Below are 121,896 nucleotides of genomic sequence, written 5' to 3' on the forward strand. Positions count from 1 at the left end.
TGGCTCGTGGTCAACTTGTCCACCAGGACTCCCAGGCCCTTCTCTGCAGAGCTGCTTTCCAGCAGGTCAGCCCCCAGCTTGTACTGGTGCATGGGGTTCTTCCTCCCCAGGTGCAGGACTCTGCACTTCCCTTTGTTGAACTTCATGAGGTTCCTCTCTGCCCATCTCTTGAGCCTGTCAAGGTCCCTCTGAATGGCAGCACAGCCCTCTGGTGTCTCAGCCACTCCTCCCAGTTTTGTACCATCAGCAAACTTGCTGAGGGTGCACTCTGTCCCTTCACCCAGGTCACTGATGAATAAGTTGAACAGGATTGGACCCAGTATTGACCCCTGGGGGACACTGCTAGGCCTCCAACCAGACTTTGTGCCACTGAGCACAACCCTCTGAGCTCTGCCATTCAGCCAGTTACAGACAACTAACAAGGGATTGGTAAAACAGTCAACAAATGAGTAAATAGGTAAACAATCATAGAAGGGTTATCAATCACCAAGGTTATGAACAATTGAATACCATCATGAGGCTATTGTACATATAAAAAAAAAAATTCTATTTAGAATATTGCCCTTATGGCCGCACGGCTGCTACACATGAAAACACATTCAATTGTAATGTTGTTTATACTAATTGTTTTCAGTATCATCTAACTTTGTGTGGTTGCATGTAGTGTACCTCCTGCCAATTCCAACACCCTATTGGGGGACTGACCCACCTGCTCCAGAACACCTGTGAGGCAAGAGCAGCTGTTGCCACAGCATGGCCTCATCAGAGAGGAGTCAGTCACTGCAACTGAGCTGGGAGATGGGTGTCTGCAGGGCCAGCTACTGCACTTGCAGGAGGTTTGAGATATTGCTGGATAGTCATCATATTAACCACATTGACCTCATTACAGTGGGTCAACACTATCCAAGGGGTGGAAAATCATAGCCTGAAGCCTACCCAAAAGCACCATCCAGATGAAAAGGCCTCACAAAAAAGTTAAGATTAAAAAGTGAAACCCTTAACTCTAGATCTGAAGTACTGTGCAATAAGTTACAGCAGGTAAATGAATTAATAAATCAGACTACAGGTTCCATATGCAAAATATCACCTGTAGAACAGATGCCAAAAATACCTCTGCCACCTTGTATACAGCTGACTGATTGTTACAAGTCACATTAAATAATGTCAACATGTGGAAGGGGAATTGGCAATATTGGAAAACCTTTAATTGAACCGCATGGGACTTAAATGACATCACATGAAACTTAACAGAACATACTAGCTTATTCTGTTTAAGTATGCAATTGCTTAATATCCAAGACTTACACCATCTCCTGGATGTGTTATATGTGAACCAGGCGATAACGTTGCAGGAACTTCTCCTAGAGCTATTTAGAAATAGAATGATGGGATGGGGCATGATCCTACTGTATCACATAAAAAAATAACAGTTTGTATGGCATTATACGTACTGTGCAACAACAATATTTGAATACAGCAACTCTTTTTTGACTCAGTATGGCACAGCTCCACAACTTATGGGGCCTAACTTATGGATCCTCCATTTTGTAGGAGACTGCCAATTGTTCTAAAAATCAAACGTAGCATTAGAGAACATTGTTCTAAATGGACACAGGGGTGGGTATGTATTTCACCCCTTACTACATTAGAAACTTGTAGTCTACAACCTAGCGAGGGAACGTGCATTTTGGAACATGTACCATTTAACTAAACTATCATACTGGATAATGGACTAAGTTCTGTTTGTATCATAGTACCTGTAAATACCACTATACAGTGGGAAGACCAAAGTGCTACAGCAGGACCTCATTCTCTCTGTAAGTATAATGTAAGCTACGTTGTTGATTCATCTCGACAACATACCTACTGGACCATGCGTATGATACCAGAACAGTTTAAAGAATACTTTCTTATTTATAATATCACCACCTGGCCATTAGGAGTAACCTTTGAACGGTTGCAACATATTATGGCTATGTATCCTCAAATTGCTAAATATCTACAACAACAAGGTATTTTAGCTTTAAAACAACATGTAGCCATGGCATATGATCATGATGTAGTAGTTTGCCTTGCAAAGCTACAAATGAATTTAACAGAACACCATTGGTATGATATTTTTTCTTGGTTCGTCCCCAAAAGCTAACACACTCCTCAATGTAGCATTGCATCCTATCATAATTTTGTCTGTCTCTTGTATGGTATTATTTGCTATTCTTTATATTCTTATCTGTTATACTAGACATTTGTTACTGCAAGTTGAGTTTGTGCAAGCACAACTAAATGCGTTGCCATAACCATGTCCAAGGCCAAGGGGTGGAGTATAGCTGAAAAGTGGAAGATATTTGTTATCAGGAGGAGCTAGTGGCCTTGGACAAAGGTCTGGCAACATGTTTAGCACTAGTTAGCTCTGTATAAACAGCTTGCAGCTGTGTGTTATATAAGCTGTTTGTATAACAAACAAAGGTAACTGTGAGGGAATAAAAGCAGGGGAGCCCCAGTCAGCTTGAGCCTTGGTACAGATGGGACTGTACAACATGCTGTACACCAGAAGAGAGGTCCCTCCGATGCCATCACCTTGGGGCTCCTGGTGTCAGAAGGGATGTAAGATACCATCCAAATCAATTACTATCAGCTCCACATTGCTCCTGTTTTTGTTTCAGTGAACAACCTCTTTTGCTTGCAGCCTTGACATAGTGTGTTGGTTCCTCAAATCCTCTTTGTCTGTCTGATAGCCAGACAGAACATATTCCCATTTCCCCAGGGTTACAGGCTTCAAGTATGGCAAGACACAAATGGCTCAGTTTTCTTTACATTTGGCTGTGCGTTTGTGAGCAGTACTGAAGACAAACTGGAACAGGCCTTGCAGGGTGCTACCAGGATCCTTGATCTGGCTGGCTGGGTGTTCTCCTGCTAGCCAGGGAAAGCACTTCACCCCCTGGACCGTGGAAGCAGGTTTGACTTGTGTGGCATAGTCAGAACAAAAGGGTTGGTTTATTGTCCTGATTTAAGCTGCAGTGATCAAGTGTAGGACTGCCCAGCAGGTATACCCACACAGCCCCGATCCCATCATTTGCATACATTATTATCCCCTTTCCTATTTCTTGACCCTCCTTTTTGCCTCCCTTGTACCTCCCTTCCTCTGCCCCAGTCCCCTCCCCAAGAAACAACCTGCCCCTAATTACTCCTTCCCCACTGGTCCCAATTTTGCTACATCCATACCCAAATTTGATATTTCTAATACTGGTCCCTAGGCACTCTTGGCCTTATATGCTATTACTGATATGGTTACTGCTGGCCTTGCAAGGTTCCACTCCCCAGAAGGCCCCCAATGCTCCGTGTCAGGTGTCTGTGAAGTTCGGCCGTGTCTCACATAGCTCCCCCTTAACCATCTGTGAAATCCAGCCATCCCTCACGGTGCTGCCTGTAACTTTTGCCAGCTTTTCACTCGGTTATCTGTCATGTCCAGCAGTTTTCCATGGCTTGTTCAGTTAGCTGAACCTCAGGCCAGGGCCTAGTCAGTGGCCTGCAGCCCTAGCAATGTGCAGTGGGAAACATTCACGCTGGAACAGCTGAATTGTGCTATATCCAATAGCCTTGTCCAATGGACAAAGCAGGGTCTTCAAAGTCCCGGCCATACCCATTCTGACCTGATGGACAGCCCTGGTTCTGCAACTCTAGCTAACTACAAAAGAACACCCACAGGTGGGTTTTCCCACTAGAAGGAAGTTAGTTGTCTGCGAGATAGGATAAGTTTGTCACCTCCTTAGAAGGAAAAGCTGAGCAAGGGAAGTTTCAGAGACAGAAGAACAGCAGAGGGGTCCTGGAGCTCCTTTCACACCAGCAAGGGGAAGCAGGAGGAGCAGTACAGGAACAGGGAGGAATTCCAGGGAAGAGTTCCCCTAGTATCTCTTTACCAAAATTTGTCCTGTACATGCCAGACATGACAACTAATACAGTCAGTTTTTCTCTGAACCCAAAAAGGTCATTGTGGGTTAAAAAGAAGGGGGGGGGGGGTTAGTTTCAGCCCAAATTCAGGTCAGAATTACTGCTATTTTGGGGGATTCCAGAACCTCCCACTAAAGTGTTGTCACTTATAATCTACATGAGTGATCATCTCAGTTGCCACAGTTAGTTACACAAGTTATTATAAGTTCAAAATGGATACAGAAGGCAGAGCTGGAGATGCAAGTGGAATCATGCAAGTCATTTTGGTCTTTCTTTATACTCTCAGAAAACTAAAGAATCACACTTTGGTATTGTTTTAGCAAAGCACCTTGGTATGTGCTTGGCAGTGAGCTGTAAGTGATTCCCTTGAAGGCAGTGGACCTATACTTATTGCTTTTGTGATGAGACCCCCCACTTCCCCATTTTTGACTGAGAGCTCAGAGATCAAACCCAAGACCATCTGAATGCCTCACCTCGACCTAAAGAGCCAGACTTTCAGGGTAGGAGCTAGTAAGGGTGAGGCAGGGGCACCGCCTGGACTCCCAGCAGGGACGGATACACAAACACAAGGCACACGATGGTCGATATGGAGCATTTATTACCTCTGCATCTAAGCAGGGGTTCCCCGGCGTTTTCCCGATTGAGGCAATAATGGAGCAGGGGATCCCTGGCACCGCTGAGCGTCGGTCCAGGGTGAGGAACACCGGGGGGGGCACTAGATGAAGTTTTTATCTACTCTACACATGCGCAGTAAGCATGTTGAGCTCATTGTTATTCCCGATTCAAAGCCCAGGTGCAGCGCCACCCTGGCACAGGCTCAACTACGTGACTATGGGTCAACATGCCCTGTTGATGCTCCTTTTCCCACGTAACGGTCTGGCTAGCTTCCATCGCCTATCTCCTCGACATTCTTCCGCACTCTCCCATACACTCCACCCCCGCGATGGAAAGCTAGTTACAGGCCGTCCCAATCCTCAGAAGGGCATGGGGTATGAGGGCAAGGGAGTTTACAAAGTAATGAAATCAAAACATGACATAATACAAAGCAAGAGATAAACAAGAGTCCTCCTTGTATGAGGTGGCCCAGCCATCCCGTTAGGGAGCCAAACCAATTAGCCAGCCAGGCATCTCCGTTGTTCTGCTGGATATGTTGGATAATGTCTTGTAGGTGGCTGATACCATTCTCAATAGATGCCGATTCATCAGTGATGTTGAAACAGCACATCCCAGTGCAGTCAGGATATCCATGGATATATCGCAGTGGGAGATAGTCGATCCCTAAATGGTTTTGCAGTGTTCCTTGCTACACTGCTCCCAACTCTCTATTTAAAGAGGCAATGGCTCTAGATGGCCAGTTTAAGCTTTGAGCTAAAGCACAGGTAACATGCTCTAACTGTTTACAATTATGTGCCACCACCCCCGGGATCCCACCTAGGCTCAACAATAGGCCTAAGGCTTCTGCATGAGAAAATAAACTTTTATGGCAGTTACAAGCGGCATCTAGGATATGCCGCGGGGTCCTCCGCTGCTCCATCATATAGGGAGGGATGCTTAAAGTAACACGACCTACAGTGCATGGGCCACCTGTGGCATTGGCCGGCACGTATGTATATGCTGTAGCGCCACACAGAAGGAATCATCCTAATGGTAGTATAAGGTGAGCAGATGCATGGGTAATATCCATAGTGTCATTACAAATTAACTGCATATCAGTTACATTCTGCAGAACAGAGGCAGCATTTACAAAGCGAAAGCAAGTATCTGCTTTAGATATGTTAGCTATATGGAAAGACTAAGCCCAAGGTGTCAGCTTTTGGGAAACAATACCCAAATCGTAGAAATTCATGGGAGTAACAGAAATGTCAACATTTTTTAGAAAAGTGTCACTCTGCAATACCGCGAGTGGAGCTGGTACACCTATGTAACACATAGTTAAGACATCATCCACTGATCGTCCTCCTGCAATACAGAAAGCAGAGAGGTTAGCTGATCTTTGTGCCAGCCAAATCCATGTATTTACATGGGAAGCTGGATGGTCTTGTAGATCAAGGGCATCTCCCGTGGTCGACAAGAGGCAACATTCCATAACCTGTTGATGGGAAGATGGAAAGGCATGGTATCGCCATCAGGAAGAACTAGAGCAGTGGCTCCTGGACCACCTGCTAAAACAGTGCCAGGCTGTTTTTTCTTTTGAGGAGTTAGTACCCACACACTGGCTAAAGAGTGTATTGAGGGTGTTTGCTGAACTTGGGGCACTCCGGCACTGTGGGTCAGGATTCCTCGCAGTATTGGTGCTCCCTGTGAGACATTCACTGGCGTGGACACGGATACCTGGAAAGATAAATCTTGAGAAGAGGTCAATAAGAGTGGGGCTATTTTAGCAGGTATCAAAGGTGTAATCAGCCATACACACTGTGAAGGGCAGTCAAGTCTTAAATGTAAGCTTATAACTCTTCATTCAGTAATCACAAGTTGCTCAGATGTATAGAATTCTACCTGCCCAGAGGCGAGGAGGCGGGGGGCAATCCCCCCCTTCCATTACAGATATCCAAGCAGGGATTGCTAGGGTCGGTTTGGCTTGTACTCGCTCAGGAGATAACGTCCCAAAAGGAGGGGCCTCTTGGACAGGCAATGGGTCTATTGGGGGAGCAAGGCGGGGGCGGCCCCTCTGGCTCAGACAATAGAGGCAGGTGCTCAAAACATACTTCCCTTAACAAGGTTGCATGTGGGGTACTCATGTTCTTTCTTCTCCCTTAAACTGGGCTCGTAGATAGTGTTTCCATTTCCACTGAGTTGCAGCTTGGGCCACCCCTACATGGGCCCTGACTGTATCATCCATCACCCATGCCTGAATGGTGATGGGGGTGTGCACAGTCACCGGGTCACATCCTGTAACTCATTCGGTATCCTGCAGAGCCCACACCACAGCCAAAAGCTGTTTCTCCAGAGGTGTGCAGTTTGCTGTGGCCCCTTGCAGGGAACGGGACCAGAAACCTATAGGTTCCCGCCTTGCATGGGCACATTGCTGCCACAACCCCCAAGACATTGTATCCCCCATAACCATTACCTCCATCTCGAAAGGTTGTCCCTCATGTGGAGTGACTAGTTTGGAATGTTGGACCACTGCCTCCTTGCACAGGTCAAAGGCTTGCTGCTGCTCTTTAGTCCATTGCCACTGGCTACTTTTTTTAGTCAAACGCTGTAGTGGCTGCATTAAATATGCTAAGTGGGGTATAAAGGTCCTCCAGAACCCCAAAAGGCCCCAAAAACCTTGTAGTTGTTTTACAGCAGTGGCAACAGGGTACTGTTGAATAGTATTGCACACTTTCTCAGGGATAGCTTTCGTCTGCCGCTTCCAGACTATCCCTAAGAATTGCACACTGATGTCCGGCCCCTGTACCTTCTCAGGGTTTACAGCCCATCCCCTTAATAATTGGGTTTTCATCTGCCACGTTATTTCCACACCATCTGGTCCATCTCCATCCACTAATCCAGTTGCTACCCCTAGCTGCTGCAACACATTGATCCCTTCCTCAAAAGTACGCCACGCTCCCACTGTAGCGGCTAACTCACCTGTGGATGGGTAAGCACCTGCCACAGCCACGCACAACCATTGATACAATGTTGGAGCTACAATAACATTTCCTGCCCCATCCCATGCAGAAGTTGATTGGGTAAGATAATACTGTAGTTGGGCATCAGTTGATAAGGGGCTCATTAAATTCAGCTCCTCTCTTAAGACAGTAAACCATCCAGCACCTGCATCCCATGCTCTCACTAACCAGGCTAACAAAGACTCCCTGGGCTGCTGCTGGAAAGTAGTTAAAAACTCACATAACTCTTTTGGCATATAAATCCTTGACTGCTCTACAGAATCCCTATCTATTTGTCGCTCCCCCCGCATCTGAACAAGCAGTCAGACCTGGGGAGTAGTCAGTTCTCCTTCTAATCCAAATTCAACCTCCAAGTCAAAGGAAGTACTCCCAATATTGCCATCCCACTCCTCTGGGTCCCAGGAGGGTCAAGTTATAATCGCCCACACCTCAGAAACAGTAGCAGGCCCCTTCCCATAATGCCAGCGGTGCTTATTAGCCATCCGCAAAGCTAATCGCTCTCCCCTATGGGTTAATTCCTGACTCTGTTCAGTTGGGGTTGTAATCAACTCCTGTGCTACTGCCTTCACATCATGCAAGTCTCCAGTCTCCTTCTTCAGATCTTTTAGTCGTTGCTGCAAAGACGATACCTCATGATCTAAGGCTCGAATGCCTGTCAGCAGTGCCCACCCTAATCGTCTGGCCAGCTTCCGAGCCGCTTCTGAAGCGGCACGGAAGGGCATAACCTGTAAAGCGGGTTCGACCACCTTTGGGGTAACATTCCCCCCCCCCCCCCCGTGCCAACTCTGGCCAGTCCTCAGGGACTGCCAGCGTGGCAAGCAATGCAGCCGCCAGCCCCCATGGCTCAGTCTGGGGCCATCCTGGCAGCCGCAGGCGATGAAGTTTTTATGTACCATACACATGCACAGTAAGCATGTTGAGCTCATTGTTATTCTCGATTCAAAGCCCAGGTGCAGCACCACCCTGGCACAGGCTGAACCACATGACTATGGTCAACATGCCCTGTTGATGCTCCTTTTCCCACAGAATGGTCTGGCTAGCTTCCATCGCCTATCTCCTCGACATTCTTCTGCACTTCCCCAAACAGAGCTGCAGCAGCAACCCATACTTTAGCAATTTGACGCACTTTGCCTAGCAGGATACTCAATTACATTTTTAGATTTACATTTATATTTACATTTTTTTTTGAATCTGAACCAAGCATCGTCCATCTGATTGCAACTACAGCTGTGACACAACCACAGGACCAACAGAACCTGTGAGTGCAGGGCTCCACTACTCCATTCACACAGCTGCACACTACACAGGACATCTAAGGCCTTCCATTTTTTGAATGAAATGAACACAGTAGACCTACTGCTTCTCTTTAATAACTGCAGAGTCCTTTTGTTACTCCAGGCATGCTTAATATGTGCTAGATGCAGAGGGAAAGAGGCATGTACAGTTTCTTTAGGGCTGATCTGTGAAGCTTCTCCAGGCTTGAGGACAATGTCATGTTCTAGGCTGCAATCTTGTGGAGGCAGCTGTGCTCCAGGCTTTGCTTCACAGCTGGAGCTCATTTGGTACACGCTCCCTTTTCAGACCAGCCAGCAGATTGTTAGCTGCCAGCACTGACATGGTGCTCATCATGGCATAGGTGGCACTCCCAATGTGCAGCAGAATCACTATAGGGGACAGAAAGGGTTACTTGACTCCATTTCTTATGTTCACTAGCCTTTTATGGTATCCCCCCTGCTTCATCCCCTGGAATGAGCAAATAAGTTCCTGAACCAGCTGTATCTGTTACAAGAGGTGATATCAAACAGCAGAACAGGAAAACATCAACCATCTAAGGCTGGAAGAGACATTTGGTAAATGCTTAAGCTGTTCTTAAAGTCCTCCAGCCTCCTAGATGATCAGTTGAGCCTGGCTCTTCCTTTCTGCAATTCAGTCCTGTTAGTTCCCTTCATTTATACACACAGATAAAGCATTGATGGTCTTAGAAGAAAAAAAATATCCCTATTAGAAGTAACACTTCAGTAGAGCTTTAGCCTGATCTCCATGCAACAGGTATCAGGGGCTTCTACTGAGCTACACCCAGAAACCAATGCATGTCAGGGCAAAAGGCTGGAGACAGTTCAGAAACATTATGGCAGATGGATTGGTATCTTAAATGCATTGGAAAGGTGTATTTGAAGGTGAATGGTTCTGGTAGAAGGGAGATGGGAAACTCTAACAGTCAGGGTAGGGTTTGTCTTTCCAACTATGTTTAAGAGCAACCTTTTTACAATGTAAAGAAACAAGCCAATGCTGCTTTAATGATAAATTATTTTAACATTATTAATGGAAGGTACTTGCCCAGGATGTGGACAGAAGCCTGCATTCCAGTCCCTGTTCATTATATAAAGTGGAACAGGAGATACAGAACCCAGAATACCCTATGTCCTGCTGGTTTGGGGCCGGGGTCGGGGGGGGAGGTCTCCTGAGAACAGAAGTGTGGGGTCAAGTCCTCTCTTCCACAAACAGGAACCTGGTTTCTCCACATGCTGGGAGAGTAATGTCCACACCTCTTCTTCCTCTATTTATCCCTAGTATTTTTCCAGCTGTCAAGACTATGTGTCAAGTTTAGGTTAATTCTATGTATACTTTCAGGATCACCAAAGCCTCATTTCTGTGAAAATAAACCTGTTCCAACTGTTTGTTTTTGGTTTTATTTTTGTTTTCTTGCTTGGCACTATTTAAGAGCTTTAAGTTTTCTAAGGCCCCACAGGTATTGCTGAAAAGTCTCAACCTTCATCATCTTTCATGTCATTTACAGATAAAACACAGCAAAAATAGTTTTAAACAAAAATATAACCAAATCAACAGTTGTGGACTTATATTTCCTATTTCAGGCACCCAGTAATGGACAGTCCCAAATTTTCACTTGGCAGCTCACAGAAATTTCTTTATGGAAGAAATTTTTCCTACTCCTAAAACCTACTTCCTTGAAAGGGGACAGTTTGTTGCCATGTGCACAGCTAGTTTGGTACTTTGCCCATGCAAATCAAGACACACATACTAGACCTTACACTCAGGCAGCTTGACCAACTGAAGTACTCAAGCATGGAAGAGAAAGCTGCTATGGTCCAGTTCATAGCCCTCTTTTCAGGAGCTAGGCAGACCCTCCAGATGAAGCATAAACATTGTGGTGCAGGAAGGTACCACAGAATTTTATTGATTAACAAGTGGCGAAATTGCAATCACAGCAAGTTACTTTTAACTAGAAGCCAGTGTTTTCCCTGCATTGCATTTCTGCCCATTTTCTACCTTGAAGCATATAAGCAAGTCTCACAACCTTATGTTTAAGTACATCCTCCTCAGCAACTGATTTGATGCTCACATGGCCCTGTTGGGGGATGGGCGGTACTACTGTTCCCAGTTTAAAGGGGAGGAGCTGAGTGACTCCCTGAATGTCACACAAAGAAGCTTGTGACTAAGCCAAGAACAGTGCCTAACTCACCCAGGCTGCAGGCCAGCACCCTATTGTGTGTGCAAGGATGGAGATCCCACTGCTGAGCTGCAAAGCCATGGAAAGCAGCTCCCAGCAGAACCCATTGATACTTTGACAGCAAGGATGTACAGTAATCCAAGAAAAACACTGTGGGCTGCTAATGTACCACAAGTTAAGGGATTACTGCACTAAACTATCATCCTGCCCCATGTGGGGTCGAATGCTGGGGAAAGCATTGCAGAAATTAATAATGAATCAACTACTGTTTCCAGTTTCAGATGGTCCCCCTCCTACTCCACCCACCTGGGAATGCTGGAGCACACAAAAGACAGAGTTCCTCGCTTCCTAATCTCACTAGCCTCCTTTAAGATGCATGCATTTGTCCTAGCCCTGGCATGCTCCCACATGCTTGATACCCATTATTGGGTTACTGATGCTTCTTGCACGCCTCCTGAATAATCCTGCTGGTTCCTATGGATGCACTCCCACATGTACATGTCCACAGCAGCCTAGGCAGAGGAGGCTGTTCAGCAAAACTAAGAAACAGGCCCCAGGCTCATTTAGCTGTTTTTGCTGTGCACTACACCCCCATGCTGTGCCACTCAGTCTCCAGGAGCAGGCAGTTTGTTGAGTGGCTGAGCAGAATTCAGATCCAGTCAGGATGCAGCCAAGTTTTAAGTATGGGTAAGCCCAGCTGTTTTATCTAATGGGGCAGGGGGAGAGAATAAAGGAGGCATCTTTCTTGTAACTGAGGGACATGGAGCCAACTTTCAAAGGTGTGATTAAACCCCCTGCACTAGCCCAACTTCTTCAAGGAGAATGAATTGTTCATGCTTGTAAACTGATAGATCAGGTCTCTGTGAAGCAGCAGGACTGAACCCTTTCAGCTGCAGAGCACTGTTCAATGATGAGAAGGACCATGCACTGTGACCACAGGATGACTTGCTGAGCACAAACAGCATAGCTGATCTGGGCACATATGGTTGGTCTAACACTTCCCAGAAGGGCCAGACTTATGGTGCATATATGCCAAGCAGCATGGACTCTGCCCTGGCATAATCCTCAGGAAAGAAGGCAGTAACTTCTTGTTCTCACTGCCAGGATCCATCTTAGCAGCCCCTTCTCAGCCATCTCCTTCCCAAGAGCCCCTCGGGCACATCAGGGAGCAATCTGTGGGCCAAGAAATTGCTCTGGTGATAACAGCCCTTTCCTGAAGAGTCCCTCAGCCTCACCCCCCTGTGACTGAACATCTATCCATCCATCTCATCAGGGAGGAAGGGCTGGACATGGAGTCCTGGGAAGGAGACAGAGGCTGCAGCCACCAGAACAATTCACTCAGCCTGTGGCTTGATCCCAAGAGGCCTTGAAATGGAGGGAGCAGGCCATAGGCTGGATAAATTGTCTTTGCAGCTGCAGCCATGCTGTTTTCACATGCTCCCTGGACACTCAGAACAAGCACACCTTACAGCTCACTAGATACCACCTGTTCACAAATTTAGGCTGTGGGGCAGGGTGCTGGGGCATAGCTGCCCTTGAAGGAGACTGGGTCGCTTTTACCTTCTTGTTTTGATGAACACATGTTTTCTTCATTCTGATGAAGAAATCCTTGTTGCACATTCCTTGGGTGTCAGGAATCAAGGCACACAGCACAACAACAAAGTCTAACTCTTCCACCAGCCTCATGACTGTGACTGAATGGAGAAACAGGAGTCACAGCTCTGCTTGGAGACTTCACTGAGATATCTCAGGAACCCTTGTATTCATATAATTCACCAGCAAGCAACTGAGTGCTGCTTCAGAAAGACCTTGCTGACCTTCTCCCAGGGATGGGGAGAAATCAGGACTGGCAAGCACAAAATAGAAACTACACAAGGACATGGAGCCATGTCCCTACAGACATTATTGTTGTGTTTTGTTTTGCTTTTAAATTAAAATCAAGACAAAAGGAAATCTAGCAATGCCTGGTGATGCAGTCATCGAGGCTGAATTCTGTGTTTAAGGTTTAGATAGCAAAGTATTGCAGTGACAGTTTAAATCAGACCCACAGAGCCATTCAGGTTGGAAGGGATCTCAGGAGATCTCAAGTCCAGTCTCCTGCTCAAAGCAGGGTTAGCTATGAGCTCAGACCAGGTTGCTCAGGACTTTGTGCAGTTGGGGCTTAAAAACCTCCAAGAACAGAGCTCCCACGACCTCTCTGGGCCCCTGTTCCATTGCTTGACTGTCCTCATGGTGAAGAAGTTTTTCCCTATATCCAATCTGAACCTCTCTTGTTTCAACTTATGCCTGCTGTCTCTCATCCTCCCACCATGCACCACTGTGAAGAGCCTGGCTCCATCTTCTTGATGACCTACTTGTAGGTATTGGAAGGCTGCGATTAGGTTCCCCCCCCCCCCCGCCTTCTCTTCTCCAGGCTAAAATATTAATAGTATCATTGACAACAGTGATTATCTAGACATCTGGAATGCCGTGTCCAGTTTTGGATCCCTTAGTGCAAGAGAGATGTCAACAACCTAGAGGGGGTTCAGCAGAGGGCCCACCAAGACGGTCAGGAGCTGGAGCACTTGCCCTATAAGGAGAGGCTGAGGGAGCTGGGCTTGTTCAGCTTGGAGAAGAGAAGGCCAAGAGGGGGGGAATGTCTAATTGCAGTCTTCCACTGCCTACATGGGGGGGGGGGGGGGGGATGTTCTAGAGAAGATGGAGCCAGACTCTTTTCAAAAATGTACAATGAGAAGACAAGAGGAAATGGTCACAAGTTGCAAGGAGGGACATAAGAAAAAAAAAATCTTACCAGAAAGTGGTCAAACATTGGAACAGGGGCCCAGAAAGGCTGAGGGATCTTCATCCTTGGAGATTTTCAAATCTGTACTGGACAAGGCCCTGAGCAACCTGATCTAGCTTTGAAGTTAGCCCTAGCGAGCAGGGGGTTGGACTAGATGACCTCTGGAGGTTGCTTCTGACATAAAGTTTTCTGTGATTCTATGACTCTAAGTTCTTTCATCCCTTTCAGGCTGGACCCTGCAAAATACCAAGGCAACACTGTCAAAATCACACCAGCTTAAAAACAAGTTACAGCCACAAAACCAGCCAACCAAGAGAGCAGAACTGTCTGGCTGTGGCCAGTCTGTGGGTTCAAGTCCACATAGTTTTTCATCTACTTGAGTTCCCAGCAATGGCTGGAGCTGAAATCAGAACTAGCAAGGAAGAAATGTGGTTTTGTTGCAGGAAGTTTATTTTGTACATTTGCAGCAGTTTCCCCCCTCTCACTTGCCCCATTTAGGCAGCCAGTGCCCTCTTGCCAGCACCTTGCTGCCTGAAGGGACAGAGAAACCAGCCCTGGGGTAGCTCTGGGACATGCTCACATACCAGAAGAGACATTCCCACAGCATTCAGGGCCACAAGGACCTTCAGGCCTGTCTTGCCCAACATCCTGCACAAGGGCTATAATTTGGGGGAAAACAAGATAGATTTGTTAGAGCAATGCAACTCCACCTGGGAACCTCTGTAACAGCCAGCTGGGAAATCCCCCCCCCCCCCCCCCAACTATATCAAGATATTGAAGAGGTGATCTGAACACACTGCTTTGAGATTTTCACCCAAACCCAGCATTTCTTTCACCATTTCCCCACCTACAGCTCTTAACAGCTAGGAATAGAAGCACACAAGATGTCATGGTTTTTGAGGGCTCACCTAAACACGTGGCAGCAAAGGGGGAACTCTGCCAAAAATCAGGGCCTGTCTGAGGCTCTAGAAGTCCAGGTACGAGCAGCACAGACAGGTGCCTGCATTCCTTGCAACCATTTCTAAGAGCCTCTCCCTTTGGAGGTCTTCTGTACCCACCTGATGCATCAAGGACCTCTTTGCCTATGTGGCTGGACAAGAGACAAAGCAGCCCCTGCTTTCCAGCCACCCCCGCCAGCAACACCAACCATTGGGCAAGTTCATCCAGATCCCATTGCTTGACACTGAAGCTGCAAAGGCGACAGGGACACCATCATGTTAAGGGGCTGGGAAAGGCTCTTTTACACACTGTTGGTTATTCTCACCATTAACTGGGAAGAAGCCACTTTTGGATCCCGAGTTCAATCCAGCTGCAGACTGATCAATGCAGTCCACAGCACTTTCTTTTAGAGACCAGTGTAATCGGGTCTGGCAACTGAGAGACACTGGGCTATCACTTTCCTCCCTGTTGGGTGGGGTGTAGCATCAGGGCTGGGACAGCTGTATCCCCATGCTCTGCACACTAGCTTTCTAAGAAGGAACTGGAGCTGGCAAAGGGGGGTTAATCACCAGGCCAGAAAAACAGAAATGCAGAATTACACTTGTCCTGAAATTTGGTACTGGTACAAACGGGACCATGACTACTTTCAGATCAAAATGAAATGAAGCCTCAGGGCTCCAAACCCAGCTTGGTTGTTGTTAGAGAAAGTACAAAAGAATGTCGAGGAGATAGACGATGGAAGCTAGCCAGACCATTCCGTGGGAAAAGGAGCATCAGCAGGGCATGTTGACCCATAGTCACGTGGTTCAGCCTGTGCCAGGGTGGCGCTGCACCTGGGCTTTGAATCGGGAATAACAGTGAGCTCAACATGCTTACTGTGCATGTGTATGGTACATAAAAACTTCATCTAGTGCCCCCCCCATAGTGTTCCTCACCCTGGACCGACGCTCAGCGGCGCCAGGGATCCCCCGCTCCATTATTGCCTCGATCAGGAAAACACTGGGGAACCCCCGCTCAGGCGCAGAGGTAATAAATGCTCCATATCGACCATCGTATGCCTTGTGTTTGTGTATCTATCCCTGCTGGGAGTCCAGGCGGTGCCCCCGCCTCACCCTTACACTTGGCGTAGTCGGCAGGATACACAAATGACAATGCCGTGGCCGAGGAGAGCGAAGGGGGAGGGCGAGAGTCAAGAAGGGACTGGAAGAAAGGAGTCAAGAAGGGACTGCTCGCCTTCGGCTGCCAGGATGACCCCAGACTGAGCCATGGGGGCTGGCGGCTGCATTGCTTGCCACACTGGCAGTCCCTGAGGACTAGCCAGAGTTGGCACAGGGGGAAAATGTTATCCCGAAAGTGGTCAAATCCGCTTTACAGGTCATGCCCTTCTGCACCGCTTCAGAAGCAGCTCGGAAGCTGGCCGGACAATTAGGGTGGGCACTGCTGACAGGCATTCGAGCCTTAGATAACGAGGTATCATCTTTGCAGCAAACAAGTAAAGGATCTGGAGAAGGAGAGTGGAGATTTGCATGATGTGAAGGCGGTAGCACAGGAGTTGATTATGACCCAAACTGAAAAGAGTCAGGAATTAACCCATAGGGGAGAGCGATTAGCTTTGCGGATGACTAATAAATGCTGCAGGCATTATGGGAAGGTGCCTGCTACTGTTTCTCAGGTGCAGGCAATTATAACTTGACCCTCCTGGGACCCAGAGGAGTGGGATGGCAATATTTGGAGTACTTCCTCTGACTTGGAGGTTGAATTTGGATTAGAAGGAGAACTGACTACTCCCCAGGTCTGACTGCTTGTTCAGATGCGGGGGGAGCGACAAATAGATAGGGATTCTGTAGAGCAGTCAAGGATTTATATGCCAAAAGAATTACATGAGTTTTTAACTACTTTCCAGTAGCAGCCCAGGGAGTCTTTGTTAGCCTGGTTAGTGAGAGCATGGGATGCAGGTGCTGGATGGTTTACTCTCTTAAGAGAGGAGCTGAATTTAATGAGCCCCTTATCAACTGATGCCCAACTACAGTATTATCTTACCCAATCAACTTCTGCATGGGATGGGGCAGGAAATGTTATTGTAGCTCCAACATTATATCAGTGGTTGTGCACCGCTGTGGTAGGTGCTTACCCGTCCACAGGTGAGTTAGCTGCTACAGTGGGGGCTTTGGTAAACAATATAAGGAATTTGGCACTTGTTGGTGAATCAGATACTAAGCAAGTGAGAGCAGTTTGGAATTCCAAGGTGAGAAAATTGACTGGGACTACTAAATTGAGTGGAAAGCTAATGAGGTGACAGATGTGGACTGATTTGCTGCAGGCAGGGGTATTACACGATGAGATAAACGGTCTTTCTACGGCTGACTTATTTAAGCAGTGACAGCGGTTACCTGCTAATCAGAAATATTGGACACAGCCTACCACCCCACCTGCTCAAGCCACAGTGTGGAAATTGCCAGCCAAAAGACAATGAGGGGGAGGCGGGTCCCCTGCAATATGAGCATCCGTTGCGGCTTACCGTCTGGGGGGACCCAACGCCCGTATGTACCCCCGCGAATTCGCTGGTGCTCTGGAGGAGAAATTGCTGTGCTTGCTTTAGCAGATACTTGGGCAGAAGTTACCGTACTACATAGTGCGGTAGCTCCGGGGAGGCCACTGTCCGTATATGTGGGTTGGAAGGATCGGCCACCCCAGTGGTACAGGCAGTAGTTACGTTAACAATCAGCCAAAAAAAAAAAAATTAATTACCCTGGTTTTATTAGCACCGATGATTCGTGAGTACCTCTTGGGGATTGACGTGTTACTGGGGAGAGATATTCAGACCCTACAGGAGCAGGGGTGGGCTGTAAACCCTGAGAAGGTACAGGGGCCGGACATCAGTGTGCAATTCTTAGGGATAGTCTGGAGGGGGCAGACGAAAGCTATCCCTGAGAAAGTTCACAATACTATTCCACAGTACCCTGTTGCCACTGCTGTAAAACAACCACAAGGTTTTTTGGGCCTTTTGGGGTTCTGGCGGACCTTTATACCCCACTTAGCATATTTAATGTAGCCGCTACAGCATTTGACTAAAAAAAGTAGCCAGTGGCAATGGACTAAAGAGCAGCAGCAAGCCTTTGACCTGTGCAAGGAGGCGGTGGTCCAACATTCTGGACTAGTCCCTCCGCATGAGGGACAACCTTTCGAGATGGAGGTAATGGTTATGGGGGATACGATGTCTTGGGGGTTGTGGCAGCAATGTGCCCATGCAAGGCGGGAACCTATAGGTTTCTGGTCCTGTTCCCTGCAAGGGGCCACAGCAAATTATACACCTCTGGAGAAACAGCTTTTGGCTGTGGTGTGGGCTTGGCAGGATACCGAAGGAGTTACAGGACGTGACCTGGTGACTGTGCACACCCCCCTCCCCATTCAGGCATGGGTGATGGATGATACAGTCAGGGCCCATGTAGGGGTGGCCCAAGCTGCAACTCAGTGGAAATGGAAACACTATCTACGAGCCCGGTTTAAGGGAGGAGAAAGAACATGAGTACCCCACATGCAACCTTGTTAGGGGAACTCTTCTCATATAGCTAACATATCTAAAGCAGATACTTGCTTTCGCTTTGTAAATGCTGCCTCTGTTCTGCAGAATGTAACTGATATGCAGTTAATTTGTAATGACACTATGGATATTACCTATGCATCTGCTCACCTTATACTACCATTACGATGGTTCCTTCTGTGTGGCACTACAGCATATACATATGTGCCGGCCAATGCCACAGGTGGCCCATGCACTGTAGGTCGTGTTACTTTAAGCATCCCTCCCTTTATGATGGAGCGGCGAAGGATCCCGTGGCATATCCTAGATACCACTTGTAACCCCCATATAAGTTTATTTTCTCATGCAGAAGCCTTAGGCCTATTGTTGAGCCTAGCTGGGATCCCGGGGGTGGTGGCACATAATTGTAAACAGCTAGAGCATGTTACCTGTGCTTTGGCTCAAAGCTTAAACTGGCCATCTAGAGCCATTGCCTCTTTAAATAGGGAGTTGGGAGCAGTGTAGCAAGGAACACTGCAAAACCATCTAGTGATTGACTACTCTCCTACTGCGAGATAACCGCAGACACCATGACTTCGCCGGGATGTGCTGTCTCAACATCACTGATGAATCGGCATCTATTGAGAATATCAGCCACCTCATACAAGGAGGACTCTTGTCTATCTCTTGCTTTGTATTATGCTATGTTTTGATTTCATTACTTTGTAAACTCCCTTGCCCTCATACCCCATGCCCTTCTGAGGATTGGGACGGCCTGTAACTAGCTTTCCATCGCGGGGGTGGAGTGTATGGGAAAGTGCGGAAGAATGTCGAGGAGATAGGCGATGGAAGCTAGCCAGACCGTTCCGTGGGAAAAGGAGCATCAACAGGGCATGTTGACCCATAGTCACGTGGTTCAGCCTGTGCCAGGGTGGCGCTGCACCTGGGCTTTGAATCGAGAATAACGATGAGCTCAACATGCTTACTGTGCATGTGTATGGTACATAAAAACTTCATCTAGTGCCCCCTCCATGGTGTTCCTCACCCTGGACCGACACTCAGCAGTGCCAGGGATCCCCCGCTCCATTATTGCCTCGATCGGGAAAACGCTGGGGACCCCCCGTTCAGACGCAGAGGTAATAAATGCTCCATATCGACCATCGTATGCCTTGTGTTTGTGTATCCGTCCCTGCCGGGAGTCCAGGCGGTGCCCCCGCCTCACCCTTACAGTTGTCGACTCATAGCTGCATGGGGCAGGATTAGTGCATATCCTGCAAGGGTCAAGCCGAACAGGACCTGGGCATACAGTCTCCGGTTTCCCAGTCCCATGTCCTCCCTGGGATCTGTCACCTTCCAGATCTCCTGAGATTGAGGGGGGCCCAATCTTTTGAAGTGTGGCCACTCCAGCGAGCTCTGCTCCTGGGTTGGGTGGGGACGGGGGGTGCAGTCAGGAGAAAAGTAAGGCAAAGCAAGTAAGCTGCACCCAGGGCAATGCGCAAGGACACGTATCCCTCCCTGCTGCACACACAGAGACGGGCTGGTCTGCGCTGCTGAGCAGGCCCTGCTTGCCTGCAGGAGGACTCAGAACTCTTCAGCCGGGATTTGCTGGATTACAAATACCTCCATGACCCTCTGTGCTGCCATTATGTGCCATAGGGGACAGGAGAAACCTCTCCTTAACCCTTGGCTGGCATGGGGCAGTGCCCTCCTGTGTCCCCTCTCAACACGGCCCAGGGAAAAGGCTCTAGCAGGCCAGAGATGCCCTGGGCATTGGGAAAGACCCTGCCTATCTCACCTCTCACTTCCCCCCCTTCTGATTTGTTTTAAAAAGCCCCCAGAATTGCCCAAGACTGATCCCAAATGACAGCCACTTGCTCTCAAGTGTATCCCAGATGGTATGGGGTTTTGTCTCCCTCCACCATGCAAGCTGTTTCTGGTCCATTATGCAAAAGAGAAGATGCACTAGGTGTGGACCTAAGTGGTGCTGATGGAGTCAGGAAGCCATGCAGGCCTGTTTCCGTGCAGTCACAGCTCAACACTGGCAGCAGGGTGTTTCCACAGACCCCATGAGCAGCTGTTTGCTCTTTCCCATGTTTGGCTGCTCTGGCATGTCTGTCATAGGTGTCCTTGACCTACAAATAGCAGCATCTCAGGCTGATTTTTCTTGGGTTGCACAACCTTACCAGGAGGAGCTATGTCAGGACAGTTGTCATGTGCAGGGTCAAAGTCCCATGAGTCTTCCCCCCCCCCCCCCCCCCCCCCAGTTTCCTTCCACCACTTTTCCACCTCTCTTCAACATCAGAAATACAGATCCTGATAAGGACTAAACATGCTACCCTCTGTATGTGTTGGGGAGCATTGCAGCTGGAGTGATTCATCAGGCACAAATACACTGTGGTCCCAACAGCTCCAACACAGATGCAGAATGTTCCACAGAGTGAACCTGAGTAGTATAAGAACAACTTTTATCCAAGATAAGAAGTGACAGGTGCCACACCCCACAACTTCTAATGGAAACTCCACCCCTACTGGCAGTCACATGTCCCACTTGCCCCAGAAGTTCCTTCCCGGTTCCAGTCAAGTGATCAGTTTACTCTACCTCTTTTTACCCCTGGGGGCTGCCATTTTGTAAAATGTCATACCCCACATGTTCTCAGAATACCCTGTGATTGACTGGCAGGACAAGCTGCCCCCTTCCAGTTTACCCAGAAATACATCAATCAGAACAGGAAGTCCCCTCCCACTAAATACACAGGGGCTGCCATTTTGTTTCAGCCACAATTTTATGGCAGGGAGCTGCCATGTTTGACAACATAATGCCCCATGTGTGCTCTGTGATTGGCTGGCTGCCATTTTTTGAAACCGACATACCCCTACATGTTCTCAGACTGCCCTGTGATTGGCTGGAGGGAATAGCTGGCCCTTTCTGTTTACCCTGGAAGGATGTCAGAACAAGAAGCCCCCTCCCACTACATACATGGGGGCCGCCTTTTTGACAATGTCATAATCCACAAGTTTTCACACTGCACTGTGATTGGCTGGCTGCCATTTTTGACACCATCATACCCACGTAATCTTGGAATACCCTCTGACTGGCTGCCCATTTCCTTTGGACCAGGAAGTTTTCATAAATAAATGAATAAATAAATAAATAAAAAGGGGTATACAAATATGTATAAATAAATATTTATACAAAGATACACTTTATATACATACATTTTTATAAGTGTATATATGTACAGTGTGTGTGTGTGTGTGTGTGTGTATATATATATACACACATGCATATATAAAGATGACTAAATTCACAGAATCACACAGAATCACAGAACGGGTGAGGTTGGAAGGGACCATCTGTTGCACTATACACCACTTCGTCCACTGCTCGTTCCCCTAACCTCTGAATCCCTCCTTCAGCTATATTCCACCCCTTCTGGACATGCTTGTCCAGAAGGTCCTCTTTCTGTGAATAATGTCTTCTCACCCCGCAAGCAGTCTATGCCACAGATTAGTTTCACCACAAGATCTGATTGCACTATCCATGGCTCCATCATTGGTGCCACCGCACCTCCCGGTTGGGATTCTAGCTCCAAGCTGCTGGCACTCACATCCCAGCATTGCAATAGCCACTTTAGCAGGTTCGTGGGGGCCTCAGTTAGCTAGCCCCTGAGTGTAAATTGCAGTTTGCCTTACCTGGAGAGGAGTACAATACACCTGGAACTATCTGCCACAAGAATGGAAGAATAGCCCCACCATCTGTCACAGACTTATACAAAAGGTTTTGGAGGAGGGCAATGCCCCAGACATCATAGTATGGGGAAACACTGCCCAAGAGGTGGATAACAGGCAAACAGGTCATTGGAATGTTACTAGATGCAGGATTTGTGATCAAGAGGAATAAGGTGAAGGGACCTGCACAAGAAGTACAGCTTCTGGGTGTCAATTTGCAAGATGGGCACCGTCACATTCCTACTGACATGATTGACAAGATCATGGCAATGATGCCACCGACCAATAAAAAGGAAACACAAGTTTTTCTTGGAATGGTGGGATTTGGGGATTTTGACAAATGCACACCCCCAGATACAGTTAGCCCACTGTACCAAGTCACCAGGTGTATTGGGCATAAATTGCAGGGTTTCAGTAGTGGGGAGGCTGCAGGGGTGACCTGTGTGGGAAGAGGTCATGAACTACCCTGTACCAGTCACAGCTGTTTCCAGCCAGCTCTGAAATGGATGAAAACAACCCCTTGCATGCCAAAACTTCAACCAGTCAGAGGAGCATATGGAGCCTTGCCCAAACATATTAAAAAAAAGAGTGGTAGCTGCTAGGGGCAGGACACACAAAAGGAGATATGAGAGGGGACACACAAAAAGGAGATGTGAAGAGATATGTGAAGACACGTAAGAGGAGGAAGCGGCAGAGACACGTGGAAGAAGACATTGTTGGGGACATGGCTGGAGACGCACTCTTGGAAGGAGGCACTCCACATCCCAGAGGAGGTACACCCCTGAGCAGACTGTGGCCCATGGAGGACCCATGCTGGAGCAGGTCTCCCCCTTCCCGAAGGGACTGCGGCCCATGGAGGGCCCACGCTGGAGCAGAGGAGCAGTAAGAAGCAAGGAGTAGTGGAGGAAATCGAGTAAGAAGCAAGGAGCAGCAGAAAGAAACCATTAGGCACTGACCCCCCAACCTCCTGCACCGCCTGTCGCCTCACTGAAGGAATTGGGAGGGACTGAGCGTAACGTGCGGTGAAAACAAGGGAAGTTGATGCTAGGAAGGGAGGGAGGAAAGGTGTTTGACTGAAGCTGAGTCTGGGGAAGGGGGGAGGAAAGGTGTTTCCCTAAGTGTATGTTTAATTGTTTGTCTTTTTTTTCCCAATACCCAAATCAGTAACTAAAAGTTTATGTTAATTGGCAATAAATTAAATTAAGTGAATTTCCCTGAGTCAAGACTGTTTTGCCTGTGACACCAGGAAAAAGAACTCATTTCAGTGGGGACCCGGGCAACAACAAGCTTTTGACCAGGTAAAACAAGAAGTAGCACATGCGGTTGCCCTGGGCCCCATCAGAACCAGTCCAAATGTCTGAAATGTACTATATACATCAGCAGGGAACCGATCAATCCAATGGGGTTTATGGCAGAAAGCACTAGAAGAGACCAGAGGAAGACCCCCTTGGATTCTGGAGCTGAGGCTACCAAGGATCCAAGGAAAACTATATCCTGACAGAAAAAGAAATATTAGCTACCTATGAGGGAATCTGGGCAGCATCTGAAGTGGTGGGGATGGAATCACAACTGCTGCTGGCCCCTTGGCTGCTGGTACTTCACTGGATGCTGAAAGGAGAAATGCCCTTGACTCATCCCATGACAAGTGCCACTTGGAGAAAATGGACAGCCCTGATTACCCAGTGGGCTCAGATGGGGAAACAGGGACATCCTGGCCTGGTAGAAGAGATGATGGAATGGACCGAAAAATCATGATTTTGGGGCCTCGCCTGAGATATTATCACGTGCTCAAGACGTCTTGGAATTTGACAAACTATCTGAAGAAGAGCGACAATATGTCCCTGTATGGGAAAGTGCGGAAGAATGTCGAGGAGATAGACGATGGAAGCTAGCCAGACCGTTCCGTGGGAAAAGGAGCATCAGCAGGGCATGTTGACCCATAGTCACGTAGTTGAGCCTGTGCCAGGGTGGCACTGCACATGGGCTTTGAATCGAGAACGAGCTCAACATGCTTACTGTGCATGTGTATGGTACATAAAAACTTCATCTAGTGCCCCCCCCACAGTGTTCCTCACCCTGGACCGATGCTCAGCGGTGCCAGGGATCCCCCGCTCCATTATTGCCTCGATCGGGAAAACGCCGGGGAACCCCCGCTCAGACGCAGAGGTAATAAATGCTCCATATCGACCATCGTATGCCTTGTGTTTGTGTATCTGCCCCTGCCGGGAGTCCAGGTGGTGCCCCCGCCTCACCCTTACACTTGGCGTAGTCGGCAGGATACACAAACGACAATGCCGTGGCTGAGGAGAGCGAAGGGGGAAGGCGAGAGTCAAGAAGGGACTGCTCGCCTGCGGCTGCCAGGATGGCCCCAGACTGAGCCATGGGGGCCGGTGGCTGCATTGCTTGCCACACTGGCAGTCCCTGAGGACTGGCCAGAGATGGCACAGGGGGAAAATGTTACCCCAAAGGCGGTTAAATCCGCTTTACAGGTTATGCCCTTCCACGGTGCTTCGGGAGCAGCTTGGAAGCTGGCTGGACGATTAGGGTGGGCACTGCTGACAGGCATTCGAGCCTTAGATAACGAGGTATTGTCTTTGCAGCAACGAGTAAAGGATCTGGAGAAGGAGACTGGAGATTTACGTGATGCGAGGGCAGTAGCACAGGAGTTGATTATGACCCAAACTGAAAAGGGTCAGGAATTAACCCATAGGGTAGAGCAATTAGCTTTGCGGATGGCTAATAGGCGGCGTGGGCGTTATGGGAAGGTGCCCGCTACTGTTTCTCGGGTGAACTCGACCCTCCTGGGACCCAGAGGAGCAGGATGGCAATATTTTGAGTACCTCATCTGACTCAGAAATTGAGTTTGATATAGAGCAAGAACCGCTAATGCTCAGGTGCGGCCGCTTGTTCAGATGCGGGGGGAGCGACAGATAGATAGGGATAGTGTAGAGCAGACAAGGACTTATACACCAAAGGAGTTACGTGAGTTTTTGACCACATTCCAGCAGCAACCGGGGGAGTTATTACTAGTGTGGATGGTGAGAGCCTGGGATAATGGGGCTGGATCATTAATGTTGTTAAGAGAGGAGCTGAATTTAATGAGCCCGTTGTCCACAGACACTCAAGTGCAGTATTATCTCTCCCAGCTTATGTCTGCGCAAGATAGCTCCGGTAACCCTGTAGTTGCTCCTTCGCTGTATCAATGGTTGGGCGCTGCTGTGGCGGGTGCTTACCCGTCCACTGGCGAGTTAGCCGCTACAGTGGGGGCTTTGGTAAACAATATAAGGGATTTTGCACTTGTTGGTCAATCGGATACTAGGCAAGTGAGAACAGTTCAGAATTCCAAGGTGAGAAGATTGGCAAGGACTACTAAATTGAGTGGAAAGCTAACGAGGTGACAGATGTGGACTGATTTGCTGCAGGCAGGGGTATTACACGATGAGATAAACGGTCTTTCTACTGCTGACTTATTTAAGCAACGGTTACCTGCTAATCAGCAATATCAGACACAGCCTACCGCCCCACCTGCACCCAGTGCTCCCTGGAAGCTGCCTGCTAAGAAACAACGAAGGGGAGGTGGGTCCCCCAAAATCCGAGCGTCGGTTGCAGCGTATCATCCGGGGGACCGACGCCCATATGTACCCCTGCGAATTAGGTGGTGCTCGGGAGGGGAAGTAGCTGTGCTTGCTTTGGTAGATACAGGAGCAGAGGTTACAGTGTTGCATAGCGCTGTAAACCCTGAGAAGGTACAGGGGCCCGACATCAGTGTGCAATTCTTAGGGATAGTCTGGAAGCGGCAGACGAAAGCTATCCCTGAGAAAGTGTGCAATACTATTCAACAGTATCCTGTTGCCACTGCTGTAAAACAACTACAAGCTTTTTGGGGCCTTTTGGGGTTCTGGCGGACCTTTATACCCCACATGCAACCTTGTTAGGGGGAGTACGTTTTGAGCAACTGCCTCTATTGTCTGAGCCAGAGGGGCTCCCCACCCCCTCGCTCCCCCAATAGACCCATTGCCTGTCCAAGAGGCCCCTCCTTTTGGGACGTTATCTCCTGAGCGAGTACAAGCCAAACCGACCCTAGCAATCCCTGCTTGGATATCTGTAATGGAAGGGGGGGATTGCCCCCCGCCTCCTCGCCTCTGGGCAGGTAGAATTCTATACATCTGAGCAACTTGTGATTACTGAATGAAGAGTTATAAGCTTACATTTAAGGCTTGACTGCCCTTCACGGTCTGTATGGCTGTTTACACCTTTGATACCCGTTAAAATAGCCCCACTCTTATTGACCTCTTCTCAAGATTTATCTTTCCAGGTATCCGTATCCACGCCAGTGAATGTCTCACAGGGAGCACCAATACTGCGAGGAATCCTGACCCACAGTGCCGGAGTGCCTCAAGTTCAGCAAACACCCTCAATACACTCTTTAGCCAGTGTGTGGGTACTAACTCCTCAAAAGAAAAAACAGCCTGGCACTGTTTTAGCAGGTGGTCCAGGAGCCACTGCTCTAGTTCTTCCTGATGGCGATACCATGCCTTTCTATCTTCCCATCAACAGGTTACCACGCCGGCATCTGGAAGTTGCCGTTGGAATGTTGCCTCTTGTGACCACAACAGATGCCCTTCATCTACAAGACCATCCAGCTTCCCATGTAAATACATGGATTTGGCTGGCACAAAGATCAGCTAACCTCTCTGCTTCCTGTATTGCAAGAGGACGATCAGTGGATGATGTCTTAACTACATGTTACATAGGTGTACCAGCTCCACTCGTGGTATTGCAGAGTTATACAAAAAATTGATATTTCTGTTACTCCCATGAATTTATATGATTTGAGTAGTTTCCCAAAAGCTGACACCTTGGGCTTACTCTTTCCATATAGCTAACATATCTAAAGCAGATACTTGCTTTCGCTTTGTAAATGCTGCCTCTGTTCTGCGGAATGTAACTGATATGCAGTTAATTTGTAATGACACTATGAATATTACCTATGCATCTGCTCACCTTATACTACCATTAGGGTGGTTCCTTCTGTGTGGCACTACAGCATATACATATGTGCCAGCCAATGCCACAGGTGGCCTACGCATTGTCGGTTGTGCTACTTTAAGCATCCCTCCCTTTATGATGGAGCGGCGGAGGACCCGGTGGCATATCCTAAGACGCTGCTTGTAACCCCCATATAAGTTTATTTTCTCATGCAGAAGCTCTAGGCCTATTGTTGAGCCTAGCTGGGATCCCGGGGGTGGTGGCACATAATTGTAAACAGCTAGAGCATGTTACCTGTGCTTTGGCTCAAAGCTTAAACTGGCCATCTAGAGCCATTGCCTCTTTAAATAGGGAGTTGGGAGCAGTACGGCAAGGAACACTGCAAAACCACCTAGGGATCGACTGCCTCCTACTGCGAGATAACCACAGACACCATGACTTCGCCGAGATGTGCTGTCTCAACATCACTGATGAATCGGCATCTATTGAGAATATCAGCCACCTCATACAAGGAGGACTCTTGTCTATCTCTTGCTTTCTATTATTTTATGTTTTGATTTCATTACTTCGTAAACTCCCTTGCCCTCATACCCCATGCCCTTCTGAGGATTGGGACGGCCTGTAACTAGCTTTCCATCGCGGGGGTGGAGTGTATGGGAAAGTGCGGAAGAACGTAGAGGAGATAGACGATGGAAGCTAGCCAGACCGTTCCGTGGGAAAAGGAGCATCAGCAGGGCATGTTGACCCATAGTCACGTGGTTCAGCCTGTGCCAGGGTGGCGCTGCACCTGGGCTTTGAATCGAGAATAACAATGAGCTCAACATGCTTACTGCGCATGTGTATGGTACATAAAAACTTCATCTAGTGCCCCCTCCATGGTGTTCCTCACCCTGGACCGACACTCAGCAGTGCCAGGGATCCCCCGCTCCATTATTGCCTTGACCAGGAAAATGCCGGGGACCCCCCGTTCAGATGCAGAGATAATAAATGCTCCATATCGACCATCGTATGCCTTGTGTTTCTGTATCCGTCCCTGCCGGGAGTCCAGGCGGTGCCCCCGCCTCACCCTTACAGTCCCGTTCACTGACGGTTCTTGTCAAACTACTGGCAATCAGAGAAGATGGAAAGCTGCTGTTTGGAATCCTGTCCAACAGGTGATAAAAACGGATGAAGGTAAAGGACAATCAAGTCAGTTTGTGCAAGTCCAAGCCATAAGACTGGCCATCAAGGTAGCATTACAGAGGAAATGGCCCAGGTTATACCTGTACACTGTCTTGGATGGTGGTCAATGCCCTCTGGGGCTGACTCGTTCAGTGGAAACAGGAATTGGCAGAGACTATTTAGATGGCTAACTTGTGGAAAAACATTGCACAGGATTTAGAAAAAACTCGATGTGCGGGTATGACACGTTGATGTCCATGTCCTGAAGGGAAGGGCCACTGAAGAAAAGATCAACAACCATCAAGCAGACCAAGCTGCTCAGATTGCCACAGTCAACAAAGACCTGGACTGGGAACATAAAGGGTAACTATTTGTAGCTCGATGGGCTCATGAAGCATCAGGACATCTAGGATGAGATGCCACCTATCGCTGGGCAAGAGACTGAGGGGTGGACTTGTCTAAAGATGCCATTATACAAATAACAAAGGACTGTGACATTTCTGCATTAGTGAAAAAAGCTAAAGAAAAAAAAATATTGATGAATGAAAGACAACATTTGAACTACCAATTTGGAGATGCGTGGCAAGTAGACTACATTGGACCTTTGTGCAGGACTAGTAAGGGGCATTGATATGTCCTAACAATGGTAGAAATGACTATGGGCTGGCTGGAGACTTACCTAGTAGCCCATGCCACTGCTAAAAGCATGATAGTAGGTCTTGAAAAACAAATTTTGTGGAGACATGGTACATCTGAAAGAATTGAGTCTGGCAATGGCTCTCATTTCAAAAATGAAATGATAAAGTTATGGACAAATGATCATGGAATTGACTGGATATACCATATCCCCTATTATCCCCAGGCCTCAGGAAAGGTAGAATGGCATAATGGACTCCTGAAAAACATGCTATGATCCCTGGGAAAAGGGAATATGAGAAATTGGGATGTTAATTTGGCAGAAGACACTTGGCTTGTGAACACTTGAGGGGCATCATCCTGACCAGGCCTGGCCCAGGCTAGACCTGTCAGAACAGTAGATGGAGAAAAGGTTCCCGTCGTGACAGGCCATGACTGGATGGGAACAAAGGTTTGGGTGATCACCCCTTTAGGGAAAGGGAAACCACAGAGGCGGGGTAGTGTTTGCACATGGACCAATACATACAGCATAGGTAATGTTACAAAACAGAGAAATTAAATGTTTGCCCACACACATTGACTGTAATTAACCCCTTGTGAACCTCATTATATACAGGAAGATGAACCCTATTTTGGTATGGACAGCAGTCTGGACTTTGACCATAACAGTGGCACAAACAACAACCCCCCAGTGCTGGCCGCAAGCTACCATGCCACTGTGGAATGAGAGTGAATTGTATGAAACAAACTGTAGCAAACAAATTATTGGAGGATTCGCAGTATGGTGGGAAATTGAAGGGGAATGTGTTACTGTATATGGGACAGGGATGTGCTGGATAATAGTCCCTAAAGAAAATACAACTCAGCTAACTTTAGCTCAGAATAGCACCCAGAGCGGAGCAGGTAAAAATGGAGCCTGGTATGTAGGATATATTAGTGAACATAAAGGACTTCTCACCACTATGATGACTAGACTTAATTGGACCACCAACTTCACAACGGACCCAAAGCAATATAAGGTAAGAATTTAAACATAGTGAGAGCCTATCTAAAGGAAGAAACGCAAACCAAACTAGTGAATTAATCACAATATTATCTTGGCAAAGAACATGGCAAACCCTGCAATCTGTAACACCACCCTCTGTTCTGTTTGACCATAGGAAAGTGGCAAACTTTACCTGGGGTAACCTGATAATAGAAAGAGCACAGAGAGTCCCCACAGCAGGTGGGACTGGAATGCAAGTTGACACAATACCACCCGTACCCCTTTTATTATAGGGATTCAACATGCCATGTTCCCTGAACATGACATTCACAAATGAAGTAAAAGAAACATATCAGGAATGCTAGGACTTGGAGGAGCTGTCCTAAACACCATGGATTTTAGTGGCTTCAAGAAGGGGATTTACACCCCCAAAGTTTCCCACCTCCCCAGGAGCATAGTAAATGTTTTTTAACAGAAGCCGTGGTGTAGTCATATCTACCAACACACCGCATCTACACACGTATAAGAAATGAAACACCAGGCAATAAATTTAACTCACTCATGAAGAAACTTTAACAGGGTATGAGGAGAGTTGGTTGCCAGTCAGGCTTCTCCAGCCTTTTTCCTTTTTCCTTGAATGCCGCTGTCCCTTCTATGCCCGTTCTCCTTTCTTTGACCGCTGCAATCCCGCTGGGAACACAAACAGATCACAGCACGCTTCTGTCTTCTCTCTTCTCAGTCAGTCAGCTGGAGCTTTTTAAAACATTCTATAAGGTCATCATTGACCTAAGGATAAAGAAACACATATAGCACAAGCCTGCACCTTGTAATGGTCTTAACAGGTAGCTGTAAGCTCCTCCACAGCCGTGGGCAAAGGGAGCTCCCTTCACCACCCACCCCCTCTGTGTGACACCTTGAAATATAGTTTCCGATTCACAGGCCCATCGGCTGGCTCTTCTGAATCACATGCTCTTTTTTGGGAATCCCTTTGGGACTTTTCCTTATTGTCCCCATGCACATTTTCTTCTGAAGTTGGTGTTTTGTTCTGGTTTTCCAGTTTTGCACAGTGTTGCCTGTGTCTTGCAGCATTTTACAAAGCCCAAAGTCTGGCCCAGTAATACTGCATGGTCATCCTGGCAGTTTGGGGCCAGATGTGACTGCCAGTGGGCGTGGCTTCCACCAGAAGTTGGGGGTGTGTGGCACATGTCACTTCTTGTCTTCGATAAATGTTATACTTATAGTACTACTCTGTATTTACACCATTGCTGTTGAGCACAGGATTGGGCCCTGAGCACTTTCACCAACCAACCTTTGAATGAACAGGCAAACACACATTTTGCAGGAGATTGTTTTGTCTGTCAGGTCCAGTGCTGATGCTAGTTATCTGTCAGGGCCCTGGAACCGCTCATGAATGGTGCAGCATGGAGCAGAGCCAGAGCTTGAGAATAGATTTCTTGTGCCCTCTGCTCAATTGCCTGGAGTATTCCCCAGCCCACAGGCTTTTCTGTGGCCTCTGGCAAATGGAGAGCTTTGCAAGCTGCTGTCAAGAAGCAGCAAGAGTTGCTGCCCCACAAGGGCAGGCAAGCCAGGAGGTGAGGGTGACAGCAAGGCAGGCAGGGGCAGTGGCCTCACCAATAAGGGGCGCGGTCCCACAGCACCCAAACAAGGAGAGCAGAGCAGGTCTGGTGACAGTGACCAGGGTCAGCCACAGTCCAGTGATGGCCAGGTAAGGCCATAGTGATGAGGCACATCTGAGATCAAGCCAGGAAGTCAAGTCAGTGGGTCAGGATCAGCAAGGTACAAGGCCAGGCACAGCTTAACTGCAGCATAGATCAGGTAAGGCCCAAGGGCTTGAGCTTAAATGCAGCTCCTGAGTGAAGGAGGGAGGTCCCCACTGAGGCTTCTCCCAGCTCTTTCTCACACAGCTCTTTCCCAGCAGTCTGCTTCCAGGTTACACAGCTGTGCCATATTAGGGCTGAAGGCCACAGACTAGGCCCTGGCCTGAGGTTCAGCTAACTGAACAAGCCATGGAAAACTGCTGGACATGACATGAGAAATTGCTGGACATGACAGATAACCGAGTGAAAAGCTGGCAAAAGTTACAGGCAGCACCGTGAGGGATGGCTGGATTTCACAGATGGTTAAGGGGGAGCTATGTGAGACACGGCCGAACTTCACAGACACCTGACACGGAGCATTGGGGGCCTTCTGGGGAGTGGAACCTTGCAAGGCCAGCAGTAACCATATCAGTAATAGCATATAAGGCCAAGAGTGCCTAGGGACCAGTATTAGAAATATCAAATTTGGGTATGGATGTAGCAAAATTGGGACCAGTGGGGAAGGAGTAATTAGGGGCAGGTTGTTTCTTGGGGAGGGGACTGGGGCAGAGGAAGGGAGGTACAAGGGAGGCAAAAAGGAGGGTCAAGAAATAGGAAAGGGGATAATAATGTATGCAAATGATGGGATCGGGGCTGTGTGGGTATACCTGCTGGGCAGTCCTACACTTGATCACTGCAGCTTAAATCAGGACAATAAACCAACCCTTTTGTTCTGACTATGCCACACAAGTCAAACCTGCTTCCACGGTCAGGAGGACCTGGGGGGGGGAGATACTTTCCTTGGCTAGCAGGAGAATACCCAGCCAGCCAGATCAAGGATCCTGGTAGCACCCTGTCAGTGCCGGTTCCAGGCCTGATGGCATTGACAGCTACCCACCAATCACTGCCTAACACACCATGTCAGAGCTGGCCTTGAGCATAGGCAGCTAAACTCCAGTGGGGATGAGGATACTACTCACAGCTCTAGGAGATAAAAATGAATGAATCCAGGAAGATCAGACTCTACATCTGGCCCAGGGTACCCACAGATAAGTCTTGCCCTCTGTCCCAGTCAGCTTGCCAGTCACATGTGATAACAAATCTGGCTTGCATGGAAGGACTTATACTAGCCTGTGTCTTCTGGGTATGAAGGGAATACATGATTAGAGAGAGACTGAGAACACACAATATCCTGATCAAAAGAATTCTGAGTGAGCCTGCATCATGCTGAGGAAAGCAGGGGAGCAGATGGAGATTGCATGCAGGTCTCAGTATTGACATGAATGTGTGCACAAAGAATTTTTGCTACTTCCTTCCGGCATTCTGGCAGGAGGAAGTTCAGAGAGGAACATGCTTGATGCAGCATGGAGCTAGTCTGCACAAGCCTGCTAGTGAGCTGGGCTGGGGTGGGTAGAGACCTTTGTGATTATTAGAGGGAGCTGGTGTGGTCAGAATGAAGCTGTATGGGGTCTCATACACTCACCAGCCATACTCTCACAAGCATGCCAACTTCACTGGCAGATCATGACCTCAGCAAGCCATGGGGGAATTCATCATACAGTTTGTGAGGTATTTGTTGGAACTCACACAGGCTTGCAGCCAGGCTAAAGGCATGGGGGGGAAGGCACATGGGATAAGCCAGTGAAATTATATTACATGAAAGCAGAAGTTGGGAAGATCCAAAATGGAATCAGCACCTTCTGGAGGCCCCAGGAGGGGAACCATCAGCAGCTCAGTGTGGTTCATGCATCCCCATCCTTTCCCTGTTTGCTCACCATGGCAGTTTGGCTGGGGCTCAAAGCAGACATGGACAAGTCAAAAAAAAAAAAAAATGTTGCTTTGCCAGCAGGCACTAAAACAGACACTGCCTCAACTCACCCAGCCTTCGTCCAGGAAAACACTCCCCCAGAACCACTCTTGAGCAAAGCACCCCCCCAAAATAACCCCAGCAGGGTTTCACCTGGTAACCCCACAGAGGATAGTAGCATGCCAGAGGGAGTCTGTGAGCACTCACACGCAGAGCAATTCCAGCTTGTGCCAGGAACTGGGATGTTGTAAGGGTGAGGCGGGGGCACCACCTGGAATCCCAGCAGGGACGGATACAGAAACACAAGGCATACGATGGTCGATATGGAGCATTTATTACCTCTGCGTCTGAGCGGGGGTTCCCCGGCGTTTTCCCGATTGAGGCAATAATGGAGCAGGGGATCCCTGGCACCGCTGAGCATCGGTCCAGGGTGAGGAACACCATGGAGGGGGCACTAGATGAAGTTTTTATGTACCATACACATGCACAGTAAGCATGTTGAGCTCATCGTTATTCTCGATTCAAAGCCCAGGTGCAGCGCCACCCTGGCACAGGCTGAACCACGTGACTATGGGTCAACATGCCCTGTTGATGCTCCTTTTCCCACGGAACGGTCTGGCTAGCTTCCATCGCCTATCTCCTCGACATTCTTCCACACTTTCCCTAACAGATGTTAAGAGGAAACTGCATCCTCCTTCTTTGGAAATGTCCCTCAGCAGCCAAGTGCAGAGTGATACAGGAAGAGGTGTTAGTGTGGGGAGTTCTGTGTCAACGGCCCTACATTTGGGGCACGTTAGAGGTTGGCATCATTTGAGGCATTTGGCCAAGCCACATATTTCAGTAGCTCAGTGCCTCTGAAGTGCAGCCCTCAGTCTCCCTTGGTCTGCAGTCTGTGGAGAGAGAGGAGCAGCTCTTATGGGAGACAGAGGAGGCAGTTGGCATGAGGCTCTTAGGTACTGTGGGCTGGAGACAGTCCACCCCTAACTTGCATCAGTCACCCACAAGTCCTTCTGGGGCACCTGCTGAGTCACACTTCTCCAAGAGTTCTCTTAGCCTTAAAGTTTGCCCGGTTCCTCGTCAAGGCAGTTTGAGGGAAGGGACGGGACGGGACGGGACAGGACGGGAAGGGAAGGGATCTTTGTTCTGAAGTCCTGTATGCTCCTCAGTAAAGCTTGGCCATGCTTTTCAGAGAGAGAATGCCCTGATGAGACAGGAGATATGTGCCAGGCACACTCTGTATTACACAGAGCACAGGGGCTCTCTCAGGCTGGTTCTGCACACACATGTGGTGAGAGCTCATCCCAAACTGATGTGCCGTTATTCTTAGAGTCACAGAGCCTGAGGAGTGAACCCACAGGTTTGAAACCACAGGCTTTGTGCTTACTGTCTTTCCACAGTGCAGGCAGAGAGAAAAGTCATTTCCAGGCATGCACCCCCAACACAACTTGCACACCATCAGTGAATGAGACAGATTTTCATAATTTTGTGTCAGCAGCGGAGGGTCCAGCTGCTGTGCAGGTATCTGGTGAACTTCTCCCAGAATGACCAGCATGGTCCACTTGTGGCAAGAAGACAGGCAGACCTGGACCCCAACGGAGAGGCAGGAACGAGACAATCAGCTGGGTCTATGGGACAGGACTTGCTGTCCAAAGGACAGTATTTTATCAAAGCTCTGCTAAGGTTTTAACATAGCAATTGTATGATGCTGCGATTTCAGAGGACACCACAAGATCAGCTGGCTTGGCACCAAGGGGAGGGGTGGCTGTCCACAGCTCAGAGCAATGCGCATCTGGCCCCAAAATGCACACTAATCTCAAAGAGAATATGAAATCCTTGTTTGTGAATTCACCAGGGGGACCTGAGGAAAGCACGAGGCATGGCAGGCAGACACTGACCTGCTGGCCCCCAGGTTCAGCTGGGGATGGCAAAACCATCTGGTAAAATTGCACTAAGGGTCCATCATTGCAGCTCATAAACAACTCAGCTCTTGGAGACCTTGGGCAGTGGCAGGGCCTGGGGTACTAATCTGGGCAGGCAAGAGGAGAGACGAAAGGAATATTTTAGGCCCTTTAAGTCACTTTCCAGCAGTTTTAGCTGTAGCAGGTGGGCCAAGTTCATAGATGACGTAAGCAGGGAATGGTTTTCCAATTACAGAGGACAGTGAGGAGGGAGGAAATGCCTCATTTACATGGCACCAACTTTTTCCTCTTAGGCTGCACCTGACCAAGTTCAAAGTAAACTCCTATAGCCAGGTTGCCAAAGCACCACAAAAGCTGTCCTCCTGTCAGCAAAGAAAGGGGAAGTAAAGATAATCACTTTTCTGTAACTTTGTAGTGTTTGCATTATTAATCACTCTTTCACAGAGGCAATAAATATCCAAACTCTCTCACATAGATCCAATTATTGTGTAACAATTAATGTGTGCGTTTAGTCTTTCCTGACCTAAACCGTGACAACATGTAAGAAATTAAACACTGGACAGTCATTTTAACTAATACACAGAGAAACTTTATTAACAGGGTATAAAGGGTGTTGGTTCTTGAATGCCACTGTCCCTTCTATGCCTGTTCTCCTTTCTTTGACTGCTGCAGGCCTGGAGAGGAATGAGAACAGTTCACAGCACACTTCTGTCTTCTGCCTCCGCAATCAGCTGAAGCTTTTTAAAACGTTCTATAAGGTCACCATCGACCTAAGGATAAGGAAATGCATAAATCACAAGCCCGCACCCCATAATGGTCTTACAAGTAGCTGTAAGATCCCCCATAGCATTGGGCAAAGGGAGCGCCCCACCAACACCCGCCCTCTCTGTGTGAAACTTACCTCAGACTTCTGTTTCTGAATGCCTGACCTATCTAGCATTTCTTCTGCTGCATGTGGTCTTTTTTGGGAATCCCTTAGGGACCTTCTCTCATTGTCCCCATGCACATGTTCTTCTGAAGTTGACATTTTGTTCTGGTTTTCCATTTTTGTGGACAGCATTGCCTGTGTCTTGCAGCACCGTGCAAAGCCCAAAGGCTGCCCCAGTAACACTGCATGGTCATCCTGGCGGTTTGGGGCCAGATGCAGGGGCCTCTCAGTCCGGCCCACAATATTGGTCTCCTCTTTGCATGGGGTGGAGGTTGCACAGGGGCCTCTTGATTAGCCTCCTAGGATGGGTCCATAGCCCTCAGGCATGTTCTAGCTTGTTCATGTACCCCTACCCTTTTGGCACAACCCACCTTCTAAAAATCCCCCTGCCCCAAACATGTTAGGGCTAGTTCAGCAGATTTGTAAAGTGGGGGGCCCAAAACCTTTTTTTTTATTTGATTGCTTTTTTCACATTTAAACTTTAATTATTTTCATTAGCTCTTATTAAAGAATGTTTTATACATTTTATATATTCATTTTTTATAAGTGCTCCTGTTCCTGTATTTTCTTTTTATTTATTTTTCTTTCTATATATATTTAAACTTTAATTATTAATTTCATTATCTCATTACAGAATGTTTTATACATTTTTTACATATACCTTTATGTATATATATATTTAATTTGTCATGGCGATCAGGAGAGGTGCCTGAGGACTGCAAGAAAGCCAGTGTCACTCCCGTCTTCCAAAAGGGCAAGAAGGAAGCCCAAGGAACTACAGGCTAGTCAGCCTCACCTCCATCCCTGGGAAGGCGATGGAACAATTAATCCTGGGTACCATTTCCAAGCATGTGAAGGATAAGAAGGTGATCAGGAGCAGTCAGCATGGATTCACCAAGGGGAAATCATGCTTAACCAACCTGATAGCCTTCTATGATGGAATGACTGGCTGGGTAGATGAGGGGAGAGCAGTGGATGTTGTCTACCTTGACTTCAGGAAGGCTTTTGACACTGTCTCCCATAACATTGTCATAGGCAAGCTCAGGAAGTGCAGGCTAGATGAGTGGAGAGTGAGGTGGATTGAGAACTGGCTGAATGGCAGAGCTCAGAGGGTTGTGATCAGTGGTGCAAAGTCTAGGTGGAAGCCTGTAGCTAGCGGTGTCCCCCAGGGGTCAGTACTGGGTCCAATCCTGTTCAATTTATTCATGTGACCTGGGTGAAGGGACAGAGTGCACCCTCAGCAAGTTTGCTGATGGTACAAAACTGGGAGGAGTGGCTGAGACACCAGAGGGCTGTGCTGCCATTCAGAGGGACCTCGACAGGCTCAAGAGATGGGCAGAGAGGAACCTCATGGAGTCCAACAAAGGGAAGTGCAGTCCTGCACCTGGGGAGGAATAACCCCATGCACCAGTACAAGCTGGGGGCTGGCCTGCTGGAGAGCAGCCCTGCAGAGAAGGACCTGGGAGTCCTGGTGGACAACAGGTTGACTGTGAGCCAGCAATGTGCCCTCGTGGCAAAGGTGGCCAATGGTATCCTGGGCTGCATTAGGAAGAGTGATGTCAGCAGGTCGAGGGAGGTAATCCTCCCCCTTCTCTACTCAGCCCTGGTGAGGCCACACCTGGAGTCCTGTGTCCAATTCTGGGCTCCCCAGGATAAGAGAGAGATGGAGTTACTGGAGCGAGTCCAGCAGAGGGCTACTAAGATGATGAAGGGACTGGAGCGTCTCTCCTATGAGGAAAGGCTGAGAGAGCTGGGACTGTTTAGCCTGGAGAAGAGAAGACTGAGGAAGGGGAATCTTATCAATGTGTATAAATATCTGAAGGGAGGGTGTAAAGAGGATGGGGCCAGACTCTCCATTCTGTGATTCACTGATAATTTCATTAATTTCCAGTAGTCCTTCCTGCACATGCACAGAAACATTTAAATATCTAAACTGCAGTTCTTCAATAGCAAATGGAAGGAATCCCATGTCTCCCATCATTTACTACAGATCTGCAGCACTCATAAAAGCAGAGAACTAGAATTAGATGAACTATAGGTAAATACAGTGCAAATAAACTGAGTGAGAGGACTTGGAAGAAACTACGGCTCCAGGGAGAAGTATTCTTGCTGCAGCAGCCAGATTGTCCTCCTACCTCCTTTAGCTGCTGCTTCTTACTGCCCCCTCCAGTCTTTCAGCACAACTATTTGATCACTAGCCTTGTTCTGTCAAAAGACAAATACTTCTAACAGTAGGGTTTGGGGTGGGGTGTGGGGTTTTTTTTGTGTGTGCATGTTTGGTTTTTTTAACCTGGCTGATTTAGTGGGTGGCTATGTGCAGATATGTGGCAGACTGAAAGGACAAGGGGGAAAAGGGAAGGGAAGAGGAGAGAAAGTGATGAGTAGTTAAGGGCAGCAACCTTTTCACACAGTTTGTCTACAGCCAGAACTGTATGCCTGACCACATACAACTTTCTCATAGAAACAAGATAGATACAAGACCAAAACCAAATCTGCAGGAGATTCTGCCATGCAACTATATCAGATCTGTGGGGAAGAAGAAGAGACCCACAAACCATTGACTGTGGGCAGAGAAACAGACTGGTTCTAGAATGTTTACATAATGTCAGGTATATGTGGGCTTATTTCTCAAATACTCAATTTGGCAATGTGAATTTATTCACCACTGTACAAATTAAGTTTTATCAATGTCCTGTGAGCCAGACTAAATTCGTGGTACTTTCTATGACTGATTATATTTATTCAGGGTACCACGTGATATTAACTGATGCTTTGTTTTGCTTGGAAATTGCTTGTTAGCTGTTGTGCTTGGCAATACGATTTTTCTACTCCTTGGACAGTATCCAAATCTAATGAACTCTCTATCTTGCAGTTCAAGAAACTGTCAGGTGCTTTCATTCACCCTGATGTCTCCACCAGATGCTGAGCAGCTTTCTTTCCTGAATTTGCTACTTCTACCATCCAGTATGGCTAGCATTCCTCCTGTCCATGTCTTCTCCTATCTCCTCCCCTCTCTTTTTAGAGCCACAATACATGAAAAATGTGTTAATCTAGCCTTTGCTTGGCTGAGATTAAGCGTAGAATCATCTCAATATCTCAGATGACCTCCAAAACACCATTATATCCCAAACTAGTTGAGCAGGGGAACTTGATAACTAAATGCATCTTTTCCATTTCCTGAAGGAGTTTTAATCATACACAAGAACATGAAGTGAAGGTTCAGTGAATGTATCTGTAACTTAAGAGTATAAATCTTTACAAATATGTTAGAGCTAGTAAAAAAAATCAGAAGAGTTAAAAGATTAAAATTACATACAAAAAAGTGTCAGTCATGAAAATATACATGCCCACACACACAAACCATTTTTATCATGCTAACTCAGAACTCCCATTCTATTTTCTTTCTTTCATTTTATGCTCATTTTCTAGAATATTATTGTCTCCTAGATTTATTCCATGATAAAAAGAACTAACATATGCTTATTTGAGATATTTGCAGGTACTTCAGCTGCACCTGTCATGACAGGAGGCTAGCAGTCAAGGTACTTATCCACAACCTGTCCCAGAGGAATGCAATGTGCCTTCAATTTTTACTGAAGCCACTTAATGCTTACAGTGCTCATCATCACACAAGGTTTGCACCCTAAAGAAGAATGAGGGTAAACAATTCAGATGTTGAATTGGAAATAAGAAAATAGATATAATGATTCCCAAAACCAGACAGAAATGGGGAATTCCTAATCAGATTGAGTCAGTCACAGTCAGAACAACCAGGAATTTCAAACTTTTAAGGTGTTGAACATGGCAGCAATGCATTAATATTTCACCCCATGAGTCACAGGAAAAAAAAGGAGGGAGGACATGCTATTCAGCAACTGTTGATTTCCCCATGAATATTCTCTCTCAGTGTCATTTTAACTTAGATTTTAAAAACAAATCAATAAATCAATAAACCTGCCAAAGAGAGAGAATGCTGCTTTTTCTTTTTTTTTCCTTTTTTTTTTTAGATATATTTCTAAATCAGCCTAAGGAGTTTTTTCTTTATTCTGGATGAGATCACTTTACATTGGCCTCCACCAATGATTTTAACACCACCACAAGCTCACAAACATCTAATCAGAGTGGCTCTGTACGCAGCATTAGCTTGAGTCTTTCAGTTTTTTTCTCCAGCCACACACCATAGCAAAGATAAGCATTTCTACACCATGGATACATTCAACACTGAGCCAGAAATTGCTGAGACTTACATATCCATAATGTACTTTCCAGGAGCAATTGTAGCTCAAAGTAAGAACTGGCCTTCTTGATAGCTCCTGGTTTTGTGTGAAAGATAGAAATTGGTGAGAATTAGGTCTGGTAGGATTCCAAATATTGAATTAAAAATAAATGAAAATAATATAAACAAAGTGCTGCTTAAATCAATAACATTCCAACAGCAAGTTGGAGTATAAAAGTTTGAAAAAGCAGCAAGTTGCACATATTACAGTAATGCTACAAAGCAAATTAAATCTTCATTATCAAAAATAATTTGGAAAGAAGTAAATTCAGTGTCTATTCCACATGGTCATTTTATATCAGCTCTGAACACAAGAAACTAGCCTGATGATTTCTCTTTCACCTCCTCCTCTTCCCTTTTTTCCTCCCCCTCCCCTATTTTCGTAGATGCCCCTCTATCCTGCAACAAAGCTCGCAGCTCCCGCCCAGGCAAGCCACTGACTCACAGCCATGCTGGCTGAAGCAGAGGGTCAGATCCAAAGCTGCAAGGGTTAAACAGTGAGGTTTGCCTAGCCGTGCCTAAGGGTGAGTCGGGCAGGAGCTTTTAGCAATAAAGAAGAGTAAATGGGCTTGATTAGGCAGTCAATCTCAAATGCCTCTGAATCAGTTGGACGCGCTCCCGTGCCAGCTCAGGGATCGCAAAACCTATGGTCTACATGGGATGGGAATGCATGATAGTGCATATACAGTCTCCTTCTGCGGACAACTCCCAGTACCTGGAAAGAGCTGGAAGAGCTTCTGTTAGCCCTTGCTGATCCTGCTCTGGGTGCGATTTCCAAGGTAACGGCTCTCTGCAACCTCCCTTTTGTTCCCAGGCCATCTACCACTCCCCTGACTCAGCCCAGGATTAGCAGCAATCTTTTATTCTCTGCTGGTACTGCCCCAAACAGAGCTTTTAAACTAAAAGAGCCCCCTTTTTGTTGACATATGTAAATCTAAAAGGACTCCATAAAAACCAAAGTAAGTTTTCCATATAAATATGGGATCTGCACATAGCAAGAGAGGGAGAGAGAGAAGTAGAAGAAGAAAGGAAGGAAAGTAAGCAGGTCCAAACCTGACACCAGGGACCTTGACTCCACTCGCTACAAAACTTAAGGACAGGTATCTCCTCACTTTACTCATGAGAAAGTGAAGCGCCCTCTCTCCCTCCCTCCCTCCCTCCCTCTCTTTCTCACACATACTCTCTCACACTTTTTCTTTCTCTTTCCCCAATGCTCTCAGAGACGTCTATCTTTAGTGAGTTATCCTTGCTGTAAGTTTCTTTAAATTGCAATTGGATAATCTTCCAGCTTCTGGGAGATCCCTTTGTCAGAAGAATTCCTGGGGATATAGCCCCTATTTGATAAAATTCAGAGTGGCTAAATTAACAAAGGACTGTCTAAAGATATGATTCTTTGTTCGTAGTAGAAATCCTGTATTACCAGCAACTATTTTAAGGGACCCTATAACAAAATATGTATGCTTGTACTTTCATGTTCCTCTATTTTATTTCTGTCAAGACTCTGAATTTATGAATATCGTGATCTCTGTGTGTGTCTCTCATTGGGAATTTGGACCTTAGCCTGCACACTTGCTACCCTCGACCTTAGAGATCCCAAATGTGTAGGCACCATTTCAACTAATTTCCCCAAATCAGTTTCATGCTTGCACTCTCTCTGAGTGTGCATGGGGCTCCTAGTCACATGCAAAAGCCCTACATGTAACAATCCCCAGGGGACAGCCAGGGCCATCAAATATTATACACATGTTCCAATACAGCTGGTGGATGTATCACCAAAATAGTCCCTCCCAGCAGGGTAAAGATCTGAGAGAGATGCACAGCCTTCACCTACCACATTTCCAAACCTTCTTTCACTTCCAAAAATAGTATCAAGAAAAATTTTCACTAAAGAGTAACTTGCCAATCTTTTTCAAGACAATTTGAGAGTCCGATTCTGCTCTAAACACAAAATTATACTCTGGTGTTCAGCAAAGAAAGATCTGGCACACTCCACTTAATTCAATGGAATGGGCAGGACCCCCCCCCCCCCCTTCAGAGCTAATAAATAGACTATGTGAGCACATGTACATGCCTTTATTTCACACACACACATGCTCACTGGTGAAGAATAACTAGAATAGAGGCTGCATGTGGGCTAGTATGTGTACAAACAAGGGATGGGTGGATTTTATCTAAAAAGCACCTGGGAAAAAGAGCAACCTATTAAAGCTCCATGTATTTCCTTCTTATTCTTTTTGGAAGAACACAGAGGAATGTCCTAGATTTCAAAGAACTCAGTAATACTTTGTAAAACTCATCACAGGAATTGCTTTATTCTTTAAACCTGTCTCATTGTATTCATCTACCATTACAGCCACTATCTTCTCCTGCATAGCCTCCAAAGAGTGACAGCAGTACTTGTAAAATATGCAGAAATGACAGAATTCTTCCATGATGAATCTGATCATGCTTTGCCAGGGTCACCTTATTTTGAACCCCCTTCAGCCATGTCTTTAAACGTGTTTTAGACTCATGTTACTCAATCCACATTCACCCGCCAGAAAGAGTGGGGAGGAGGAAGGATGAGAGAAGTGACTCATCTAGCAATACAGAGCATGAGAAATAGGATGATTTTATGACAAAAGGGGTAAAAACAGGGAAAGAAACAAATGTCCTATACAATAACTTGCATATTTCTCAACTGTACCTTACAGAGAGAGCACAGAGAGCAGCTAACAGTATTGTGCACATATCACTTGCTTGTGCCAGCTTAGTTTTTTAAGGTGTTCTTTTTATCATAATGCATAGAGCAGGCAAGAAATAAAAACCGCAAACATTTGTATAATTCCCTTGGGAAAAAACATACAGGTTTAATTTATGGGAAGTACCATCTTTAAATTAGAATTAGTTTTGAATATGAGGAATGCAGTCTTTGGCCACAGAAGCCGCCTCCATTTTGAACAGGACTCCTAAAAAGCAGAAATAAATCTTATAAGCAATACCCTCCTCTGCCTCCTACCATGTAGAATTTTATTCATATTAAAACTGTTTTCAAAGCTTATGTCAATTGAAGCCCACATTGTGATGTTGCCATAAAACCCCAACAGGTCACTATCTCTGGTTCTTTCAGTCAGCCCTTATCTGCTAGAGAACACTGCATCTAGAATACTATTATAATATAGCTCTCAAAAGAAAATCAACCACATATTACTATTTTGTTATTCTGCCAGTTAGGTCTTAGAATTAACTATAATTTCAATCTGAAAATGATTTGATTATATGGTTTGGTCTTTGTAAGGCACAGTTTAGCAAGAACAGCAAGTTGCAAAAATACACATCATGCCAGAGAGACAATCATTTTAATTTCAAAATATTATCTGCTAAAATGCTTATTGAGGAGTTTTATACCTTCAGCTGTTGAATGGTGCTCCTCCAACTTAAGCAATTACAATTTAGGCTATTATTACTGTTCCTATTTTATAGCTCTATTAAAATTTACCTTGAGTTCAAAACAATATTATTTTCTTATAAAAAAGATAAATAAGATCTTCTCCTCTCCTGAATCAGATTTTTGAAAATAAATGCCAGCTGTATGGATCAGATTGGTGCTGCTGACATGAAATTGAGCATGCTTGCCAGAGATACTTCTGGATACTCAGAAATTATGCTTGACATTTTGTAGCTGGTATACGTTCCACTATTGAAGTCTTGAAGTTTTTAGCAGCTAAAGAGATTCATGTATCAAGCTGAAAAATGAAAGGATCTTAACCTGAGTCATGTGTCCATCTGAAAATATAATGGCTGTAGAAAGTGTTATCTGCATGCTATTTTTTTTAACTATAGTACTTCATGTCACTAATGAAAGAGGTGTGCAAACTAAATAGCTTTACCTTATTAGGAAACAACATCACGTAAGAACTCAGTTGGTAGAAACACAAGGACAGCAAGCTTTTCCTGTTGTACTGTACAAGATCTAACAAAAATAGATCTATAAGATATAAGAACTACCTAAATTCATAGCTGACCCTGCTTTGAGGAGGAGTTTGCAATAGATGACTTCCAGATGTCCCTTCCAACCTGAATTATCCTATGAAAAAATAAAAGAGTATTCACTGTATAATCTATACTCATGTGACAAAAAAATTCCCCCAAAACCCCACACATTTCCTTTTTGTTCAGCTAATGAAAAAGGTCACATTTAAGGAGACAAATTAAACTGAGTATTTAGAGTTAAGATTACAACTGTAAGTAACTTTACAGCTTTCCAAAACCAATCAAAAAGGAAATCTGTATGATTTTAAACCCTGTTTTCTTATTATCTAAGGCTTTAAAAAGCATCTAAAGACTACAGTCATATGGGTACAAAATAAACTATTCATAAAAGCTTCTCTATGTTATAGGGTTTTTGTTACAAACTTTAAATAATCTATATTTGTAGGGTGATGTCTAAGAGATTACTTCACTGTCAATATATACAAGTAATAACCTAGTAGATAGATAGCATTACACCTATGAAAGGTCCATCCCACCTGCTATCCTTGCTGAAAGATTTTCATGCACCAGTAAACAAATATCAGAAGATAGAGCATAAACCTACCACATCATGGATTTACTCCTAACATCTCCTCAAAGTGCAGCCTGATGCAGCACATGTCATTTCACATAACCCCTTTTTCTGCATGAATATTTAGTATGGAATGATTGAATGAATGCCATTAAAACACTTAATCTTCTCACCTTCATTCCTCTCTCTCTCTCTCTCTCTCTCTGCTCCTCTATATCATATCTTGATGATGCAAACAGAGACTCTTCAATTTGCACAGGACAGCACGTTTCATGTATATTTCACAGCTAAGCATATGAATTGACTTTTAAAGTAACACACAATGATTGATTGTATACTTTGTGATTCAAGCTTATACAAAGACACATATCCAACTTCAGTAACAATGAAATGTGGCTTGAACTTGACCTGTGAAGTACCTCCCAAGGTGTCAAATTTAATAACTCACAAAGAGGCATCTGATCTGGACTGGACTGACAGAGGAAGTACCCTCTAAAACCAAAGCCTTCCACAGTACACAAAGAGTCAGTGAAACCTTTTTGACAACCGAGTAAAATACAAAAAAGTTTCAAGTGCTTACCAGGGTCTCATAATCAGATGAAACCAAGGTCATGTTCTTCATACATCAATCAGCTTGTACCAGCCACTGTTCTGCATCTGATTTAGGTTCACACTGATTTTTATGGCTAAACCAAACACTGTTTTGGATAGCTCCACTTTAGCATGCAACATGATAACTTTGTAAACTCTCCACACAGCATATCCTAAGGTTGCCTGATGTAAGGCTACTGTGCTCTCATGCTGAGAAGAGACAGTTATTTCTTCTGATCCACTATACCAATTGCCATGTTCATGCCTAATCTGTCAATTCATTTTTGCCATTATTCCTTGTAACACTCTAACAATTAAACTGTGCATTAATGAAAGGAGGGGAACATACATAAACCAAACAGATGATCCTGCACTCCTCGTTCTAATACAGCTCCCATCAAAATCAACACATGAGTTTTGCATGCAGGGTAGTCTTTGCAGATCAGTGCAACTCAAAGACAAATAAACAAATATGAAACAGACTAAAACTCATTACCAGCGATGTTAACAGTTTCTTGAGCCACTGAAAGATAATCAAGTAAATCATTATATGCTGTAGATGTCACTATGGCTGGACAGGGGAAGTGTCAAAACAACTACCACTGTAAAAAATACATTTAATTCCTCTTTACAAACTTTCACAGTCTATTTGTATTTTAGCTGAAACAGTGGTTAAGTATGCATCATTTCCCTATATTAAAAGTTACCAATATAAGATATTGTGTAATATTGTTATTATACTGAGGGTTTTTTGTTTTTAAGCCATGTCACACACCCAATAGACTTGCACTCCATTGGGTAAGTCCTTAATTAGACAGATTTTTGAAACAAGTATTATACACACAGACTGGAACATCTCATTTGGAGTCTTCCTATTCTGTTGGGTAATGGCATTGTTAAACCACATATGCTACACTGTAAAAATCCATATGAAAATTCTGGGGGGGGGGCAATACAGAGCTTGATTAGCATACAGGAGAAACATAGAACTTTAATATTTTGGCTTTTAAAACCCCAGTCTCCAAGCAATTAGAAGATGGGAATCATTCATTCACTGCTAGCCATTTCAAAATTCTATATTTCCAAAATAAGTTGTTCAGGTCCCCCAAACACTTAAATGTTCACTTATCACAAATTACACCTTGCAGATGAATTTACTAAATGTGTTTGTAACATCTCCCCACCCAGTATCTAGCAAACACACTGAAATAACCAGAAAAAATGTGCTCTAGCTAAGCAGTTAGATTTAAAAAAAAAAGCGATACACATTAACTCACAAATCAAAGGAGAGATTATTAGTTTTCAATTGCATAGTCTGGAAAAGAAGTAGTAGTTTCCAGAAGAAGAAATGTAAGTTGTTCAATGTATGATGGTATGATGTGGTAGTCTTCTACAGAAATAAGACATCTATAAAATGCATTTTCAATAGATGCAAATAGCATCTACAATTAACTGTGTGAAAAGGTTAGAACAAGAGACAAGAAGTACAATTATATATTTAAAAGAAATGAATGTAATCTTTCCATACCCTTACAGGCAGAGAAAAAAATAAAATATTAATTTAGAAAGCCTTTTTTGTAAAGTGGACAAAAAATCTCCAGTTAGTGTAGAACAGTGAATATATGCAAGACCAACTAGTTCTGATGTAGCTCTCAAACTATAGACTTTCTTCTATTTTAATTTTCAAGTAAGTCTCAATCCCCAAAGACCATCTATGTAGTGACAAAAATGCACAAATTTATGACAGTAACATAAATGTTCCTCTAAAGTAATGTGCAACATTAAGTGAAATTATTTCCTGGAAAGATCTTATAGGTATCTATATTTTATTTGCCATCTTAAAAACATATTTGTGTCTTTATTATCTTATTTTTAAAATGTATTTCCTTTTTATATTTTCTTGTGCAAATGGACTGCATAAATAAGCAATGTGCTATGAGGCTTCAGACTAGCCGATAAACCCTTTCATTTTTCATGCCAGCTTCTTCTTTTGTAATTCAAATCTGGCTCTGGCTGAAAACTGGCAGCTCTGAAAAGTGAAACAAGCACTGCCACAAATATCCTGTAATGTTACCGACATTGTCTGTCCATGCGGTGAGAAAGGGGGATGCATATGGGTCTGCAGTCATCCAGATAACACAACTCATGTGGGGGGGGGGGGGGGGGGGGAATGGAGATTACAGAAGCCAGCCCTGGACCGTGCACCAAAAGCAGTCATTACTAGGCAAGCTGGAAACAGCATCACATACATATAAACCACATACAGGGCTCAGCCACTGCTTTCATTACCAATTTTAATTTAGCTCCTTCAGTTTGCTAACCAGACTTTAGTGCTGTTTTTTAATCTATTATTTGCCACATTTTATGTTTAAGATTATAGTAATAAGGGACAGGAGAAAGAATCACTTTTAGAGGAAATAAAGAAATAGATCCACTTATCAGCGCCCATCAGAAAGTTCATTAATCAGCCAGGCTTTGTGTCCCCTAAACTGAAAGGTTAAACAATCCTTTCAAGAATGTTTCTCAGCATCTCCGGACAGTTGTCTGGAGAGGACCTGCCATTCACAGCATTCTGGATTGGTGACAGGGCATTTTACCACTGTTTGGACCCCAAACAATGATGGACAAATGGCCTGGCTTACAAAGAAAATGTTTAGTACAAGGATGGAAAAGGACCACAAAGCTTTGAAGTATGGTGGGTGAGATGGGAGGAATGGAGAAGGCAGCAGAGGAATGAGGAGACTTTTATGAGGATCTATATATATTTTATTTGAATATTTATTAAGAGACTAATCAAATGCATTTATATACACATACAGCACATGAAGAATGTATACAGGCATATGTTATATACACACATGCTCATGCCACTAAGTATATACATATTTACACATATATTTATACATTATTCTGAACACAAACAGTAGTAAAGCTTGTAAAATCAGAAATTGAACAGAACTAAAACATGGTTATATTTATTAGCTAATACACTGGGGAGCCCAACACCCCCCAAGGTTTTAATTCTTATTGTCATTCTAAATGGTTTCCAGCTTCCTTTTTTTTTTTTCTCTCTCTCTCTAATCTCTATGTGGTCTACTTTCACTATCAGATGCAAACATAGGAAGTGCCATAGTTGAAATAAAAATTCTTCCTAAAAAAAATTAAATACATTTTTGAAGTGCATTTGTATTCATAGCTAAAATTAAACAAAAACACAAGCAAAAAAATGCTGCTGAAGCATAAGAGATGCTGAAAGGGTGTTGTATCAGTTTGTTAGAAATGCACTTTTGCAGGTGTACCTTGACACTCTAAAATAAATTTTTGTTTTCTCTTTTAGCCTTTCAGCATCTAGGCCTCAACCTGCAGTGTCTTACACTAATAGGCAATCTTAAAAGTCATTTTTCCTTACATTACCAACATGCTAACTATACAAGTTAATTTTTTTTTTTTGCAATTTCATCATCACTTTTTCATGCATTCTTCATTTAAAAGCATTATGTATATTTAGGCAGAAATATTATTTACTTACATAACGTGACAGGTATATAGAATGTCTTTAAAGAAATGTTTGATAACCTATATATAACCATTTTAATACACAAAAGCTCTTTTCCACATTTCTCACACACTTATTTTTATTAAAGAAATCTCAATACCAAAAACAGTCTTTATTCAAAATGTTCCAAGTTATATTAAAGGAGTCTAAAGCTTCTTAAAATGGAAGAGAAAAATATTTCAATTTTCCCTTCCCTCATGGTACAGAAATACCTCACTGAACAAAACTGTTTTCTCCAAACCTACTTCAGAGTATCACATTGCTATTGTTTGTCCTCTCCTTCCCCTCTCACATCATCATCAGAAAAGCATTATCAGAAATAAATAATTTAAGGAGGTTCTCATCTGCCATCAAAAGAAGCCAGACAAACTGTATATAATGTGTAAACCTAACATAATTAAAGAAAGAAAATACTTCAGGACTATCACATAGCTCTGAGAAATCCCTTCATGCATGTCTGTATGTGTGCATGCTCACGCACAGGCAATCGACAGGTTTATACATGGTGGGTGGGTGGGTGTGTGTAAAGTGCCAAGATATTACAAATAGAATTAACTGCAAGGGCAAAACCCAAAACCAAATGGACTACGTGCATGGAGTATCTTCTGTTAACTACAAGATGAGAAGTTATTATAGGCACAGAAACTAATAGTTTGAAAAAAAACAGGGACAAATAGCTTTTGGACTAAAAGTTGACTCTGAGGAACTCTGAACCAGAAAACTGACTTGGTCTACTAAAGAAAAAACAAAAGGTTTATGGAGTCCTGGTGGAGATGAAAAGAACAGCCAATGACAGTGACATCATGAGTTGTTTAATCTTGAAGTGCTGTCAAGAGAAAGTCAAATATACAGGGTATCTATCTATGTACATTTGAGAGTTATACACATATATACATATCTTTTGAAATAATTTATTCAATGTTAATAAAAAACAAATTAACATGCAAAAATAAGTTACAGCTGAAGGCCTAACGTCAATCCACAGAAGCAAAAAAAATTGAGTGAAGACTACTATTTTTTTAATCATGCACGTATATTATAGCATATATGATCACTCAAGTTATCCACTGCTCTGAGTTTTCTCCAGTATTGAGCTAAAAAGGTATCTAAAATGGATCTAAGCTCTTCATGAATTTATATAGGATTTCATTTCTTATAATTCAATTTATGCTTGGGTTTTTTAATAATAAAACAAAATCTGAGTAATCCTGTCACTGAGATAGTAACTTCTTTATTTGTATGACAGGACATAACAAGATGTATTAAAATTCCTGACATGATAGACCCTCTCAGAATTAAATAATCCATACTTTTGAGGAATCTTAATTCATAGATTAATAATGTGATCAAGCATAACTTCATAAAGTTATGGTCTAACATGTTTGAGTGCTTAGCTGCTCCTTAATACGTGGATCATTGACAAGATAAACTAACAGCTTCTAAATAACAATCATGATGTGTCACATATACTTCTATCAGAGTAGAGCTAAATACATGTTAATCTGTAAATACCCCAAGTATTTTAACATGCAGATCATTTGAATGATAAAATGCAAGTTTTAAATGATACTAAGGCATACAATTTACAGACAGCTACTGAGCAGACATCTGACAAGCAAAAATAGCCCTCATAAGTATGATACTATATACTTATAGTTCATGGATACTTATGTTCTGTCAGTAGTTCTTTTTTTGTCTGTTTCTTTGTTTTTGCTTTTAACTTTTGCTTTGATTTTGCAACATACTAAAGCATTTATCCACTTCACAATATCAAAATCCACCAAAGCATATTTTAAAGTAAGTACATGAAAGTGCAATTTTTATATATTTAAAAATACCAAATTTAATCAAATAGTTCTGAACTGACACCTTTTATGTCAAGATTAAGTCCAGGGCAGTACTACAGGAATGTAGATACCCTAAGCCAAATATTTACACAGAAAATTTAGTGCAGAAATACTGCTTCCCCACCACCACCACCACCAAAGCCTGTTTTGTAAATATATCACACCGTAAAACTGATTTTTATCTGGAACTTATTTATTTCTTTATTCAATTGGTCAATATTTGACAAAACAAAAAATGAGCTACGCAATCATTTAAAACCACCTTTTCAATTTAAATAAAAGGAAAGAGGAGTGAAAGATCAAAGCTGTAAGCATTAAAGTTCACATAAATCCTTTTGATTAAAGTGAAGTGCAGTTATATATGAGGGGAAGACATTTCAACAATGGATTTATCATGATTATTATGTTTCTGTTTAACTATCCAACACTTTCAGTACACCACAAAAATAATGTATAATGGAAAAAAGAATGAATGTAAAGAGTGGTTTGTATGTTGAGAATACAGCAATTCCTGTCACAATTTTAAACAAGTTCCCAATCATGGGAGCATCTTGCCACCAGAATCACTGGCACAATATTGAAAAAAGTTGTGTGCCCCATAAAACATTTTCCAGACAGTAAGGTGTCACTGTTTACTACAGATTTAAATACCTCACAATAAAATAAAATCTTTTAACTTGCATTCCTTTTTCTTCTCTTTTTCCCTTTCCAAATTAAGGGCAGGCCCCAAAGCTTTTATTTTTCAGAAATACCTAATTCCTTAAATACCTGTAACTTAAGTTAGAGATTCTCTGAAGGATGTCACTTAAAGAGGAAGAGTTCAAAGGGGCTACTGTATATATACACTCAATATATATATATATAAATGCTGTATACACACACTCCAAAATTAGATAAATGGAAAGGACCTGTTTCAATCAGCCATTATATCTATTGCCCCCACCCACCCAGACTGTTTCCAACAACAAAAAGTCAGAATGCAATTTCTAGTCAAGATGTAGCCAGTCCCTACCCCTCAATGTAAAGAAAAAAGGAAAAAAAAAATCAGGAGAACAAGGGAAGGATAAACTATCAGAGAAAATTGGCAGGAAGTAACTACAATGCTTAAATGATTAAGGTAAGTAACAGTTGCTGGAAGATTATATAGTCCATCCTAACTACCTTTTGCAGGCCCATGTAGAATTCTTAAGAGCCATTTTAACTTTACAGTTCAATGTAGCAAGGGCCAGATGCTTAACTGGGGTAACTATCACAACTCTGTGATATAATCGTGTATATCAACTAAGGATCTGTCCTTAACAATAGGAAGGTACCAAAAAAATTTAACTCTTTCCCAAGAAGATATGTGCAAATGCAACAACATGGGGACAATCTATAGATAGGCAATTTGAACTTTCTATTTCAACTATTTCAACCAACAAATAACACCCCCCCCCAATTATTCTGTACTCATAGGTGGCTAGCTGTATTCATTTAAAAAACAGCATTTTCCTGAGAAGACAAATATAAAATTATTAAAGGAATTCAATTTTCCTGTAAATTTAAATATAGTTTTAAAGTAAAAACTCTGAAAGAACTCTATTTTTTCCAGTGGTCTACCTTACTGAAATCTGTAACACATATTTTGTACTCACTGAAGTTAGTCATTTCAGGGAACTAAATTTTTTTTTGTGTCCAAGAAAACTATCAGAATACTGCCTTTTCTAAAATCTGGTTATTTTGTAATAAACTTTTTTGTTTAGTTTGCTGATATCTGTAAACATACCTTAAGTGACCTTGCAAGGGGAACACTAAGCAGGAGGACATTATCATTAATAGGGAAAAATAAAAGACAAAGTAAAATAAAACTCAAAAGAGCTTTTAATTTAACTAGCAAATCAAACCATCTCTAATATATTTAAACAGAACAGTTGTGAAGTCTAGACACATATTCCATGGGCATCTCTGCCACAGAACTGCACAAGAAAAAAGAACAGGGTTAAGACTTAAAGGAAGCATATAGATTATTATTATTAACATGTCACCACAAATTTTCACAGAACAAAACTTTTGTGCAACCCAAATATCAAAAAGCCACCTCTCCTTCTATGGTAAGCATGGCGATACCTCCTCATTTCAGATGTTCCTGTTTTTCCTAACAACCACACAGAAGATAGTCATCCTTCCTCTAAATTCAAATCCCTAGGAATTTTGGATCATCTTCACTGTAAAATATCCTGTTGAACAGCTACTCAAGTATTGACACATCATGCACAGGGGCCTGCTGTGTGCCTCCAAAATATGAAAAAATACACTGTCTACATGCATAACCAAAGTGGTACTTTTCTCCACAATTGGTGGAGGGGAAGGAGAAACACTGGTCAAATGGTGAAATGCAATGTAATTAACACAAGTGTGATAATCCACTAGTCTGGCAAACTTATGTCATGTAATACTAGAAGAGCTGACATTGGAGCAATGTTCAAAGCTACTACAACAATCCCATCCCTGAACCAGAGTGAAATAAGGCTTAATCCCTTCTGGAAAATACTGCTAAAGCCATCCTTCATCTGCACAAAACCTACACAGCCCTCTCTAGAATCCAAATTTTCTGACTCTCAAGCCTAAATATTTTTCACTGAAGTTATATTTAAAATTTTCTCTTTCTGAAAGTCACATTTTAAATGATTCAAATTCCTTTTAAGATAGACTACTTACATTTTCATTTCAGAAAAAAGGTTAACATGCAAACATTTACCTAAAATAGCTACAGGAAAAAAGGCAGACAACCAAATAACAGATCAGAGATGCCTTTTTTATTTTTTTTAAGATTAAACTGCAAAACCGAACAAAAGAATGGAAAAATGTAAACTAGGGTGCCTTAATCACAATAATATTTCCACTGACTTTATTTACAAAAACAAAACGAAATAGTGCTACAGACTGGCCTCTAGTCAAACACAAAATATTTAATAAATGCATCTACATTTCTTGGTGGAATCCAAAAAGTCAAGAATTAAAGAGGCACGCGTTCTAAGGATGGAAAAGCACAACTGTAAGTGCCCACTAATATCCTTAAGATGTTCGAAAAAGGGACATGATAGCAAGGTCTTTGGAGAAGAGATGATATTTTTCTGGGTTTGTAGAACATCTGGCATTTAGAAAGACAAAATTATAAGATAAACTTCCAGAGAATCTAGAACAAAGAACTTTAGAGTGCTTTCAAATTCCTTTTTCGTGGAAAAATTACAAAACTTATTATTTACACTGCAGCAAGCCATTATCAATAATCAAAATTGTTTTTCCCGCATCTGCAAATGAAGTTCTTGTGTTATTGAGTATTTATAAATAACCACTTTGCTAAATGTAAGCTGGTATCAAAGCTGATCAATTTATTGCAAATAAAAATCTACATGAAGAGAAACATAAAATACATTTTGACAAATGCATTTTTCCTTTTCTGATAAAGGAGAAATATGCAGAGAGAAGGCACAGTGAAAAAGAATTGCAAAAGTTCTAAATCACCATTTTAAAGAGGTTATTAAATATTATTTTAACCCACAGAGGAAGTTAGACTGTTCTGCTGACTTTGTTTTTTGCAGAATAATTTTAGTTAACAGAGTTGAAAGAACAAGTTTAAAGAAACTAACTTCATCCAGTTATAAAACCTTGATTATCACAGGGCCTTTAAATTTAACCTTCATTGAATACAATATGATCATCTCTTTTTATCAAGGAGAAATTAAAACATTTTGCTTATAATCCCTTTTGCCACTTTGACTGCTAAGATTTCTTACACTGGCAGTCTATTTTGGTTAGAATTAAGACACTTCTGCCAAAACTACAAAGTATTCAAAACGTGCCAAAATTTGTCACCACAGTAGCATAAACAAAAGCTATTACCATTAATAAAAGCAGAATAGATTTATTATTTAGTCATTATTCCTAGTGAATCTACTATGTTTCAGCACAGGGATATGAGGAGTCAATAGATGGCAGTCCATCTCTTAGGAAAGAGCTAAATAATGAATAAAAACACCAAAAAATTCACAAAGAGAAGTATCGGGCTCTGTTGTTTTTAACAAATATTCACAGTAATTAATTGATAATATTTTAAATAATGGACATGCATTTAGACAAAATTTGTAAGAGTTGTTGTTAAAGCAGTATTATATATCTTAAAAGATTACAAACCTGAAGCCCTTTTTTATAGTATGTAATCACCGTTTTGCATGTACAGGTATCTGTACATGTAACATGATCATTTTATCAAAATCAATTTAAATCCAGTGGTTGCATCAATGGTTAAAGCATGGGAAAAACTAACTTTAGCTAATGTATGCTAACATTAAGGTTAGCATATACAGCAGAAATAGGCATAATAGTATTTTTTCACTTGTTTATTTTTCTTTCAACAGTTATCCTGTTTGTACAGAAATACTTATTTTAAACTAAGGAAAATTTAAACACTAATAACCATATTGAAGTATCACTATGCTAATCTGAGAGTAAGCTATCTCTACTTTTATAAAAAAGAAATATATAAACATTATACTAAAATAGAAGTTTTGATTCCTTTAATGAATGGTATTTACTTCTATTCTGCTTCAGATATAAAAGAGAACATTTAAATGGAAAATAAAAGTTGGGCCTGACATACTTAAATAATTTGGACAATAAAGAGTTTTCTGAAGAAAATTTATTTTAAATATCAAATATATCTGTTAACTGAAATTTTGAAATGTGAAATTTAATCTGATAATTTAGCTAAGAGTCTAAATTAGTTTTCACATGAAAACACTGGGCAAGTGTAAAGTAGTACCCTCATGTTAGAAACCTGGATTATTTGCAGGTAACTGCAAAATAGAAAAATTAATTTGTCAAACAGAAGCTAGGATCTGATTCAATCTGAATTTATTTTTTGCATGTATACATTTCATATTTCAAAACATTCTCTGAAAAGCATCACAAAGATTCTAAATGGATGTTTTTAAACTACATTTCCATTTATAATTATATTTTCTAAGTAGATCTTGTTTTGACAAATGTTAGTTTCATACTAATAAAAGTATAAACTAAAAATGCTTGACAAAATTAATAGCTAAATTTTTATATCTCAGCTACTTCATAGTGATTGCCCAGAAGAATCTTGTTTTAGCTGCCTTTTAAAAATAACTGTTTTTATAGTATTGATTGCAACTCTTTTCCTCAGGAATTTTCAATGACCAAATAAGGCCAAAATTAAATTTATTTTAAGACCTCAGTTAAAAATATAATCCACCATATTATCGTACCTAGTATATCCATGATTACTAAACTTCAAATATTAAAAATTTAAGAAATCATTTTTACATGCTCTTATGGATTATAATGAAATAATTTACCCTTTTCACTGATGTATTTTTAAATAAGCAAAGAGTAGTGGTGAGTGAATGCATCTATTTTACTCATCTTTTTACCAAGTCTTATCAGTTCTGTTTCTTTAAGAGCAAAGTAACTGCCCAAATAGAGCGGAGGATTTCCAAAGTACAACTTTGTTTTAAAATCATTAAATACGTGAGACAAAGGAGAAATTTTCAACACCCTTTACCATTAAATTTAGCTGTAAAAACAACAAAAAAAACCATTCCACTATGTCAAATGGGCAGAAGGAACAGATTATAAAGCACATCCTGCATTTCTTACTTGAAAGGAAAAAAAAACAGACCAAAAACAAGAGAAAAGTACCAGATAAACTTTCCTACTTTGTTTGCCATGCGAAAAAGATTATTAATATATAACAATTAAACATACATAAGCTTTATGTTGAACAGTAATGACAGGAAATTTTCAGATGAACAGCTAAAAATCTTAATCTTATAAACACTTTCAAGTATAATATTTTTACAAATAAATACATTTAAGCTTTGTGATACAAATCCATTAAATGTTTTCTTGAAACAGTCAAATACTGTTTCTATTTTCAATATTAGCTAAATTTATATGCAGCTTGTTTCATTTTTGTCTATATTTTTTAATGAGGAAAAAACTTGAATAATGTATTGATACACTGTAATAGGTTTTATTTTGTTGTTTAAACTAAAGATCAACCAAATATGGGCCAAACAAGAAGTTAGACTTTCTTCCCCATTAATAATCATCTATAGTTTGTAAAGTTTTCCCCTCCTCAAATTACCATCTCCTTGTAATATACAATTATTATAGCTAACAGAATCAGGGATATCTGAGATGAGACTATTGTTTCTGCTATGTATCTCAACATAAAACTTAACCTTTTTATGTGTACAGTAAACACAATCACAGAGAGAAAATTGCTACAATGCACTCATTAAATGATTCCAGTATTAAAACCAAATCAGAACTTCTAAGGATGTTTAAAAAACATGGACAGTGTTTCACAACATTCTTCAATTCCAAAACTCTTCAGATGTTTATTATCTACATGCAGAAGATGCTTGTCTATTTTATGGTCAACAGTTCACAGAAGAGTAAATAGGTTGGGTGTAGAAGAAAATAAAAAGGAGTTTCTACTTACTGTTAGATGATACTGCCTCCATATTTCTGGGCAAGCCTGGAAAATAAAAATATTGATCAACTAGGAGCATGAAACAAGGTGCTTTACAGCCTGTTGGTTTTGGCACAACACAGTATTCACCAGTGTCAGTCACAGGAAAATAAGAAGCTTAACTGAAAGGGTCTGCATTTCAGCTTCAAAAAATCTGGCTAGACAGTTTAATTGAAGTTTACACTGGTTTAACACACTCCCTGCCATTGTCAGAAAGCCAGTAACAGTTTTCTCTCTCCCTTTCTTCTCTTAAAGTTAGAAGTTTGGGAGAGCAATGTGCTCTCTCAACTGTAGTAAGTATTAATACTGTAAAACAAACACAAACAACAGACTGAAATTCTGCATATTGGCATAGATTGCATTTTCTAACATTTTAAATTAACATAATGTTTTGGAAATTAAATCACAGGGTACCTTGCTTTCATGTAGAAGTTTTTTTTACTATTTTTGTATCCTATCTTTATCCTAATCAAAATATAATTGCTACATGGAATAATCTCAGTAGCTTAATGTCAGATGAGATGTAAACAAGGAGCATAACAGATTGTTTTAATGTTTCTATTTTTACAATGGCTTGCTTGCTTTTTTTTTTAATACTTGCCCATCTCATACGCAAACTTGTAAGTGCATACCATTGTAAAACATTATACAGAATAGATTTTCAATTACAACAATTTCACAATAGACCTGAAGAATATATGACACAGGTAAGAGAAAATGTGAAACTTCTTTAAGCAAAGTCAGAATATATCAATGATCAATGACATGGGGCATTTTCTTAAAGCTCTTAATATTTTTACAAAAGTAACAATGGCTTTTCTATCTGTACCCACACAGAAGCCAGAAAGATACAGAAATAATGCTACTTGACTGTGCGTGTGTGTGTGTGTGTACATAAACAGAGCTATTGTAAGGTATCTGTGGATGTCTTTCAATTTCAATGTCCTTACATTAAAATAATTTCTTAATCATTTGAACAATTATCCATTTCATTTGGCAATCTCAATTCTTAGCTTTACAAGAAATACTAGTTATTCCAGGACTTCTATATAATATGCTGTAGTTCTAAGTTCAAACATTCAAGTCTCATGCCTACTTGCAAATTAGTATTATTAACATTTAAGATTTTGAATAATTTTCCCTCACACACAAATTCTTGCTTTCTTGTATATTAACAGAGCATGATAATTCCAGCACCCCCCCCCCCCCAATACTAGGAATAGAATCTCTCAAAAAATAAACCAAGTTTTTGCCAGTGACCCTATGGCATATACAGTATCTTTTCCCCAGATGTGATGAAATTATATTATTTATTATTCATTTTCTAAGTAAAAAAGTTGTCTGGAGAAAGATCTACATTGTGTTCTGTGTCATGGTTCTTCCTTTTAGTCAAATACTGCATGCAAAAATTTGAGTTTTATATTAATATTTTTATAGAGAAACTATGTGAAGTATATCACATTTCTAACCAGAGGAAAACAGTACAACATTTGACAGTTTGAGCACATCCAAGATGTCTTGGAAAGGAAACAAAGGGATTTACCTACTCCCCCAAAATAGATATTAGTTTGGCACTTGCATAGGAATCTCAAATGCAATATGTAAACATTCTCTATCATATAGAAGTATTCTATGAAAGACATTGCCTTCCTCCTTCAAACTATAAAAGGGCTTCAACTGTACATGTTTTTTGCTGGTTCAGCACAGGGGTAGCAGACAGTTATTTATACATTAGTTCTAGGTAATTTTTAGTTTTTGATTACCACAGTGTCCCAAGATTAATATGGTTGAAAAAATCACAATCAATGAGTTGTCATTTACTGGCAAAATGTCACTCTGCCACATGACCTTTACTTACACAGCAGTTATTTAATGAAAAAATTACTTGATTTTAGAATAATCATTTTGTTGCTCTGAACATGAAGACTATTTATAGTGAAAGCCTGTAACTAAGAATAGGAAACTAGGATTATAAGGTTCTTAACAAAACACTGAAAGAGGAACAATCCCAACCATTTAACAATGCTATCAAGAAATAGGTATTATTATTTTCATCTTCATGCACATTTTAAGACTGTGGGAAAAATTAAGGAAGCTAAAGGAAAATTGGCCTAGCATATTTCTTCATTCAGATAGCGATTCAGTGTAACAGTTTTCATAATCACAATGTTACTTAAAAAACTTCCGAAGTCGAATATAAAAGTACAAAATTAATGTCCGGCTATGTCTGGCCCTTTAAAAATTATACTTTTAACTTGGAGTCTTACTACTTTGCATTAACTTTATAGCTATTGTCTGTATCTCTTACTTATCACGGAATGAAGAAAATATAAATTAACAATTTAGTGCAGAATCCCAGCTTCTCAAATGAAATTAAGTAGTTTGCAATGGAAGAGAGCATAACCAAATATGACAACAATTGAATCTATGATTTTTCTTAATTATTTAAAAGTATTTAACTATGAACAGCCCTCATTTAAAGAAAGGTCCTTGTGGTATACAAGTACAATGGCAGTATGATGAACTGCATTAAAATAAAATTGCATTTATTTCCTGCCCCAGTGGTCTAAGCTTGCTAGCAATTGGATATATGAACACAAAAAGTACCTACTCTTAAAAGCAGTGCTACTACCTTATATCTGCACAAAGCATACACAAAATACACTTTTCAATACCTTTAACTGAATCCGCATGCCTTTTTCTAAATTCTGCACAATTAGTTTTTCCACAATTAATGCTATTTTTTATTGTAACCCAAATTTTAGTAACTTGGAATAGTTATTTATTCATAACATTCAAACATGAAACAACTAAGTTTGACACATCAGATGAATCAAGAGTTGTATATTGTGCATTTTGACCTATATTGAATTTTATCAGGTGCTAATTATTATTTTATAAGAACAACAGCTTAATGTAGCTGTTGTTTAATTCCCAGTTCCCTTTTCTCAAATGTGAACATCAAAGAAAATAAAACACTCAATCTTAAACAGCCCCTGACAGCAGACCAAGACTCAAGTGCTCAATAGACAAGGCCCTTGCCACCAGTTCTCATATTTCCACAACAATGAACAAACACAAAAGTAGCACTAGGCGGCCTTTCCTCTTTTTCAGCTTCTCTTGGCCAGTTGTCTGCCTTGTACTAGAGAGAACCCTTGAACACAACCCTGCTGGGAACGCAACACAGGAGAACGGATTAGCTTTACTAACATGCTAGTATTTGCAAAAGTAAAGAAAAAAAATTGTATTTAGTATATGAATAACCAAAATATATGAGCTGACAAAAGACCAGGACAGGACTACGGCTCCCCAGGAGAAAATGTAGCTGTGATGAGTGACAGGGCTTTCAGGAAATATGTTCACAATCACAGACAGTGAAGGCCATGACCTAGATCGTTTAAGAGCTTGTCTTGTCAAATTATCAAAAGCTTTTTCCTCTCTGAATAAAGAGTGACATAAGTGAGTGTCAGAAAGCTGCGGGCTGACAAGCCAAGCATACAATCACAGAACGCACGTCACACACTTGCCAAATGCCGCCACAGCTAGCGGCAAATCTTAATGAGAGCACAGCTGGCCCAAGAGACTTGGGTCCCTGCTGACACAGCTATCTCACAAAAATCCTTCAGCTCGAAGTCAGTTATGGTTTGACACGACAACTACAATTACTAAACTTTTTAACAGAATCCTCTGGTGTTTTGTCAAAGCAGCTGCTGTTAGGAGCTGCCCTACTGCAAGTCACTGTGACAAAACAAAGGATTTAATAAACCAAACATTTTCATTACCTTTGTATAACTACTACAAAAAGAATAAAGTGCCTCACTTAAAAAACATTCTTACACAAACAGATGCAAAGATTATTTTCTCATAACAAGCCTCACATGACCACACTCTCCTGGCACCCCACACAGAATTAAGGTGTTTAACCACGGGGATTAAAAAGACTCTTTGTAATGTTTACTTATGCTTATGATTAGATACAAATTGACTCAGGAGCAGGCATGAAAAAAAAGAATGCCACTGGGGGAATGAGATCACAAGGAAAAAAAAGGCAGAAATCACAGCTTTCTTCCAAGGGACTTAAAAGGAAGGAAGACAGATGAAAGAATAAGGATATATAATACAGTTGAAATAGGAAAGGAAAGAAGTCCAAACATAGCACCAGTAGCACCCTCAGTTTTTTAGCCACTTTCGCTTCAGCATGAGTAGAGCCATGTCCAATCCCTAAGATGCCAGCATATCACTAATAGTAAGCACTTGACAGTATAAATTCTGAAAATAGGCAAAAAAAATCTTCTGGGAGTAGTATGATTGTAAAGGTGACTGCCAGGAAAGACATCAAGTAAAGTAGTACATGAAAAGTTGCATACTGATATATACTTCTGGGTTTTTTTTTTTTGGGGGGGGGGGGGAAGCACTAGCTTAAAGAGTATGAGAGAGGTGTGCAGATGAATACTATCCAGTCAATTTGTTACTGTTCATTTTATAAGTTTGTTCCATAAGTTGTTCACTTTCAGAGACATTCTCTGGTGAGTCCCTCCACAAAGCAAGGTCCCAGTGTAAGAACCTCCCTAGCTTCTTCCACAATGAACACTGGATGCAAAGTATTTAGCTTGTCTACAATGGCTTTATCTTCTCTGGGTGCTCCTTTTATGCCTTGATCATCAGTTGGCCTTACAGACTCTTAGGCTTCTTGCCCCTATGTGTTTGGAGAAAGATTTATTATTAGTTTTGATTACTTTGCTAGTTGCTCCTCAAGGTTTTTTTAGCCCGATTTATTGTGCTTACAAATGTAATCTACCAGAGTTTATGATCCTTGTTTTCTTCATTTGGTTACTTGTATCAGATCAGCTTTTCTTGCTTTTAACAACCTCTCTGATTCTGCTGTGTAGCCATGCCAGCTTTCTTTTGCACTCCACAATTCAGCTATGCCAGCTTCCTTTTCAAGGAAGTGGGGAGGGGAGATCCAGCTCACATGGACTAGCATTCACTGCACAGATAGGCTTCTGCATTACAGGCATGAGACCAAGATGACTGTCCAAAAGTTTAAGCACGCAAGTTTTTTCTAAATTAGGCTGTACCTAAACAAGCTGTATGTGGTAAACACCACAAACATATACTGTGACATTCCCAATGATCTATTCAACTTGAATAAGGTTTACATTTTGGGATAATTCTGTCATTACAAACAAGAAAATTATATTTTATGGGAACTGGCCCTGTAAGATCCATAAGATGGAAAAGGAAGCAAGAAGTGCAAAGAAAAGATAGTTGAAATTATGCTTTTGTCTAACTACAACCAGAAATATTTGAGAGAAATGTATCTTTTCATTTCCTTTAAAATAATGGCACTTAATACATACCGGTAAGCAGCAAAAGTGCAGATAGGGGAGGAAGATCAAATTTAGATTTCTAACATTCAAATACCAAAAGAAATAATATTAGGTAAACTCTCAATTGAGTTGAAAAATTTGCACAAAACATCCAAAACATCAATCAAACTTTCAACCTCTCCTCTGTGATAAGCCTGCAACAGCCTCAAAATTTTCTTCCTCCTCAAAATTTTCTTCCTCCAACTTCTCACATTTGGTGTGGTACCAGGTAATCTTCAGGAGCTGGATGGATATATGAAGAGTCCCTTTCACCCTGTACCCTGTCTGGAAACAACACTCAAAAGCCACATCAAGGGTAGATTCTCCTGCCTGTCAAGTCAGTATAATGACAGGTTATGCCACTTAAGTTCCATCAGGTGGAGGTGATATTCAGTTGGTGAAAGGGAATAAAAGCCTTCCCAGTATCTGTCTTATCCTTTGACCAAATGAAAGAAAAAAAAAAGGGGGGGGGATATTTAGGAAGAGATTTCACATAATTTCAAACCTTAAACAAAAAAAAAGGAGAAAAAGCATATTGGGGAATCAAACATATATTGGGAAAACAAACATTTCAGCCATACCTTTAGTTATAAAAGGAAGCTAGAATTTATCCTGGCTATATCATAGCTTTCCACATCCCTTCACATTTTTGTGTTTGACCTGCCTTTCATTAGAGGAAAAAAATAAATATATTATAAAAGGCTAAATATACTTAGTACATACCAGAACTGAATTTCCAGGACATGCAAATAATTACAACAATATCATGCAAGATTTAAAAAAAAAAACAAAAGCGACATTTAAATCACGTTGACTATTACACCTACATTTTATTTGGGCTGATCGTATTAGATGTATGTCCCCACAGAGCTTCAAACTACTTCCACCTTTCTTTTTGTTCTTAAAAAAAAGCCTTAGTGAAGTTAAAGAGAGCATGTGACATATCTTATCCATATATATGAAACATGAGGACACATCTTCATGTTATAGTCACAGTTAAAATGAGTATGATTGCAGTCTGCATTATGAAAGTATCTCTATCAGTGGCTGTCCAGCAATGCTAGAATGGCACAGTATAACTAACTCCAAAAAGCCACCCAAACGATATTTCCAATCTTACTTCAAGAATGCTTCTTTTCTTCCCCAACTGCTGAGCCAGCACCATTAAGTTATGGTATTGTCAGTTCCAAATGCCAGTCTTTTATTTTGGTGCCACAAAAAAAAAAAAAAAAACAATATAAAGTTTCTTGTATATTTGCATTGAGACAAAGAAAATAAATCTGATTTTTTTGGGGGGGTGAAAAAATTATACATTTCTGACAATTATTCGCATCCTCTGACAAATACGTTTAAAAGCTCAGGCAGCTATTGCTACATTAGTTTTCTTTCTCTCCCTCAATCACTGATATTTCTGCATTTCCACTGATCTTTTCCAGAGTTTATATTTAATTCTTCGTAGTAAGAGACTGGTCGGTGTACTTCTTTCTTAAATTTCATATCTCATCTATTTAAGTGTCATTACTATCATCTAGCTTACATCTTTAAATCTACAGATATATAAAATATATCAATCCATATGAGAGGGACACACATTTAAAGAATGTTTGAGAAGGATTTTGTACACACACGTGACCTTTCCAAACATTCTTTTCCACTGTCATAACTAATCTCTAAATTAGTATAATCTCTAAATTAGTATATCATTATAATGTTCTGCTGGCAGTTCATGATCCCATAATCCTTTCATGTGACCTGTAAAAACTGAGCATGATAGTTTTGCCAACATCTTGTTATTCTCCCACCAAACTTCCAGTATGCTATAGCTCAATACTTACTTAAGAATGTTAATGAGTGTTTTTATGTCTGCTACAAATATCTTTCAGACATTGAACATGTTTGCCAAAATAATTCATCCTATAGTAAAACTTGACATGAAGATTTTCATCCAGAAAGCTTTAAAGTAAGTGTATGTTTTTGGTGTTTTTTTTTTTTTTTTTTTTTTAAGTTTCATGGTTTGTGGATGCTTTAAGAAAAACTTCCATTAAAATAGAAGTTGAAGTCCAAATATTAATCCAAGCTGTTTTTTCATCTACATGTTACTCAGGATAATTTTCAATATTCCTGTTTAAAATCTTTTTATTTGTATCACAGCACACAGCAGTCATACATAAAGTTGATCCTGTATACCTCATGTCCAGGATTTCCAGTAATTAGTATGGAACCTACACCTAACTTTGTGTATGATGCATACAAACGTTCACTAGCAGTAACATGAGCTTTGGGCAGATAATCAAAAGCAAAGGAGTTTCTATTTATGTCAAAATGTCTCAACATATTTTGCATTTGGGAAACAGAAAAATGTTTTCAATTCAAGATTTTTTTTTTTAAGAAAGAAGATTGTGTTGAACACTGGGTTTACATAATGATAGTGTTTAAATAATGATAAATGGTTCAAGAATATAAAAGCTTCTCTGAAAAGGAAGCAAACTTCCACAACTTTACCTCACAGTTAGTCTTCTACATGCTTCATCTGAATGACCTTTTTTTCCAAGGCTGTACAAAAAAGTGCACAGAATAGCATAATGCATGTGTTTTATGGGGCCTCCATCTCTCTGCAAAATAAATGGAAACCCTTCCCCCATTTTGCTACTCAACCTGGAACAGGTAGTCAAGTGTCTCACAGGAAATAAACTAAATAATGAAGAGAGCATTTCCATATTCCCATTTGACAGTGCCATTAATACTGTGAGTACAGATACAAGCTTGCTAACATCGCTGAAACATTGTTTTGTTAGGTAAGGTATAGAGATAACTATTTGCTCTAAGTGCTTTTCTCTCTCCACTGTTTTGATAGTGGCAATGTAACAATATGAACAGGGAAAAGAAATGACTGGCAACTGTGGTCAGTTTCCACTCCAACTTATATGAGCTACACTGATCTTTTAAGTAGCAACTGTCTGGTTTTGAATAATAGTAGAGATGAAGAACACCAGTTTGGTTCTTGAGGGGTGTCAGAGCCCAGTACTCTCTAACCAGGTTCTTTTAGATATTCCACACATGGAGGGTGCAATGTTTAATATAAAAGTTTACTTCTTTGAAGATATTTAATGTTATACAGGATTTTTGATTTAGCAGAGTGATACAGCAATATACTGAAATCACAATACAATTTAGGAAAATATAGCAATTGCAATATACAGTTCAATCACAATATCGATGTGATTCCCATTACCAGTCTCTAGAATATGCTCACCATCACGACGCTGGGCGTCCCCAATCGCTGGGAAGGAATACATGGGTTGAAGCCAGCTCAAACCCGTTACTCTCTTCAAAATTCCTTTGTTAATTGTTCAGGTTTTATACTCTATGTTGGGCTGAGCCACCTATACGCTCCCCTCCATGCTGGTCTGGCTAATCTCAGGGAGACATTCACACTCTTTTGATTAACTCAGGGAAAAACATTTACACCACCAGTTGATCTACTCAGCTGTGATAAAGTCAGTTGATCCACTCAACTGATATGGCCGTTTATCTAAATCAAAGGCCACCCTCCGGTCTCCTTTGTGTTGAGATAAAGTCAGTTCTCTGTGCAACAGCTGTAGTCAGTCACTCCCTACATTCTTCCCTGAGCTTCATGGGCACCTCGCCCTTGCCCATCTCCTCTGAGCCTTCTTCCACTGTAGGGGTTTACTGGTCGGTCACAAGGGGATTAAGACAATCATCAATAGGTTTCATACAAGAAATGTGTCTATTTATATCATTTATTCAATGGTATGGTATACAATTCTGCAACTGTTCCACTGCTTTATAATTTCTCTTACATCATATGTGATGGGCCTGTCCCTAGGGACATGGAAGGGGATAGATAATTAACCTCATCATCAACTTTCTTCTTGCATGTTTATAGATAACAAAGGACTCAACTGAAAAGCAGGCACTTAAATATGGTTTTAAACTTGTTTCCTTATAAATTACTGCCAGATACAATTTTTATTCAGTTGTCCTGACATAAGAAAAAAACTGTAGCATTTCTATTTCTTTGCTGAAGTACACTTCTGATGCAAAATACAATGTTATACATGCATCCCAAACACATTAACTCAAACTTATAATGATATTTTATTGTGGTATAATCATAGTAAAAAACTTACTGATCTGGGACTTCTTGCATGTCATAGCTTGCTGGCATGCTTTAGGCAGATAGTATCTCCTAATTTTATCCTACCAACACCTCTAGCTCAATAGAAATGAGAAAAGTTTTAATGAGAGCACATTGCTACCATTTTTAACAGTTCTTCACGCATGCACAGACAGAGTGCATACTGTAACGTTAAAATGTAAATACCTCGTTAGTTTTATTTTTAATATGTATATTTCCTAATTTTTTAAAACAGCATGTTGAACCTGTTTGAACCATGTTGGTTCAGTTTTAGAATCTTTATGTTAAAAGTGATGAGTAAGACAGAAACACAAATAATTTATTTTATTTACCTTATGAAAGGCTCAATGCTAGCTCATGAACAGTTTTCACCATCCAAACTAAACTGGATAAAAGCTAAAACATAGTAAAGCTTGGGGGTTTACAAAGCCTTTTTTTTTTTCTTTTGGAACACGCCCTCTCCTGAAAATTGTGATGCTACTAGGTAACTACTAACTATATCTTTTTCACATACTTACACATACATACACTATATTAAAATAAGTGAAAAGATGGAAAGATGTTGGTTGCTTTAACTTCTAGTTTCGATGCATAAAAATAAGAGAGGTGAATGAAGGTTATTCTTTGCTATAGACTATACTCACATCAGCATAATGCCCTTTCATATCACAGTGGTTACAGTGTTTATTCCAATAAGCTTTCTCAAGACACTCCTTAGAATAGTGTCCTGGCAAACAGCAGTTCAAACAAAATTGTGCTGGGCGTTTTGTAGGTGACCTCTTTCTTCACACAAGCAACAAGGGGGAATTTTCTATGGAGAAATACAAAAAGGGTGTTAGATGGATTTGTTTCAGTGGTTTAAAGAAAGGGAGGGGGGAACAACAACGGATTAAGTGAGGAATAAAACATCATAAATAATGTCTGCTCGCAACTATGAATAGTATAGCTATTATGTTTCATGAAGAAATTACAGTGATAGAACACAAAAAACAAAGTAAAACCTGAAATTGTAATTCCACAGATTCTCTCTGTCTTTTGGATAGTGACATTGGGTCAGAAGCACTACAAAACAGTGCATACACTTGTATTACTTGCTCAATAAAATCAGTAAAAATTAACATTAAAGGAGAAAGTGCATTTTGCTCAGAGTAGAAGAAAACATTAGGACTTAAATACCCTGTGTGATATCGTATTTTTGACAAATATTAACTAACCACCAAATAAAGTAAGGCTCTTTTAAATCAATATTTCCGATTCGTATGTCTAGAATCTAATTGCCAAAAGAATAGTCCATAAGCTCAGACAACTACTGGTGCATCACAGATGTCTAAAAAAATTCAGAAAAGATTTTTACTCTATTTTTTCCCTTTTTCCATTACTAATATATGCATGAATAATTTCTATTTTTATACTTCATCTATTTTTTCTGTCCACTCCATATCTGATAACATAATTTTCCATTTCTGGCATCACAATTGGCTGCTGTGGGAAATGATTATGTTGTCAAGAAAGAAATACTACTTCAATCTGAAAAGAAGAAGCAGGACAGATAGCTCTTGAAAAATTATCCTTCCCTCATGTAACTTTTTTCCAATAAAGTATTGAGAGAGAGAAATGCAGAATATTTTCTAAATCTATTTTTCCATGCAGCATCAGTAGATCTAAAATAAAGGGCTACAGAACAATTTAAATGTCTATGTTACCTCCAAGTCTTTATTGCTGATGGACCAGTCCACATCACTTTCTCCTGCAAAACAGAAGTGCATTAATTATATTAATGAAAATTGTATTAATACATTTATATAGTACATTCAACTATAATGATTATGATACAGTAATTGAAACAGATTAAACTAGAATCTGAAAGCATCTCAGGAGAGAAGCTAGTTTTATTTTCAGTAAAGGAACACTACTGATCTGTTTGGCATCAACTTTGATCCACTTTAAAAATAAAAATAATAATCAACATATACCTAAATCAGGTACATTTTATTTGATGCTTAAAAACAAATCCCAGAAAGTGGTATAAATTCAGCCTGGGGTTGAATTTATTCAGAGGCAGGGAATCCCAAACTTCTGAGTCTAACCATTTAAATTAACTTTGCCTTTGTTCATGAGGACCCGCAACTCAGTCCCAAGTTAGCCTAAAGAAGTGGGAGCACACAGGAACAAGAAGCATAAAATATCCTTTTCATCTTTCTGAATTCATGAAAAGCTGTCTCATCAGCACAGCTTTCTGACTGTTGCATGCCAGAATGAGTTTGTGTATTAACCACAGCAACTAAGACTGTAAACTAAACAAACTAAACAATTCCATTTTCAAAACAGGGTTTGAATAGCATGTGGTATGCAAGTCATGTGACACAGTAACAGGAGAAGATTAAAAATAAGACACCTTTTGTTGTAATGGATCACATGCCAATACCTCTTTAAAACAAAGAACTTTACAAGAGACCCATAAATTCCCACAGAGCAATCAGCTGATGCCATCGTTGACAGAAGTCCAATTTGACAAATTTTCTCATTGCAAGGAAAGACTCTCCTCCCACTAAATCAAAATGGCACCGCCTCTCCCCCTTGGTATACAATATACATAACCAGTAGCGTGTGTCGTTTTTGTCAGTGCCATAATAACTGCAATTAATTATTTTTAGCGGCCTGTAAGGGTGAGGCGGGGGCACCACCTGGACTCCCGGCAGGGACGGATACACAAACACAAGGCATACGATGGTCGATATGGAGCATTTATTACCTCTGTGTCTGAACGGGGGTTCCCCAGCGTTTTCCCGATCGAGGCAATAATGGAGCGGGGGATCCCTGGCACCGCTGAGCATCGGTCCAGGGTGAGGAACACCGTGGGGGGGGCACTAGATGAAGTTTTTATGTACCATACACATGCGCAGGAAGCATGTTGAGCTCACTGTTATTCCCGATTCAAAGCCCAGGTGCAGCGCCACCCTGGCACAGGCTGAACCACGTGACTATGGGTCAACATGCCCTGTTGATGCTCCTTTTCCCACGGAAGGGTCTGGCTAGCTTCCATCACCTATCTCCTCGACATTCTTCCGCACTTTCCCATACACAGCCCTTTCTTGATCTTTTAAAAAGCACCATAAAAATCCCAAAGCCCACAGTGAACAAATAAGAAAACTCAATCCACTCTGAAATAAATTAAAACATAAGATGTTGTCTCAAGCAAAGGCAATATCGATCAATAGCATATTAGAAGAAAAAAATCTGAACAGCCCCACGTGAGCAAAATAGTAAATTCAAGACCTGCTAAAACAACTTTAAAAAGCTATAAACAACTTTAAACAGCAGCCATTACCCATGGGAGTAGACTTTAACTGTCCTTGCCAGAAAAGAGTCTGACAGTTGGGGACTATGACATGGCATTTATAATCTCTAGGCAGCTTGTTCTGTTGGGGCCCACTGCAGGGCTTAAAGCTAGGATTTTGAAGAAAGCTTCCAAGTCCTGAAGTTTAATACACATGAATTAAGTGTGTTTAACCCAAACAGAGATGCTTGCTTTTGACATTTAAAGCAATCATTTATAAATACAAAAATTACCCAAGTGCTGGTACATAAAGCCTCTTGTTAAAGATGTTAGGTATTCAGTACAGCCATGTGTGCCTTTTCTGTGTAGTATAAATGTTAAATTATTTTTCTAATGATAAAACGTGCACCTTACCTCAAGTTTATTTCCCACACACATGTATCCATGTGTCTATGGCATGGGTAAGATGTTCCAAGACATAACTGGAATAAAAATATGCAGTGAAAAAAGCAATAATTTTAAAATTTGTAATTCACATTCTTGAAGGATACATATATTATCAAATTATATAAATGCATATGCACATGTTAAAATACAAATACATGATGTGCCTTTCATATAATATGAATATGCATAATTTTCCATCTTTCTGTATTCTGCTATAGATGCTGTTTCCTTTAGTCTTGACAGCTGCTGGTAATGTTAATTCACAAAACTCAGTGGCTCATGATTTTCAAAGCTTAGTGCAACATTTGCAGAACAAAGTAGGTTTTTCTCTTTTTGGTGGGTACAAGTACAGAGAGCACAGGAACAGTTAAATTCATGGCATGGTTGGTCTACCACAGTCAGGGGAATTCTTTAAATAGAGCCTGTCACTCTTTGCCCATCAATGGGATTTCCTTCTCAAACTGCTGATTTGTTCAAGTACACAACAGAGGAAGTTTCAGTTAACCTTTGTTTCATCCCTGGGGGGGAAAAAATCTGTCTGAAAAGTATAAAATGAATAGATTAAAAATTAAAAAATAGCTCAGCTACAAGACTATTCTTTCTAGTGTTCACAGCAATCAAAGTTAATAAGAGAAAAGGAGGCAAATATGAACATTTTTATTCCCACCAGCAAATAAATGTATAATAGATCATTTAGAAATTCAATTGTCTCTACTTTGATTTCTGATTCAGAAAGTCTTAAATCAAAACTATTGTTCTCAAGAATTCATCTTTTGGCTATTTCTCATGTGACTGAAAAAAAGCATTACAGGTTTCTTTGAGAAGGGAAACATATAAGCTATTTAATTAAGTTGTCTTAAATACCTTTTAGATGCCAGCATTTCTTGATGAAGCGATACATAATAAATGGTAACTCAGGGTTATATCTTGCATACATAGATAAGAGGGAAAATCAAAAGTATAGTCAAAAAGTAAAGAGAATATTTTTGAAAGAATCTAAGCAACAAAAATTATCATAGATTGCTCTCTAGAAGTTATTTGTAAAAACTGTTTAGAGATAAAATTTTAATTTCAGAGTAGGAAATGATGATCTTTAATTTCTTATTCATTTGAGGTTCAGACTGTGGCCTAAATTCACTCTGTAATACCGCTGAATATTACTGTGGAGATCAAGCATGTTTGTAGATAGACAGAGAGATGTCATAAAGGCTCCTTCCATGTGAATGTGTGGATGGGCTCTACAGGTACCTACGGGTGTGGAGAAATAGTTACCAGAAAACAGCAGGCTGAAGAGAGGTACATGCTGAGAGGCAGCATTTGAAAGTCATGCAAGGACTGATAAGCTCCAGAAACTAGTGGTCCTGTTGAATCCACAAGAACTGATAAACTCAGAACACCAAGAGTCTGCAAAATCTATCCAAGGCCACCAGCACACGCTGGCATCAACAATGGGTTGTGTAACTCGAATCACATTCAAGAGGGTGGTAGCTGCTACATGCAGGCAAAGACTATAGGATTATATACATACCTGATGAAACAAGGGACACCAGAGGGACTTTCTAAACACCTACCTGGAAGCCATTGGCACATAAGTACAGCCCTCTGCTTCTGAGCATACAGTTGGGGTTGGCCTCCCAACTGGGTAACTATGAGTGAGTGTGTGTGAGTGAATGTCTCGCATTTTTGAAATACTAGAATGAAGTAACATTGAGTGGCAGTTTTACAGTGTGTGTGTGTGGAAAGCTTTCAATAATGCTAACAAAGATACAGTGGGAAGTGTGAACCCTGGAAGCCTTGTACTGAAGTGTAAATGAATGCTATCAAAGAAAGCTTACGGGATTCAAAAGCTAGTTCAGAACTCAAGAGTGATTAAGAACACTCCAAAATTAAATAGAAAACAACAGACATGTTTACACTGTCTTTACTTTGAGACAGAAAGAGTCCTGAAGAAACTGACCAAAAAAGTAACACAGAAGATTTAAAAGGTCTGAGAGTGTTACTGAAGTTTGGACTAATGCTAAGACAGAAATCTGGAACAGATGATAGCCAGTTGGAGCTATCTCTAATAAGTCCTCTTTTTGATCTTTCTGAAGATAAAGATGGAGTAGGAAAGGCATGCAGGAGCTCTTGAGAAACATTTATATTGGTAGCCAATGCCTCTGTGTGACCAACCAATAAACCCCTACAATGGAAGAAGGCTCAGAGGAGATGGGCAAGGGCGAGGTGCCCATGAAGCTCAGGAATAATGTAGGATGTGACTCATTAACCACAACTGTTGCACAGAGAGCTGACTTTATCTCAACACAAAGGGGACCAGAGGGTGACCTTTGTGTTAGATAAGCAACTGTATCTGTTGAGTGGATCAACTGGTGTAAACATTTCTTCCTGAGTTCATCAAAAGAATGTGAATGTCTCCCTGAGATTAGCCAGACCAGCATGGGGGAAGTGTATATGTGGCTCAGCCCAACATAGAGTATAAAACCTGAACAACTACCAAAGGAATTTCAAAGAGAGCAATGGACTTGAGCTGGCTTCAACCCACGTATTCCTTCCCGGCGACTGGGGATGCCCAGCATCGTGACGGTGAGCATATTATAGAGACCAGTAATGGGAATCACATTGGTATCGTGATTGAACTGTATATTGCAATTGCTATATTTTCCTAAGTTGTATTGTGATTTCAGTATATTGCTGTATCACTCTGCTAAATCAAAAATCCCATGTAACATCAAATACCTTCAAAGTAAACTTTTATATTAAACATTGCACTCTCCATGTGTGGAATATCTAAAAGAACCTGGTCAGAGAGTCTTTGACACTCTGCAATTCAGAAGCAAAAATTAAAGTCACTTCATGGATTTCCCATAGACCAAAAGATTTATCCAAGGAATTCTCCCCATTTGCTAAGACTGAAGAAAACACAACATTATGGCCAGATCACTCATTGCATTTCACCTTGTATTTTCTTCTAACTTGTCCTTGTGGAGAAAAAGAAGGGCCAGAGAAATGATTTAATAACATGGCATTCTCAAAACTAAATAACTGAACTTTACTGTTACTGGCCAAGAGTTAGCTCATCTTCATGTACTGTGCAGTTACAGAGCACTGATGCAATTAAAGATACATAAAACTGTACGGTTAATTTATAGGAGGAAAAGCAAAGTATTATCACTCTGCTTTAATTTTTGCTGTCTTGGGTTTTTATGACCTTAATTATGATCCAAACAGATTCTTTAGTCCATGTCCCAAGGCATCCATCACAACCACCTTTTGTATCAGGAAAAGACTGAAAGGTCCTCCCTAGGACTTTTTCATGGTCTGTGCAGCATGCCTCAAGGCTGTGATGGCTTTCTTGAGAATCACTGTCACAAAAGATCTTAAGCTGACCTGACAAGGGTGATACACTGCCCTCAACCAGCCATAAAGCTCTGAAGAAGCTTCATACTGAAAGTACTATATAGCATTAATATACTATGGAGGCCTTGAGATTCATATTTTTGAGAACTATCCCATACAACCAAACTTTCATGGGCAGACATCAGAAATAAAGCAACTAGTTCAGAAAAACTCAGTCCCCTCTTGCCATTTATTTAGACATCTATTTGAGAGTTATTCCATGATAGCCACAGGAATCTGGATTTTTTCAAACCATTAAATAGTAAACTACACAAGTTTCCCTTGTATAAAACTGCATCCTTGGAAGATTATCACCTTGGGAAGAGAAAAATAACATAAATATTTCAGTGTTGTAAACAGTCATCAATATCATACATTTGATGCAGATCCTGTTAGTTAAGAAAAAAAAAACAAAAAGGAATCTTCTTTATGGATAAAGATAATTAATCACAGAGTTAACCTTAGGGATTTTCCTATTACTTGGACTAATAAGAAATATGAATCATGATTCAAACTGTGGTATAGAAATTGCAATCCTCCTTTTTTTTTTTGTATACTCTGTCCAGAATGAAACAAAGCCATCTTTCTTGGGAATAAGAAAATAACAATAATGAAATTCTTTTCCAATATAATTCTTCTGCTGGGCTCATTTGTAATAGGAAACATGGAGTTCTGCAGAAATATGCACTTTGTATATAAAGAGGCACCACTGTAAGGCAACAGAAAATGAGGTAGCCTTGCCTTGAGTTACTAATTCTCATTTTTCTAGAACAGTTCCATCCTTGCTAGAAAGACAAAAGCGGGAATGATGCCATTCCCCTCCCTCCCCTAATAAAAGGGAGGAATGTAACATCAATTGATAATTAGCAAATAAGGGTTCTCAAGAAGACAGTTCATTTTTTTGCTTATCTAAAGATGTTCCAGTTAGTGCAAGGAAAAAAAGAATCTGTTTCCTCTGATTTCAGGTCTTTCTCCCTTTTACCCAAGAGCATTGCTAGTAATAGTGGCCAAAGACTTGCCAGTAAAACAGAATGATATCAACTTTTCCTAGTAAAGTCTGAGAAGAATACAAAGACTGGGAGCCTGAGACCCTCACATTGCATTTTTTCCAGAACCTCAAATTCCATATTTAAAAGACCATATATATTTAGCAGCATATCTTTCATTCTTGACTGAACCCCAGAAAACAGGCTAGTGTCCTTTGACTGTGGAGAGGGACACACTGTAACAGAAACCAACACTGAACAAATTGCTGTGTCAGAAGTATCTCATATAATACTTGAGAGATTTATTTACACTGTCTCTTTGCCTCAGTGGTCTTAACTACTTTTCTTCCTCCTTATACAGATACCACTGAAATGGGAAAAACCTTCCCATTCCTACCAGATACAATGCATAGCTTAATTGTAGCATTGCTAAGAAGTACAGTTTTCTTTCAAATAATCTACCAGAGATATTAACTAAGACACTCTTTAGACACAATTAAAGCCCTTTAGATTCTCTAACAAGATGAGCTTTTGAAACAGCTAAGGCCCTTGATAATGGCACACATTCTCAAAGTGCTATCACAAGGCATGGAAGGAAAGGGAAGGAAAGTATGTTGGAAATCATATGATCTACACCCTCAGAATCCCATAACACAAAGCATGCACATAAGTATTCTTTTTGTACCATATAGCCCCAATTGCATCATTGGGGCTTCAGAGAGCTACAGGGATTGGCCAGTGTGGAACTTGTTGCCAGATTAGTATCTATGCCTTTAATTCCACCCCCCCCCCCCCCACAACCACTCAGCAGTTGTCAAGTACAAACAAGAAGGTTGCTATGCATCTGTCAGGCATCAAGGTAAAAAGCTTTTGTGTCAGACCAGCCCAAGATAATTAAAACCTAAAGGGTATAGACAGCATTGACCCTTTTTGCCAGAAATGCCAAGTATTGGTCAAAGCAGTTTATTGGGAGTTACTCCAAAACACCAATGCCAAAAATGATGGTATTTGATTTTGTACACAGGAATTCATGCCCCATTGTTGATGCTATGGATGTGTAAAAGCAGTCAGAAGAAAGGGGAGAAGAGTCAGGGGGAAGACAACAGAACCCTTTCACTGAACTGCAATTAAAGGATAGAAATAGATATGTTCTGAATGCATTATTAATCAAGTTTCCACAATCAATAAGCATTACATTTGAACCATTGCACTTTCTGGCATATATAACAGATCTCTATGTTCTACTTTATACCTGGAGAGAAATCAAGCATAAATACATAGGTTTGGGCTGATATGGTTACTGCCATAGTAACTGTACTGCAAGCCATATCCCCTTCAATTCAGAAGTCCTGTTCTGCAAAGAAGTTATTAAAAAAATGCAATAGTTTGCCCTCAGATATCTATCTGAATGGACAACAAATGTGATCAAGAAAGAACAGTTGTGGTGCTTAAGTGCCATGTTATCTTCTGTAGATGCTGCTCAAGTGTTTTCATAGACTGTTTTGATGCACTCAAAAAATAAAACAATTGCATGAGGACAAACATAGCTCCCAAATTTATACTTGATATTAAGCATTTAAATTCTGAAATCTTAACAAGCATTTCATGAAAATGAATCATATAATAGCAGTACTGAATGGTTAATGTGAATATAATTATTTTAAAAATAGAACTATATAAATAAACCTTAAACCACCTAACAATTCAGTTAACAAAAACAACTCCTTCCTAACTGGAGGTATTGCAAGGCTCAGCTTTTTACTGTTTCTGCATGCAAATATTTTATGCACTTCATATTTATAGTTTTTTTAAAGAGAATTTATCTTTTCCAACATTTTGTTGACTAAAGCAGTTTTGTGAAGTTCCAATATTTAAGAATAACATTCTTTAAAACACACAGATATCTAATTCAACTTTAGTTTCAAAGTTTATGACTTTGAAATCATATATCAATTTTAGAGAGCTGAAAGCAAATGTAAAGTTCTGATTTAAAGCATTCCTTTCTGCTAAACACTGAACAAGCTAATCAGCGTAGCCTGCATAAATGAAGTCAAAGCCCCAAATATTGAACATTGTAGCTAAACCTACTATGCAAGATTATGGAACATGCTTTCCATACTGCAATTGAGAGCAATAATAATTTCTGTCATCTTCGATTCAGCTTCCTCCCCCCATCATCTGGATGGGAGTAATGGAAGTCTGAAACAATGACTAAAAAGTTGGTTGCAAAACAGATACTACTTCTACCTAGCAACATCCAGGAAAGAACGACCAGTCTCATCACTGAAGAAAATGCTCAATGCCTCATTTAGAGTGTGCAACCAACCAAATTTCCTGAGAGGTAGCCCATTACTTCTAGAGAGAGTGCAAGACATTATCTCCCTTCTTTCACTAGGCAAAACAGAGGAGGTAGACAAGGACAACAATAAAACATGTCTGATACTCTAAACCTTGCACCAGGGCATGGACTTTGAACAAGGAAGTGTAATCAACACAGATTTCGGGACTATCAATACAATTTCTAATACAATCTTGAAGAGTTGAGGTATGGAAGCACAACTAAGACAAACATTATAGGAGGTACCTGTGAATTGGAATGGTCATCACGCATCATAATTTTAAAAAACATCATCTAGACTGTTGAGAAGAAAATGGAGGAAGACTCTAGACAGTACCTTATCTTTTTCAGCCAGTCATTGAATGTATTGCACAGAACCAGCAAAGAGTGGGATACTGCATCAGTGACAGTAGTGATGTTTACACAAGCCTTCCAAGCAGACAGTGAGTCATGTTTTGACTGTCTTCAAAATAAAATAAGACCCACAGCTGGAATGTTTTATTTGGTGTGGTTCTACTATACATTATACTAACAAAATGTTCCTAAGTAGTTTATTGACAAGACTGTTCTTTTTGCTACTATATCTAGCCCAAGATGCTTCCCTCTTGAGCAAAAGAGAAATATCTGCAAAGGGCATTTTTGCTGGAATAATGGTCTACACTAGGAGCTGCTGCCAGCACAGCTTACATTGGTCAGGAATTGCATTTTATTACATTACTGATCAACAGAACTGTGCTGGCAAAAGTATGTAACACAAGACAGCAAGTTTGAATTGACTGATCCACACAATGAATGCCTAACCTAACGCTAAAAACTTACATACGCACAGTTCCAATGACCGGGAATGATAGGAAGGTTTTGGCTTTGGTGTTGAGTGCATATGATTTTGAAGAAGTAATCCAGATCTACATCATGAATTCTAAAAGGAAAAAGGAAATGTAACTACTCAGACTTACAATAATCAACTCTTGCTATATACTGAGCCCCTAAAACAAAGACCAAACCAGAGACAGACTAATAAAATGTTACCCCTCACATATGGAAAAGTCCTCTGCTAAGAACAACTTCAGAAAAATCTTATTTCAACTCCTTGCTATGTTAGCAATAGATAAGTTCCTGAATGCTAGAAGTTTGTGTCCCCTTTTACTATATGCCACTGATTCATAAGATGCAGTAAAAAATGATTTTACAAACATATTTTCCAGCAAAAAAATCTACTGTACAAGTTTAAATCACACATTTAGTTATAAGATTTTAAATGTATTATTACTAGATTTCCTTTTGTTCTCCCACATGTTCAATCTAATCCATGTCTAATCCATGTAATCTTTACTGAGTAAAGAAGAATACACATTAAACCAATAAGTCAATGATGGAGTAGGTAAAAATGCAATGGCTTTTTTTAATGGAATTGGGAAGACAAGGCACAAGAGCAATGGTAATCTGAAGTCTGCTACCCAGTAAGACTCCTCATATGTTTTCAGAAAAAGAAGATAGAGTACCAACAGTAGAAAACCACCTACTCAACATAAATGCCTCTAAGTAAGCATGTTTTTTAAACAGAACAGCATATACCACTCAGCAGCAGCATTCAAAAATCTGTGAAAATGAGAGGGTGAACTGGATATTATTAATCTGAGAAAGGAATATCCAACTAGCCTCCCTCTCAAAAATATATAAAAATGTTAACTGGTCACTCAAAAAGAGAATATCTAACAGGTGTTCTACAAACATTGGTTTCCTTTTCCATTACTTTCTTTGATGACATGCTCTTTGAATTACATACCTGCCTCCAACATTCACGATTTTCTATGATTCATTATACTGAAAATTAAACTTCATCTTCCAAAATTGTTCATCCTTATGAAATGCTGCAGAACGTTCCTTTTCATCACATTCTTACACTGCTGCAATAAAAATAGCATATATCATCCTTCCATATATTTTTTACCCATAAAAAACATAAACCAAAAAACATATTCTTCCCACAGGAAGAGATGTAATACTTAAAAAAAAGAGATGAGACAGGCAATTCCAAGAAATCCACAATGGATTTCACTCTTGCTATCAATTTCAAAGGGAATATACATACACATATTGAAATATACTGATGAGCAGTAGTATAAAAAACCCCCTCTCAAACGCAAAGGAAAAATGAATTGCTTAATCATGTCCTATATAATATTTGCATTGTTAAAAATTTACTAAAGTGCTAAAATGTTCAGAATGACTAATTTCTTATCCAAATCCTCCTTTATTTTATAAACACACATGAAATTCTAATTCAATCTCTTTCCAGTTTTGCATCATGTGATAAATTATATCAACATTCCCTGTAGAATTTATGTTGTGGGTTTTGTGACTTTCATTGTTAGAAGGTAGTCCTCTGCAATTCAATGATGACTAATGCTGAAACAATGTTAAAACACACAAATAAACAAACAAACCCCAAAAATACCACAAATCAGAGGCCGGATCACAACCTCCTGCTTCTGCCTCTTTGCGCTTCTCTGGCAGAACAAATAAGCTACAGAGCCAGTCTAATCAGCCAGCTAAAGATTCCCTTGGTGTCAAGAAATTCCTGGGTGGCATAGCTGGTTCTACGCCACCTCCCTTGCAGACCCTTCCGGCACCATGTCCTCTCTAAGTTGCACCAGGGGCTGAACTGGCTTCTGGCCAACCTCAGGATCAGGGAACTGCAAAGGTGGCTCAAAGGCACCTTTGCCCTCCCCCCTTCAGCTGTGCCAAGCAGAGCTCAGCTACAGCTGGGGCTTGAGCCTGAAAGGTCGAATTTGGGAATCTGAGAATGCTGTTCATTTAGTCATATCATATCACTGGTACTTGTGGTTGACTATTTAGCCCCCCCCCCCCCCCCAAATCTGCTATGCTACCCTTCTCTCAGGATAGTGTGCATTTTTATACTCAAGGTACAGCCATTAAGCTATTTTGTCAGGAACATATTTTACTTGCTGCAATATGCTATTTGTTTAAACAAAAGAGGGGACTAGAGAAATGCCCTTGGGTTATATACTGTTTCCAAAGCTTTTAGATATGCCTGCAGGCTCTATACATGCTGAATAGTATATCCTTTCTCTTTTCTTATTTTAAATTCAGGTATTCATGAACTCTGACAAATTTTTAAAAATTAAGTTTCTGTAAACACGATGTTATCTTAAGAAGTTCAAATATTATTAGACAATTCCCCAGGGGAAGAAAATCAATACGTTCTAAAACAAGTAGCTGTATATTTTTCAGCAAGTAACTATTCTGAAATTAAGAAATGCAAATGATTTTGCAGTTCATGCACTTCAAAGTAAAAATAATTAAATATAATAATATATATAAAATATTAAATTTTAAAACCTAACATAAGATAATACTGCTTACACATGAACATCAAGGTGCCAAGGGACCCAAAGCAATTCTCGGTATAACATTTTCAATGGCACAGACTAGTGATCACACAATATTGGTGATACTCTCTAGTTACCCTTGGCAACCCTTCTCAACTGTAACATGCTGCCCTACAATAGCTTTCACTGGGCAGCTTTCTCTTCACTTAGCTGAATGCTTTGGGACCATCTGCATCGATAAGCATAAAAGGCCAGCCTGCCTGTGGGCCCATCACTCTGAACACCACCTCTCTGACTCTGATTAAATACAACTTTCAATCCTTTTTTGTCCTCCCTGTTGACTCCTCCTATTAAGGGAGCCCTTTGACAAAGAAAGCAAAAGAGTGGACTAAGTGCCCCCAAGAAAGGTGATGTCTGATACTGCTCAACACAAGGAATAGCAAGCTAATACATAACAAAAGCAAGCTTGGGGGAGGGGGAAAAGAAAAAGAAAAAAAAAAAAGCTTTAGCTAGGCATTTGACTAATTCAATAGGTACACAATTCAACAAATAGCTATACAAGATGCCTGCTCTGAAAGAAACAACTACTGCAGAACAGTAAATTGGGGAGATACGTCTCAGCATCATAACACAAGACCATGACATTGACAAGAATGCTAGATATATCATTTGCTGTCTACATAACTTTTTAAAATAAAATGAATTTTTTGAATGGGAAAGGATAACAGAAAGAAATGTTTAATATGTTATTTTTAAAGGAAGATTGCTTCCTAAAGAAGGTTCTTGCAAAATAGCTCAGCTTAGGTCATTAAAGCTAACTTAAAAAGTAGGAAGGTAAAAAAATAAAAACAAGATTGGCTAAAGAAAGTCTAAATTATTTGCCATTTGAGATGTGACTGTTTCCATAAGTATACCAGAAGTCTCTGTGTAAGTGGTGATTCCCCCCCCCCCCCCATGTGTAAAGCTAAGAGGCAATTTTGCTTAAAGAACACAGAGTTTTGGGAGGAGGGTTTTTTATATATATATCCCATACATTGGCAGTAGGCTAGGAAAGCAAACAGATCAGATTGGCCCCATGAAAACCTCAAAATACAGCAAATCTATCATCTAGCATAATATGAAGATTACAGCAGCAGAACTACTTGCCAGTATCATTATTTCTCACACTACAAATGAATAACATTTTTCCTTTCTTTAGAAAGGCTCTACCTCCCAAAGCTCTGAAGTCTCTAGTCCAACCCCCTGCTCAAAGCAGGGCCAACTTAAAGCAAGTGGCTCCATTCTTGCTAATACAGCCCAGAATGTGGTTGGCCTTCTTCACTGCAAGGGCATGCTGCTGACTCATGTTCAGCTTGTCCACAAGGACCCCCAGGTCCTTTTCTGCAAAGCTGCTTTCCAGCTGGTCGGCCCCCAGCCTGTCCTGTTACATGGGGTTATTCTGTCCCAGATGCAGGACTCTGCACTTCCCTTTCTTGAACGTCATGAGGTTCCTCTCTGCCCATTTCTCCAGCCTGTCAAGGTCCCTCTGAATATCAACCCTGTCCTCCAGCATATCGCCTACTCCCCCCAATTTGGTGTCGTCCACAAACTTGCTGAGAGTACGCTCTGTCCCATTGTCCAGGTCATTAATAATAAAAAAAAATGCTAAACAATATTGGCCCTGGTATTGACTGCTGAGTAACACCACTATTAAATGGCCACCAGTTGGACTCTATACCTTTGATCGCAAACCTTTGAGCCCAGCAGTCCAGATAATTTTCATCTTACAATGTGATGAATAAAAAGGCAGAACAGGATATACTGCAACAACTACAGAGAGAAAACCAATATCACCCATTGAGAGCATGTTAAGTGTATCATTGTAGGATGGCAACCTCTCTTTGAAACACAAGGGTTAAAATTCTGGTTGTGCTGAAGTTGATGGAAAAATCTCCCTTGATTCAGCAGGGCCAGAGTTTCACCAGCTATCATTTGATAATGATGAGATTACTACTGCAACATCCTCCAGTAAATTTCCATGCTTCCAAAACATATGTCTTTCTACATCAACCCCCTTAAAAAAACAACTGTTTCCTGCAATAGCTAATCTTGGCTATTAGCAGAACTGGAAGACGTTATATATTAATGCTAGACAGTAGCCACAAAAAAACATGGAAGCCAGCCATTTTAAGAAGACTTGTGTCTATGGATTACACCATCAAAATGAAATCTGAATTATTTTTTTCAAATAAGATCTCTTACTTAGGCTGCATTAATAACTCTCCAATAGAAAACCAAAAGCCATAAAATCCAAAAACCATAATTTACAGTTCCTGGCATTAGAATGCATCAAAAGCATAGGCAAAGTATAGATGTGTATATCTCTAATATTCTGTATGCTACTATAACTTCATACCAGGAAAAACTAACTTTAAAAATTCCACTACTTCATCACAAGACATTACACTATTTAATAAAATGTGAACAACACACAGTCACTAACACATTCCATATATGCAGATACAATAATTATACGGTAAGAGTTGTATACTTTTTTATTCTAACCCATACTCAGTGACTCTTTCTCAAGACTATTCTTACCATTCTAAATCTCTAAAAAACTTAAATTTGAAAAAGAAAAAAGAAACCCTCATCAGACAAAAGCAGTTTTGCTTTATTTTTTAAGTGTAGAATTTTTCTCCATTCCTGAATTTTATTGAATAAATGCTGAGTATCCTCCCTTACACCAGTGAAATGGTATGGTCACAGCTCTACCAACCTACAAACTTACAAACTGAAGTTTCATTCCCATTAAAATTGGAAATTGAGGGCAATATAAAAGCTTAACAGAATATGATCACTCCCTATGCAGAAGGATGATAAAATCATGCACATCTACTACCTAAACTTTGGCAATTCCCAAGGAGAAACCAGACTATGCAAAATATGACATTCAAAAAATGAAGTAACTGTGGCCAGTACTACAACCCTAACCTTTTGAGACACAAAACTTTTCATATTTAAGGCAACTGCTTTTTCCATAACAGCTTCTGAAATATCATCTGAACTTCAGTATGATTATGAAAATCTGAGTCAAGTTATCATTCAAGCTATTGAGCCTAAAAATATGGGGACTAAGCAGAAAAACAAGCTGATATCTGAGAGGGACCACAGTTTACCATAAAACAACAAAAGCCAGCAGTAGATACAATGGACATGGGCTGAAGAGCTATTACAACCTGTAATATGTGCATGTGCATCACAACAAAGTCCCAAATCTTTTGATGAATAGTCAAGAGCACGAGCATATTAAGGAAAGAATGTTACAGCAAGTCCTGCAGAAATATCAGTCTATGTCTGGCAGCAGCAGCTCTGAGTTCAAATTCTTCCAAGGATGAGACTTTAATGGGGATTGACTGATTTCTGAATCATTTGAAATCAGCTTAGCATGTAAGCCACTGTTGCCTTGTATAAACTCCAGTAAACGTTCAGGACAAAAATTGTGCTCAAATTACACTTCTGAATAGATCAATAATTTACAGAAAATAACATCCTATGTACTGCTGATTCATCCAAGGCAATACACAAAGGTCAAGAAATAGTCCCAGTAAATTCTTAAACTACAGGCATTAGTCCTGGTTTACTCAAGATACTTTTAAATACTCAGTTGAAACAGAATTGCTTTTTATTTGTTCCTTTACTGCAGCATTATATAGTATTTGCTCATGACCCTCCTTCCTTGCTTAATTAAGTGCTTTGGCTTTTTACTAGGGAGAACAAAATTAAAAGAATAGAACATGGGATCACCAGTATCTACAGGGTAGATGAACAAAACAAAGCAACACCACAAGGTAGGGAGCAAAGATTTGGATTTTTATACAATAAAAACTAAAAACAGTATACAAAGAAAACTATTTGCCTTTCATTTTTTTCACACTATTTTATTTTCTTTAGAGAAAAATTAGGTCATCTTCATCTTATATTGAAATTATATTGAAAGCATTTAAATTACTGCCAGCAAAGCAAAGTGCTGGCTCCCAAGGAAGCATAATTATGATTCCAAAAAGTAGAGTGAAAACTTCCTGGTAGTACCACCTGTAGTGTTCAAGAGCCTGTTGCACTGTAAAGCGAAAGTCCTGCTACACTACTAACAGCAGGACTGAATAACAAACTCATTAATACACTTGAAGGGAGGGAAAGCATTAAGAGAAACTACTGTAAATGAAGGGAACCCTTTTGAAATCCAGACTATACGTAAAAAATATTTTGTCTGTCCAAAGACAAAAGAGAATGAGCAACTCGAAGAAAATGCACTAGCATACAGCATATGCACTAGCCTATGCATGCACTAGTGCTTTGCATAAATTGGAACTCCGACATAACAGGAACAAACAAAAGGGAAATATTCAACCATTTTGTCTTCAGAAACAACTGAAGCAGTATTAACATCTATTTTCTTTTGTGGAGAGAAGGACATGCTAGGCAAGATATCACCAATTTAGCAAGTGAGTTTGGTTTAAAGAAAACTATGAGGAACTCTCTTCCTTTCAATAGAAATAAAAAGAAAAAAATATTAGTTATAACTTCAGCCTGCAGTACTTGATCTAGTGGAGGGGATCTCCTTTTATCACTCTCTTCCAGGCTTTAGAAACTCAAAAAAAAACCCCAAAACAAAAACACTCCACACCTCATCTGAATTGTGCCAGCCGAGGACACCAATGTCATCTCCCTATGCAACAGTAAACTCTCCCAGAATCAAATGACAAAGCCTACTTGATAGAATTGCAATGGCATGGAGAAACTATACAATATTACACCTCATACTCTTCCTGTATGGAATGCCATATTTCTGAGTGCCAACATATAAATAAGAGTCCAGCTTTTCATGTTCTGATTTAGTTAACTCTAAATGAAAGAGTTTAATGATTTCTGAAGTGTGAAAAATTATCTGCAGGAAAATGGTTTCTGAGAGGAATTTGCTTTCAAGACGCTTGCAATTTTAGTATGGAGAGCAACAAAAGAACTATTCTCAGTCATCTAGCTGGGAATAATGGTAAACTGAGCAAGACATTCCAAATGAGTGCATGTAAAACTCATACTCAGAAAAGAATGTTCTTCTACCCATACATTTTAAATGTGAAATGAAACTCCTCTCAGCAAGTACTAATAGCATATCATCCTATGCAATCAGTACCAAATCGTTGATTCTAATGTTAACTAATGTTACTGTTACATCCCCAAGGCAAATTTGCTTAATTTTTATTCCTATTTACTCTTCTAATAATGTTGAAAAGACAGAGGCACAGCATAGTTCAGACATTTTAAACTATTTCTGAAACATTACTATTTCATTCAGGTAAAAAAAGCAGATTTAGAACAAGGTAAAGTAAATCTTCTGTCAGTAACCTACCTTCTCCCTGTGGTCTCGTAAACAAGCTGCTTCTTTCAGAGATACAGCAAGCCTTCAATTTAAATTTATAGAAAGACTAAACCAGAGGAGCCTGCACTCAAATAATTTTAATAATCTATTAAGTTGCGACTTCAGATTCTTTTTATAACCACATTCCTCAGGGAGCAGCACTAGCTGGATAAAGATAGATTTTTTTCTTCTAAAGATCAATAGCATCATTAATCTGCAACATTGCTATTATTTACCAAAATGAGGAGGGTTTTTTTCTGATCTTGAGATAATTAGCCTTTATTCACTAGTCAGAAAATAGTTGTGTTGTGAAAATTAAAAATATGCCATGAAGTGGAGTTTACCATAATGTCATTTATTTTCATATAGTTCATCAGTGATGGCAGCAAGCCTGGGAATCCACCAGCTTTTACCAAGGAAGCATTGAAACAAATTGAAAAACAAAATAATCCCAGGCACTCTAACACAGTCAAAGCCATTTAGGTAACTTAAAATTGGCATTTGAAGTTTTAATTTAGATTTCCTTCTCTGTTCATCAGCAGTCAAATGAGATGTTCATATTCATAACTGTTTGTAATAAAGGGCTTTGTAAAGCAAGCAGAATACAATCGTTGTTAAAACTAAAGAGAACAGAGAGAAAGCTTTCAACTGCAACCAGGGAAATTTCATTCTTTTCACACCCCATTTTCTAATATTGTATCAGAAAAAACCTTTGTGACATTTGGCTTAATTTCAATACTAAAAATATAAGAATTCTGTGATATTTCTGCTCCCAGAAGTTTAAACTAATCTCATTTAGGATTCTACTATAAGTGCTTTATTACAAAGAAAAGACTACTTTAAGAAGTGGTATGATTTACCTTCTGTTCCTGTTAATATGCAAATGATTGATTGAAAAACAATCTCAATCAGGTATGCTCAGCTCTTGAGAGGTTCTCTCTTCTGTGTTCTTATACTTATTATGATGCAACAATATGTAGCAAGGAAAACTTATCTATTATAAATGAAACTGCCAATAATTATTTAGGAATTGAAATAAAGCAAACTGTACAACTGTAATCAATTCAGGTAACATTTTTATATATTACAGAATAGACAAAATATTAAGAAAATAAGTAACAGAAGCATGCCTTAAGAACATTCAAGTTTAAATTGGAACAGCTTATGAACAATATAACAACCCTACTAAGCATCATCAGGCTAGTGAGGACACATTCCTGGAAATTACTCCATCACAGTTATACCTAGCTAACTTTGGCAACATATTGTTCAAATGAAACATGAGGGTCATCAGTGTTGTCACATAGTAAGTTAAAATGCAATTCATCTTCAACTTCAGGACCCAGCTTTAAATTGGCTAATTATAGTTTAATTATGCTTAATTACAACTTACATGACTAAAGCATAGAAGCCTGCTAGTTACACTCTTACTAGATGCCATTAGAAGTGTACTGTCAGCTTTTGCTAAAATAAAGCTAGAGAGCTAAGATTAAATGGTTTCTCATAAAACAGTTTCAAGTGAAAGAATAGTCTGATTGATAAAAGTTTCAACTATGTATCCTTTTCACCAAAACAATATTGGCTGGGACAGTTATTCAACATAAGAAAAATATATAATCGCTCTTCTGGATGGACTAGGAGCTAAAATAGACCAAAATTGTCACTAATACTTTATTTCATAAATACATTGACACGCATTGGCATACATTGTGGCCAAACTTTCAGTATGTAAAGTAGATCTTGTGAAATTTTTTTTAGAAACTTAACCATGCAGTGAGTAAATACAATCATCATTGTTTATGGAGGTTACAATGAACATTGAAGTTTATGGAATGTAGATAAATGTTATATGAACATAATATAAAGGCCTGTAATACAAGTAAGTTACTCTAATTTGAGCATATTAGAAGAGATTCCATTTTGTAACACTCACTATATATACTGCAATTTAGAATATTTCTAACAAAAAGAGTAGAATTCTGTCTACAGAATATTCAGGGTGGAGGCCCTGTCCTTGTAGGAGTCAGCATTATATACATGACACAGTGAGATCTGTATCCAAACTGAGACCTTTAAACTCTAACCTTGTGCAAGGGTTAAATAAAAATAAATTACATTCATCTAACAACAAGAGCCCTAACTATTATTATTCTGCAATGGAGGAGAATTTCAAAGATCTATCCAAGGGAACTTTATTCTATAACCTTGCAGAGCCATATTTAGTATGTGCCATTCCCTGATATACTGGGACAAAAGATAATACAGCTTAGAAAGAATCCATTTACTCTCTTCAGGAAGACTCCAAGCTGCTTTTATGCAAGATACTCATTATTAGAATGAATCAGTTTTTATCTAAAAGCAAATGACCCCCTCACTTTTTGCACCTTCCTGGCTGCATAAGAAAATATTAATGAACCTCTTGCCTCTCAAATAACTATCATATCTTACGTAAGTTAACTTTGTTTGAACCACCAGCCTAATAGCATTTTAAATTTATTATCCATCCAAAGGAGAAAAACACAACAAATTTGTGTTAAACTAGCATTAAGGTTACACACAGTTACATCAGAAAACTCCCAAACTGCAGTCACTTCTTAATTCTTCTCTTTCCACCAACTTACTTTTCTTTCTCTCTCTTTTTTGTGTTCAAGAGAGCAGTCACAGAGGAGAGAGTTCTCTGCTGCACAGCGTTCCATTGGCAAAAGGACTTCCTTGGAAAGTTCTGAGCTGTCTGATAATGTAATTCTGCTACAAAGGTAGCAATTGAGAAATGGGTTTAAACATGTGCTCAAGTTTAAACACAAGCAACCTAAGTCATTGCAATACTTCCATGCTAAGAACTGAGCATGTGCTTCAGAGATTCTGTTGTACTGCACCACAGCATGATTTTTCATCTGGCAGTTCTGTGAGGCAATACTTTTTAAGGCTAAATGCTACTGACAACATAAAAAATTTCTACCTTCATTAAACATGAAATCGTTTCATGTCTTGTTCCAGAAATTTGTGCTTTGATTTCAAGTCCATTTGTTTTAAATTTACTTTATAGATGGTTCAGCGATTTGAGACCAAATAGCTGAAAGCATTATATGCAGCAGTTGTGCTGCATCTACTAGAGCTTTCTATACAGAAGAAAGATCAGCCTACAAACTGGTGAAACCCTGAAGCTTTTAACATTCACATGTCTGTACTTTCATTTTCTGTTTTTATTAAGTGAAGGAAAAGAAACAGTAGCAAGAACTGAAGGCAAAAAAGAACTGCATTAATGTAATATTCAAGTTGCAAATTAAAATCGTAGAATAGACAGTTAAAAATTTTAGTGTTAACATTAACTTGGCTGTAATAAGTCTACTACTACATTTTGTATTGCTTTCCTTGTTAAATGTATATGCCATCACTTTATAGCATGTTTTAGGACATAAAGTATACAGGAAACCCAGTATCCTACAGTGGGAATTCTAATTCTTCTGTCTGCTAGTAGTTTGTTTTTTTAACATTTAACACATGCAAAATTAACACTGTTAAGCAGCTTTTGCTACCAATAAACTATCTTGGCTTGCCTCTGCACTGTAACTGACAAAAAGAAAGCAAGTCTGAGCTTTATCATTTGATCTCCTGCTGCTAAGGCAGCTGAGTTACCTACTAGAATTAACTGATTTAACACTGTTCTTTTAAAATAACATTTGGTCACTAGGAACTCAGGATAGACGATACATGTTTTTATGTGCATACATACAAGAAAATACAAAAGAACAGCCAAATTATCATTGCTATATAGCAGCATGCAAATGAAGAACTGACAAGAGATATTTCATGTTACTAAGCAGAAACTCTTCTGTCTGATGGTAGTGGTACTGACAGGCTTTGGACGGGAGCATAGTCTATTCGTTATCTAGTTTGGTAGGATGGTCAAACGGATGCATAGTTGCAAGGAGAACAGAGAGAAAAGATGAAAACAAAGGTACTCTTCACTGTACTCACTTGAAGACTTGGAACACTCCTACTACTTCCTAAATACAGAGGAAGAAAAAAAATGTGGCATCTTCCCACTTATTAAGGATATAACAATGTGCTAATCATGACTAATAGTAAAGATGAAACAAATCCAAATTTATTATTTATTATTTATTATTATTTATTTATCTACATTCCACAGTTCTGAATAACAAACTGCAATCAATATGATGCTTGGAGTATCCACCCTACCTCTAAAATCACTGGCTACCTACTGGCATAACATAAATTGCTATGCCTTCGGTAATGTGAACTCTGTTCTTGTAACATTTAACTATAACTTCTTGTGTCTTTGTGATACTCAAGGAAGTGAAACTCATGCATAGCATGCTTACATTATTCTCCCTTATAGTAGACCTGCAGACAATGTCCGTCAGGTCTGGAGAGATAAGAGCGGCCTCTAGGACATGAATTCTCATGAGGATTAGGCAGCCACCATCTGGTGCCTCAGAGTTCATCTGGAGCAGCTGCATTCTAAATATCAATGTTGTATAAAAACAGGTTCTGATTCTGAAGTGTTTAACAAGTTGCTATAACTTAGTACATGAGCATTATGTACATAACTATTTAATGTACAATCATCAGGCATGAAAAATTTTTCAGAAGAACTGAGACAGAAGTCAGATATGGTGAGAGAGTTCATAGGGCAAACTGTTTTGAAAGACTTCCATTTCAACATAGATAACATTTATGATAAGAGAGGCCAAGACTTATTGAAAGCAACTGCAACTTTTGTTTCTTTCAGGCATTCTCTGAAACTGCAGGGATCCGAGAGGATGCAAGAATGAGTGGCTGAGGACAGTGGGGAAGGGTTGTCTTTTTGGTTTGGGGTTTTTTTTGAGGAGTGCATGTATGTGTGTGAAGACTTGAATTGAGTTAAAACAACCACAGGACTAAAGCCTAAGAAATACCAGTTTCCAAAAATGCTCAACTCCAGTCACACTGCAGAGAAGCCAAAGTACAGAATAACAAGCAGTAAGTGCAGAATAATAAGCAGTAAGATCAGCAGCTTCAATCTCAATGGTTAACAGCCTTTTCTGTTCCAAAGCTAGGGCACTACCTATTTCCTTTGTGGTATCTTGCACGTTAGCTAGATATAAACACAGTTGTAGAAGCTCAGACCAAATATCCATTTGACCTACTATCCCATTTCCAACTGCTGCCAACAGCAGATAGAAGTATAGGGCAAGTAGGCACTGATATTTCTCCTTACTGCCTCTATTTGTGGCTGAGGGACTTTCTGAGCTGGGATTAATGTCTTTTTACTAGCCTTTCACTAATGTTTTTGTCCATGAATTGTTCCAATTGCTTTTTGAACCCATGAAAAAGTAAAAGCACAATTGCATCCTGTGGTATAAAATTACACAGTGTAACAGCCTGTTGTTTGAAGAAGTACTTTGTTTTGAACACTAGTTTAACTCGATGCTCCCTATTTATTTTTTGTACTGAAGAGACAATGAACTTTTTTAAAAAATATTTTCTCCAAATACTCATTATTTTTATAGACCTCTATCATCATCCTCCCATTGTCTCTTTTCCAGGCCTCATTTAACAGCAGCAATAAAAAAGTATTCTAGATTATCATAAAATAATACATATATACTGTTTGAATGTATTTGCATATTTTAATTCCAAATAATGGTGATAGTTCAGAGCATAATCACATACATAATTTTAAGAACCTAAAATTAGTAATTCAGCCCTACTTCAACTCAGATTCTGAGTGAAACAAATACTGATGAGATATTTACAACAATCTTCATTGTCAAAACTATTATAATTAATAGTCTTGTATGGCTTACCTTTTATTACCTGTTCTATTCTTACCTGATTATATTTGCATACTCCAAGTCTGACAGATTTAATTACTGCTACCTTCCACAGATGGCAAGAAAAAAAAGCCACAATATTTGCATATTTATAATAAAGATATTCCATATGACCAGAAGACACTAAAAACTGAGTCCAAGTTCTCTTGCATCAATAATACACATGATACAATAGAGGGGAGGAACAACTACCACAGCCAGTTGTAGTTCCCTCAGTCCTTATATTGCTCTAGTCTAGCTGTAAATTTGGCCAAATTTGAAGGCATTTTAACTTGCTATTTCTGAGGGACTGGAATGTTGGGGACAAACTGCCAACTCCATCTTCTTTATACTAGCTGATAAGTATGTCCATTTTACAACTATTTACAACTTGCCAACTGCAGTGGCTTCCTATTACTTGTGTACCATCTCAGAAATGCAAAACAGATAAGACTAAGAAGCTGGCCATCAGTTTTCAGCATCATATTTCAGTATTCAGAATCTGCTGCAATTTAACCACCTCTAAACACTTTTGATGCTACAGTTTTTATTTTTAACATTTTCCTAAAAACATGAAAATGAAAATAAAAAGTAATAAAGACAGAAAATGGATATTAATGTGCATGTTTCATATAAAGCAATCAGTGTTCATTGCAATTTTCCACTTTATTTCATAACCAATTATACCATTAAAAAGTCTTTCAAGTTGTCTAGAATGAGCAGATGTATGAAATGAGCAAAAAGCGTACAGTTAGCTATTGCATATTTTATGTAAGAACACACATCCCATACATTCTGCAAAGCATGCTAAGATAATCAGATCTCATAAACCTATACTAACTAAATCACTAGAAAATGGAGAATGAATAGCATACATTTGTAGTCAAAGATAGTACTTAAGAGATGATGCACAGGCTCCATAAATAAAAGTTATTTCACATCAAGCCCTCCTGGACATCAATTATTCCCTGTACTGTGATACAGGGAGACCACAGCTGTATGTTTGTGGATTTAGGAAATCCTCCAGTGCACCATTCAGTACATTAACAAGTTCCATGCATGCTTTCTATAAAACCTACAAGAATTATTTTTCTGGGGATGGACAATGGAGAAATTCATAACTTTTTTTTTAACATGATAGTTATGAAAATGATCAAATCTCCTCTCTAATCAAGATATATGGCAACATTTTATAAATTAAAGGCTCAAATTTATACAAATACCAGTAGTTTTATATTCAGTTAGTGATCACGTTTTTCTATGAAGTCTGAAATACCATGCAATGATTTCCTTTTACCTTACTATTTCATTTACAAAGAAACTCTCCTTGGTTATTGTCTCTCTCCCAAACACATTTAAAGAGAGTTTAAACTTGTAGTTTGGGATTTGATTACTGACAATCAAACAGCCTTCACAAACTTCAAGTGGCTCAGTGTGTCTCAATGCCTCTCAGAGTCAAGCACTAGGTAGAGTCTGTCAGTTTCAAGGGACTCATTTTGGTCAGTTAGGCCCACTATTATCTGCAGTTTCTAAAAATACTCTTTTGGAAACTCAAAGGCCAATGAAGACACATTGACATCATTTTTAAAATTCCATAAAAACCATTTAAGAAACTAGTAACCAAACAGTTCCCTGCTATGTTTCTAATCTAGACAGCAATACTGTACACACTGAGATCCTGAAAAATATACAAGTAGGTAAAGGTCAAGCATGATTAGTTTAGCCCAAATGAAAGGCAAAATACAAATAGTACAGCAATATTTCTGGGCTCTAAGTAGACAATCACATGCTTAAATATCCAATTGCCTGAGCTGGCTTAACATTCTTCCTAAAATAGTTTCTAAAACATTAATGTATCTATCTTACAAGGAAATTGTCCCTTTAAAAGATAAAGAATAAAATAACACAGCAGCGCACAAATACAGTTTTACAGAAGGCCATGTTCTTACTAAAAATGAGAAAATACAGAGGGGGGTGGCAGGCAACTGACTTTTCCCCCAAAAGAAGTAAATGTTTATCAGTGCCATCATTAAAAACTACAGTTTTAACTCCTTAAAGCAGCAACTAAGTTGCACTGCAATTCAGCAGTTAAAGACAAAGTAGCGTTTCCCATAACTAAATGGATTAACTCTTTAGTGCAACATAATTATTGTTCTCCACAGCTTCATTGAACATCTAAATAAGCATCCAAAGATTATTTTGTGCAAAAATGCATACTAAAGAATAAACCAAGTGTTAGAAGTTTACATTTTGTTTAAAGGAAAAAATATATAAGGAGAGACAAGAAAAAGGAAAGAACATTTTAGGCAGATTTATGTGACATCTATTGACTAATGGATATATTTGTTGAAGCTGCACTGCTCACATGCCTGTTTTATTTCTGGATATCTTTCTCCAAGTAACTTATTTTTTTCTGATGTGGGGAGCTTAGCCTCAGCCCATTTGACATTTTTAGCAATGAAAAGAGCTGGCTGAGGAACACATGGTTCAGAGGAGGAAAAGTTACTAAGTCATTGTGAAACTAATATTTCTTATAGAAACATGGAACTGTCATACTGGACAACTCCAGGGGTTCAACTACCCTAGTAAACTCTGACAGTGGTCAGCACCAGCTGTTTCAGAGAATGAAAGGCATTTCTTCTCTAAATATCCCACAAACTTAAAACAGGCCTGAAACCTGGCTTCCATTCCAAATCGTTTATGAAAATGCTACTGTAAAAGGAATTGAGGAAGTAAAACAGTGGTTGACACTGAGTGGTTTTCCCAGAGAACCTGCAGACATATGCTGACCATTTTAAATATTTGCTTACATTGTGTATGAAAGGACCTTTTTTTTTTAATAGAAACGTTTTTGATTTTTAATCTTGCAAGGTAGATATTTACATTTCTGGCTTATTAAACAGTGTATAAAATAATTAAAAAAAATTAAAGCAAAAACTCATGAAGTGTGAGCTTAGTATGTTGCCTTGAAGAACAAGGAACATTATTCCCAACTTCTAAATTGTCCTTATTTCTGGCAGTTCATAACAAAGACTTGCCAAGCTGAACAAACAAGGTTTGGTTTTGTTTTTCTTTTTTTGCAAGAGGTAGCAACCTACCCTTTGGGCAGGGAAAGCTAAGATTAGTATCAACATCACAAAACACCTTCTCTCTAGTAAGCTAGAGTGGATTAATATTGAAACATTTTATTTTTAATAAAACACACCTTATCTACATAGACATTCTCAATGCTGATCCCATTTTCATAAGTATACTGCTTTTTGGCAACCTAGTAACACCCCTTATGATTTTTTTTTAACATACAGTGATATGGAGGGAGAAACACCACCATACCTCAATAATCAGTGTAAAAACACAACATATTAGTGCTTGTGTCTGCTTAAGTGTTGTGAAAATACAATAATGGCTTAGACCATGTCCCTCACACAGCCACTATATTTCTAACAGCTTAATTAGCTTGCACATGAAACAAGCCTTAGCCCAGTAAACAACTTTCCTTGGATGAAGGACTTGCTATTAGAAAACAGTGTGTTAAACTAAACTCAGCACATTTTCATAGATCCCTCCTCCCCAACACATTTATCACATTGTGGTTTTTTTTTTTTTTTTTGCCTAATATCAAAACAAACACTGGAACACTTTTGGAATGTTTTCATTTCGCCAAATGAACAACATGAGAAACTCAGATGAAACATCATCATATCTTATTAATGTCATTAATTGCTATTTGTGACAGTTAACATAATCAATATTTTATCAAGGACAAGGAATACTCTGGCTTTGTACATACGTGGCAATAGGACCTGACTGAAAAATATGATCAGGCCTGTGTTGGGAACCTTTAGCCAACTACTTAATACAGGCAGACAGGAGAGGAAGCATGTGGCTACGCCATTTGCATCCGATCAAAAACATGGAGGTCTGTTTTACTCCAAGGCTAGAGCTGTTGAAAGATTACCCCCCCCCCATATGAAATCCTGCAGAGGATTATTAATTTTTCCCCTGTGCTTTTTTTTTTAAGGGTTAAAAAGGTGGTCTAAAAATCTGTATTTCTAAAGAAAGGAAGCATAAGAAGGATGCCTGAAGTATTTTGTACTGAGGGAGGATGACTCAGACTAGTATTTTAATATGTTTTTTAAAGTGTGTTGTACTACTGAACCTCCCTCTCCTTTCAGTAGCCTTTCTCTAATTTCTGTTGCTTTCAATTTGCTCATATCTTTAGACTGCAAACAGGAAAGGTCCCTCTTTCCAAAGCACCTAGTATAATTTTGTGTACTGCAAGATAGCAAAGAACTTTTATTCCTTCAATTCAAGAAAAATATTATTTTTTCCTTTCACAATGGAGTACTTTTCAAGTCAATCTTTTCAAAATATATCCTTACCAAGCACAGAAAAAAAAAGACAAATGTCAACACAAAGATACAAATACACTCAATGTCTAATACTAGTTTCCCTCAAAACAGTACTACTTTGTCCTCGAAAGTAAGATGTTGAATTCATCAGGTTGATATTATTCTACAGAGTTTACAAAGTCTTTAAATACATTAATACCAATAAAAGCAGACAAATGATCTTCGGGTAAGGCTCTGATGCTCATTTTCATATGTTAGAGCACCCTTAAATTGAAGGCAAATGGTAGTTTCTGCCAAGTGCTTAATGTGTTTGCATCACCATAAATATTAAAAGGCATAATGTCATAAATCCTATTACAGTATATAATTTCTAGATTATATTTGAGGGGATAAAAATACACAGCATATTAATGAACTTTATATTTCTGTTAGAAAAAAAAACTTTGCCTGATGTGACAATTTCAATCCAAGGAAGCTGGAATTTTAGAAACAACTTATTGCAATGAATTAATGAGTTTTCCCAATCCCCTACAAATAATATGGAAACTAATGCAAATCTGTGATGCCACAAGGCGATACTGATACCCGCTGGACAAGGTTTTTAAGGCTTCAAGCTCGCTATCTTTCGCCACAAGGGGGAGCTAATTGGCAAGCAGTGAATGCTCCCGGCAGGGACACATGGAGCCAGGCAGTAGGAAATAAGAGCATCAGAGCTGGAGCCCAGGTTGATGCTGGGAAGCAGGAGCCAGTAGCATAGACTAGAAAGACTGGTATCTAGATCACAGCAGTGAAGATCCCAGGAACTGGAAGATAACTACTGTAATGAACCACAAACACCCCCCCATTCCATCAGCATGCACAGGACAAATGAAACAGAACAAATTGCACAAATATCATTGCAGAAGCCAAGACTACATTGCTTGCAAAGTTTTCTTAAAGCAATCCCCTTGGGATGACAGGCAAAAAGATCTCAGGAGTAGCGGTCATATGCTGTCAGCTGAAATCTTCATATAAACGCATATAAATAAAGGAATATCTCAAAGTTTAAGTAGAGATGCAAACATATTTTACAAATTTGTCAGTGTTCCAGCACAAACACTAATAGCTATTTAAGAGTCTTTCAGTTGACACTGAAGATAGTAATAATTATTTTCAGGAGGTGAAAGAGAAAAAGGTCATTGAGGTTGGTTGGGGCTGCTGCTGTTAGAATCCCAATCCTATTTTCTTGTTGAAGAAACAAGAAAAAAACATACACAAAGAGTGAAAAAAGAAAACAGCAAAAAGAAAATTCAGCTTCTATTTTTGGTACCGTCTTACTTGCAATCTCACTGCTAGAGGACAGACAGTATACAAGATCCTGAAACTTTGTACTTTGTGGGCTTTTTAAGGCATTTTTTCAGCTGCCTTTCCTGTTCAGAAACTCAGTGCAATACTGCAAAAGATAGTCTTGGCAGGTTGAATTTGATTCTTTGACAGAAAGCAAAAGAGAGATAAGAAAGAAACTGGCCTGTAAAGGAAATAGACACATGAAAGAGGGATGCCAACAGGAATGCAAGTCTCAAATTCCACATGATATTCAAGATATAGCCAAACCTGGTGTGAGGCATTACCATATGTGTTCCTCCCTTGTCTCATTCTGGACATTTATCAGAATCATCAATATTATGATGAACAGAACCATCAATATTATTATTATCAAGTTTCATGGTACAACTGCAAATTGAAAAACTCCAGAAGATGGCAGCATAACAGATGAGGTGATAAACAGTTGATTCCACATGTTCACTTGACGTCACCTACCTATCACACTTTTGGGGTCTAATTAACCCACCATCTTGATTTTTTTTCCTCCAACAAGTGTGATTTTCTGGCTCCAGGACTTTGGTCAATTAATTTCAGGTCCTACACATCTCTCGATTACCAGCTCTCTTCACACAGTCTTGGGATGGGACCATGGAACATTTTTTGTTTGGTCTGACTTGCTTTTTCTGTCTTTTGTAATTAACTTTTATAGACAAGTTTATGTATCAAGTTGTTAGACTTCTACTTCCTTGAATAATGTAAAAGCATAGACCTCTACACAACATTCTCTCTTCTCTGGTCCATGAAAAGGCTAAAGCTTCCAATTCAAGGAGGTAGAAAAATGATGTACTTCTGGCAATCCTCAGAGAGAAATGCCATTTCTCAGTATCCACAGACAACTTGAACTGATCCTGCAAAGGCTGTTTCTGCAGATCTGTAATTGTGCTTTCCATCACTGTACAGTGACTAAAAATGCTTTGTGAAAGTCTCACATCTTCAGGCCTCTATAAACTTATTTCCTGCTGCTAGCTTAAACATAGCCTGTCCATTAAATCCAGAAGTAACTTTTAGTTCAAAAGATTTCTGAAGCTTCTTAATGCTGACCCAGTACCCATCTTTCCACTGGCTGCAGGGGGAAATACCTTGGAGACTTTGTGGAGATGAAAGTGACCTATTTTCTATTCACATACCACTATTTTCACTTGGCAGGGGAAGGAAGGGTGGTGGATGAGGGGTGTCCTCTTCTGTGGACTCCTCTTCCTGTGTTGGAAGCCTACACAGTACATATATTAAACAGGTATTGAAATGATGAAGTGTTACCAGTTGCAAACAGTCTCTGGACTGCCACCAAAAACACAGAGGTGCACAGGTCTGTTATGGGATGCAAGAACCTATGCTAATTTCTTCCAGTGGTTCATTTAAATACTGCTGTATGAAAGTGTGTCATGGATACTGAGTGAAGTTGCAGTGATGAAACTCAATACTGGAAGAACTACTTGTTGATTCCTGATTTTTCTTTCTGCCCAACTACAACCATGAGATATGTCAGGGGGTCTTTGACATAAATAATATGCTCAAAGATCTTCAAGAATTCCGAGCCTCTACTGGGTAGAAGCTATAGCTGGGGCAATCTGTCATATACTTTTAGGAATCTAAAGACATCTGTGGCAACAGAGATCTTATGACAAAAGACTCTTTCTCCTCTCTTGCCAGAGAAGGACCTTGGGACAAGAAACAGGCCTGAGAAAAGACAGTGTAGCTATTTTCTTTCCCATCTGCAATTGGGCTCCACTTGTTTCCCAAAAATGTAAATTTTCATGCAAGAATAAGAATAAGCTTGAGGTCCTTGAGCTTTCTCTGGACTTCTTTATTAAACTAATGGAAATCATGTAGAAGAGCTGAAACAAGTCTGTATGACAGAAAGCTTGTTCAACCAACAACAATCAAGATGAACGGACTAGAGTGTTTTAAGGGCAATATTTATATATTGCAAATATGACCTGCAATTAGGCATTATGAGACCCAACTTAAACTGTATCAACTGTACCACACACCTCAGCAGTCAAAAACCTATAAAAATGACAATAGTGTCCTACAGCTTTCAAATGAAAGAACAAGGGCACAGGAATAAGAATCCTCACAGAAGACAGATGTAGTGACTTTCCTAGCATTGCCTGGAAAGGGAGTCAACATCTCAAAAAGTGAGAACTGAGTCACAGATACTAATTTAGAGTATTAGTTACAGATTGTATGAGGCTGCTTTAAGTTTTAACATCACTGAATAGAAATCAAAATATTATTATAAAAATATTTAGTCAAACTCACTTTAATATTTTTCTACAACAGTAGATATGCAAAGAAAGACCTGGATGTATTTAATTTTTCACTTTGTGACTTATGCAAAACACCATCCATTATTCCAGAGCAAGTTTCTGTAAGTAAACTTTTCTAAGACATGCTAAAAATGGAGGTTGTGGATTAGTGAGCAGGGAAAGATGAGGTCATTTCAATCTATTGAAACAGTATTCTAAAAACCTCACAGACTGACAATAGCACAACTTCAACAAATCCTCTGAAGTATCCACCCTTGCTTTCCATATAACCTGGATTAGTCTGAAGTTACTTTTGTTGAACAGCTTCTAGATTTTAAAAAATTACAATAACTCTTTTACTCATATACAATAAAGAGAAATAGACTATACCAAAAAAGTAATGTAAGAAGTGTATTTACATGCCTTTCACATAAAACTGTTTGATATTTATAGTATGAAGACTCGTGCCACATTCGATATTTATAATGTTAGCAATTAAAAAGTGATTAAAAACATTTCACAATTTTTCTAAACTGTTCAGATGTGATATTGCCATTTTCATAGCAGTGTAAAATAAGTAATATTCTTATTACAAATTGATATAATACACAGGTCTTTAGCAGTATTAAGACAGTGTTTTAATAAATTATTTTTAGGGGAGCATAAGAATAAAGAATAAACAGAATTTATATGTGCAATTAGGTCCACTAAAAATTCCTGAAAAGATTTGGAGGAAAATCTTGTATACCAGAGGCTGCTTCCCTAATTTACAATTACTTTTGTTCAGAAATTATGGCATAGTTGGGGACAGATCCAGCAGCAAAGTGAGAATTTTACTACCAATTTCAGTGACAGGAGGATCAAGCTCCTAATGGAGTATAATTTTTATTTAAATAAATGTTTGATATTTCAAAGCCACAGGGGGGAAGTTATGACTCTACTAGAATTTTCCAAGATGTTCTGACAACAGGAAAAAAGGAAAAAAAATGTACAGATAAGCTGTAAGTAACATTTGGTTTTGTACCTTTGAAACAGATAATGGACTCCACTTGACCCATCTCCTCCTATCTTAGATTAGCAGCTTTAAAAAATGAAGATGGGATATTCTGGAATTTTAGCACTCAATTTTTTAAGTAAGCTATGATTGCTTTATGCTGTCAGAGCAATGTAGCATAGTTTTAAAAAACTAGACATATCCAGCTCCGCTAATAGAAATCTGGCAAAAGCTACTCTACTGCTTTCTATACTAGCCTCCCTTTGCCTTGAACTAAAAAGGAGGATAGGGCAGGCACAAAAGTGTAGAGCACCACTATACTTAAACTTCCGGTGGTAAACAGTCCATTATAGACTTTACAGCAGACTCACTGAAGCTTTAATTTCCAACAGGGCTAAGTGGCTGAAAATCAGGAGCTGCAACCATCTTCCTTTGGATGTCACTTAGATATAATAGGGGATTGGGCCCTAAGTATGTGCAGTGCAGAGTATGACACTTTAGGTTTTGGTTAATGAAAATTCCGTGATTTTTCATGTTCATAGTACAGAATGGTGTTGATGATGGAAGAACAGGCATGGCTATAGTAAGCAATACATATGTCAACTACCTTAATACCAAATGAATTTAAATATATCTGTATGTCATACAGAGGTCATTATCCTTTAAATAGTTTTAGGATAGGAGCAAAATTAAATGGTGGTACACTTTTTTTGTAATTTAAAGTCAATATCACCACAATTTTTTACAAAAAATTTCCAAAGAAAACATGTAGAGACAGTAGTATACATAAAAATCAACACTCATACAATACATACATGCTTTACAAAGCTGGGCAACTACTTTCAAATCTATGTTAGAGGTTGAAAAACTAAGAGAGAAATAATGTGATTTGTCCAGGCTCACACAATAAAGAGAGAAATAATGTGATTTGTCCAGGCTCACACAATAAATCAGTCTCTCAACCAGAGATTCAAGAGCATTGATCTCTTCCCTTGTACTGTGCCCTGGGTACATAAGGAGCATAAATCCTACTTCTAAAACTGTTATTTTTACTAAAACAGAAAATATTAACAGTAAGTAGTAGCTGTGAAACAACCATCCAGAATCTGAACAATACCATTACACACAGGTTATCTCAGTTCTAAGCTCTGTATTTAGTCCCGCTGATTTATAATATTTACTTGAAACCAAGATGTTTTTTCCATCATTCACAAATGTAAAATTCAAGCTTTAGCTTATCACCTAATAGGTGAGCATAAGACATCCAAAAATATTTCTTTAAGCAATATAGGGTAAGAATATTCAGATGGGCAGGATAAGAATCTACACTGTGTGCGAGCATAGTAACTGCTCTTGGGCACCTTCTTATCTTACAGTAAATGCAAGGTATTTTCCCTATCAACAGAAAGGTAGGTTAGCTAACTCACAAAATAAGCACATACGAAGGGACAATTACAGCAGGCAGCTGACATCCAGTCTTTCATGCTCCTCTGACTACTTCCTCCATTATGATGTTGATATCAGGAAAGGTCTATGCAGTGCTACAATTTCTCCTATCACATGGAAAGAAGTACTACTGCTCTTAGCTAGAGAAGGAGAGAATGACTGTGTGTGTATGTTTATTGGAGATGGAAAGAAAGAGGAGGATCCAGAATCCCTAATTTCCCTCTGTAAACCAGATCTGCTCTGTCAATCTTGAAAACATACAGGGTCATCTTAGGTTCAGGTACATATGGCCTCTTGCTAATTGCTTTAACATAGCTCCAATTTCTTATTGCAATAAAAAAAACCCTCTTAAGAACAATGCAATAGATAGATGATCAACCCTGTCAAGACTCTCAAAATCTTTGCTCAGCAAACTAATACTTTCACAGAATTAACTTTTTGCATTAATTCTGTTCAAAATGATTGCCTTTCAGGTTTGCAGGCTCTTTCCCATTTTTACTTTGAAGCTTAAACAAGTTATCACTTGATGAAAAGCAGCTGCAGAATCGTCCTACTATTTGTCAGACGTCCACCTCCCACTATGTCCCACTAAATTCATGCCAACCTTAAGCTTCAGTTCAACACAATTAAAATAAACACTAGAAACAAAAAATCTTGGAAATATGCTTTATTGTGAGGCACTTAATTTTCTCTTACATGCCAAGAAGGAAAATCTTTTTCCATGTTGTTGGTAAAACTGTCAATCATCTTGATGAGCAGCAAATAAATGAATACCTAATGGTGGGATTCTATGTTATCCTTAAAAAAGAAATCCATCAACTAAACATCAACAGGTAAATGTTTATACCCAATGGACATCAATTTCAACTACCCATGCAAAGAGACAAGTGAGCTAGGCTGGTAAACCTTGAAATTAGAGAGGTATTAATCATTTGCTCCCAGCCAATATAAACATGTTATTTTTAAACAGGCAAAATCATCTCATCCTCTGAAATATATTTGCATCAAATTACAGTTACATTTTTAATCAAGCAGATGAAGTTACATTTAAATTGAAAATCTGTTGTACTCAACTAATCAGGGAAGTAAAATTCTGAGATGACTGAATGGCATTAGAGTACACTATTACAGCAGGTAAATTGTGAAATTTACCTATCACACCATATAGAGTTAATTGTTCAGCCACTGCATCTGCAAGTTAGAAGGACTAAGACAAAAGGGAAAGGCATGTTAAGCATATTTATAAATCCCTCATATTTTATGAAAACACTATTAAAGCTGCCAGAAGGGGAAAAAAAGCTCCACACATTTCATATGATTTAATCTTTATGATTTCTTATGCATTCTTATGATTTACATAGGTTATTCCTAGCTACTTCATGATAGTGTAAGTAGCATGTCTGGGCATTTTAAGATCATGATATAACATGAAAAACCTCTAGTATCGTTCTCAAAATAAAATACAAAGCAAGATGACAAAGCGAGATCCAAAAATCTAAAATACCTTTGGAAAAAAAAAGGACAATTTTTTATTTAAAAATTCCTTGCTCTGCTATAGACATTTTGTAAACCTTGACAGATCACTTAACTTCTCTGCACCTTAGTTCCCTCACCTTTAAAAATTGAAGTATTAATGCTGTCCTGACTTAGAGGTTATCTGACAATGCATTTAAGTGTAAATACTGCTGTGATAGAGGATATATGTCTAAATAGATGAAATATGGAGTTCAACTACTCACTGTCTAAAAGAAGCATTCCAAAATATTTTGTTAAAAGTAAATGCCAGAAATGAATCTCTTTCATCTTAATTTTAAAATGAGAAACATATAGTCTTATCCATGCCATTTATAAATTCTGCATAGTTAAGCTTTTTAAAATTGTATCAAGACAAAGGAAAACCAACAGCACATATCTGGAAGAATATCAATTATTCTAGTTTTAAAGCATCTTAGTTACAGATGTGGAAATGCTGACACTGAAGAGAGAACGGGCAGATCAAACACAGTATACATTACAAACTCAAAGTGACTCTTCTATCGCAAGCTTCAGACACTCACTTTGAATTGTGCCTTGGCACAGAGAACTCAAAATAGTAAATGATATTATTCTGAGGATCTGTGCTATTCATGAAGAACCCTATTGCAAACCAAAAAGCATGTTAATTTGTCCCTGTGAATATCTGTAATTATTGCATAGTACTGGAACATACATGCATTGCATAAACTGTACAATATATAACTCTGCAGTGCATTTTAATCACTTCAGTCACACAAAGCCAGAACTTGTTAAGATTTCAGCTAAAACTTGCCATTCTCTTCATTAAAGTTTATTTCTAAACCTGAAAAAGATACACAGGCCCTAATGTGCAAGGGTAAACACAGGATATATGCATAAAACTTATCATACGAAATGCGTGCTTAAAAGCAGAATGCTTGTAAAGTTGCTTCACTCATCCTGATGCTATTTACAAAATAATAATGAAGATTAATTTCTCCCCCTATTCCTATTCCTCCAGCTTTTTAATGACTGAGTTATTCCCCACATACCCCTCCTTTATTGTTTTGTTTTGTTTTGTTTTGTTTTGTTTCTGGGACACCAAAAAGATTCAATATGTAGTTCAATGTGTCTTCTGGCAAGAGTTCTACCACAGGAACCTAGAGTCTAGACTAGGAAAATAAATGCTGTTTTAACATATCAAAACAATAGCTTTACATTAGCACATTTTAAATATCACATAGCCAACAGTACAGAGAGTGTAGAACCTTTAAAATTAAAGCCTTAAATTCAAAACTTTAAATTTAAAACCTTAAATTTTGAAAGTCTTGTGGTAAAAACAGGGTTTTATCAAGACCAATTAACATATAACTGTTTAGATAAGTGCAATGAATGATATGTTACATCAGACCTTACTTCCCTACTGCAGACAGGGCCTGAACAACTCTCTTTAGATAGGTCCAGCTACAACTGTAGTGGAATTTTACAAAGATAAGGCTCAAATAATGTGTTCAATCTCTGAAGTGAACTACTTTCACACAGGCACATTTGATCAAAAACCTAGCATAAAGTAAGAAGCAACAGATCAGGGCTCCTATTCTTCTTTATATACTTCTGTAGAAGGAATGTCTGGTCTTCACTGATGTTACAAGCTGCATTTACAAAGTAAATACATGCATGTATATGCTGGAGGGGAGGTTATACCCTCTTTCCCCAACTACCAATGTTTTCCAAAAAGCACAGCTTCAGTATCTCTAAAGTCATGGAATCCAGGAATTATTTTTCTACCTGTCTTCTGGTAGAAAGGCTTTGTTATGTTAAAGGAGACTATTTTATACAGGGTGTAGAGGATGTTCATAATCTCTTATTCAATCATCTCCCCAGTAGTGGCTAGAAAGGAGAGAGATTCTCTCCTCACATGACATAACTGAGGGCTCAGGCAGGCATTCTAATATAACCAAAGGGGTAAAGGATTCAGATTTCTTTCATTGTCCCTGAAAAGCTGATAAAAAACAATTATTTAAGTGAAGAAAGTATTTCACTGAGTGGCTAAAGAAGTTTTGTTCAAATTTTGGAGAGAAGTGGTTATTTGTCTTAAGGGATAAAAAACAAAAATACTTCGACCTGAAATAGGAAAGCTTTAGAAAAAGAGCAACATAACAGTAACAATTTTCAACAAAAATTATTTTACAGCCTTACCAAGTACGGGTGCCTATTGCAACACTATTCTTAAAAAGCTCGTAGTGCACATTATTACAACAGAAAGGTTGAAATATTAAGCACTCTGGGCTCAAAAAAATGGGAAATGTAGGAGAGTGCATATTAAGGTAAATATTTTTCCTATGTACTTGTGACAAAGCAGAGATTCTCAAACTTCTAACAATCTTACCCTCTGGCACCTTGCAGACAATATTCTCTCTGATTTGGCTAACACTTAACACCCTACATAAAATACACTAATCAGTGAAAGAAAAACACATTATCCAGAACGTAGTATATTTTAACTTCTATTAATGCAATTCAGGAGGTGTAAACAAGGAAGGATGTTAACATATAACTAAGCAGCTGATCTGGAGCATGATCAAGTGCTCTGTGGGTCAACTTTTGATAACTGCTGCCTTAAAAATATAGTGCCTCTATTTTACTTGTCTTTTAATAATTGAACAGATCCAAAAAGCAATGTTAAAAGAATGCTAGAGTTTTAAAAAGAGCAATCAAAAATCAGGATCTCTCAAAACTTAAGGCTGCCTGTGTGGTCCTAACACTACCTCATATGGAATATGTTAGAGTGCAGTTTTCAGTTACATGACTACCCATGATTATATCAGGACCGCCATGTGACTTTACAGCGGTTACATGGTGTGTGGCGAATCAAGCAAATATTCTATCATATTTTATCTTTTCTTTTTATAAATTACTACCCAATGAGCGAATCCTCGTTTCATTCATTTTATGTCAACTTCCTATTCACTGAGAACCAAAATATTTCTAGTCACACTGATGCATACTCCTCTAGTAATCCAAGTTTACACTGTGGAAATTCCAAACAGTATATGCCCATAAACAAAGTCTAAAATGCCTTGGCCACAATTAAGCAGAACATTTAAACTTGCACTTAGTTTTAATCTATAATAATCCTAAATCTAGAGGACATAAGCATGTATTTGAAGTTAAGAACATTTCAGCTTTGCTGAATCAAAGCCTTTCAGCACATTTCTGTCTCACTCACTGCACACTATTCAAATTATTAATTAACTACCTGGGCAATCTTAACATTGGGATTTATTGTTCCAAGTACTTCATTTTTTCTTAAAAGGTCATTTCAGTTTATTTCCCCAGCCTTTAAGAAACATAAGCCAAGAATATTCTATCATGTTGAGACTTTATAGCAACAGTAGAAAGCTATATTCTGAGTAAAAACATATGCATTGTATGAGACAGGTCATACAATAAACTCCTGTTCCCTATTACACTGTGATACATCTGGTCTTTAAACCTGATTTGATTTTTGAAGTCATCATCTAAATAAACAAATAAATAAATAAAATAAACCCAGATTAAAGCAAATTAGTGTCACAATTTTAAATGAAGTAAATTGCTTCAAACATTACAGCCCACATTTTTTTGGACAGCATGATATTATACTGCAAATTGACATAAAAGTCTAATTGGCCAAATTTAGAACTTCATCCTACAAAGATTTAAATATCATAAGCCACATTCAGACAGCCAAGATTCCATTGCAGTCTCTGAACCTGGAGTTTTCTACTAACTATGTATCCCTGGAAATCTAGATCAGACCAACAAGACATATCAGACTTGGAGACTTCAGTGAAATTTAGGTTTTCTGAATATAGACTCATTTCTTGTCCCTCTTGTCTTCAAACTTCAGCTTTGTTTATACCTGTTTATACTTCGTTTATGCCTGCACAGCATCAGGGGTCTTAAGCATTAACAAAATTTTACACTGATAAACTACTTTCCTTTATACTCAGACTGCTTTGAGAACTGAGATTTAGAAAATATTCCAGGTATGAGACAAGGTATATTATGCAGCAACTTTTTTTTGCAAAGCTATGAAAAAAACAACAACAAAATCCACAGATACAGAAGAGGAATAAGTGCAGCTATCCCACTGAAATGCCTGGGACTGCTGTTGACATTATACTATACATTTGATTTGGAGGACACATCCAAACCAAAAGTAAAGAATCTACACCTTGTCCTCCCTCCTTTCTATAAGTACTTTTTCTTTCTTTTTTCTTTTAAGTGATTTCAAGCAAAAACCCCTTCAAGAAAATAGGGGCTTTTTTCAAAATAGTTTTAAAAACAAGCGCTGCATTTCTCAAAATGAACTATAAATGTGAAAGTCATGCAAAACATTGTGTGCTTCCCACTTCTCTTGGAATACAATGTGTCATTTTTGCAGATATGAGCAGATGTTTTAAAAATATAACTGAGATTTAAAGTAGTGAAAAATTGAAAACTTGTCTTCTGGTATGGCTTTTGCAATTTAGGCATGACTTCTAAGTTTGAATGTATCAAAAGCATCCGACCCCCCAGCTTAAAAAAAAAGCAAAACATTGCTGTTTACTGCTTGGAAACATCAATCAATCAAAATTAGTGGAGCAATTCTAGCATCCTGTTTAACATTACCTTTCAATGAAACATTCTATTTGAAGAAGAACAATTGCAAGATAAGAGTACTTCTTTTAAATAAATGAATCTAAGAATTTGCTAGCACATTTTTCAGTTAATTTTAACATTATCAAAACTGTTAACCTATTAGCTAAAATTTTGAGGTTATGTTTGCCATTATTATTATAGCACTGTACTGTTGTTTTAAAAATATACTTCCTGGAAAAGGGGGGGCGGCAAAAAAGAGTGGGGAAAGAGTAAAAAAAAGATTTAAAAAAGAGTGGGGAAAAAAAGTGTGGGGAGGATGACTGCGAAGACTCATTCTCTATGATTGTGAATGGGGTATACAAAACAAGCTAACTGAGGATGTTTTAAGTTAACTAAATGCACTAGAAATAAGTAAGTTTCAGATTAAGAAATAGTTATCAATTTATATGTCAATATCCTATTAACAAAAGAGGTCAGTCATCCAACTTCCAAGGGGGTTCTTGTATATATTTATGTATATACACATACAGTCTCAAGTCCAATGAAAGAAAATTATTTTTCACAATATTATAAAGTTAACTGCTATGCTTTTGCAATCCACACTATTTCCTTTTTTCAGTGCCAAAATAACACAACTTAAAGAAAAGTTATAGCATTTTTTTAAGCTTTCAAGACACTGATATAATTGTGTTTCACCATCTGAACAATATCTGAAACTTTTGTGTGCGCTCTTTCCAATCATTTGAGACCATTAGAGGAGAGTTTTTCAAATGCGCATTATCCATAAGGGACATTTTTTTCAGCTTTTGTCCTTAATGTACTGTAAATAAATGGACCTTAAAAAATTGTCAGACTGATATGTCTTAAAAGAATCATTTGCATTTAACACTATATTGAGTCACATACACAATGACAGCCTTTTTTTGTACGTATTAAAACAATATGGGAATAAGTTACTGTCCATGTACATCAGCCCATTTTTGTTAAGACTAAATGGCTTGGTGCATTTTATATTTACATGGGGGGCTAGAATACATAACTAATGTACTACTAATTTAAAACATCAACAAATTGAGAATAAATAAAGACTAAACTTGATTTCTACTGCTATTATACTGGTTTCTGAAATTTATTCACTTTTAAACATATTAAATCACCCAAGTTTGTAACTTTATGACCATTTACCATGAAGAGTAATTTTTTTTTATGATAAATTATAAATATTTAGATTCAGGACTCTATTAGCAAGGTTGCTTCTATCTTAGAAACTCTAAAAGCAGATATGGAGACAATAATATAGATAGGGCACAGTTCTAGAAACGTTTCATTTGATACTTTCACAAACCTAATCAATGAAAAAATATTACAAGATGGAAGACTGAAAAAAATCATAACAAACCTCTCAGATGAGAAGCTAATTGGTACTAAGTAAACAATGGCTTACATTTAATCCAGTTAATTACCACACAGAAAAAAGAAATAAAAGACTCACTTTTTGGTCATCTCTCTGGACAATTAGGCTAAAGTAACAGCATGACTAAATCTGACCTTGACCCCTTGGCCCTGCTAGAAGTTTAAAGAATTCCTCCTCGTCTTCAGAGACCATTTCCCCCTCTCAACTACTCCACAAGAGATGAGCTAGCCTTGCACATTTGACAGTCTCCTACGCGTAACAGGCATAGTCAGGAGCATTCACGTATCAATTGCATTCCAGTTACTGTAACAGCTAAGTCAACACTTGGCTGAATACAAGTCAGAAAGCTGGCAATAATATACTTAAAATTATGTAACAAATTGCTTTGACAATTTTGGTTAGGAAGAGTGAGAAGGTTAGTGAGTAGGAAAACCTGATGGCCTGACTTGTAACAGTGAAAACAGCACTTGCCTAATCATGATAAGCAAAGGCAAATAAAACAAAGATGATACATAAGCAAATCAGAAGCCCATACTGAGGCACTCACACTAAACTCTCAAAAACTAACATACATGTGCATTTGAGTTTTCAGGATCTCCTGGCAGTCAACATTTAAAGAGGTCTATTGAATTGGAATGCTCCACTTATTTCAGATTCCTTTCACAGATTTATTTACAGGGCTACAATCTTCTCCTAGCTTTGTGACATGAGCACACTGGCAAAGTAAAAACCTTGGAAGCAAAATGCTGTGAAAAGTAAATGATACATTACTGTTACTAGCAATTAATTTAGCTGTGTTCTTCCCTCCTTATCTTTGCTTTGTAAAGCTTATTTATCTTGTTAACAAAAAAGTTACCACTTTAAACCATATCTAAATAACTCAGTTTTTAGAGAAACTACATGCTAAACAGCATCTATTCTATCTGCAGAAGACTAGTGCTAAAAAACCAAAACTTTTGAGAGAAATACACAAGTGCATGCCTGTTTCTTGAGGCTTCATTTTTGACAAAAGGATATAGCACCACCACTAGAACATTTTAAGTATCTACTCATTAGCTGAAAGTTCAAAAGTTTAAAAATAATATTTTTGAAAAGAATGGTACATGAAAGGCCAACACAAATATTTCATTAAAACATAAAGCGTAAACTTTCTTCACTATCAACCCATCAAAAAATAGAACATCCGATATGGGGATATTTACAATATAAGTCATATATTACAAGCCTCAACTGAATTGTTTCTCTGTTTTGATTGCTGATATTCATATTCTATTCACTCCCTTTCTTAAATGACTAATCTTCTTGGCTATTTTAAGTTCTCTGTTAAAATAAAGTTATAAACATTAAAAATCTGACAAGAAAAACTCTCTGGAGGACCATATTTATAGTATATGCCCACTCATTTTTATTTCTAAAAACATTAGATGTGTAATTAAATTGGTACAGAAAGTCTGTATATCACAGAAGGGCAACCATCAGGAAAGAATTTTGTTTTGTGTGGATTATCACATTTCAGAAGCCTACCACATAGACTACAGCTATCCTGCTAAAGAATAAAGAGTAGAAATGCTACTTCATACCTTAAAGACATTTTCAAATATCAGAAAAATCTGTATTCAGAGCTGACAAACAATTTTTTTTCTTAAGTGTAGTTTTCTTCATAAAGCTGCATAGAAATAGGCATTCCATAGTAAACAATGCAAATGGGAAAGCTAAAGCTTAAAATGTATATACATACATAAACACATATATACACACACAATCCCAAATTAGAGTTACATGAAACTGAAAATAGCCACATTTCAAGACATTCTGAGTCCACTACTGTTACAGGGAAGAACAAAAAAAAACAAAACAAAACATCTTTGAAGCTAAAGTCTTCAATGTACAAGATATAACATTATCATTCTTTACTGGCTTACCTTCAGAGCAGTATCTAGACCAAGAAATAAATATAATGTTAAAACAATTACTGCCATCACAGTGGCTGTTAAACACTAAGTATTTCACAGATTCTGATTTGGGGTTGGGGGGGAACTAGTGTTTCATGATGCAGACAAAGTTTTAAATAAAGACCAAAAAAAGGCACCTGGCAGTCTCTCTCTCTCTCTCTCTCAAAAAAGAATTGACTATGAATGGTTTATAAAGCATTTTAAAAGCCTGAAGAGAATTTGGCTGTTCTTTATGTTTATAGGCTCCAAAGAAAGCAGAACATGCTGCAATGGCCTAGGCAACAAGAGCAACAACAAAGTATTTGCAGCTAAATCTATTTATGCTGAACAAAGAATAGCGTTATAAACATTTGCCACAAAAATGTGCTACACCAAATAAGGTCTTTTTCAATGTATATGAGCGTATTCCCAACAGTTTATACAAAGAGACAACATGTTTCACAAGAAAAAGTGCATCACCACAAAAAACCCCACTCCAACAACGAAGTATCAAACTTGACATTGTACAAAGACAAAAAAGGAATTCACAGAAATAGCAGCACACTGGTGACAAAATGCATCTTTTCAACCAGTTAAGCACATGCTATCCTGCAATTTTCTACATTTTGTGGGCAATAGCTTTAAAGTTTCTATAACATAAGCTCTACATCACCGTATTCATTCCAAGAAATTCTATGGAAAATACAGAGCTTTCACTTTCCTATTTTCTGACTTCTAAACATGTCATTACCTCCCAAGATACATTCAAGACACCAACCATTGTTGAATAAATCTTTAAATGAGAGATATATTAGAGAGATTATTAAAAACAAACAAACAAGAACCATCATCATATGAAGTGATAAAAGGTTCAACCTTGCAGATTTGAAACATATATCTGGTATTAAAAAAATTAATATATAAAAAACCAGTTAAACTCAACAATTGCTGAGCTTGGCCAATTAGAGCAATATTTAAAATCAAATGTGTCAAAATTTGTAAAGAGCAGAACTATAACTTCTACATTGATTAGAAATGTAGCTACTAACAGGAAACCCTCAGAACAAAAGCTGAACAATGGAACTTTTATATAAAACTTTTGAGACATTCTCTGACTGCTTCTTCCATCAACTTTATTTTCAGAGGTGACAGACAACCTTACCTCTCCTACCTTCTCTAGAATAGATAGGACTCCTGTCAACTTATTAATATATCGAAAAAGCAGAAATTAGTCAATGCTGAGAGTTTTCTTGAAAAGCCAAGTTATTTTGAACAAGTTGAGGACCAGACAACTGAACAGATTCTGGCCACAGTTAAAACTATACTAATTCAGAGTTTCTCTAGAGGTTTCAAGAGTTACTTCAAATTTACACTTGAAGATTAGAAACTGTCCCTGCACTGTGACTGGATATAACGATGCCAATTAACAAAGTGAAACACAGTTTAGGACTGTGCTCATTCTAAGATATACTAGCTTCTTGGCTTTTTGGTGACAAATAATATATGTGCAACGAGATATACTGAATATCTTGCCTGTAAAATGCCACAATTCTTATCTAGTAAAAGATATTAAGAAGAATCATTATATAGTAAATAAAATAATGAAATGCATATGATAAGTGAGAATACTGAAAACATCAATAATATGCATTAACAGATTATAAAGACAACCATTAGAATTATATTCAGACTTATTTTGTTTTATATAAATGTGTCCACAGAGACCGACTTCCCTATCTCCACAAGATTAAAAAAACCCAAAAAAACAAATACCAACTGTAAAGACGCTCATGAGATTAATGCTCTTTGTGATGATACCACTGTGCAACATCATTTTTTCTTTTACGTTTTCAGTAAAAAAAACTTTTCAAGGTTATCCAAAATGCTGCATCTCTTTGTATTTTGACATTACAGTAGTTCAACACACTAGCAGTTTTCAAACCTTCAGAGTAAATCCCATTCATATAAGAAAGAAATGGAGTCTCTACTGTAAAAAGTCTGTACTGTAAAAAAGCCTAAACTTCTCCAGAAGCATGCCAGTATAGCCTCACAACAAAAGCTTTGCCATTCTTGTGGGTAAAATCAAGACTGACAAGAATTTATCACTTGGAAACAGACTTCTTCCACTAGATATTTCTACAAACAACAACATACATAATAAACCCCTAGCAATTAGCCATTTTATTCCTGCTATTAACCCTCCTTTAGGATATGATTTTTGTTTGGGTATAAACTTTATTAATATAAACTGATTTTATCTGTTTATTCCATGTACTCATCAAGATGAATATCTTCCTTTCCTTTTGTATGTCAACTCAAACTTTAATTTTTGCACTTTGTAAATCCTGACTTCCTTTGTTATCTCAAAATTATCTGCATTCAATTACTTAAAAATCTTCAATTTCTCCTTTAAAAGATCTAAATTAGTTTTCCATCAAATATCAAACTACAATATAAAACTTCTTCATAACCTGCAAGAACCAGAAACAAATGGGGACAAGGAAGAAAAAAAACCTGAGAGAAGTGGAAAAAAAAAATCCCCTTTTAGCAATCATCAGAACAACAAAAAAAGTTAAAAGTGAAAAAGTCACCCAGAATATATGAACATGTAAGCATGGGCACTCTTGCAGAAAACCTAGTCTGCAACCCAAATCCAAGGAAAATTTAATTTAGTTAGAGTTAAGGTCCACAACAAGCAGGGAAATCTGTACAGATAAGAGGCCCTGCAAAGTTTGTAGGTATATTTAGATGGGATCTTCTGGGGTTTCCAAAGGAACTTTATTAGTTTTAACAACTTTTTTTTTTAATCAAAAAATTCAAATGTATCCACATTACAACATAAAGAAAATTAACTTTTTTTCTTTTATCAAAATATCCGTATGCATGTACTGTATCTACTAAAGAGTAGGTGGATGCCTACTGTTTATTACAACTCCAGGGTGCATGTTGTTATAGTAATACATGCACAAAAACTCTATTTAAGTAGCCTTAAGGTTCTAGCAAACAAAGCAAGGGAAAAAAGCCTAGAAGTTACATTAAAAGCATCAGTTTTCACCTTGGTCCACTGTATACTGAGTCAATACCTTTGCAATACATAAACTAAAAAAAAAAAAAAAAAGTCTGACATCAACCTTCTAAATTTAAACTGGTGTGATTTAGCATAACTTTGATAATTTATTCTCATTTGTGAGAATAAGTATATATATATATATATATATATACATATTCACAAACTCTGTATCACTATGCATGTATAATATTATATATAACAGAAACCCAAGACAAAAAATAAAGTTATCATAGACAGAAGTAATAATTAACTAGGGTATATCTTTTTACAGAACATCATACCAGCACACAGACAAACTTTGAAAGAAAGATGGACTTTCACAGTTTCCATCTTCATTTTAAAAAAACCCTCTATATATCAATCATCACACACTTAAGCCCTCATATCACTAACTGTTCTTTATAGGGAACTCTGAATCCAAACAGAACTTGCCGAGACATCTGAACTTCAGGCCTCAGACTTTCACAGCACTGACCGACCCCCCGCCCCCCCCCCCCCGCAAGAGACACTGAACACCATGACAACAAGAACTAAATCCACATGTAAGCTGTTCAGAACAAGTTAGGGTAAGGAGGGTCCTGTTTACACTGAAGTATGTCAACCAAATTTTATTATACTGAAATATAACAGTGATGATAGGCTAACTGCACATCAAAATTCATTTTAAATTGAAACACTTATTTTTTTAAAAGCAATCTGAGGTAGCATTGAAATTTTGCTCAGGGCTGAAAGGAAACAGTTGGAAATACAGAATTCTAAACTCTTAAAAACAGGAAGCTGAGTAGACATTAATGCAACATGGCCCACAGTTACTGAATTTCAGTATCTAAAAGTTTTCCCAAGTTAACAGTTATACAAAATGTCTCAAGTAAAAATGACAGTAAGTATGCTGTTTACAAATCGTTGTGAGCAGGAATATACTCTAAATAAGCATCCTTTTATCACCAAAAAAGAAACCATTGACTTTTTGTGTGGTTTTGGTGTCATATTAATTTGTACATAGCCCACACTAGTGGATTTTAGTGTATTCAAGAAATGGAGCAGATTTCATTAAATGTTATCAATCAAAAATGTTTTTTAATTGCCGAGCTAAATATCAGCAAAAATTGTTTTCAGACTTACCCCCCCCCCCCCAATCTTAGCCATCTAAAAGCCCAGGAAAACATGGCCTTTTAACAAGTTTTCCTATGGCATAACAAAATAAGTTTATTGTAGACATTTTTAATGTTGAATAATAATTTGTTGCTACAAATACATCAAGCCTCTAGAAGCGAAACATACTACATCTTGCAAAGATCAAGTATTTGAAACTAGTCATCAAGGAAAAAAGATATATTGAAGGAGAAAAACCATAACCAAATGCAATTTTTGTCAATTTTTTTGAAATAAACCTTTTTGTTGTTTACAAATACATTTAAGGGAATTGGATAAGTGTAGAGAGAAAAGTTACAAGTATAGTCTGAGTTTTGAATGATCTCTGGACTATCAATGTGGAGTGTTAAAAAAATTAAGTTATACTATCTAGAAGAATCCATTTTAAGTTAACAAAGGATTTTTCCTTTTTGGAGCATGACTGGTCGAGATAAACGAATAAGTTAAATTTCTCTCTGGTTGCTATTTCTGTTTTGACTCCAGGATCTCCATAAGCTTCAGTTATTACTGCTAAATAGAAAACTCCATCCTACACTGAATAAGGCATTTCATAGGGACAGGCAAAATTAAAATGCTTTCAAATGCCTTTTTTTTTTCCTATCTCATTTTAGGCATTTTATGGTCTAAATGAGAAACTTAATTACTGTAGATAAAAACTTAACAAGAAAAATCAGTGCCTTGAAAGACTTGTAAACCCAGTAAACAAGAGATGGAAACATACTATTCAGGTACTAACAGATACAGATTCTATTCTTTTTACCAATTCACTCACCTACAGAAACCATCTTCAAATGGCAGAGTAAATTGTTTAGAAATATCAAACATGGTGGCAATCAGAGTAATCAGGGTCTGTAGAGGACCTTTTTGTACAGGACGGTTTTATAGAACCGTAAAAGCAAAGGTTAGCCTAAAATTCTGTTCCTGAACTGGAGTGAAATAACAATTTATTGCTGAGATGTTGGCTTCCCTTCAGAAACACCTTAAACAGAGAAGCTAAAAAAAAGTATGCATTTTAAGAGATGCTAAAAGTCAATCTGTCAGACTGGCAGAACCCCCCCCCCCCCCCAAGAATTACTTCATATATATACAGTTAGAAGACCATTTGATAAACAGATTTGAAAATATCTTCTAATAACCTATAAGGTTCAGCTGAATTTTGTACATTCAGGTCCAAGTCTTCTATTTTTCATTTGTCTGAATTTATCATCAAAGCCAAAGCTACAAAAAGGCAAAGCATTCATGCAATCATCAAACAAAATGCTTAAATAAAAGAGTAGAACATAATCCTTGGTGCACAGACTTTTTAAAGTAGTGATTATTGCTAGAATTAAATAGATACTATATATGAATAAAAAGTAGAGTCAGATATCTAGTCTGGAGCACAGCTGCTAGAAGACAGGAACTATCATGTGCCGGGATCTCAAACAATATCTACTCCATGCAGAGCATATGTAAATTGCTCAAACTATCTTATGCTGTGTCAACATCCCAAAACATTATTAAAACACAGCCAAAGCTGCTAAGAAGGTTCCAGAGTTTCTAATGAGGTTTTCAGTCTGATGAGCAATGACCACAAAAGGCATTTAAACATAATGCTGTTTACTAGGATAAGTGATAGTCAATATTTGTTACTTTTAATATTACTTCTGCCTACTAGAAGTTATCTCTAATTATACCCTTTAAAAGACTAACCACTGTCTTAATTAAATAAAAAATCAAAGCAGAGGAAACAAACATCCTCTTTCTAACAGACCAGTGGAGAACAGTATATGCTATTTCATGGAAACTTTGGATACAAAAACCACCTTATAAATTGCACTCCACAAACTTGCCATGCAGAGAAAGCTGTAGAATTAGCATGTTGTCTCTGAGGAATGTATGGGGTGGGCAAGGGATAAAAGAAGATAAGTCATTTTTTGTACCCCTTCATAGCTAGGTCTCAATGAAAATTGTCTTTCCAAAAGCAGGGAGGAAAAAAACAAAGATTAAAATTGCTGCTACACATGGGAAAGGAAATATGTTAAGAGGTGGCCAATGAAAGAAGGGATGAAAGATTTACAGCTACAGGAGACTAACATTCTCATCATACATACCCTTATTGCAAAGTAGAGGGAAGGGGCAGGATGAGAGAACCCACTTTCAAAGTTTTTTCCAGAAAAGAAAGGTTCTAAAGATCTAGATTTAATAGATTACCCTTATTTAAAATGTCAAACAAAGTGGAGGGGAAGGGGAAGGATCCCTTTTGCAAAGTTAAAAACTGAAAGCAGTTGAGCGTGCTTATTCTATCAGACAAGGAAGTCTAAAAAGATGCCACACTAGTTATAATTAAAATACACAGGAAGCAGCATACAGGTATGGTCACAGTTGATCATCTGTCTTTGAACATGGTCTACTGCGTGTAATTTTGACAGCCTTGTTTAGTTCCAAGCTATACATAATCTCATAACAGAAAAATAAAATCAGGATAAGGTGGCTCAAAATCACTGCAGATACAGCAATTATTCCTCTTCAAGAGAGCTCTCTATAAGAAACAAGAAAGCCAGCACCTCTCTTCATACAGCAAATAAAGCTTGACAATCAGCCAGATTTCCTGAAAAAGCAACATAAATATGAGAAAAGTTGCACTTCTATAAATGTGGGGACAACTAAAGTTTTGGTGAATGTGCATGAATGAGACAAAAATAAAAAGCAAAAGTCAGTCATTTGGAGGAAGGGCAGAAAGGAGAGTAGTTTTTAATCTGTGTGCTTAAAAGCACTGTTGTAGAAATTAAGATTCGACCAGCCATAATTTTCAAAATATTAACTGAAAATAGAAAGATGCAGATGAATCTTGATTTACTATGAAGAAGTCAATGATCATTTTTCCAGGACAAAGGGATGCCTCTTTCTGTTACAATAGGAGACAAAAGTCACCATATACAGAACCTAGAAGACTGTATGCAGAAGAGATTCTCTGGGTAGTGAAGGACTCAAGAAAGCATATTCTTTGTTTATAAAGAATATTAAAAATAATAAGGCTTTTATTTACTTCCCTGTTCTAAACTAAGATGTAGAAAAGTTAACACAATAAGGAGGTATGCTTCATTCCTTTCCTTGAACAGTTATTCCTGATTCTAGTGGAACCTCAGCACCTTTATCTCAGTGGCACAAAAACAGACCCATCAAATGACTAACAGACAGGCTACTCTAATAGTCACAGTATTGCACGTTTCAGTTTCCTTTTTAATGCAAATCAAACTAGGCAATATATACACCAAGAAACTGTCACAGGAGGTCTATCAGATTTAAACAGCCATAAGTACTTTCTAGGGAGGAGGGAAGGAGCAAGGTTCCACCAGTCACTAAATTTTACACTGCACCCTTATTCATATTATAAGCTTTAAAACAGTAATTTGCATACTATATATACACATCAATATTTAATCTTGTTCTTCAGAAGCCCTGAAAATATAACTACAAACATACCTCAAAATAATTGTGATATAAATTAACAAAGAAAGTCTGGTGAATTATCTTTTCAAAGAACAAATACAGTTTTCAAAAACTCTTTTCCTTCTTTGGACTTAAATAAATATATTTAAGTTTCAGCAAAGAACTGCTGTATAGTCTACATCACTTGAGAGATGATGCTGTATAAGCTCAAACAGATAAATCACGGGTACTTTCATATAGTGAAGATTTGTGGCTTTCGTTCCCTAAAACTGAGAACAAGGTTCTACTTCATCAATATTTTGATGCTGTTTTGGCTTTTTGTTTTATACACATGCAATAAAACAAAATTATTTTCACTGTCTGTCTTTACATCCCATCCCCATCACTGTATGTTTTAGAAGCAAAACAACTAAAGCAAACTTTTCTACACTGGACCTGAGTAACACTTGTTTGAATTTCAGACAAAGTACAGAAATAGGAGGTTAATCTACACTTAAGCTGAGCCATACATTATATTTCACACCTCAGCATTAGAGCACACCATTCTATTCTAGCCCCCATATACAGTAGCCTCAAATATATCATCATTAACTTGTCTTTACAACAGGAAGAAAAATGGACAGATCTTGAGGCTTTCTGCAAATACACGCAAAGAGAGGAAAAACTCTAAATGAAAACAATTAAAGCAATATCTTTAAGTCTAGAATGTGGTACCAAACTACTCTGTGTAACTGATCTGTATGTCTTAAAGCTCTGATCATGAGATTACTGATGTTAGTCAAAACATGAGAAAGTTTTTTGATGCAGGTGGCAGAAGTTCTGAAGTTTTTTGGAGAATAAAAATCACAGAGTAGAATTTATTTACTGGACCTTTCAGTGAGAAAGTCAGTGACTAATTCAAACATCTCCAAACATATAAACATCTCCTATGTTAAATGAGATAGCTTTCGGAACTTGAATTAAGAGAAATGTATACAGAACAGGAAAATTCCTCTTTCATCATCTGCTTTAAATGCAGCTTGGTCATTCTCAAAATCTAAGCTAAAAACCAATTATTACATTTGTTATGAAAACACACAAGTGAAGCAAAAGTGTCTGCTGATATTAACCTCCTATATTAAACATACTTTTTTTAAAAAAAAGTTGTTTTAAGTTAATATTTGCATACCTTTATTATTATAGCACAAAGAATAAAGGCATGAATTTTCATTTTGGCACTACTCTTAGTAAACAATCATTTTGATAAATTAGTTACAAAATGTTTCCAAAGCATGTAGAGTGTAATTTTAGAATGCGCACAAAAAGCTCAAAAATCCTTTACATTACTTTGATATTTTCTATTTAGAACCATCATTGGCAATTCCAGCACATAAAACCAAGGAGATATACAGAGTAACCTGAAAAAAAAACCCAAGGTCATTTGCCTATCCAATAGTTATTCCTTGAGCATTATGAGAGAACCAAAAAGACACACAAACTACCTTGAAAGCATATTACAACTTGCAGTTGTGGTGACTCCAGCTGGGGTGCACATGGGGTTCCTTAACTCTTGGGAGGCACCCCAGGGCAAACCCCTCTTCTATGGGCTGCACCATCCTGAGTCCCATGCTTGCCTGTGTGGTGCCTATCAAGGACAGAACATGAAAATATAAAAATAAATATTTTAATAAAATTTAGCAATATTTTGAGTAAATCCTTATTAATTGCATTTTTAAATCATAGAAAAGATTTATAGGGAGAAAATCTGAAAGAATCCTGGATGCCCCTCTAGTGGCGCATCACAGTCCTTTTCTTCAAAACCAGGGCTAAATAGTGTATATATTTTCTTAAAATACTTTGCTTCCTGGGGAGTAAATGTTTGGGGCCACGTGGTAACTGCTGTAATAGCAATGCATAGGGAGAAAATCTGTTACAAATGCTAAATATAATGTGGTTATCTGGAGTGGTATTGTGGAAACTGTATTCTCTGCTGCTCTTCTGATGTTGAATTGGAAACATGCAGAGTATTTTTTTTTTTTTAAATCTGAAGCATGAGCAACCACACAGAAGTCTGATCAACTCTCTGAGATAGAGCGCACACTATAGTCTATTTAGCAAAGGACTATTAAAAAACACAGAAGAAAAACCACACACATTATGCAAAAAAAAATTTTTTTTGAACTTCTATAGACAAGAAACAGATGATTTACGAGAAAGTAAAGAATTTCTCAGTTTTCCTCCTTCCCAAAT

The 121,896-nt window shown here is 39.1% G+C and overlaps 1 long non-coding RNA gene across 1 annotated transcript; it reads right to left on the reverse strand.

The window, feature by feature from the left end:
- Positions 1-57,206: 57,206 nt before the first annotated feature.
- Positions 57,207-112,078, reverse strand: LOC135324370 (uncharacterized). Its single transcript, XR_010385717.1, has 5 exons — positions 112,005-112,078; positions 70,820-70,887; positions 68,832-68,875; positions 67,773-67,939; positions 57,207-57,606 (listed from the first exon to the last, which is right to left on the reverse strand). It is a non-coding gene; the product is annotated as an uncharacterized LOC135324370 (long non-coding RNA).
- Between the last annotated feature and the right edge of the window lie 9,818 nt (positions 112,079-121,896).

The sequence above is a fragment of the Dromaius novaehollandiae genome, chromosome W (genome assembly GCF_036370855.1).
Source record: "Dromaius novaehollandiae isolate bDroNov1 chromosome W, bDroNov1.hap1, whole genome shotgun sequence".
In the NCBI taxonomy this organism is placed as follows: Eukaryota; Metazoa; Chordata; class Aves; order Casuariiformes; family Dromaiidae; genus Dromaius; species Dromaius novaehollandiae.